The sequence below is a fragment of the Channa argus genome, chromosome 3 (assembly GCF_033026475.1).
Source record: "Channa argus isolate prfri chromosome 3, Channa argus male v1.0, whole genome shotgun sequence".
NCBI classification, from domain to species: Eukaryota; Metazoa; Chordata; class Actinopteri; order Anabantiformes; family Channidae; genus Channa; species Channa argus.
Window position 1 is genome coordinate 22,103,882 of NC_090199.1, and position 143,623 is coordinate 22,247,504.

General features: G+C 39.5%; 9 protein-coding genes across 18 annotated transcripts in view; 2 read left to right on the forward strand and 7 right to left on the reverse strand.

The window, feature by feature from the left end:
• Positions 1-2,954: 2,954 nt before the first annotated feature.
• On the reverse strand, positions 2,955-85,268 carry LOC137123226 (deleted in malignant brain tumors 1 protein-like). Its single transcript, XM_067496612.1, has 30 exons — positions 84,997-85,268; positions 84,090-84,404; positions 83,144-83,572; positions 82,361-82,675; positions 81,393-81,818; positions 80,220-80,648; positions 79,437-79,751; positions 78,534-78,959; positions 77,609-78,040; positions 77,263-77,468; positions 75,575-75,726; positions 74,689-74,736; positions 74,334-74,576; positions 74,077-74,236; positions 73,889-73,964; positions 65,437-65,751; positions 63,931-64,356; positions 63,492-63,806; positions 62,312-62,737; positions 61,873-62,187; positions 60,686-61,114; positions 60,203-60,517; positions 7,302-7,730; positions 6,296-6,718; positions 5,943-6,148; positions 4,532-4,683; positions 3,782-4,024; positions 3,525-3,684; positions 3,326-3,401; positions 2,955-3,235 (listed from the first exon to the last, which is right to left on the reverse strand). The coding sequence occupies exons 1-30, from the start codon at positions 85,076-85,078 to the stop codon at positions 3,216-3,218; spliced, it is 8,304 nt and encodes a 2,767-aa protein (XP_067352713.1). The 5' UTR covers positions 85,079-85,268; the 3' UTR covers positions 2,955-3,215.
• On the reverse strand, positions 18,783-39,920 carry LOC137123769 (deleted in malignant brain tumors 1 protein-like). Of its 4 annotated transcripts, none has more exons than XM_067497982.1 (15): positions 39,627-39,920; positions 33,435-33,681; positions 32,832-33,146; positions 31,625-32,053; positions 31,072-31,386; positions 29,890-30,315; positions 29,337-29,651; positions 26,170-26,592; positions 25,617-25,931; positions 25,123-25,328; positions 21,354-21,505; positions 19,607-19,849; positions 19,350-19,509; positions 19,169-19,244; positions 18,783-19,079 (listed from the first exon to the last, which is right to left on the reverse strand). In XM_067497982.1, exons 2-15 carry the CDS (start codon positions 33,514-33,516, stop codon positions 19,060-19,062), a joined length of 3,477 nt encoding a protein of 1,158 aa, XP_067354083.1. In that variant the 5' UTR covers positions 33,517-33,681; positions 39,627-39,920; the 3' UTR covers positions 18,783-19,059. The 4 variants fall into 4 exon arrangements, with proteins under 4 accessions (XP_067354083.1, XP_067354082.1, XP_067354085.1 ...); XM_067497981.1 differs by lacking the exon at positions 33,435-33,681 and adding an exon at positions 39,030-39,344; XM_067497984.1 differs by lacking the exon at positions 39,627-39,920 and adding an exon at positions 39,030-39,122.
• Positions 51,223-52,604, reverse strand: LOC137123770 (pancreatic secretory granule membrane major glycoprotein GP2-like). The gene is made up of 4 exons (XM_067497986.1): positions 52,039-52,604; positions 51,782-51,941; positions 51,600-51,675; positions 51,223-51,510 (listed from the first exon to the last, which is right to left on the reverse strand). The coding sequence occupies exons 1-4, from the start codon at positions 52,233-52,235 to the stop codon at positions 51,491-51,493; spliced, it is 453 nt and encodes a 150-aa protein (XP_067354087.1). The 5' UTR covers positions 52,236-52,604; the 3' UTR covers positions 51,223-51,490.
• Positions 85,269-89,583: 4,315 nt separating the features above from the next.
• Positions 89,584-97,580, reverse strand: slc26a11 (solute carrier family 26 member 11). The gene is made up of 14 exons (XM_067497987.1): positions 97,443-97,580; positions 96,415-96,637; positions 95,832-96,024; positions 95,403-95,488; positions 94,698-94,914; positions 94,338-94,516; positions 94,124-94,196; positions 93,883-93,994; positions 93,740-93,795; positions 92,848-92,988; positions 92,638-92,765; positions 91,434-91,533; positions 91,182-91,315; positions 89,584-91,073 (listed from the first exon to the last, which is right to left on the reverse strand). Exons 2-14 carry the CDS (start codon positions 96,616-96,618, stop codon positions 90,966-90,968), a joined length of 1,731 nt encoding a protein of 576 aa, XP_067354088.1. The 5' UTR covers positions 96,619-96,637; positions 97,443-97,580; the 3' UTR covers positions 89,584-90,965.
• A 48-nt stretch (positions 97,581-97,628) lies between these two features.
• On the forward strand, positions 97,629-105,097 carry sgsh (N-sulfoglucosamine sulfohydrolase (sulfamidase)). 3 transcript variants are annotated; one of them, XM_067497988.1, is made up of 9 exons: positions 97,629-97,889; positions 98,695-98,855; positions 98,935-99,040; positions 99,153-99,529; positions 99,925-100,006; positions 100,083-100,286; positions 101,287-101,453; positions 101,571-101,788; positions 104,171-105,097. In XM_067497988.1, the coding sequence occupies exons 1-9, from the start codon at positions 97,811-97,813 to the stop codon at positions 104,352-104,354; spliced, it is 1,578 nt and encodes a 525-aa protein (XP_067354089.1). In that variant the 5' UTR covers positions 97,629-97,810; the 3' UTR covers positions 104,355-105,097. The 3 variants fall into 3 exon arrangements, with proteins under 3 accessions (XP_067354089.1, XP_067354091.1, XP_067354090.1); XM_067497990.1 differs by lacking the exon at positions 104,171-105,097 and having other exon boundaries at positions 101,287-101,522; positions 101,691-101,788; XM_067497989.1 differs by lacking the exon at positions 104,171-105,097 and having other exon boundaries at positions 101,287-101,522; positions 101,607-101,743.
• A 243-nt stretch (positions 105,098-105,340) lies between these two features.
• On the forward strand, positions 105,341-106,803 carry npb (neuropeptide B). Its single transcript, XM_067497994.1, has 2 exons — positions 105,341-105,765; positions 106,257-106,803. Exons 1-2 carry the CDS (start codon positions 105,502-105,504, stop codon positions 106,383-106,385), a joined length of 393 nt encoding a protein of 130 aa, XP_067354095.1. The 5' UTR covers positions 105,341-105,501; the 3' UTR covers positions 106,386-106,803.
• Positions 106,804-107,310: 507 nt separating this feature from the next.
• Positions 107,311-131,442, reverse strand: gnav1 (guanine nucleotide binding protein (G protein) alpha v1). Of its 3 annotated transcripts, none has more exons than XM_067497991.1 (9): positions 130,954-131,442; positions 130,627-130,718; positions 124,245-124,340; positions 123,505-123,665; positions 119,938-120,066; positions 112,974-113,103; positions 112,716-112,787; positions 110,224-110,311; positions 107,311-108,426 (listed from the first exon to the last, which is right to left on the reverse strand). In XM_067497991.1, the coding sequence occupies exons 1-9, from the start codon at positions 131,081-131,083 to the stop codon at positions 108,236-108,238; spliced, it is 1,089 nt and encodes a 362-aa protein (XP_067354092.1). In that variant the 5' UTR covers positions 131,084-131,442; the 3' UTR covers positions 107,311-108,235. The 3 variants fall into 3 exon arrangements, with proteins under 3 accessions (XP_067354092.1, XP_067354093.1, XP_067354094.1); XM_067497992.1 differs by having other exon boundaries at positions 124,248-124,340; positions 130,954-131,441; XM_067497993.1 differs by lacking the exon at positions 124,245-124,340 and having other exon boundaries at positions 130,954-131,441.
• A 1,749-nt stretch (positions 131,443-133,191) lies between these two features.
• pcyt2 (phosphate cytidylyltransferase 2, ethanolamine) lies at positions 133,192-140,618 on the reverse strand. Of its 3 annotated transcripts, none has more exons than XM_067498859.1 (12): positions 140,239-140,617; positions 138,151-138,239; positions 137,035-137,196; positions 136,790-136,941; positions 136,652-136,693; positions 136,408-136,546; positions 136,229-136,311; positions 135,754-135,831; positions 135,271-135,336; positions 134,856-134,921; positions 134,458-134,546; positions 133,192-134,337 (listed from the first exon to the last, which is right to left on the reverse strand). In XM_067498859.1, exons 1-12 carry the CDS (start codon positions 140,352-140,354, stop codon positions 134,220-134,222), a joined length of 1,200 nt encoding a protein of 399 aa, XP_067354960.1. In that variant the 5' UTR covers positions 140,355-140,617; the 3' UTR covers positions 133,192-134,219. The 3 variants fall into 3 exon arrangements, with proteins under 3 accessions (XP_067354960.1, XP_067354959.1, XP_067354961.1); XM_067498858.1 differs by having other exon boundaries at positions 140,270-140,616; XM_067498860.1 differs by lacking the exon at positions 134,856-134,921 and having other exon boundaries at positions 140,270-140,618.
• A 1,301-nt stretch (positions 140,619-141,919) lies between these two features.
• The window catches only part of sirt7 (sirtuin 7), a 5,336-nt gene continuing 3,632 nt past the window's right edge, over positions 141,920-143,623 (reverse strand). The window contains exon 10 of the mRNA XM_067498524.1: positions 141,920-143,623. This exon is cut by the window's right edge and continues 7 nt beyond it. Coding sequence (XP_067354625.1) covers positions 143,420-143,623 — 204 coding nt within the window. The 3' untranslated portion in view covers positions 141,920-143,419.

Genomic DNA, 143,623 nt, shown 5'->3' on the forward strand with positions numbered 1-143,623 from the left:
TGAACATCTGGAGTATTTAAGTTTTGTGGAGTTGAGAAAGATCATGTTTTGGAGAGTTGGTGCTCTGCTCATCAAATCTCACACAGATGGAAAATTATGAGTCTGTTTCCATTTACTAGTTATATTATTGGTGATGTTCAAAATCCTTTTAATGTAGTAGAGTGTGTTTTATTGATAGCGAGAAAAAACTTTACGTAAATCGGCACAGCTGCACAGCTGTGGTAGTTTAATATAAAATAACTCAAGATAAAAGTTAGGAAGCTTTTTTCAACTGCACCAGAGTTTGGTTTTTCAGAGGTTTAAAGACCGTGACTTTCCTTTTTTTAAAAACACCTTTTGAGTTTTGTTTTAACCAGAAACAGCACTGATCAGTGCTAAACAATCTGCAAAATGTAAAGCTACTCCATGAACAACAAAGATAATTTGCCACATTCACAATATAAATGTGACTGGCAGCTGGCAGCACATGTCTCTAAAGCTTGTTAAAAGACATGATTCCTAAGATAGTGAAGGGTGAACACTTCCTCTGTAGTATCCACATTATTAATGCGTCATGACATGAGGAAGGGGTAAGACAGCATCAAATGAAAGAATTAATGACCCGGTCTCTGGTTCACTTGAAATCAGAGATCGCGGTCAAAGCATCTTACTCGCCCAGTCATAGAGTGGATTTGCTACGTTCAAGCAGGGAAACAATAATGTCAAGCCCTGTTCAAATATGTAATCTCTACACAAACATCTTCCAAATCCTCACTCTGCCTGCAGAGCCTGGGTGTGTAAGAAGTGGCTCAGATACTCAGTGGCAGGAAAGCTGAGTCCACTGCTCAGCTCCATCACCACCACACCGTGGTCAGACAGCTGCACACAAGATGGGTTGATACAGTACTTTTATGATGTTCAACACACTGCAGTGGCCTTTGGATTGGTTGTTGTACCCAACTTTCCTCAAACAACAAATTTTTCTTCAGAAAGTACATTTCCATGTAAGGTGGGTAGCCTACGAAGGCTGTAGCATCAAACACTGAGTAAAGTAACATTTATGTGACTGATTTGACTGTTGATTGAAAAAAAAGAATAATAATTAACTTTTGACTTTTTTAGAAAGACAAAATTATTAGAAATACATTCATCAACTAAAGGTCAGAGAGATGGAATCAATATTGTATCATGGTCATCACAATGTTGTATTATATAGAAATACACCTAAAAACTACATAAATTACTGAGCAGGCATACTGGGCACAGGGCCCATGAGCCACAGCCTAGGAAGTTACTGATCATATTAATTGTCTTAAAGAAACTAAAAATAGCTGACATAAAATTACAACACAAAAGTGAAGATCAGCAGCAAAGAAGCAAAATGACTCAAATATGATGATGCAATGATTTAAAACTATCCAAAGGAAGCCACAAAATAAGAAAGGTGATGATTTTTATTATTGAAGTTATAGTGGGCGGTGGAGTTGTAATAGAGTGCATTATATTAAAATATGGTTGTAAAGTTTGGGCCAGCCTATTTAAAGGAGATTGGGTCCTACTAAATCCTACAATGCAATGAGAATGCCTTTAACCCAACCAAATGACCAAAACCAAAAAACATTACGCTGGTCTTTATGTTTCTGATGATTTTTCTGAATACTTTTTTTCCTCAGTTGAATCTTCCACAATTGAATCTTCCATAGTTGAATCTTCCCAGTTATTGTAAACACATGATGGCAGAAACATCCCAAGAATATTCTACAAGAGATGCAGCCACAACTAATAGCAAAACGTACTGACCAAGACAGTAAAGAATGGCAGAATAAGAAAACATAAAGATTCAAAAAAGTACAACATAACATAGGCCCATTGGACCAGTTGTGGTATTCTTTCTACAAAAAAAACAAAAAAACAAGCAAACTCTTGAACATGCCTGTAACCACGTAAACATGCACAAACACACACACAGACCACACACACACACACACACACACACACACACACACACACACACACACACACACTGACTGGTGGCAACAGCTCACAATAGTTTCCTGGGACTGACAAAGCACATCAAGGACCGTGTCCCCTGTCCTGGCCTCTGCTATCTTGTTAAAGGTGTAAGGTGTAAGGTGTAATAAACCTCCAAGTAGAACTGTAAGCCCAAAAACCAGGGCCCAGTTAAAGTGAACATATGTCACTTTGCTATACAACAAAAAAAATGGTCACATATGGTAATGAAAGGATTGAAATAAATGTACTTAGTAGCTCAAGAAGAGAAAGGAAACAACTCAACAAACTGACTAAATACTATCCATCAAACAAACAAACAAAAAAACATTTTTAAAGTTAGTAAGTATTAATCACCATCAGCTACTGGTTACACCAGACCTGGAAACACTGGAAATCCTGACCGGAGAGGCTAGAAAGTTGGTTGACATGATGCAGAGAAGGAAGGTGGATATACTGTGTCCAGGATTTCAGGTGGAAAGGTAGCAAGGCTCAAAGCTTAGGAGGAGGGTTCAAGTTGTTTTACAATGGGTTGGATGGGAATAGAAATGGAGTAGGAGTTATCCTGAAAAAGGAGGTTGATTGCCAACAAGGTGCCATTATTTATGAGGCTTGAGTCTGTCTGTAAAAAATTGTATTTAAAATACATTTTCTTATTTAGCCTGATACCACCACCCAAGATTCTGCATAGTGCTTGAATACATGTCAAAAGTTTTCACTCCATTAACCTCATTGTGGTACCAGAGGAAAAGTCTGGGATCATGAACAATTATTCTTTAGACAAGAATTTCCAAAAATCTAAGTTTTGAGAAATTTTAGACTAAACAAAAACCATGTCATGTAAACTTTTTTATTTTACATGACATGATTTTATTTGTTCTTATGTATATTTCAATAAAAAATGAGATTTAATACCACTTGTACATACGGTCAGCAGTTTATTGTATAATATAAAAAACTGTCATTGGATCAAAAGAAAAAGGTGTACCTTTGTTTACATATTTTGTTAAAATATTGATAAAATCAGTACCTTAATTTTTGTATTATATAATCCCGTAACTACTTTATTTTTGATTGTTTTTTTAATAACAATTACAAATGTGAATGACTGGAATGAGTAATGAACAATTAAATTTAATTATACAATGTATAGATTTATATCTAAAAAAACAGCCTATCACAATATAAAGCAGAATGTGTTTGTATCATTTGTTTTTGTTGCCAGCTCACTTAAGTGCTTTGTCCCCTGAAGAGAAAAGAGAAGCAACATAATTAATTGTATACAGATTATTGTGCTGAGTCATCATCCTAACATAAGTTCATAAATGATACTCACACATGATTGGTCCAATGGTGATGGCCTTCATAGTAGCAGACTTGGGCGCAGAGCGATTTGTCCTACTTCTGCAAGCCTACAAGGTGGAAGAGGCAGGAAAAAATAATAATAATAAGAGATACCATAAAAACCAGTGTTTAGGAAGCTCAGAATATGGACTGACAACAACAGAAACAATGCAGTGAAATGTGTGACTCACTGGAACACAGGAGGAACTCCTCTGGTCGCACAGGCTGAGGCGGCAGTGAAGATAAATGGCTCTGTAATTATAATTGAGCAGGAAAAACAGGGCAGAGAAACGAGCCTGGAAGGATGAACCATTCTCAACCACTGACACCTGTTGACGGTCAGCAGGGCACCTGGCAAAGCAGAGGGAGCGTGTCATCAGGGCCATTACACATCACAGTACATTTAACTTTTCCCATAAAACATCTGCTGCAGCTCAGGAGAACTTACTTGTTTTGGATGAAAAAGTTCAAAACGGGATCATTAGGGTTTGATGAGTAAGTGGCGTAGCAGTCCTCCAAAACAACTGCAAAGCTTGAATCTCTCTCTTCCACAGAGACCCCCACATACAGAGGTGCACCCACTGGAAGGGTGATCTCACCAGCTGGATAAACCTCAGTGAAGATGGAGTTACGGTAGAGAGACATGGAGGCACTGGGTTTGGTACCTGAACCTAAAAGTCCACCTTCCAGCCTGGTAAGAAAAGGCTTTTTTAAATTATGGCAACCAACATTTTTCTAATTAAAGTTGTTTCTCTTTTTATTTTATTTATTCTATTGTTATATGTCTTTCTTCTTCTTTCTATATTTTGTTTTTTGTTTAAATGCCTGAAATAAGATTTTTAGGTCAACTGATTTTCATGTTTCATTTTCCAACATAAAACACACTTCTCCCTGTACCCTGCTCCTGGTAGTTTTGATCTTTTATGTGTATTAATAAAGACAGTTGCTTACAAGTGGCTAAATAAGACTAGAGAGGCTGTCAGGAACATCAAGTTTAATCATCAAGAGTAAATAGCACTAGATCAGTCGGAGTCCTAGCATTAAAAAGGCAATGTGGTAGACGGCAATGTATAATTTAATGCAATTATGATATTTTGATTCTGTAATAATGAAACAGTATATAATAATAATAACAGTTACAGACATAGGAAGTTCTTAATTTTACAACTGTATAGTTAGTCAAGAAAAAGCTACTTACGATAGGAGAGGTCTAATAGCCACGCTCAGGCTAGTGTGTGTGTGGAGAGGATAAGCACAGGAGAAGGGAAGACTCAAAGGGAGGGTGAAGGATTCGTTGCTTATTGGATAGATAAATAAACTGTTGGAATAGATGGCATGTGTGTGGTTGGTCTGAAAAAAAAAAAAATATTAGACAGTTAAATGATTATTTCTGCTGGAGAGGATTTGACATTCAGATGGAGGACCACACTTGGGCTCCTTGCAAAAGATTTCATTGATTTCTCTTTCCCATAACCCAGTGTTAATTACAGTGTTACAGCGTAAATAGACAAAGGTACATGCAACGAGCAAAGCTAAAGATATAAACACTGTGAATGGGAGTACAAATAGGAGGTCTACAAACTGAAGATCCACTAGCCGAAATGAGATGCTTGAAGGAAATGTAGTGCAGCATTGGTAGGGACCATTATCATGTGAAATGTAAAATACTTCAGGCTAAAGAAACTCGACAGTGGCCTGAACCTTTATTCACTGCAAACTCTAGGTATTAATACATTTAGCAGCTAGCAAGTGGAGATAGTTACTTTCATTTTGATGAGGATATGGACTAGATCCTCAAACCCATAGACATAAATGATGCAGATCAGAAGCTGTAGTCAATTTCAACCATCACTGTCAGAACTGCATCTGATAAGTTTGGTTTCAAAAAGCAATGGGTGACAAAAAGATCAGTGTGCTGATATAAACACAAAACAGGAATCCTCCAGAGCTGTCATTTCTTAAGATGCAGCACAATAAAGCAAAGGAGGAGGAAAAGGCCCCTAGTAGCTCTGTTACATCATCATGTGCAGAGTACAGTCGCACAGACACGTGGCAGAGAGCAAACCAGGAAGCCAGCGGCATATGTGACAATGCAGCCAAACAATGAAGATGTTTCTTGGGTTTCAAGAAGACAATGTAAGAAATATTGAGCAGTTCAGGACCATCTTACTTTCCACTGTGTGAAGGCAAGATATTCTTCAGTATGTGGCTGAATGTTTGATGGAGTACCTTCTGATCCCAGATGATAAGCTCAATCAAGGCAAGTAAGGAACAACATGGAAACCCTATGGCCCCACTAACAACAAGAAGTTTACATGGTGCAGTATGTAGAACTGGTATTGTATAGGTGCAACGCTTTATGATCCAAAGATGATACACACGATGTACTGTATGCCCTTGTGGGTGGCTTCAGAGGCTTAGCCATCCAGGCAGTGTACTGGGTCTTTGACCTCCTTGACATCACAGTACTGTGGTCAAAGAGAGCTATCCAGGAGATAAAGATGGATCTTAGATAATTGGCCAGAGTGAGGGTGTGTGATGTTGATCTGAGTAATCCAGATGCCAATAATCCAGCATACGTACAACAATAGGCATCAATCTACGCTTACACTCAAAATGGTTCCACAGACACCAGCCAGCGCCTCCACTTCATACCAAACTACATCATTATGTTGTTTGACCCAGGAGCAGTTGTGGGCTGCTAAGTTCCCAGAGAATGGATTCAAACCAAAAGATTTCGTTTCAGACAAATCCAGCCCGATTTGTAGTTTGTAATGGCCACAGATAAGTTGAATAGCCTGGAGTGGATGCTGATCTAAAAGTATGAGAGAAGAGAGATGACATTGTAAAAGAAAAGATGTAAACAAAAAAAAAGGAAATATTTATAAATCTTTATGAGGATGTAATTATTATGTTAAATATATAACAAAACATTTAAACAAACAAGTAAAAGAAAACCTACATTCACAAACAACACTGGCATCTTCTTGGTGACCACAGTTGTGAGATCCAAACTCAGGAAGGCTGCATTCAGTGAGCTTTGATTCGTTACCTGTACAACTGACACCATCCAACCAGATAGGCCCTGTGCCCTGTCCAAATTGTGCACTTTGTAGTGCTGAACGAGCTTTTCCGCAGCCCAGCTGTCTGCACACCACATTGGCATGGTTCAGGTCCCAAATATCATCACACACTGTCCCCCACTGTCCATTGTGGAAGACCTCCACCCTTCCAGAGCAGTAGCTGTTTGCCCCATTGGTCAGACGGACCTGTCCCTCGACTGCTTTACTGTTGTCCACTGATGATGTGGGAGTGACACTGGAGGTGGTGTGAGGTCTTGGATCAGGTGTGGTTGGTAAAACCGTGCTGTTAGGTCCTAATTGAACTGAAGAAAAGTTTGTGTGAACCCAAAGACCACTTTGCCCTGCAGTGCACTCATCACTACTTCAGATAAACACTGCTTATTTTTTGATATAAATGATTTTGTTATTGTAGGAAAAAAAATCTCCATTTGCCTTCTTCAAACAGAGTTATGTTTCACTGATGATTTGAGCTTTGTTATTACAAAGTGTATTAATTTTGTGTGTAATACTAAACTTCATTTATAACACTATTTTTCTCGTGTTATATGAGAAATAAGAAATGAAGGATCATTTAAATGTACAGAGGGAGCAGGGGGCTGGCACTAAAATTTGACCAGAAACTAGTAAATCATATTTTTTTCCTATCCTGCCAATCAAAAATTATTTGATATCTTTAACAATGTGCAACACACTGAGATTGAATCAATCATATTCTTTTCCTCTATATCATATAATAACTGCACTTTATCGTGGCTGTTAAATGCAATATTAAGTTACTATTTTTATCATCATCACATTTTTCATAATCATACTCATTACCATTTATACATATCACTGCTGTTTATTATGTAGTTTGTTTTTTTTCATCTTTAAATCAATTCTTACCATTATTGAAAGATCCCATGGATTTGTTAAATTTTGTTGGTTTTGATCTTTCCTTTTTCCTTTCATTTTGAACAGAAATCAATTGTAAAAAGACAAAGTAGTTTTCCTCTGGCATTATTAAGTTCTTTGAATTTTGACTCATGATGTGGAAATTTGAAAGTACTGAATGAGCTCTGCCACAACCCAGCTGTCTGCAGACCACATTGGCATCGTTCATGTCCCAGCCATCATCACACACTGTCCCCCACTGGCCATCATTGTAGACCTCCACCCTTCCAGAGCAGGAGCTGTTTGCCCCATTGGTCAGACGGACCTGTCCCTCGACTGCTTTACTGTTGTCCACTGATGATGTGGGAGTGACACTGGAGGTGGTGTGAGGTCTTGGATCAGGTGTGGTTGGTAAAACCGTGCTGTTAGGTCCTAATTGAACTGAAGAAAAGTTTGTGTGAACCCAAAGACCACTTTGCCCTGCAGTGCACTCATCACTACTTCAGATAAACACTGCTTATTTGTTGATATAAATGATTTTGTTATTGTAGGAAAAAAAATCTCCATTTGCCTTCTTCAAACAGAGTTATGTTTCACTGATGATTTGAGCTTTGTTATTACAAAGTGTATTTATTTTGTGTGTAATACTAAACTTCATTTATAACGCTATTTTTCTCGTGTTATATGAGAAATAAGAAATGAGGGATCATTTAAATGTACAGAGGGAGCAGGGGGCTGGCACTAAAATTTGACCAGAAACTGGTAAATCATATTTTTTTCCTATCCTGTCAATCAAAAATTATTTGATATCTTTATCAATGTGCAACACACTGAGATTGAATCAATCATATTCTTTTCCTCTATATCATATAATAACTGCACTTTATCGTGGCTGTTAAATGCAATATTAAGTTACTATTTTTATCATCATCACATTTTTCATAATCATACTCATTGCCATTTATACATATCACTGCTGTTTATTATGTAGTTTGTTTTTTTCATCTTTAAATCAATTTTTACCATTATTGAAAGATCCCATGGATTTTTTAAATTTTGTTGATTTTGATCTTTCCTTCTTCCTTTCATTTTGAACAGAAATCAATTGTAAAAAGACAAAGTAGTTTTCCTCTGGCATTATTAAGTTCTTTGAATTTTGACTCATGATGTGGAATATAAACATTCACCTTCACAGATGATGCTGGCATCTTTTTGGTGACTACAGTTGTGGACGCCGAACCCTCGATTTCTGCAGTCTATTATTGACGATTCATTTCCTGAACAAACAACATCAGCCAACCAGATGGGTCCGCTGCCTGGTCCAAAAGCTGCATTTGAAAGTACTGAATGAGCTCTGCCACAACCCAGCTGTCTGCAGACCACATCTGCATCGTTCAGGTCCCAGTCATCGTCACAGACTGTCCCCCACTGGCCACTATTGTAGACCTCCACTCTGCCAGAGCAGGAGCTTTTTGCCCCATTGATCAGACGGACCTGTCCCTCAACTGCTGTACTGTTGTTCACTGATGATGGGAGTGACACTGGAGGTGGTGTGAGGTCTTGGATCAGGTGTGGTTGGTAAAACTGTGCTGTTGGGTCCTAATTGAACTGTAAGAAAAGCTAGTGAGCCTAGCTTAGTCACACACAGTCTATTTCTACATCCCTGGGGAGAGTGTACAAACACTTTACAGAAATCCATTTAATGTTAATTCAAACAAGGATACTGCTATCTAAACTGCAAATGTAATTTATTTAGCAAATGTGGAAGCCCACAGCAAAAAAGTAGAAGTGATAGGATCAGAAATACCATCAAATGGATCTCTCTATCTTGATTATTACTCTACTCACAAGCTCCATGGTGTTGAAGGAAAAAGCCAAAAAGGTAAAAAACATAAAAATTGGTTGTTAGAAGAGTCATGGTGTAGAGGATAATGGTGGTCACTTTAGATGTCCTTTGTTGCCTTCACCGCACTGGAGTGTCATCTACAACTGACCAAAGATGGATTGCCTAGCCAGGCCGGTATTGGGACGTCTGAATGGTCTTCTGGAGGTTTTGAGATTTTTGCACTGACAGTGTGTCTCCATGCCAAGGAAAGTTCCTGTTGACTAGCAAGAACCTAGGGTTTTTATACTTTCACAGGACAACCTCCATCACACCGTATTTAATCAACATTTCCTGAATGTTCAAATGTTGCATAAAACCATTGTATGTTACTGGGCACGCTTTTTGGAATCAGAGGGCATGATTAGCTCACATCCTGGTTAACTTGAGGTTGTGATACCCCTCTCAAACCACAAGCTCATGATTTTTGAATGCTGATCTTCTACAATAATATTTAACTTCCTTTTTTACCCCCCAGCCATCTATCAGCTCAGTTTTTATGGTACTTTCCATCAAAAAATATATATTTAAAAGCTTCCATTCCCCCTGCTGTGCAGCTGTTCTATCCTGTTCTCTGCATTTTCTGTTTACACGCTTGAGCTCTTGCACATGGGTCTTTGCCAGAGTCTTCAGACGGCTAAAGTGGATGGTGGAAAAGTCATAGTCAATAGATGGAAGTAACAGGTCCATAGTCTACCTGTTACTGAAACAGGAAGTGTTACAGCTAATAAAACAAACTAGGACTTGTTTTCCAAAACTCTGTTGAGTCTAACTTTTTAGTAATCTTTATTTCTGGGTGTGTCATCTCAATCCCTTGTAAACACAAGAGTTGAATCCTAAACGTTTTTGAAATTTTTCAGAAATGTATTCAAGCGTTCCAAGCAAAGCTTTTATCAGAAAGGTTCAGTTCTTAAATGTGATCTAGTTCAGCAAACAATGACTAATATAGGGTTATACAGGAGACTCTTTAGCCAGATTGTCTCCTCAGCTGTAACGTGGATATGTTGGATTCTAACGCTGCTTACAACCAGACATCCGCAAAGCTGACAGGCCTCACAGCTCTATTACAGGTTTGTGCTTCATCGACATCTGCCAGCATAAAGGTGAGGGTTGTGATTTTCTCGTCTTGAGATTTCTGCCATTGCACAGACATTTTGCTGGCACAAACCATTTACAGAGATCACTATGCTGCCCAGAACATCCCAACACAGTGACTTCCCATGTTTTCTCAACCAGACAGACAGACAACCATTCACACTCACCTGAGTACAATTTAGAGTCACCAATTAACCTAATATGCATGTCTTGAGCTTAGATACCACCAATTATGCCCACATGAACTTGCAACCAAAACCTTTCAACTACAATAAGATTTTGATCTGCTTTGTATAATAAAGAGTCAAATTTCAATACCCTCATAAAACCCACACAAGCACCTGAAAAACATGCAAACTCCAAACAAAAAGGCCAAGCTGGCAAGGAATCCAAATTGGGGACCTGCCAGCTGTAAGCCAGCAGTTCTAACTACTCTTCCTCCATGCTGCCCAACTCACATTAATGATCCTAGGAAACAATGTATGAACAATACAAATGAATAACATATAATCTATGTCATGTCTAGAACCCTAGTTCCAACACTGGTCCTCAAGTACTCATACACTGCTTGTTTTCTAACTTTCCCTGCCTTCCATACATATATTACATGGATCAGAAGTCAGCAATGAGAAGCTGGGGGTATTATATGTAAGGGACTGGTTTTTAGGTTGGACCCAATAAGGCACTAGACACAACAACTTATAATAATAAACTTATAATAAATAAGTTTATTATAAAAGAATCTAGTTGGCAAAACAGGATGGAGATGTAATAAGTTCTCTGATTCACTAGGTGGTGTGAACTCCAGTTAGAGTGAGTAAGGAGATGAGCAGAGTCTGGAGGAGAGGCAGGGGTCTTATGGGGAAGAGTGGAGTATGGTCCTGGCAGTGAAGATAAATCCTTAGATGCAGCGAGGATGAGTAACTTGAAAGAGAGTAGGAAATCTGTGGGAGGAGTATCCACTGAGGAAGATGTAGTGATCTAGATCCATAACACAGAGGTAGGTCTGGTACTACGTGGAACGTAGCAGTGGTGAATCTTCAATCCCTTATGTGAAAAGAACTCCAAAATCCCCTTAGTGACACAAAATCAAAACTCAAAAATCCTCTTAGCTCTTACTGACACAATATCAAAACTCCAAAATCGTCTTAGTGACACAATATCAAAACTCCAAAATTTCCTTAGTGACACAATAACAAAACTCCAAAATCCTCTTTCAGACACAATATCGAAACTCCAAAATCCTCTTAGTGACACAATATCAAAAACTCAAATGACACAATGTGCACTAGGCCAACAATAGTCCCTTAGCTCTGGGCTTCATAATTAACAGGGTTCACAACACTGGCACACATTAGAATCCTTCTGTAGTATTATGTACTACCAGAGAAGTATTTGACACTTCATACAGATAACCATTGAATATTTTAACATGTGGCAAACACTTGTCTGAGCACAGTATAAAGTAGTAGGCAGATATACACATGGCTTGGTAAAAACGTGTGACTGCAAAATAAAAGCCTGAAGTAGGAAGTGAAGTTAGTGATCCTGACACTATAAATATGCAGTCCACCCTCATCTAAATGCTCATAACTCTTCTGGTGTGGGTAGTCTCTGCACATACACCTCCAGTGTGTGATGTCTGAACAGTGTTCGGTGTCTGCTCACTTTCCTTCTAAGAAGGCACTCCAACTTGAGTGCCTTCTCTTCTATGCATCTCCAGAGCCAGTTGACTGTTGGTTATTTTGTGATCCTTGAAAGTGTTCAGGGGACTACCCTTTGAAATTGAATATGTAAAACCACTTCTTGATCTTTTGTATCATTTGTACAATTGTTTTCCAGTTATTGGATCTGGGCTCTGTGGCTCCTTAATACCCTGGTGAATGCATATGAAATTGTATATGTAAAACCTCTTCTTGATCTTTTGTATCATTTGTACAATTGTTTTCCAGTTATTGGATCTGGGCTCTGTGGCTCCTTAATACCCTGGTGAATGCATATGAAATTTCCCAAAATACTGGAGGTGTAGGAATGAGTTGGTGACACCTGTGTTTTAGGAATGGAGTGTGTTCTATCACTTCTTTCCAATATGTGATGTTTGACACACCGGTGAGTAGTACTATTGTTGGCTCTGTCTGTCCATCTAGATCCAATTCACTTTAATTTCTCTTTTCTTGTAGGATGATCCAATACAGCAGCATTTTCTCCTGGTTCAATTCTATTGCTTTTAAAATACCAACATCACAGGTTTATGTTTATGTTTATAGTGCTTCAACATCTCTGCCATCACGGTCCTCACTGTATTTAGGTATATTTTCCATTTTTGCTAGGACTAAATCCTAGTCCTGTGTCAAAGCTCCTCCTTTATTTATGCAATACACACATTCCTTTGTGGCTATTAGAATTTTAGCTTTGCTGTTGTTTTTTTCATCTGAGGACTCACCATCTTGCCACTGTGCCTCCGAATTTGTTCTGCTGACATGCACCACTGTGGCTTCCCATTTTGGTTGATAATGCATATGGATGCCAGGTGTTTTTTAACTCAATTCCTTGTCATTGCAGTGCATTGACAAGAGGTTTGGACCCCTTTTTTTAAAGTCTTGCAGTTGATTTTTAACATTTCTTGATTGGCAACATATTTTTAGGTTATATCAATATCAAGGCAGATCATGTGATCATGCAGTTGATTTCTTCAAATTTATTCAAGGTTCAGAAGCAATTATCTCTGAGGATTTGGCGCATCGTAGGTGGTGACGTTTTGAGGTCTTGGATCAGGTGTTGGTGTAGATTCTATTCTGCTTACCTCTGTTTACAATGATTAACAATATTTTACTTATATTTAGCCATTGAGAGTTGTTCATAAATGTATCAGTTGAGCAAAATACAATAGTATCCTCTAGTCTTCACTGAGAATAATTAATTTGATGAGGAAAGTGAAAAGATGTTTAAACAGTAACAATATCTGCACAATATATCAGGCAGCATGTGAATAGTTTAACAAGTTTGTAGATATAATGTGCAAGTTAAAATAGCAGCAGTTTGTGGACCAAGAATTACAGAAAGTGCAATTTCAACCGGTGGACTGTAGTTAGTAGTAAGTATCAGTTTGACACCTGTTTTCAGTTATATACTTCTCTGGAAGTGTTTGAAGCTACTGAATGTTCCTAGAGACATAATTAGAAGTTTACAAGTTTGCACCAGGTTTGATCCAAAACCACACAAAAAGTCCGCTCAAATATGCTCAAAATCTTATAAATAGAAAGTTTTAGGATTCTGTTTTGTGGAGCAAATAAACAAAATGGGAATAAAAATGTCGTGTCCTACTCTAAAAAACATTGTTGTCATCAAAACCACTTAACCGAGACCAAGACCATGGCAAGGCGAGACCAAGTCAGAACCGCAAGATCAGACAGATCTTGAACACACACAAACACATGAAACTCTGCTATTCCATACTATATTATTTACAGAAGATACAGATATTATTTAATCAGAGGACAGCCATTGAACTACTCATTCTATAGCTGCGGTGAATATATAATGCTGTGTTCATGGAAGAATCGGCTTTCTCGTTTATTTTTGGCATCCAGGGGCTGGGCTCTGGCTGCTAAGTAACAATGTGCTCATTTACATGCTGTTTATGTAAAGTAAAGTTTGTTCTGTTAAAGTCTTATCTGGTGCTGTTCCTATTAGTAACAACCTACACTAAAAGGTTTTAAATGTGATTTAAAGAACTTTAAAGAAAAGCTTTGAGTCCACATGGCTGCATTACTAAACATTAATTTATCTCAGATGTGTCGCACAGTCTTCATATCAACCAAAGATGTCACAATTATCCGTAATGATGAGTCTAATATCAAAGTGCTCTACTGTATATTACACTTGAACAGTTTCGTGTTTTTCTTAGGTTGCATCTGGTATAAAATGTCTCATAAAGGCACAAAAACAAAAGTATCCTGGGGTCACTGGAACACCATTCACCAAATTCTTTAAATACTGTACTAATGTACTATCAAGAGATTGTTGTAGATGCTGCATATTTAAGTAATGATACTCTTTATAACAAAGGGCAAAACAATCACTTTTGGCTATTTTTTGACCAGGGCTCTTCAAGCACATCACTGTAACACGGTGACTGACCACATCATAATATTAATAATGTGTGTGAGCCCTGAGCCCTGATATGAATGTATGTTTGTCTTGATGACCAATGTCTGAGTTCACACAGCAGTCTGTGTAGATACAGTGTATTTAATTTACTGTGTTGCTTTAAGCTGATGTTAATTCGCATGCACTTCCTTTCATAATGTAATACCATCTTTGGCTGATTTAAAATTTATAATTTTGACAGAACAATATGTCTAAACATTAGCTACATTGTTGAAGACTCAGTACTGTAAATTACCTGTTAGCCAGTCAGGTGTTTTGATCAGTTCAGGGATACATGTTGCAAATGTAGTCATTTCAAATTTTACTATGTTAAGATTATTCACAACATTACACACCAAAATGTCTGAGCTACAACAAAATCAACCCCCTTTACTTCTCCACCTGCTTAAGTAAATAACTCAATAAAACACTTAAGGTTTCATGATGGAGTCACTGGTCAATCAATTTTTATTTTATAAAGATGTTGCAGCTTTTGATTTATCTTTTATATAAATTTTTAATCCAAATAATTCAAACTGAATTGAGGAAGTAAGGAAGTAAAGCTAAACAAAAACGGGGACTGTAACAACTTGGTTCTTTGGGCTCCTCTGTTCAATAAAGCCTCGGGAACCTTGGTGTTGTATTTGATCAATCCATGTCCTTAGATCAACATTCAGGACAGATGGTCAAAAATTGTTTTTATCGTTTATAAAATAGTTCTAAAATGGGGAAAATGTTGTCCAATGTAGATTTAGAGATGATCATACGTGCTTTTATTACATCTATTGTAATTCACTCTTCTCTTGTTTTAACAAACATGTTATAAATCGCCTTCAGATTGTTCAGAACTCAGCAGCGAGGCTTTTAACAGGAACCAATTGAACATCCAACAACACACCGGTTTTATATTCTCTTCACTGGTTACCAATCAAATATAGAATATATATTAAAATTGTGGTGCTCACTTATAGAGCCCTTCATGACAACGCTCGTGAGTACGTTTCTGACCTGTTGACCCCTTATGGCTCCTCTACAGCATTGAGGTCATCAGGTTAAAATCTGCTCATGGTAACTAAAACCCATTTTAAAACTCGGGGGGATCTTTGTGGCTTCCAGACTGTGGAACGCCCTGGCCCTGGCTCTGCATTTGGCTGAACAAACTACTTTTCTGCTCTTTCTCGCACTTGCATCTCATGAAATGTGAACACTTTTCTCATAGGACTTTGCTTTGATGTTTTCTCCTTGACTTAGATTCTTGCTTGCTTTGTACCTTATTGTAAGTCGCTTTGGATAAAATCGTCTGCTAAATGACTAAATGTAAATGTAAATGTTGTTACATGTAATTATATTGTAATTTACAATATGAAAAAGAGTCTGAAAACAATGTCTGAAATGTTGTTGTGTTGTGTTGTAGTTGTGTTGTGTTCCTCCTCTAATTCAGAGGCTAAACTTTCTATCATTATGGAACTATTTTCTGTTAATTATTAGATATAAATACAGTAATGTATTTAGTTTCTTTCCTGATCTCTTGTGGTAATAGCTGGTCTGACATGTCTGACATACAAACATGTTCACTCACAGACTAAAATAAGGTCTGATGAATTCAAAGTCATGTTTGAAATGTAATTAAAATCTAACGCACTGTTCCCTGTTGTTAAGAAATGTGCACTGTTCTGTATTGTCCTGCGATGAGAGAAGTAAGCTGTTGCTGTCTTGACAAAACTGTTTGGGCTGCGGTTTGGCAACAAAATGGTTCTCTTTTCTTCAAAGTGCTTGACATACACTTAAACGTGGTTAATGGAAATCTGCTTTACATGCAGCAGCAAAGTAATCAGATTTCCCCTCTACTTTGGAGATGCATGGGCACTGATTTCAGTCGGACTTTGGGCGGACTTTCATTTACAAACGAGGCAGTACGAGGGGAGAGGGAACATATGTTCCTTTTTGTATAGTTTTTTGATGTGACAGTGTGGCCACCCAGCATTTTATATAGTCTACTGTATATAGGGGATATCGATCGAAGCAGCAGGTATAGGTTTGTTTTCATGGTGCAAATATAATTATTTTAAAGTAATACAGACATTTTGGTGTAAGTATTGGATATTTTTGTTTGTGTTGCAGTGGTTGCCCGGAATGGTTGCATCACTGTTTGCTTCTGTCCCTGTGCCAGGTTTTTGTTATATTAGTCCGCCTGTAGATTAAAAAATCTGGGAGTCCGTCTTGTGAAGGCGGACCAACTGTTTTCTTTTTGCTAGTTTCTTTGTAATTGTTGTGTTAAATGCCACTTCCCTTTCCAAACCTGTAACGGGTAATCAGTAGCCTTAATTCCGTCCGTGACTGACATTTAATATATTTTACTGGTTGTATTCACGAGTGCTGTGCGTTTCATTTAAGCCGCAGTGACTAGGGTTTTAGTTGTTTTTGTATTTCATAAGTTTTTGTGTAAAATTATTTAGTGTTTGGAGTCTTACACAGTCAATGTGTGTTTCCATCTGTAGCCTTTGGTTGTGTAACTGTGCTGCTAGAGAAGGTGTTTAGAAACCTGGTTATGCCTAAACATGGCAAGAAAACCTGTCTCGTTTTCCTAATCCCCTACCCAGTCTTCAGAAACCAGCCCTCCCCTTTATGCACAAGTTAAGCTCCAGCTTTACTGTTGTTTCATCCTTTAATGGCAGAAGACCTGGTAAATAGATCTGATAAATAGACCAAGGCTATGTTAACTTAAATAATTACAATTTTAAAGCGTTCAGACACATCTGCTGGTGGAGAGTGATAGTTTAAAACTGTTTATTTTCATGGTAAACATAGCTCCATAATTATCCGCATTTCATGCTGTAGCATCAAAAAGCTGATCGACGGGAGACATCATTAACGGAGCAATGCTGCTTCGTGTTTTAATCAAAGTTCAAATGAAAATGAAAAGGCAACATGGACACAAAAAAGCAGCATTTTCTGTCATTATACTGTTAAAATTAGTAAGCAATTCTTGCAAAGACGGAATAGGTTATGTCAAGATAGGTCCAGGAAGGTTTTAACATGCAACCTCCTACATTAGAGCTTCGCATTAACCAGTGGACCTCAGCAGCGTTTCAACATAGGTAATAAAAATGATGTGACAGGAGGCTGCGTCCCACTGCTGGAGTCTAAAAGAGAGAGTGGTTGAGCGGGTAGAGGCTGAATGAAGAGACGGAGCGGTGTTAACAAGAACTAAGCAGTAAATCTGAAAGATAAGACCTGATGGTTTCACTGTGATAATCACCTCCACCCCTGCTCTGTTGGTTTGTAACCCACTGTCAGACACACAGAGCTGAACCTGGATTCATTTAGTGGGACAGAAAATCCCACCACTGATCAATGCTCCACCTGTTTGATCAAAACAGCTGTGCAACCTGATTTTGAGGATGTGGTTTACGGGCGCCATCAAGGTAGGTCTGAGTTCATTAAGTCATGGTGTGAGGTCGACATTTATTGGAAAGTCTGTATAGTACGTCCCCTATCCGACAGGACTCGAGCATGAGTGACGCAGCAGTTTTAGGATGCTCCATATGTAAAGCAGCACTGGTCCACAGAAAGGGACAGAGAGAAAAAAAGTAGTCGGTTTTGTTTCTATGTAAAGCATTATTGTCATCTGGTGTTGTATTGAAATGCTTTTTAAAAAAAGTTGAGTTTATATTATATATTATATTTTATAGTATTAAAAGTAAAAATAATTTTGCAATGTAAAACAAAACATTTTAAAACTTCATTTAAAACAATACATATTTATGATCAAATAAGACCACAACAATAAAACGAGAACAGGAGTTCATGTTGGGTCAAACACCAGTGAATAAAAATGCATTCCCAGATAAAGAAGGAGTGACATTGCCCAAACACCATCACTTCTGTTTTCTTTTCATTAGGGTTTTTGTATGAAGACATGATAGGAGACATTTACTTGAGAAAGTGTCCTTCTTCTTTAGCTGCATATAGATCTGGCTGAAATCTAGCTGAATAAAACATGTTCTTACTTTGACAAGTAGAAATGTCAGTGGGTACACAGAGAGAACATTTTGTGTGTATTTGTACGAGGCTTCAGTATGTCTGTAAAAAATAAAATACATTTCGTTTGCATAGATTCAGCATAAAACCAGCACCCAAGACTCTGAAAAGTGCTTGACTTTTCATGTCAAAGGTTTTCACTCCATCAACCTCATGGTGGTGCCAGAGGAAAAGTCAGAGATCATCAAAATTATTCACTCTTTGGACACTGTTGCTGTGTGTAGTCAACCACATTTCCAAAAATCAAACTGTTGAGAAATGTTAGACTAAAAGTTATGTAAATGTGGTTTAATTTGTTCTTATGTATGGTTCAATAAAAACTGAGATTTAATATCACTTGCACATATGAGCAGCAGTTTATTGTATAATATAAAAAACTGTCATTGGATCAAAAGAGAATGGGGAAATTTTGTTTACATATTGTTAAAATATTGCCAGAATCAGTGCCTTAATTTTAGTATTATATAATCATGTAATTAATGTGTGATTAAATTTCATCATACAATGTAGGAATTAAAATCTCATGAACAAAAAAAGCATCAAACAACAGCTTATCAGAAAACAGAGCAGAAGGTGTTTGTATCATTTCTTTTTGTTGCCAGCTCACTTAGGTGCTTTGTCCCCTGAAGAGAAAAGAGAAGAAATTAATTAATTGTATAGAGATTATCGTGCTGAGTCATCATCCTAAAATAAGTTCATAAATGATACTCACACATGATTGGTCCAATGGTGATGGGCTTCATAGTAGCAGACTTGGGCGCAGAGCGATTTGTCCTACTTCTGCAAGCCTACAAGGTGGAAGAGGGAGGAAAAAATACAATAAAAACCAGTGTTTAGGAAGTTTAGAATATGGACTAAAAACAAAGACTGATGCAGTAAAATGTATGACTCACTGGAACACAGGAGGAACTCCTCTGGTCACACAGGCTGAGGCTGCAGTGAAGATAAATGGCTCCGTATTCATTATTGAGGAGGAAAAACAGGGCAGAGAAACGAGCCTGGAGGGATGAGCCATTCTCAACCACTGACACCTGTTGACGGTCAGTGGGGCACCTGGCAAAGCAGAGGGAGCGTGTCATCAGGGCCATTACACATCACAGTGCATTTAACTTTTCCCGTAAAACATCTGCTGCAGCTCAGGAGAACTTACTTGTTTTGGATGAAAAAGTTCCGAATGGGATCATTAGGGTTTGGTGAGTGAGTGGCGTAGCAGTTCTCCAACACAACTGCAAAGTTTGAATCTCTCTCATCCACAGAGACCCCCACATACAGAGGTGCACCCACTGGAAGGGTGATCTCACCAGCTGGATAAACCTCAGTGAAGATGGAGTTACGGAAGAGCGACATGGAGGCACTGGGTTTGCTACCTGAACCCACAAGACCACCTTCCAGCCTGGTAAGAAAATGGTATGTTTTTATTATGACAGATTATAGTTATATCTGGACATTTGGTGAATATATCGGTAGAAGGTGCTGAGGTTGGAGCTGCCAGGCAGGAGGTCTACAGGAAGACCAAAGAGGAGATTTATGGATGTAGTGAGAGTGGACATGAAGTTAGTTGGTATGAGACAAGAGGATGAAGAGGACAAGGTTAGATGGAGGCACATGATTTGCTGTGGCGACCCCTGAAAGTGAACAGCCGAAAGGAAAAGAAGAAGAATTGTTATATCTGGACATTTCTTGGTATTTGGGTTGTGAGGACACTGTATATGATCCTGTGATTTTTACAGCTACACAAGAGAGTGAAATAATTGAGTTGTAAAGGAGTTAATCTTAAGAAATCCAAATAGCATTTCACACTTCCAATTTCATCGTTCCAAAGTATTTTGGATGGGTTTTTGGTAAATGCCTGACTTAAGATCTTTAGGTCAAGAGATTTTTGTTTTATTTTCCAGCATAGAAAGTCATCAATAAATTACCTTCTCCTGCTATTTTTGAGCTTTTACGTGTCTTAAAAATTGCTTACATGTAGATAAATGAGACAAGACAGTTTGTCAGGAACGTCAAATGTCTTTACGTTGGACAACTGAAGCTGTCAGCATATCATCAGTGATTGACAGCTCTTACCAGTGGAGCTCTTCTCAGCCTTCATGGCCACCGTGCCATCATTATGCTCATGTCTAGTCACCATCCAATCCACTAATCCATCTTAATCCTCTGTTAGTTCATAGCTCCCGATCACTACCTTTTTCAGCTCACTATAAAAACCCGATGACTTACATCAACTTACAAATTTAAAGTTAATGGTCACATGAAGTCATTTCACCATTGTGTAGTTTGATTATATCCTAACAAAAGCTTTTTACCTCAGGTGGTTATGTTCAAGCTTCAAAAAAAAAAAAAAAAATCACAAAAGTGTTTTTTGGTGGTGGCCAAATGATTAACACTCACGTTGTTTAGATACATTCTTACAAAGATGTCTGAGATTTCTAGGGTTGTGGCAGACTGAACCACAGACTTAAGCCTAAATAAATTGGTTGGATCAACTTTATCATACAGTATTGTGAATACTTAGGGCTTTTACTGAACAGACCAAAAAACATTCAACATTGGACAATTCAAATGTAGTTCTTACACTGGCACAAGAACTACACAGTAAGTGGCATAGTTTTTCCCTTTTAAATATCAAAGTTCTCTATACTATCTACACACTAAATAACATTAAGCTAATTAACAACATAGTTAACAGCATCTGAAACTGCAATCTAGCATGAACATGACTAGTTATCTCTAAATTATGGAGTAGTTCTGGTTAAAATTCTGTGCAGAGTATATCAAAATCTCTCACAAATAACTTGATGGTATGATAAAATAACAGCTATACATGTAGAAACTTCTTTCTTTTACAACTTCAGTGTATGAATATTGTCATGGTCAGTCAAGAAAAAGCTACTTACGATAGGAAGGGTCTAATAGCCATGCTCAGGCTGGTGTCTGTGTTGAGAGGATAAGCACAGGAGAAGGGAACACTCAAAGGGAGGGTGAAGGATTCGTTGCTAATTGGATAGATAAATAAACTGTTGGAGTAGATGGCATGTGTGTGGTTGGTCTGAAAAAAAAGAGAATATTAAATTATCAGAGAGAGTTAAATGATTATGTCAGCTGGAGAGGATTTGACATTCAGAAAGAGGATCACACTTCGGCTCCTTGCAAAAGATTAAATTAATTGATTTCCTTTCCCATAACCCATTGCTGTTTACACTGTTAATAAATAGATAAAGGTACATGCAACAACAAAAGGTAAAGGTAAAAAAACTGTGTATGGCAGTACATGTAATATAGGAGGTCTACAAACTGAAGATCCACTAGCCAAAACAAAATGCTTGAAGCAAATCTAGTTGAACATTGCTCAGGATCATTGTGAGATGCACGATACTCCAGGATGAAGTTGTTCCACCTTAGTCCGAACCTTCATTTACTGCAAACTCTAGGTATCAATAAATTAGGATGTTAGCAGCTAGAAAGTAGATAGAGTAAATTCCATTTTCATAATGATATGTACAAGATCCTCAAAGCAGAAGCTGAATCAGCTGAAGCTCTGCCTGAAGGCCATTGCTCTACAAGTTCCAGCACCTGAGTTGGCCAGCGAGTTGGGTCGGCAAACAATATTCTTGTCCCTAAGTTGACTGACAGAGTCTGTTTCTAAACCTGCTCCTCTAGTCAACCAATGCCCAGCCTGCACCCGAGTGGGCTGACGCTCCAGTTGTTCCAGGGACTGTCTCCATGCCTGCTCCAAAGCAGATCAACACCACCTGTGGTCCAAAGGGGCCCATCCTGGTTAATGCTGCTTGCGGTCCAGAAAACGTCATTCTCTTCACCATTGCCTGCAGTCTGCTGTCTTGAGAGGGCCCAGGTATCGACAATATCACCCCAACTCCTGTTTCCAAGAAGGCCAACAATGTAGCCTCCCTCTGACTACCTCTGCTGCGTCTGTTCTAATCCTTGTTTCGGGTCCTGCTCCTATCCTGATCTCTTTTGCAGCTCCCCGCTGCATCACCAAGGTTGCCACCTTGCCACCACCTATACCAGCACCAGCTCCTCCTCATGCTTATCCGACACTCCTTCACTTGGTCCACCTGTGTGAGTCTCAATTTATCCCATGGCCCCTACACTTGGTTCACCAGACTGAGCCTTGGCACTTCCCACGGCTTGGGTGTTCTGGAAACATGTGACGGGAGAATCCAGGAATCTGACCAACAACCTTGAAATTAGTCTGGGACTGCATTACCTCCTGAGCCACAATCCCACATTTTCTGTTGCGTCCCTGGTCTCTTTGTTCACTGACTCTTTCAATCATGTCACTGCTGCTAATCTCTTGAGCTTTATCCCTCTCTCTGATAGTCTCAGCTCTCTGTTGCATCATAAGAAAGATGCTCTCACGTCTCTCAGTAAATTGTTGCAGTTGCAAATATTTTGGTATTCATGTTTATTTATTTTTTGTGTTCATTGGAACAACACAAAATATCCCAGAAGAAATCGGACACAATTCCACACGAGACCCAAAAAATACAACACACAAATTTATTGGCACCCTTAACTTAATATTTACTTGCACCCCCTTTGGAAATTGAATCGCTTCCTGTAACCATGAATGAGTTTCTTACACCTCTCTACTGGAGATGTTTTGGATCACTATTCTTTTGCAAACTGCTCCAGGTCATTTATATTTGAAGGATGCCTTCTCCCAACTGCTGTTTTGAGATCTCTTCACAGGTGTGTGATTCAGATCTGGACTCATTGCTGGCCATTTCAGAACTCTCGAGTGCTTTTAACCATTTCTGAGTGCTTTTTGAAGTGAGTTTCGGTGCATTGTTCGGCTGGAAGACCTATGACCCCTGGCGGAGATGCAGCTTTCTAACACTGGCCAATACATTGCGCCCTAAAATTCTTTGGTATCATCAGATGTTATGATAACATTAACACAGTCAAGCATCCAGTGCCAGAAGCAGCAAAGCCACCCCTTAACATCTTTGAACCTCCACCATGTTTCACTGTAGGGACTGTGTTTTTTCTTTGAAGGCCTTTCTTTTTCTGTAACCAGTGCCATGATGTCCTTTTCCAAAAAGTTCAACATTTGCCTCATCTGTCTACAGTATGTTCGCCCAGAATGATTGTGGATTTGTCACATAAGTTTTGGCAAAGTCCAGTCTTGCTTTTTTATGCCTTTGTGTCAGCAGTGGTGTCCTCCTGGGTCTCCTACCATAACGTCACTTTTCATTCAGATAGCAACAGATAGTGCGAACTGACACTGTTGTATCCCTTATCTGCAGATCAGCTTGAATTTGTTTGGAAGTTAATCAGGGTTCTTTATCCACCATTCAAACAATCCTTAGTTGTAATGTTTCATGTACTTTGCTCTTCCGTCTACGTCCAGAGAGGTTAGCTACACTGCCATTGGCTGTAAACCTTTTGATGATATTGGACACAGTGGACACAGGAACATTAAGATCTCTGGAGATGGACTTGTAGCCTTGAGATGGTCCATATCTTTCCACAACTTTTTCTATCAAATCCACAGAAACCTCTTTACGGGTCTTGCTTTTCTCCATGCTAAGTGTGACACGCAACACAAAGGTTGAGTCAATTATTCTTCATTTTAACAGGTTACAAGAGTACTATATTGCCCACACCTGTTAATTGCCACAGGTGTATCTAAATACAAATTACTGGAGCATCACATGTTTGAAAAGCAATTATTTCTGACAATTTTGACACAGCCAATAATCTGTTTTTTTGTTTTGTTCCAGTGAAAAAAAAACCCCAATAAGCACCAAAACATTTGGAAATGAAACAGGTTTCTGAGAGAAGAGTTGCATTTTCTGACAGAATTGCAAGGATGCCGATATTTTTGCCAGGGTGCCTTTTTTTCCACAATTGTCTGGGCCAAACAATGATAATCGTGTCTATACTTTCAAGAAGGAGAATGTAAGAAATGGGGAACAACTTACATTGCACTGTGTAAAGGCAAGATATTCTTCAGCATTGTTGCTGGATGTTGCCAGAGTGCAGATACTGATCCTACCAACCTTTCAGATGTTTTGTTGTTGTCCCTTAGCCGAGGCACACGGCAGCCTACGTATGGGCTTTTCTCTACATAGCTATAGACTGTTGACTTTATTATGTAAAGTGCCTTGAGATGACCATGTTTTGAATTGGCACTATATTAGTAAGGTTGACTTGAACTGAAATAAATGCCTGATTGAGCACTTCCTGATTCCAGGTTACTAGCTTCATCAGGGAACTAACAATGAATAACCCCTGTGGCCCCACTGATAACGTTCAGCGGCTCCAAAAAGAAGAATGCTGCAGTATAGGTACTGGTACTTAAGCAAAACAACATGTGCACAGTGGACGCTCACTGTTAGTGGCTTCAAAAGCTTTGTGTGGATCTTCAAGCTCCGTAGCTTCACAGGACTGCACACAAACACAGCTATCATTGAGATTACTACTAATATACTAAACTCTGCAACTTAGATAACTGGCAGAGTTCCCAAAGTTAGGTTGTGTTGATGTAAAACACAAAGGGACATAGATACATAGTTCACAGGACCCCCTGATTATTTAGGCATGCTCATAAGACATGTCTATCAGTTTTTAACAAAAAAAAAACAAACATTTTACAAACATACTGCGTACAGTTAAAAAAATACATCAGTCAATGCTTACCCTCAATGTGTTTCCACATACACCTGCCAGCGCCTCCACTTCATACCAAACTACATCATTATATTGTCTGACCCAGGAGCAGTTGTGGGATGCCAAGTTTCCGGAGAATGCGTTCAAACCAAAGAAATTTGCGGCAGACAAATCCAGCCCGATTTGGAGTTTGTCATGGCCACAGATAAGTTGAAAAGCCTGGAGTGGATGCTGAACTAAAAGTGTGTAAGATGAAAATTGAAATTGTGAAAAGACAAATAGATCAGCTAAAGACAGAAACATCCATTAATCTTAATAAATACTATTTAAAATTTATAAAAATGTCAACATATGAAAAGAAAACCCACCACAAACCACACTGGCATCGTCATGGTGACAACAGTTTTAAAATTTTATCTTCTTTTTTTTGAGCAGAGGAGAATTGTAACAAGCAAAAGCAATTTCCCAATGGCAATAATAAAGTTTTTTGAATTTTGAACTTTAAATAAAAGTTCAGTTTTTACCTTCACAGACAACACTGGCATCTTCATGGTGACCACAGTTGTGGACTCCAAACCTTAGATGTCTGCAGTCTGTTATTGATGATTCGTTTCCTGAACAAACAACATCATCCAACCAGATGGGTCCGCTGCCTGGTCCAAAAGCTGCATTTGAAAGTGCTGAACGTGCTCTGCCACAGCCCAGCTGTCTGCAGACTACGTTGGCATCATTCAGGTCCCAGCCATCGTCACACACTGTCCCCCACTGGCCACCATTGTAGACCTCCACTCTGCCAGAGCAGCGGCTGTCAGAGTTGACCAGCCTGACTGGTGATGCAGCTGACACAAACACATGCAAACAGACAATGTTGATGAAAAATGGACTTTGTCGAGACAAGGACATTTTGGAAAATTGACAGAAATATGTACTGCTGATAGGCCTGCAGTCAAACACTAGAGCACAAAGCACATGTTTATTTCTGAAGTAGGTTGTTCCTAAAATCCCCCCATCTGAATCTTACACCATAGACAGTTTGTTACACGGTGAGACTTCAGTAGCTGTGAAATTGCTTTTTACCTTCACACACGACTCCAGCATCCTCATTGTGAACACAGTTGTGAGATCCAAACCCTAGATGGCCACACCCAGTGAGCTTTGATTCGCTACCTGTACAAGTGACATCATCCAACCAGATAGGCCCTGTGCCCTGTCCAAATTGGGCACCTTGTGGTGCTGACAGCACCCTGCCACAGCCCAGCTGTCTGCACACCACCTGAGCATCAGTCACGTCCCAGAAATCGTCACACACTGTCCCCCACTGTCCGTTGTGGAAGATCTCCACTCTGCCAGAGCAGGAGCTGTTTGCCCCATTAGCCAAACGAACCTCTCCCTCTACTGCTGTACTGTTGTACACTGATGATGTGGGAGTGACGCTGGAGGTGGTGATGTTCTCAGGTCTTGGAGCAGTTGGTGAAACTGTGGTGTTGGGTCCTGGTAGAACTGAAAGAAAAGTCTTTGTGAACCCACAAGACCACTTCAACCTGCAGTGCACCTATTACTACTGAGGATCAGCACTGCATATTTTTACTGATACAAGTGATTTTAATTTTGTTGGACACCAATCTCCATTGTTCTTCCTCTAAACAGATAGCAATTTTACTCTACATTTGACCTATCGTAATACAAAATATATCTTGTGTGGTGTGTTTGTGTACACTGGAACTAAAAGTGGACTAAATACTGTTCAGTCATGGCTTGTGCGTTGGACCCAAAGGTTAAGTAAGAGGTTGAGCAGAGTGACAGCTAATAACAATCGGCAGAAAGACAAGCAGACTAATAGACAAACCTCAAAGGAATCGAAATGTAGCCAATGTAGTCATCAATTAGAAAAACAGCAGGAATCCTGGCAAGACTCAAAAACCGAAATAAAAGCCACATGCAGAAAACTGTACTATAATATCTAATCTAGGACTGTGCTAATATTCTGGATGAAGCAAGAAAGAATCAAGCGAGTGCTGTACACAGAAAATGGAGCCAAGATGGGATCTACTGGAAACACAGGGTTAGTTGAGTGCAAAATATCAATAACAGTGGAAGTGAATAACTGGTTGTGGAGAGAAAATGGAAATTTGATACTGGTTATATTGGCTGATGAGCAGATGAGTGAAAAACTAATAACTACAGTTGAATTAAAATATGAGAGCCTATACAGACACAGATAGTAAATGTAGTAAAAGACTGACCTCTCTTTCTGGATAAGGCGCCACTACAGGTGAATGATAGTGCTAAGAATGGGAATAGCAGAACTTGGTCTTTCTGACAAGTACAGTTAACAAAAGTTTGCATTAGGGGAAAATGATCCAGGGCAACAGATACTTATACTAGAATGGGCACTTCCTACAGAAAATGCATTTGATTGCTGAAAGCAAGTTGCTTTTCCTGTTTGCAGCCATTGCTGCTCTCAGATTCAAACCATTGAAAATTTGTGTTAAGAGACGCAAGGAAATTATTTGTACAACTGCAGTTCCAACAATGCCCACAGGCATAGGAGGATTAAAGGGGAACTTCACCAATGTTCAACTCGCTCTTTACGGCTTTAGTTTATGGTCTACATGTACATTAATGCTTTCAAACCTCTCTATATTAAAATATTTCTCTGCTTCTTGCTAAAGAAACTCCTTCAGACATCATCACTCGGAGGAGTGTTTTATCATTAGGAATTCAGATGATGTCATCTGGGGGAGATCTGGAAAAGCACATTGACCATGATTACAAACTCCATAGTGTGTGCAACAGGATGACATAATCTAAACTGAAAGTTCCTCCAAATGATGTCATCTGTAGAGATTTTTCAGGTAGAAGTAGGAAGATAATATGATACAGGAACGTGTAGTGGCATTATATACATGTACTACCCAATTAGAACCAAAAGAAGCAGGTTCAAAACCAGAACAATTACAATAATTTAGAAGAGGAAACAGATTAAAAACAAATATTTTTTACGTTTGCAGCGTTATAACCCTCCAGTGGGTGGCAGTATGCTGTTGTCACTGTTGCAGCCATTGCTGCTCGGTGAATTGAATCACCGACTAATAGAAATGAATCTAATGCCAAAAAAAGGAACTGCACAAAAGCTGTTCAACAAACACACAGGTGGTAGAGTGTGTGGGCAGATTGAAAGCATTAAACTACTCAGAAGTGAAAACAAATTTGAAGGGGAAAAACAAAAAGCAGTTCCATATCACTCCAGCAGGCAGCAGTTAGTTGCTTGCTGCCATCACCTCTATCTGATTCACAGCATTTAACAATTTGCAAGTGGAGACACTTTATTAAAATAAAAAATGTAGTTTGTGAAGCAGTAAATCATGATGGAGTGGTGTACCTATTTCTTTACTTTGTTGTTTTGAAATATACCACCTAACTCCAGCTTGTATATATAATTACTTTCTTTAGTTGTTTTCAGCAATCACATTAATAAATTCAATGTGGATGGGGGCCAGGTGGCAGCAGGTACAAATAAGTATAGTTACAAGTGCGACACAATACGAGCTGAGCAAAAGGGGACAGGCAGTAAGTCAGTAAAGAAACAAGGTCTAGGAAATGGCGAGGGTCAGTTAGGTCAGCGGTAGGCTGAAAGGAGGACAAATCAACTACAGGTAGACTTGGAACAGACCAGACCGAGAGCAAGAAACGAGGAGGAGATTGGGAAAAAGAAGCTGAACCGTTCGGGTGAATACAGACAATCCAGGAAACCGAAAGCACGATAGACAGACAGACAAGCCAGCAATGAGTAAGAGTTAAACAAGGCAGGGGACCAACAGAAAAAAATACAAAGCTGGGATGCTATCAGCTGCCGCTCATAAAAATTTAATATCAATGTGCAACACAATGACATTGAATTAATCATCGTCTTCTCCATATCATATAATAACTGCTTTTTATCGAGGCTGTTAAATGTACCAATAACTTACTATTTTTACCATTATCACATCAACCTTTTGACCATCATACTGTTCATTGCAAATCACTGCTGTTTATTGTGCAGTTCGTGTTAATTATCACTAAATCTATTCTGACCTTTATTGACAGATGTCAAAGATTTTATTCGATTGGTCTTATTTTCTTTACCCGTTCTCTTTTTGAGCAGATGAGAATTGTAAGAACCAAAAGCAATTTCCCACTGGCAGCATTATTATTATATTATTAGAATTCTTTAAATCATGAAGCATGAATTTTGAAAATACCTTCACAAACAACACTGGCATCTTCATTGTGAACACAGTTGTGGATTCCAAACCCTAGATGTCTGCAGTCTGTTATTGATGATTCATTTCCTGAACAAACAACATTATCCAACCAGATAGCTCCACTGCCTGGTCCAAAAGCTGCATTTGAAAGTGCTGAACGAGCTCTGCCACAACCCAGCTGTCTGCAGACCACATCTGCATTGTTCAGGTCCCAAATATCGTCACACAATGTCCCCCACTGGCCATTATTGTAGACCTCCACTCTGCCAGAGCAGCGGTTGTCAGAGTTGACCAGCCTGACTGGTGAAGCAGCTGACACAAACACATGCAAACAGACAATGTTGATGAAAAATGGACTTTGTCGAGACAATGATATTTTGGAAAATTGACAGAAATATGTACTGCTGATAGGCCTGCAGTCAAACACTAGCGCACAAAGCACATGTTTATTTCTGAAGTAGGTTGTTCCTAAAATCCCCCCATCTGAATCTTACACAATAGACAGTTTGTTACACGGTGAGACTTCAGTAGCTGTGAAATTGCTTTTTACCTTCACACACGACTCCAGCATCCTCATTGTGACCACAGTTGTGAGATCCAAACCCTAGATGGCCACACCCAGTGAGCTTTGATTCGCTACCTGTACAAGTGACATCATCCAACCAGATAGGCCCTGTGCCCTGTCCAAATTGTGCACTTTGTTGTGCTGACAGCACCCTGCCACAGCCCAGCTGTCTGCACACCACCTGAGCATCAGTCACGTCCCAGAAATCGTCACACACTGTCCCCCACTGTCCGTTGTGGAAGATCTCCACTCTGCCAGAGCAGGAGCTGTTTGCCCCATTGGCCAAACGAACCTCTCCCTCTACTGCTGTACTGTTGTACACTGATAATGTGGGAGTGATGCTGGTGGTGATGTTCTGAGGTCTTGGAGTAGGTGTTGGTGGTGAAACTGTGGTGTTGGGTCCTGATTGAACTGAAAGAAAAGTCTGTGTAAATGCGCAAGACAGCTTCACCTTGCAGAGCACCCATCATTACTGAGGATAAACACTGCTTTTTATTGATATAAGTGAATTTATTATTGGACACCAATCTCCATTTGCCCTTTTCAAACAAAATGAAGTTTCACAGTACTTTGGACCTATGATTGTGTGTGTGTGTGTGTGTGTGTGTGTGTGTGTACACACATGTTATCAAAACATATTGAGAACACTATTCTTTCAGTTAAATATGAGCCATAACATTTGTAGCATAATTTAAATGGGTACAGGGGGAGGGTGACTGGGACTGAACCTGCATTAAAACTGGTCAATCATGATGTCTTCCTATCCTGCCTTAATATATTTATCAATGTGCAACACACTGAGATTGAATCAATCATATTCTTTCCCTCTATATCATATAATAACTGCACTTAATCATGGCTGGTAATTGCACTGTAACTTACTATTCTTATCATCATCACATCTTCACATCCAACTTTTGGTCATCATCATAATCATTACTGTTTAGGCACATCACTGCTATTTTATTGTGCAGTTTGTGTTTTTCATCTTTAAATATATTTTGATCTTTATTGAAAGATGTTCAAGGATTTATTTTCAGATTTTTCTTTATAATTTTATCTTCTTTTTTTTGAGCAGAGGAGAATTGTAACAAGCAAAAGCAATTTCCCAATGGCAATAATAAAGTTTTTTGAATTTTGAACTTTAAATAAAAGTTCAGTTTTTACCTTCACAGACAACACTGGCATCTTCATGGTGACCACAGTTGTGGACTCCAAACCTTAGATGTCTGCAGTCTGTTATTGATGATTCGTTTCCTGAACAAACAACATCATCCAACCAGATGGGTCCGCTGCCTGGTCCAAAAGCTGCATTTGAAATTGCTGAACGAGCTCTGCCACAACCCAGCTGTCTGCAGACCACATCTGCATTGTTCAGGTCCCAAATATCGTCACACACTGTTCCCCACTGGCCATTATTGTAGACCTCCACTCTGCCAGAGCAGCGGTTGTCAGAGTTGACCAGCCTGACTGGTGAAGCAGCTGACACAAACACATGCAAACAGACAGTGTTAATGAAAGATAGACATTGTCGAGACGATGATATTTTGGAAAATTGATAGAAATATATACTGCTGATAGGCCTGCAGTCAAACACTACAGCACAAAGCACATGTTTATTTCTGAAGTAGGTTGTTCCTAAAATCCCCCCATCTGAATCTTACACAATAGACAGTTTGTTACACGGTGAGACTTCAGTAGCTGTGAAATTGCTTTTTACCTTCACACACGACTCCAGCATCCTCATTGTGACCACAGTTGTGAGATCCAAACCCTAGATGGCCACACCCAGTGAGCTTTGATTCGCTACCTGTACAAGTGACATCATCCAACCAGATAGGCCCTGTGCCCTGTCCAAATTGTGCACTTTGTTGTGCTGACAGCACCCTGCCACAGCCCAGCTGTCTGCACACCACCTGAGCATCAGTCACGTCCCAGAAATCGTCACACACTGTCCCCCACTGTCCGTTGTGGAAGATCTCCACTCTGCCAGAGCAGGAGCTGTTTGCCCCATTGGCCAAACGAACTTCTCCCTCTACTGCTGTATTGTTGTCCACTGAGGATGTAGGAGTGACACTGGTGGTGGTGATGTTCTGAGGTCTTGGAGGAGGTGTGGTTGGTGAAACTGTGGTGTTGGGTCCTGGTTGAACTGAAAGAAAAGTCTGTGTAAATGCACAAGACCACTTCACCTTGCAGAGCACCCATCATTACTGAGGATAAACACTGCTTTTTATTGATATAAGTGAATTTATTATTGGACACCAACCTCCATTTGCCTTTTTCAAACAAAATAAAGTTTCACAGTACATTGGACCTATGATTGTGTGTGAGTGTGTGTGTGTGTGTGTGTGTGTGTGTGTGTGTGTGTGTGTACACACATGTTATCAAAACATATTGAGAACACTATTCTTTCAGGTTAATATGAGCCATAACATTTGTAGCATAATTTAAATGGGTAAAGGGGGAGGGTGACTGGGACTGAACCTGGACTAAAAACTGGTCAATCATGTTGTCTTCCTATCCTGCCTTAATATATTTATCAATGTGCAACACACTGAGATTGAATCAATCATATTCCTTTCCTCCATATCATATAATAACTGCACTTAATCGTGGCTGGTAATTACACTGTTAACTTACGATTATTATAATCATCAAATCTTCACATCTAACTTTTGGTCATCATCATAATCCTTACTGTTTAGGCACATCACTGCTATTTTGTTGTGCAGTTTTTGTTTTTAATCTTTAAATATATTTTGATCTTTATTGAAAGATATTCAAGGATTTATTTTCAGATTTTTCTTTATAAATTTATCTTCTTTTTTTTTTAGCAGAGGATAATTGTAAAAAGCAAAAGCAATTTACCAATGGTAATATTGAAGTTCTTTGAATTTTGAACTTTAAATAAAAAGTTTAGTTTTTACCTTCACAGACAACACTGGCATCTTCATTGTGACCACAGTTGTGGACGCCAAACCCTTGATGTCTGCAGTCTGTTATTGATGATTCGTTTCCTGAACAAACAACATCATCCAACCAGATGGGTCCGCTGCCTGGTCCAAAAGCTGCATTGGCAAGTGCTGAACGAGCTCTGCCACAACCCAACTGTCTGCAGACCACGTTGGCATTGTTCAGGTCCCAGATATCGTCACACACTGTCCCCCACTGGCCACTATTGTAGACCTCCACTCTGCCAGAGCAGTTGTTGTCAGAGTTGACCAGCCTGACTGGTGAAGCAGCTGACACAAACACATGCAAACAGACAATTTTGATGAAAGTGGACTTTGTTGAGACAATGATATCTTTGAAAACTTATGATGAACTTGTGATGTTGGTAAACCATGTTACCCTGGCACAAGGGTCCAGGTCAGCCCTGACATTAAAATGGAATATACTATCCTGCCTGAGGAGAATACAACAGTTTTGTCTTTAGGCTGAGGAGAAGGAATTTTTCCATCTAATTACTATCTTCATCTAAGTGTTAAATTAGATATCACTTTTTTTTTCTGGATAATCGCTGTACTCACAACTTCCATGTTGTTGGAAAAAAATGGCAAAAAGGTTAAAAACATAAAAAATAGTTGTTGAAGGAGTCTGTAGGTGCTGCATGGTGTAGAGGATTATGGTGGTCACTTTAGATGTCCTTTGTTGCCTTCACCGCACTGGAGTGTCAATCACAACTGACCAAGGCTGGATGGCCTAGCCAGGCCTGTATTGGGATGTTTTCTACTGGTCTTAATACGCTTCTGGTGGTGTTGAGATGTTTGCTGCAGACTGACAGAGTGTATACATGCAAATGAAGATTCCTGTTGACTAGCAAAAATCTAGGGTTTTTATACTCTTTTACAGGGCAACCTCCCTCATACTGTTCTTAATCAACATTTCGAAATAGGTAATTGTCATTTACCGGGAGTCACATGACATAATCAGCTGACAGTGTGTAGCTAAGGCCTACTTAGCACGTTCTACCAGTTTTTCTGGTGGTTTTTATCAACTTCATTGGTCCAGTTAAAAAGTCCCATCCCAATGTAGGTATTTTCCTGTTCTGAGAGTTTTTAAGAAGCTAGTGTAGATGGTGGAAAAAGTCATAGTCAATAGACGGGAGTTCAGAAAGTAGACTTTAGTAGACTACTTTAGTAATCTTTAGTTCAGGGTGCTTCCTTAACCCATATTTTTCTCAATGCCATCTTCTTAAATATGATTTTAAAAGTCATAATCATTTTCAGTATTTATCTGTTTGTGCAAATATATATTACCACAGCTGTAGGTGCTGGAAAAGCTTGAAAAGTGACCTTGAAAGTGCTCGAAAAGTGCTTAAATTTGACCTTTTATATGGTGTATCAACCCTGCAGTTATTTAAAACTAAGTAAACACCCACTGCAAATATTCCACATCTTAACAACGATGTGGTAATCCAACATAGGAGCCACCAAACAGATGACAGCAGCCAGGGAAGTTTTGGGGATGTAATAGAAGGCTGGCACAAGGACTTCCAGTGAAATTAACAAAATCACAAAGACACATACGGAAAATGTGAAACAGAGTGAATTTTTTTCATTTTTCAGTTATTGCAAAAGCAATGCTCTTCAATAGACTAATGACAGAATACACAGCAAGCCTGCCTCCAAAGTTCTGTACAAAAAAAAGACTGGTACCCAACCAGAGGACCAAAACCAAAAAACAACACTGGTCTTTATATTTTACAGTTGAATCTTTCTAAAAGTGTAAAACACTCACTTCAACACAATCCTGCACAGAATATGATGATACCTTTATCTGGGGTCTGGCCATATTGTAGAGCAGCAGGGCTCCAGATAAAGCTACACCTCCTATGATGCTGTACTGTACCTGCCAGAAACTCATCAGGAGTGTCACAACAAAAGGGACCAGGTCCAACTATGTCGGACACACATGAGCATCATGAGACTTGAAACACAAATGCTTGAATTTTAATGTTGTGTTTTCAAGGTCTGAAATGTGCTTGGATTTTGGATAAAGTGCTTGAAAATAAATACAATAAATAGTTTGACCGAGTAGTTAGTTCGCTTAGTAGGTGGAGAAATAAACTATTCTAAAATTATTACACCTGGGTCTGCTCTTGTGACTGATCAGTGAGTCTAGTTTCATGTGTGATCCTGCCCTGCACCAAGACACTGAGTCGACATGACAACAGTCGTGTCATGCACAGCAAGCCTGCCTCCAAAGCCCTGTACAAAAAAAGACTGGTAAGACTGGTTAGTCAGCTACATTTCGTGAGAACTGGAGAGCATCTGGGAAGTTAAAATAACAACAGCCTCATTAAGCTTAACAATCCTTGTTTTCTTCCTCATACCTGCCCTTTTCTCCAAAAGAGACAATGGTGCCATTAGCTGAGGTGCAGGAGCCCAGTGGTTCATCTAAAGAGTGAGAATAGGAGAATACTACAAGAACCAGTATTTCTAACATGAATCAAAACAAGAGGACAGAGGAAAATGAAGAGTGCACATATACAGAGAACAATCTAGAACGAGTATAAAAAAAATCAACTAAAGAATGCACACAATCAGGAGCAGATATAAACAATAACATAAAACAGCACATATAGATTAATTACCAAGACTAACAGAGTCCATAGAAACTGGAGTAAGTCGGAAAAGTTAGCTGGGAGTTCTTCTGAGAAAGGAGGGCAAGGATGGCAAATAGTGAATATTGCTGGTGTTTTAAATAAGGAGCAAACAAAAGCAGCTGAGCGAATGCTGTGGCCAAAAAAAATCAGGTAAGTTGTGACACTTGGGGTTGGGCAGGGAAACAGGGCAGAGTAAGTGCGAGACTGAGAGAGAAACAAATAAATGATACTTGATGTTTACTATTATTTCTTGTACGATTTTGTGGCGACAGAGTTTATGAGTCTGGTTTCATGTGTGATCCTGCCCTGCACAAAGACACTGAGTCGACATGACAACAGTCGTGTCATGCACAGCAAGCCTGCCTCCAAAGCCCTGTACAATAAAAAAGACTGGTAAAACTGGTTAGTCAGCTGCATTTTGTAACAACTGGAGAGATTCTGGGAAGTGAAAATTGCAACACCACCAATAAGCTATACAATTCCTAGTTTTCTTCCTCATACCTGCCCTTTTCTACAAAAGAAACAATGGTGCCAATAGCTGAGGTGTGGGAGCCCGGTGAAAGTTTCTCTAGTGATTGTAAACAGAAGATGACCAGAAACATCCAAAGATTTGCTACAAGGGATGCAACCACAACTACCAAAGCATTACACACTGTGCAACATAGTAGGGAATGGAAGAGGGGTCACATCCCCTGTCCTGACCTATATGTTCCCTAAACTGTCAAAAACAAACTAATACATTAACACTTCAATGCAGGGTTTAAGCCTATTTTGTACAAGAGGTAGCGCTTGTATCTGATTCAGTGTTATGATTTTTACTTAAACTATTAACTTCTGTATATTGAGTGCACATACACCGAGAACAATCTAGAGCGAGTATAAAAAGCAGGTGAGTTGTTGAATGTTGTTTGTTCAGGAAACGAATTGTCGATAACACACTGCAGACATCGAGGGTTTGGCGTCCACAACTGTGGTCACCATGAAGATGCCACTGTTGTCTGTGAAAATTTCCCTTGATGTGTTGAAATCTTGTGTAATTATGTATTTGACACAACTACATTCTGAGCTGAACAGTTATAGAATTTGACATCTTGGGCACATCGTTTTTGTTTTTCACAATTCCATCTCCCTTCCCACACACTTTTCAAATTATATGTTGCTGTGACAAACTCCAAGTCCGGGTGGATTCGTCCACCATGAAATAATTTGGTTTGAATTTGTTCTCTGGAATCTGCTCCTGGGTCAGACTGAATAATGATGTCGTTTGGCATGTTAAGGCTTTAGCAGGTGTCTGTGTAAACACATTGACAGTAAACCTTGTTTAATGCTCTTTTTTTACCTCTATGCTGGATTACTAGTACGTTTGTAAAAATGTTTTTTTTTGTCTTTAATGTACTTCTTGGGCATTGCTGGACATTCTGGGGGCCCTTTTGAACAATCTATCTTTGTGATCAGTGTTTCAGATCAACATCACACAACCTAACTCTCATTCTCATAAATTTTCAGAGGAGTTTTACTATGTATTTAAATTATTAAAATTAACTTACCTGACTATTAACTGCTAGAGCTCATTCACAAGCTCTACTCCCATATACACAGTTTTTATACCTTTAGCCTTTGTCATTGCATGTACCTTTGTACTTGTATTAATACTGTAAATAGCACTGGGTTATGGGAAAGCGCAATTAATTTAATCATATGCAAGGAAGCTAAGTTTGGTCCTTCACCTGAATGTCAAATACTCTCCAGCTGACATAACCATTTAACTGTCAAATAATTTTTGCAAACAACACCAACAGACCAACAACACACATGCCATCTACTCCAGTTTACCCATCCAATTAGTAGTAAATCCTTAACCTCCCTTTCTGCTTCCTTTCTTCTATGCTTATCCTCTCAACCCAGGCACAAGCCTGAGCGTGGCTGTTAGACCTCTCCTTTCATTGTTAAATAGAGAAGTTCTTACGTCTTTAACTGCAATATTATTATATACTCAAAATATCATAATTGCTCTCTACCATAATATCCTTTTTAATACTATGACTCAGACTCCCCAAAGGCCCTCTTGCAAGATTTGTTACCTACAAGTACATATCTGTAAGTACAGCAAAGCTGCACCATTACTACCAAAATGTACCCTGTAAATATGGTTTAACTACAGGGTAAGAGTTACCCTATATGTCTAGAGCCTTAGTTCTCAACCCTGGTCCTCAAGTATTATAGTATAGTATAGTATAGTACATACCCTGCTTGTTTTCTAACTATTCCTGCCTTACGTACACATATTACGTGAATTAGAAGTCAGCAAGGAGTGCTTCAACATCTCTGCCATCATGGTCCTCACTCTGACCCTCTGTCTCAGGTGTATTTGGGTATCTTCTCCATTTTTTGCTAGGACTATATCCTAGTCCTGTGTCAAAGCTCCTCCTTTATTTAATTAGAATTTTAGCTTGGCCTTTCTGTCAAGCAGAGCTTATCCAATACTTTGCTCTTGTTTTTTTCTTCTGAGGACTCAGCATCTTGCCACTGTGCCTCCGCATTTGTTCTGCTGACATGCACCACTGTGGCTTCCCATTTTGGTTGATGATGCATATGGACCCCAGCTTTTGTTTAACTCAGTTCCTTGTCATTGTGGTGCATTGACAAGAGGTGTGGACCCCCTTTTTCAGGTCTTGCGGTTATTTTTTAAATTTCAATAATACCTTTGCATGATTGGCAACATATATTTAGCTGATACAAAAAATTTTTCTACCCTCATCCCCTCTTTTCTGCTTTCTGCTCAGTAATGACTTTCATCTCAGCTGGAAGTTCTGGTGAAGGTCCTTGGCTCCACCACCTCACCCTCTACAGTGTAGATTGACCAGTGAGGATTGGCTGCCTTATGTGCAAAAGAGAGCATTGGACCTATGATTGTGTGTGAGTGTGTGTGTGTGTGTGTGTGTGTGTGTGTGTGTGTGTGTGTACACACATGTTATCAAAACATATTGAGAACACTATTCTTTCAGGTTAATATGAGCCATAACATTTGTAGCATAATTTAAATGGGTAAAGGGGGAGGGTGACTGGGACTGAACCTGGACTAAAAACTGGTCAATCATGTTGTCTTCCTATCCTGCCTTAATATATTTATCAATGTGCAACACACTGAGATTGAATCAATCATATTCCTTTCCTCCATATCATATAATAACTGCACTTAATCGTGGCTGGTAATTACACTGTTAACTTACGATTATTATAATCATCAAATCTTCACATCTAACTTTTGGTCATCATCATAATCCTTACTGTTTAGGCACATCACTGCTATTTTGTTGTGCAGTTTTTGTTTTTAATCTTTAAATATATTTTGATCTTTATTGAAAGATATTCAAGGATTTATTTTCAGATTTTTCTTTATAAATTTATCTTCTTTTTTTTTTAGCAGAGGATAATTGTAAAAAGCAAAAGCAATTTACCAATGGTAATATTGAAGTTCTTTGAATTTTGAACTTTAAATAAAAAGTTTAGTTTTTACCTTCACAGACAACACTGGCATCTTCATTGTGACCACAGTTGTGGACGCCAAACCCTTGATGTCTGCAGTCTGTTATTGATGATTCGTTTCCTGAACAAACAACATCATCCAACCAGATGGGTCCGCTGCCTGGTCCAAAAGCTGCATTGGCAAGTGCTGAACGAGCTCTGCCACAACCCAACTGTCTGCAGACCACGTTGGCATTGTTCAGGTCCCAGATATCGTCACACACTGTCCCCCACTGGCCACTATTGTAGACCTCCACTCTGCCAGAGCAGTTGTTGTCAGAGTTGACCAGCCTGACTGGTGAAGCAGCTGACACAAACACATGCAAACAGACAATTTTGATGAAAGTGGACTTTGTTGAGACAATGATATCTTTGAAAACTTATGATGAACTTGTGATGTTGGTAAACCATGTTACCCTGGCACAAGGGTCCAGGTCAGCCCTGACATTAAAATGGAATATACTATACAACAGAATACAACAGTTTTGTCTTTAGGCTGAGGAGAAGGAATTTTTCCATCTAATTACTATCTTCATCTAAGTGTTAAATTAGATATCACTTTTTTTTTCTGGATAATCGCTGTACTCACAACTTCCATGTTGTTGGAAAAAAATGGCAAAAAGGTTAAAAACATAAAAAATAGTTGTTGAAGGAGTCTGTAGGTGCTGCATGGTGTAGAGGATTATGGTGGTCACTTTAGATGTCCTTTGTTGCCTTCACCGCACTGGAGTGTCAATCACAACTGACCAAGGCTGGATGGCCTAGCCAGGCCTGTATTGGGATGTTTTCTACTGGTCTTAATACGCTTCTGGTGGTGTTGAGATGTTTGCTGCAGACTGACAGAGTGTATACATGCAAATGAAGATTCCTGTTGACTAGCAAAAATCTAGGGTTTTTATACTCTTTTACAGGGCAACCTCCCTCATACTGTTCTTAATCAACATTTCGAAATAGGTAATTGTCATTTACCGGGAGTCACATGACATAATCAGCTGACAGTGTGTAGCTAAGGCCTACTTAGCACGTTCTACCAGTTTTTCTGGTGGTTTTTATCAACTTCATTGGTCCAGTTAAAAAGTCCCATCCCAATGTAGGTATTTTCCTGTTCTGAGAGTTTTTAAGAAGCTAGTGTAGATGGTGGAAAAAGTCATAGTCAATAGACGGGAGTTCAGAAAGTAGACTTTAGTAGACTACTTTAGTAATCTTTAGTTCAGGGTGCTTCCTTAACCCATATTTTTCTCAATGCCATCTTCTTAAATATGATTTTAAAAGTCATAATCATTTTCAGTATTTATCTGTTTGTGCAAATATATATTACCACAGCTGTAGGTGCTGGAAAAGCTTGAAAAGTGACCTTGAAAGTGCTCGAAAAGTGCTTAAATTTGACCTTTTATATGGTGTATCAACCCTGCAGTTATTTAAAACTAAGTAAACACCCACTGCAAATATTCCACATCTTAACAACGATGTGGTAATCCAACATAGGAGCCACCAAACAGATGACAGCAGCCAGGGAAGTTTTGGGGATGTAATAGAAGGCTGGCACAAGGACTTCCAGTGAAATTAACAAAATCACAAAGACACATACGGAAAATGTGAAACAGAGTGAATTTTTTTCATTTTTCAGTTATTGCAAAAGCAATGCTCTTCAATAGACTAATGACAGAATACACAGCAAGCCTGCCTCCAAAGTTCTGTACAAAAAAAAGACTGGTACCCAACCAGAGGACCAAAACCAAAAAACAACACTGGTCTTTATATTTTACAGTTGAATCTTTCTAAAAGTGTAAAACACTCACTTCAACACAATCCTGCACAGAATATGATGATACCTTTATCTGGGGTCTGGCCATATTGTAGAGCAGCAGGGCTCCAGATAAAGCTACACCTCCTATGATGCTGTACTGTACCTGCCAGAAACTCATCAGGAGTGTCACAACAAAAGGGACCAGGTCCAACTATGTCGGACACACATGAGCATCATGAGACTTGAAACACAAATGCTTGAATTTTAATGTTGTGTTTTCAAGGTCTGAAATGTGCTTGGATTTTGGATAAAGTGCTTGAAAATAAATACAATAAATAGTTTGACCGAGTAGTTAGTTCGCTTAGTAGGTGGAGAAATAAACTATTCTAAAATTATTACACCTGGGTCTGCTCTTGTGACTGATCAGTGAGTCTAGTTTCATGTGTGATCCTGCCCTGCACCAAGACACTGAGTCGACATGACAACAGTCGTGTCATGCACAGCAAGCCTGCCTCCAAAGCCCTGTACAAAAAAAGACTGGTAAGACTGGTTAGTCAGCTACATTTCGTGAGAACTGGAGAGCATCTGGGAAGTTAAAATAACAACAGCCTCATTAAGCTTAACAATCCTTGTTTTCTTCCTCATACCTGCCCTTTTCTCCAAAAGAGACAATGGTGCCATTAGCTGAGGTGCAGGAGCCCAGTGGTTCATCTAAAGAGTGAGAATAGGAGAATACTACAAGAACCAGTATTTCTAACATGAATCAAAACAAGAGGACAGAGGAAAATGAAGAGTGCACATATACAGAGAACAATCTAGAACGAGTATAAAAAAAATCAACTAAAGAATGCACACAATCAGGAGCAGATATAAACAATAACATAAAACAGCACATATAGATTAATTACCAAGACTAACAGAGTCCATAGAAACTGGAGTAAGTCGGAAAAGTTAGCTGGGAGTTCTTCTGAGAAAGGAGGGCAAGGATGGCAAATAGTGAATATTGCTGGTGTTTTAAATAAGGAGCAAACAAAAGCAGCTGAGCGAATGCTGTGGCCAAAAAAAATCAGGTAAGTTGTGACACTTGGGGTTGGGCAGGGAAACAGGGCAGAGTAAGTGCGAGACTGAGAGAGAAACAAATAAATGATACTTGATGTTTACTATTATTTCTTGTACGATTTTGTGGCGACAGAGTTTATGAGTCTGGTTTCATGTGTGATCCTGCCCTGCACAAAGACACTGAGTCGACATGACAACAGTCGTGTCATGCACAGCAAGCCTGCCTCCAAAGCCCTGTACAATAAAAAAGACTGGTAAAACTGGTTAGTCAGCTGCATTTTGTAACAACTGGAGAGATTCTGGGAAGTGAAAATTGCAACACCACCAATAAGCTATACAATTCCTAGTTTTCTTCCTCATACCTGCCCTTTTCTACAAAAGAAACAATGGTGCCAATAGCTGAGGTGTGGGAGCCCGGTGAAAGTTTCTCTAGTGATTGTAAACAGAAGATGACCAGAAACATCCAAAGATTTTCTACAAGGGATGCAACCACAACTACCAAAGCATTACACACTGTGCAACATAGTAGGGAATGGAAGAGGGGTCACATCCCCTGTCCTGACCTATATGTTCCCTAAACTGTCAAAAACAAACTAATACATTAACACTTCAATGCAGGGTTTAAGCCTATTTTGTACAAGAGGTAGCGCTTGTATCTGATTCAGTGTTATGATTTTTACTTAAACTATTAACTTCTGTATATTGAGTGCACATACACCGAGAACAATCTAGAGCGAGTATAAAAAGCAGGTGAGTTGTTGAATGTTGTTTGTTCAGGAAACAAATTGTCGATAACACACTGCAGACATCGAGGGTTTGGCGTCCACAACTGTGGTCACCATGAAGATGCCACTGTTGTCTGTGAAAATTTCCCTTGATGTGTTGAAATCTTGTGTAATTATGTATTTGACACAACTACATTCTGAGCTGAACAGTTATAGAATTTGACATCTTGGGCACATCGTTTTTGTTTTTCACAATTCCATCTCCCTTCCCACACACTTTTCAAATTATATGTTGCTGTGACAAACTCCAAGTCCGGGTGGATTCGTCCACCATGAAATAATTTGGTTTGAATTTGTTCTCTGGAATCTGCTCCTGGGTCAGACTGAATAATGATGTCGTTTGGCATGTTAAGGCTTTAGCAGGTGTCTGTGTAAACACATTGACAGTAAACCTTGTTTAATGCTCTTTTTTTACCTCTATGCTGGATTACTAGTACGTTTGTAAAAATGTTTTTTTTTGTCTTTAATGTACTTCTTGGGCATTGCTGGACATTCTGGGGGCCCTTTTGAACAATCTATCTTTGTGATCAGTGTTTCAGATCAACATCACACAACCTAACTCTCATTCTCATAAATTTTCAGAGGAGTTTTACTATGTATTTAAATTATTAAAATTAACTTACCTGACTATTAACTGCTAGAGCTCATTCACAAGCTCTACTCCCATATACACAGTTTTTATACCTTTAGCCTTTGTCATTGCATGTACCTTTGTACTTGTATTAATACTGTAAATAGCACTGGGTTATGGGAAAGCGCAATTAATTTAATCATATGCAAGGAAGCTAAGTTTGGTCCTTCACCTGAATGTCAAATACTCTCCAGCTGACATAACCATTTAACTGTCAAATAATTTTTGCAAACAACACCAACAGACCAACAACACACATGCCATCTACTCCAGTTTACCCATCCAATTAGTAGTAAATCCTTAACCTCCCTTTCTGCTTCCTTTCTTCTATGCTTATCCTCTCAACCCAGGCACAAGCCTGAGCGTGGCTGTTAGACCTCTCCTTTCATTGTTAAATAGAGAAGTTCTTACGTCTTTAACTGCAATATTATTATATACTCAAAATATCATAATTGCTCTCTACCATAATATCCTTTTTAATACTATGACTCAGACTCCCCAAAGGCCCTCTTGCAAGATTTGTTACCTACAAGTACATATCTGTAAGTACAGCAAAGCTGCACCATTACTACCAAAATGTACCCTGTAAATATGGTTTAACTACAGGGTAAGAGTTACCCTATATGTCTAGAGCCTTAGTTCTCAACCCTGGTCCTCAAGTATTATAGTATAGTATAGTATAGTACATACCCTGCTTGTTTTCTAACTATTCCTGCCTTACGTACACATATTACGTGAATTAGAAGTCAGCAAGGAGTGCTTCAACATCTCTGCCATCATGGTCCTCACTCTGACCCTCTGTCTCAGGTGTATTTGGGTATCTTCTCCATTTTTTGCTAGGACTATATCCTAGTCCTGTGTCAAAGCTCCTCCTTTATTTAATTAGAATTTTAGCTTGGCCTTTCTGTCAAGCAGAGCTTATCCAATACTTTGCTCTTGTTTTTTTCTTCTGAGGACTCAGCATCTTGCCACTGTGCCTCCGCATTTGTTCTGCTGACATGCACCACTGTGGCTTCCCATTTTGGTTGATGATGCATATGGACCCCAGCTTTTGTTTAACTCAGTTCCTTGTCATTGTGGTGCATTGACAAGAGGTGTGGACCCCCTTTTTCAGGTCTTGCGGTTATTTTTTAAATTTCAATAATACCTTTGCATGATTGGCAACATATATTTAGCTGATACAAAAAATTTTTCTACCCTCATCCCCTCTTTTCTGCTTTCTGCTCAGTAATGACTTTCATCTCAGCTGGAAGTTCTGGTGAAGGTCCTTGGCTCCACCACCTCACCCTCTACAGTGTAGATTGACCAGTGAGGATTGGCTGCCTTATGTGCAAAAGAACCCAAAATCTAAATGACCTTAATATGAGCATCAGGAGTGATGTTGCACTGCAGCACCATCTCAGTATTTCACCTCCAGATGAGAACTACCTACAATATCTAGGCAGATCATGTAGAAGTACAGCTGATTTCTTTAAATTTCTTAGAGGTTCAGTAGCTATTATCTCTGAGTATTTTGCGCATAGTAGGTTCTGGTTGTCTTGTTTACACCGCTATCTGTGAACCTCTTACTCCCAGTCAATGTGCTGAATGCTGGGTTTACCTGATTGTAGCAATCCTGACTCCTGTATTTTGGACTCTGGTATTTTGGTAAATGTCTTTTTATTAGTTTACTTAGCCTTTTCTGTGTGTTCATCTGTTTGGTAGTTTTTACCCATGTCCTATTTCATTTGGTGTGTTTCTGTTTGTTAGTTTCCTAGTCTTTTCCCGTGTGTTCATTTAGATTTATTTTTTCATATCCTAGTCTTATTTTATTCCTGAGCCTTTTGTTGTGTTAATTTTGGTAAATTATGTCTCCCTCCTGTTGTCCACGTTACTTCTATTGTCATCTTTTTTTCTATTAGGTTAACTTCCCTAGTGTTCGGTCCATTGGAGAATTTGTGTTAGTCTTATCTGCCTTGAGCCTGTTTCTTTGTACCCTCTTGTTAGAAGCGATTTCAGTTTTTGTTTAGTCAATCCCTCTCAGTCTCCTCACTTGGGTCCACCCTTTACCATACTTGTGATAACGATACCCAGTGACATTAACTATTCTGTTTGACAGCAGAGGTGCTGATCAGATCCAATAGAGTTACAACTGCAGCAGTTTGTGGACCCGGAATTACAGCCAGTGCAATTTGAAATAGGTCATTGGACTGTATTTCTTGAACCAGAAGTTTGCATTAAGACAAAAACTGACTGAAAGTTTCTATACCAAAACTCTAAGATGTATACTACTACTGATCCAAAAGCACTCGAAAAGTCAGCTCCAATATGCTCAAACTCCTATAAATAGGAAGTTTTAGGATTCTGTTTTGTGGAACTAATAAACAAAATGGCAATTAAAATTTTATGTCTTACACTAAAAACCAGGGTTGTTATCAAAACCAAGACCAAGTCAACACTGCAAGATCAGACAGATCTTTGCAGAAAACCTTGACCAAACTCAGTAAAAACACATAGAACTAAACGATTTATATATTATACTATACAATGTTCTGAGGTCTCAGTCAAATGGTCTTTACTAGAACTCTATTAAAAACACTTGTAAAAGTAGGTTAATATTTTATTTTGAATAGCGTCATTTTAATAAGTAAATTGAAATACATTTGCCACTGTCTTAGAAACATTTCTTTGCCAACAAAAAACAAGTCTGTTCTTTTATTTTAAAAGAACAGAGCAACAAAAAGCAACAACAAAACATCGGGCAGGTTGGTAGGACCAGTAGCTGCACACTGGAAGACACACAGCTTTAAACCCGGGGACACCTGCAGAAAGGGACACAAAGAGGGGGACAGAGAAGGACAAAGACAACTACGGGAGAAAACACACACAAACCTTCCAAAGCTGCCTGTGACAAGGTAGGCTGACACGAAGGACCCCATGATGTTGGTTCCACCGATTGCCAGCAGTTCCTTGTTGGCATCAATCCTTTAGTCATTCTGACTGGCTGAGAAGAAATATTAAAATCAGACAACAGCCATTGAATATACTGGTTGTTGAGAAATTTCAAGTGATTGTAAACACGTGGTGACCAGAAATAAGCTACAAAAGATGCAGCCACATCTACCAAAGCGTCACGCACTGTGAAAAACAGTAGAGAATGGAATAATCTGAAAACTGTCCTGTTCCTTGTCCTGGCATCTACTATCTTGTAAAAGGCACCCTTTATTCCCAGAGTATATTAAAAACATAAACGGCAGGACTCCCACCAGGTAATCCACAGACTTGGAGCAGAACTGCAGATGTGGACAAATTAAGAACACAGTGGATAAATACAGAAACTATGTACAAATTGATAGAAAAAGCTTATATTACTTCCGTTACTGTGTTTGCTACAGAGGATTTCACTACATCTCTATAGATTAAAACTGCGAAACTATTGAAGGAATACATAATGCTGTGTTTATGGAAGAATCTGCTTTCTTGTTTATTTTTGGCATCCAGGGGCTGGGCTCTGGCTGCTCAGTAACAATGTGTTCATTTAGATGCTGTTGATGTAAAGTAAAGTTTGTTCTGTAAAGTCTTATCTGGTGCTGTTCGTATTAGTAACAACCTACAGTAAAAGGTTTTGGATGTGATTTAAAGAACTTTAAAGAAAAGCTTTGAGTCCACCTGGCTGCATTACTAAACATTAATTTATCTCAGATGTGTCGCACAGTCTTCATATCAACCAAAGATGTCACAATTATCCATAATGATGAGTCTAATATCAAAGTGCTCTACTGTATATTACACTTCAAAAGTTTCGTGTTTTTCTTAAGTTGCATCTGGTATAAAATGTCTCATAAAGGCACAAAAACAAAAGTGTCGTGGGGTCAGTGAAACACCATTCACCAAATTCTTTAAATACTGTACTAATGTACTATCAAGAGATTGTATCAGTATGAAAGACTTGCAACTCTCGCCAGTGTTAACATGTTGTAGATGCTGCATATTTAATTAATGATACTGTTTATAACAAAGAGCAAAACAATCACTTTTGGATATTTTTTGACCAGGGCTCTTCAAGCACATCACTGACCAAATGAGCCCTGAGAGTGACCAAACTATCTGAAAAAAAAAAATCAGTAGCTGAGAGTTCACACAGCAGTCTGTGTAGATACAATGTGTTTAATTTACTGTGTTGCTTTAAGCTGATGTTGATTCACATGCACTTCCCTTCATAATGTAATACCAACTTTGGCTGATTTAAAATAAAATTTTTACAGAACAATATGTCTAAAAATTAGATACATTGTTGAAGAGTCAGTACTGTAAATTACCTGTTAGCCAGTCAGGTGTTTTGGGGGAAACACGTTGCAAATGCAGTCATTTTAAATTTTACTATGTTACATGTATCAATAACAGTACAAACCAAAATGTCTGAGCTACAACAAAATCAACCGCCTTTACTTCTCTACCTGCTGAAGTAAATAACTCAATAAAACACTTAAGGTTTTATGATGGAGTCCCTGGTCAATCAAATGCTCTGTCCACTTGTGTCACTGGTCAGCACCATTCAGGATTAAATTATCACTTTTCAAATTTTTGCAAAATGCATTTTCACCACACAGGTTTAAGAAATAGAACCAAGATAATAGATTATTAGGTTTGTTCAAATAATAGGATTCTTGTATGAGCAAGCAAAATGTTGTTGAATATATATTTTTAATAAATGTCTAAATGTAAATACTGAGCTACAGGCAGAGCAGTAACACTTTAGTTACTAGCAGTAACACTGCAATAATAAATGTACTTTTATTAACAAAACTTCATGATATACAATAGTTTTATTAGAACAAAAAATAGAAAAAGGAGCATAAATAGTCTCACTACATACGATAGGAGGGAATCTAAACAATAAACAGGAAATCACTCTAAATGTGGAAGCTAAATCTATAAACAGAGATTTGCTCACTGGGACACACTACATCAAAGTTTACTGGTGAAGTTACTTAATTATCTACTGTAAAAGCAAATGAAAATGACAAAAAAAAATCTAATGCAAACAAAAGTTTCAGCAATAGTGAAACATCTGTTCTAGTAAAACCATAAGTTAATCCAACATCAGTTTTAACAGTTTTCTCAAAGTTTAATTTTTTATTATTTTTTTCGGTTTATCCCGTGAGTTCAGGGTCGCCACAGCGGATCATCGTCCGCATGTGGATTTGGCACAGTTTTTATGCCAGGTGCCCTTCCTGACGCAACCCTCCCCAATTTCTTCCGGGCTTGGACCAGCACTGCACAGCTGGGGAGGGTAATGGACTGTTAGGGGTTCAGTGTCTTTCCCAGGGACACTTCAACATATAGCGAGACATATAACCACTCACTCTGTGGTCCGTGGACAACTGCCTTTACCAACTGAGCTACAGCCGCCTCTCGTTTTCTCAAGGTTTAATAATACAATCTTATTCATGTGTTGAATAAATCAAGCTTCAGCTTCAGTGTTTACAAAAGGAAGCTATTGGAAAATATTTTATTGTCAGTGGCAGCCCGGCATTAGCTACAAGGTCCTGAGTTTGAATCTCTGACCAATCTCTGAATCTGTATGTTCCCCTTGTACTTGCAGGTATTCCTGTTTTCTCCTACAGTCCAAACACATGCTTGTTAGATTAATTGGTGACTCTAAATTGCTCTTGTGTGAGATGTCTATGTCAGTGTAATGTCTGTTTATGTGGGACTCTGCGTTGACCCTGAGATAGACTGGAGACCTATCCAGGGTGTCCCCGCCTCTTGCCCAATGACAGCTGGGATAGGCTCCAGCCCCTGAGTGACCCTAATAAAGAAAGTCATTACATATAATGCATGGGTAGTATTGTCAGTTTGTCAGCTTCCAGCCTGTCGATGTCCATAAGTTGTCTTTTTTTGCCTAAAAACAGAAGAGCAATTTTGCATTTTGTATTGGTTATAATATAATTATATAGCTATAATTCACCTCAAATAAAAAAATCTAGTAAATTTCTTCTGAATCAGTTTATTCTTAGTACCTTCTGTCTGCCCTCTAAATATTAGGTTATTTATGGAGCGATTTTCCATATTTTTCAATTTGAGAAAATACAACCCTTAAGCTTGTTTACGTCTGTTACCATTAAAGTCTCATTATGGTAGCTCCCAAGTTAACACTGGAACCTGCCCCCTACCCTCCACAAACATACAGATGGAGCGGCCCAAAACTGCTGTCCTCAGCTGCCTGTCAGGAAGTAATAGGAGCAATAACGAAATTGTATTTAGCATTTCCCATAGGTTATTTATTTCTTAGTTACAAAAAAAGTTAAAATGACTTTAAATACTGAAGTTTTAAACTTCAGTTGTTTCCTGCTGTCCCTGTGCCAGGTTGTTGTTAAATGAGTCCGCGAGTAGATGAAACAATCTGGGAGTACGTCTTGTGAAGGCGTACCAACTGTTTTCTTTTTGCTTCATGCTGTAGCATCAAAAAGCTGATTGAATGGAGACATCATTACTGGAGCAATGCTGCTTCGTGTTTTAATCAAACTCCACATTCAAAGTCCGAATCAAAATGAAGAGGCAAGATGAACACAAAAAAGCTGCATTTTCTGTCATTATACTGTTAAAATTAGTGAGCAATTCTTGCAAAGATGGAATAGTTTATGTCAAGATAGGTCCAGGAAGGTTTGAACATGCAACCTCCTGCATTAGAGCTTCGAATTAACCAGTGGACCTCAGCAGCGTTTCAACATAGGTAATAAAAATGATGTGAGAGGAGGCTGCGTCCCACTGCTGGAGTCTAAAAGAGAGAGTGGTCGAGCGGGTAGAGGCTGAATGAAGAGACAGAGCGGTGTTAACAAGAACTAAGCAGTAAATCTGAAAGATAAGACCTGATGGTTTCACTGTGATAATCACCTCCACCCCTGCTCTGTTGGTTTGTAACCCGCGGCCAGACACACAGAGCTGAACCTGGATTCATGTAGTGTTAACTGAGAGGAAAACAAAGAGCTACAGTACACTGAGGGTTTTTGATGGGACAGAAAATCCCACCACTGATCAATGCTCCACCTGTCGGATCAAAACAGCGGTGCAACCTGATTTTGAAGATGTGGTTTACAGGCGCCATCAAGGCAGGTTTGAGTTCATTTAGTCATGTTGTGAGGTCGACATTTATTGGAAAGTCTGTATAGTACGTCCCCTATCCGACAGGACTCGAGCATGAGTGACGCAGCAGTTTTAGGATGCTCCATATGTAAAGCAGCACTGGTCCACAGAAAGGGACAGAGAGAAAAAAAGTAGTCGGTTTTGTTTCTATGAGGATAATTTTTGTCAGCTGGTGTTGTATTGAAATGCTTTTTAAAAAAAGTTAAGTTTATATTTTACCTAAAGTATTAAAAGTAAAAAAACGTTTGTAATGTAAAACAAAACATTTTAAAACTTAATTTAAAACTATATATATATATATATATATATATATAATCAAATAAAACCAAAACAATAAAAACAACAATAAAACAAGAACAGGAGTTCATGTTGGGTCAAACACCAGTGAATAAAAATGCATTCCCAGATGACTTTTAAAAATATACAAATAAGGAGCGACATGGCCCATACACCTTCACTTCTGTTTTCTTTTCATTAGGTTCATCCAGTCCTTGATGTCTTGAAGACATAACAGGAGACATTTACTTGAGAAAGTGTCCTTCTTCTTTAGCTGCATATAGATCTGGCTGAAATCTAGCTGAATAAAACATGTTCTTACTTTGACAAGTAGAAATGTCAGTGGGTACACAGAGAGAACATTTTGTGTGTATTTGTACGAGGCTTCAGTATGTCTGTAAAAAATAAAATACCTTTCCTTTGGATAGATTCAGTTGGATAGATTCAGTTCTAAATTTGATTCAGATCAAATTGAGAAATTTTAGACTAAAAGTTATGTAAACGTGGTTTAATTTGTTCTTATGTATGGTTCAATAAAAACTGAGATTTAATATCACTTGCACATATGATCAGCAATTTATTGTATAATATAAAAAACTGTCATTGGATCAAAAGAAAAGGCTGAACTTTTGTTTACATGTTGTTAAAACATTGCTAGAATCAGTGCCTTAATTTTAGTATTATATAATCATGTAATTAATGTGTGATTAAATTTCATCATACAATGTAGGAATTAAAATCTCATGAACAAAAAAGCATCTTAATACCAAACAACAGCTTATCAGAATACAGAGCAGAAGGTGTTTGTATCATTTCTTTTTGTTGCCAGTTCACTTAGGTGCTTTGTCCCCTGAAGAGAAATGAGAAGAAATTAATTAATTGTATACAGATTATTGTGCTGAGTCATCATTCTAACATAAGTTCATAAATGATACTCACACATGATTGTTCCAATGGTGATGGGCTTCATAGTAGCAGATTTGGGTGCAGAGCGATTTGCCGTAACTCTGCAAGCCTACGAGGTGGAAAAGGGAGGAAAAAAATACCATAAAAACCAGTGTTTAGAAAGTTTAGAATATGGACTGAAAACAAAGACTGATGCAGTGAAATGTGTGACTCACTGGAACACAGGAGGAACTCCTCTGGTCACACAGGCTGAGGCTGCAGTGAAGATAAATGGCTCTGTAATTATAATTGAGCAGGAAAAACAGGGCAGAGAAACGAGCCTGGAGGGATGAACCATTCTCAACCACTGACACCTGTTGACGGTCAGCAGGGCACCTGGCAAAGCGAAGGGAGCGTGTCATCAGGGCCATTACACATCACAGTACATTTAACTTTTCCCGCAAAACATCTGCTGCAGCTCAGGAGAACTTACTTGTTTTGGATGAAAAAGTTCCGAATGGGATCATTAGGGTTTGTTGAGTGAGTGGCGTAGCAGTCCTCCAAAACAACTGCAAAGCTTGAATCTATCTCTTCCACAGAGACCCCCACATACAGAGGTGCACCCACTGGAAGGGTGATCTCACCAGCTGGATAAACCTCAGTGAAGATGGAGTTACGGAAGAGAGACATGGAGGCACTGGGTTTGCTACCTGAACCCACAAGAGCACCTTCCAGCCTGGTAAGAAAATGGTATGTTTTTATTATGACAGATTATAGTTATATCTGGACATTTGGTGAATATATCGGTAGAAGGTGCTGAGGTTGGAGCTGCCAGGCAGGAGGTCTACAGGAAGACCAAAGAGGAGATTATTTAACAAGACACTGAACCCCCAACAGCACATTCCCCTCCCCACCTGTGGTCCAAGGTCCAAGCCCGGTAGTCCGGTAAATTGGGGAGGGTTGCGTCAGAAGGGGCATCCGGTGTAAAAACTGTCTCAAGTCAACATGCAGACAATGATCTAGTGTGGCGACCATGAACTCACAGGATAAGGCGAAAGGACAAAAAAAATAAAATAAAAATGGAATATACTGAAGTGCATTTAAGATGATGGAACACAATTTATAGCACTTCAATATTTTATAAGATACATGACACCAACTTGTGGCTCATGTCTCATGGTTGGATATTTGGGCCCTGCTTGGACATTCTTGTAAACATGTAAACACATTAACACACACTGTCTGTTTTCTGGTGACTCTAGAGAAAACTGGACTGTTGTCAGAGACCAGATTTGTCTTCCCAGGCATCAAAATGACCAGCAGGGTGAGACAAAGCCAACTAAGGGTCACATGCCCTGTCCTGACCTAAATGTTCCCCAAACTGTCAAAAACAAACTAATACATTTACACTTCAATGCAGGGTTTAAGCGTATTTTGTACAAGAGGTACCGCTTGTATCTGATGCTAGATCTAGAGCAGGGTGTCAGCCACCCTGTCCAATGCACAAGGCAGATTAAACACACAATAATTAAATGTACATAGTACTCTAAAAGGCATTAAAAGTGTACAGGGAGTGCCCTCAACACATCCCCTAATCTAGTCATAGTAATACAGTATATCTACCAATTCTGTCTTATATTCAAGGGAAGGTTTAGATCAGCAGCATCACAGACAAAATTATAATGTTTGGATTACTTAGATCTAGATGTGGCAAAAAAAGGAAGCTATCAAGGGCTGCAACCAGATTTCTTCGGAGACAGGCAAAGAAAACCCTTAAGTGACTGCAAAAGACCTTGAGAAAGACTTGGTAACAGGCACTGATGTTTCATTTTGCACAGTATGGTGTGAACTAAACACTGAAGGTTTTTATGCCAGAAGTCCAAGATGTAACTAATACAAATCCAGACCTTGACTGAAAAACAAAAATTGGCTCAAATATGTTTAGAATCACATAAAGATTAGAACCAACCTTTTAGGTTCAGAGGTGCTGTATTGGATTGCATTAGATTGTGCAGGTGTAACTATTGTAATGAAGTGGCCAGTGAATATATCATCTGCCCAACCCTTTTATCAGACATTACAATGGACACATTGTTCAGGTTTTACCTGGATAATCACGCCATTGGGCTGCTGGAAGCTTGGCCAGTTCTCAAATTGTGGGTAGTGTTTTTAATCTTGAGAACAAGAATCACCACTGTGATGTATCTGATTTGACTCCATGTCTAACTTTGGTGCTCTGGTTGCTTAAGGGCTGATCCTGACAATTTGGTTACCTACAAAGTACCACCATGAAATGAAAAAGCCTTTAACCCAACCAGAGGATCAAAACCAAAACACAGCACTGGTCTTTATATTTCACAGTTGAATCTTTCTAAAAGTGTAAAACACTCACTTAAACACAGTCCTGCACAGAATATGACGATACCTTTATCTGGGGTCTGGCCATATTGTAGAGCAGCAGGGCTCCAGATACAGCTACACCTCCTATGATGCTGTACTGTACCTGCCAGAAACTCATCAGGAGTGTCACAACAAAAGGGACCAGGTCCAACTATGTCGGACACACATGAGCATCATGAGACTTGAAACACAAATGCTTGAATTTTAATGTTGTGTTTTCAAGGTCTGAAATGTGCTTGGATTTTGGATAAAGTGCTTGAAAATAAATACAATAAATAGTTTGACTGAGTAGTTAGTTCACTTAGTAGGTGGAGAAATAAACTATTCTAAAATTAAAATTGTTACACCTGGGTCTGCTCTTGTGACTGATTGGTGAGTCGGGTTTCATGTGTGATGCTGCCCTGCACCAAGACACTGAGTCGGACATGACTGTGCCAACATTCCAGGGGGTTGTTGTTTTAAAGAGAGACGGATCGTAAAATAGAAAGCATGGATAAAAATTCATGCATAGCCTTCTGCAGAAAAGACCTACAGCTTTTGATCATAGGAGAGTCTGCGCTTCTAAATCACATGAAAGGTGTGATGTAGTATGTGTGTTTATGCCCACTACTAGCTGGTGAATTCAGGCTTAATGATTAAGAGGCACTGTGTGTGTTAGTGTGGCAATGCTAGTATTGCTTATCAATTATGACTCCCTCATTTATGGAATATAAAGTGAACATACCCAACGTTACTTAACAGTAATGGTAATGTTAGTAATTTTGTGCAACTGAAAAGTTCCGCAAACGTTATCCCACTGCATAGCTGGCCAACTTAAACTGACTAAGGCTATAGCAAAGTGGAAAAATTATAATATAGAAATCATGGCAGAGTGTCATAGGAGCCACCAAACAGATGACAGCAGCCAGGGAAGCTTTGGGGATGTAGAAGAAGGCTGGCACGAGGAATGCCAGTGAAATTAACAAAATCACAAAGACACACACAGAAAATGTGAAACACAGTGATTTTTTTCACTTCTGAATTATATAGTACAAACAAACTCAGCAGAAAAACATTAATCGGAGACATAACTGCTGGCAAACAATGATTTACATTTAAAAATAATAATTTAGAGATTTTTTTGTTTTGAATGGTGAGAAATGATTGATGTGTGCAATAACATACAAATTAGACAAGACACAACTCTGGTTCGCCAGGTAGAGCAATTGTTCACCACTACCAGGGTTGTTGGTTCGATCAAGCTACCCCTTGAGCAAGACACTGAATTGCAGTTCAGCTCCCGATAAGTGTAGTTCAGACTGACATTGCTGTTATCATGACGTCAAACACTCACCAAAAGCTTTTGCAACAGCAATGCTCTCCAAGAGACTCCAAGAATACACAGCAAGCCTGCCTCCAAAGTTCTGTACAAAAAAAAAGACTGGTAAGACTGGTTAGTCAGATGCATTTTGTGACAACTGGAGAGATTCTGGGAAGTGAAGATTGCAACACTAGGCGACTGTGGCACAGGATGGTAGAGCAGTTGTCCACCAATCTCACAGTTGTTGGTTCAATCCCCGGCTCCTCCGGTCACATGTCGAAGTGTCCTTGAGCAAGACACTGAACCCCAACTTAGTTGCTCCCGGTGAGTGTTGGCCAGCTGCATAGCAGCTCCCCCATCGGTGTATGAGTGTGTGTGTGATTGTGAGTGTGAATGGGTGAATAAGAAGCAGTGTAAAGTGCTTTGAGTGCCAATAGGTAGAAAAGCGCTATATAAGTGCAGACCATTTAACACCACCATTGGGCTATAAAATTCCTAGTTTTCTTCCTCATACCTGCCCTTTTCTCCAAAAGAGACAATGGTGCCATTAGCTGAGGTGAAAGTATCTCTAGTGACTGTAAACAGAAGATGACCAGAAACATCCAAAGATTTGCTACAAGGGATGCAACCACAACTACCAAAGCAGTACACACTGTGCAACATAGTAGGGAATGGAAGAGGGGTCACATCCCCTGTCCTGACCTAAATGTTCCCTAAACTGTCAAAAACAAACTAATACATTTACACTTCAATGCAGGCTTTAAGCCTATTTTGTACAAGAGGTAGCGCTTGTATCTGATTCAGTGTTATGATTTTTACTCAAACTATTAACTTCTGTTTATTGTTCCAGCATCATGCAAAATAAGAGTACAGAGGAAAATGAAGAGTGCACATACACCGACAACAATCTAGAACAAGTAGAAAACAAATTAACATAAGAATGCACACAAACAGTGAACGATCAGGAGCAAATATAAAACAAAAGAAAAAGGAGCACACATATAGAGTAATAATCAGATTGCATAGAAACTGGAGCTAGTCGGAAAAGTTAGCTGGGAGTTCTTCTGAGAAAGGAGGGCAAGGATGGCAAATAGTGAATATTGCTGGGGGTTTAAATAATGAGCTGACAAAAAGCAGCTGAGCTAATGCTTTGGCCAAAAACAATCAGGTAAGTTGGGACACTTGAGGTTGGGCTGAGAAAAGTGTAGAAGAATTCATTGAAACTTAGTAGCTGGTTACTATTTTACACATGTAGAAAAAGAATACTCACAGCAATAACAATGTCAGAAACATAGCAATATATAGTAAGTGAAAAGGAAGTTATACATATGACTAGAGAATGATCTGTAATAGTCTCTACATAGAATCAAACCACCTGTCTAAAAATAACCTGTCTAAAATCTGTAATCTATCAGTATAACCCTCAAAAGAAATAGTATAACAAATGCCCTGTAACATAAGTGGTGCTGTAATGCACAGATCACCAAAGACTACATAAAGATGATTTAATTCAGAACAGTGTACTTATATTCATCTTTGAAAGTGTACATGTTACTCCTGGTTCCCTTGTAACCAGTAGACGTGCACTCAACACATCCCCTAATCTAACCATAGACTGACATCTTTTAAAATTCACAGTCACAATAGAATTGTGTTTCATACCATCCTTACAAATTATAGCAGGTAGAAAAGAACAACACAACTCAACATTATTTGCTATGTTTGCCTTTATTTAATAATTGACAGTACAAAAATGTGAAGTTAAAGTCACGCAATATTAACTGTTAGGGGAAGGGGGCACCATTTTGTGTTGTTTCTCCTGCCTTTCTGTTGATGGAGTCAGAGCGTCAGATGCATTTTAGCACTGTAGCAGGCAAAGGTTGCCAGACCACATTAATCAAAAGTCAACATGGTGTGATCTAATTTCATGTTCTCTAGATTCAGGTAGGAAATGAGGTGAGATAGCGTATGATCTAAAACAAAGGTCCCCAGCTGGAGTCAACCCAGGATCACTGGAGCTCATCTTTTTTGTCCCCTAACACTGGCTTTGTCCATCAGCACATATCACTGTACCACACTGCCATAAAACTGAAGATCACATTGTCTTCCAAGGTTACTGTGGAAGACAAAGATGTTTTATGACAGAAAAAAGAAATTTTTACAGTTTGTTGTATTATTGCGAGAAAACAAACATCTGAATAATCTATTTACAATAGTTTCTATTATTAGTATGGGCACTAATATTTTTTTATTATATTTGTATATTTGCTTGCCAACATCAGTGGAGTCTATTTTATGCACCTTTTCCAAATACAGTATACGTAACCCACCTGCTTCACTTAAAACTAAAATAAAATACGAAAAAAAGAGTATTTTTTTTGCAGTAATCCAGCATAGAGTTTTAAAAAAAAGAGCATTAAACAAGGTTTACTCTCAATGTGTTTACACAGACACCTGCTAAAGCCTTAACTTCATGCCAAACTACATCATTATTCAGTCTGACCCAGTTGGCAAGATTCCAGAGAATGCATTCAAACCAAATTATTTCATGGTGGACAAATCCACCCGGACTTGGAGTTTGTCCCATCGAGATGGAATTGTGAAAAAAAAAACCTGATGTGCCCAAAATGTCAAATTCTATAACTGTTCAGCTCAGAATGTAGTTGTGTCAAATACATAATTACACAAGATTTCAACATATCAATGGAAATTTTCACAAACAACACTGGCATCTTCATGGTGACCACAGTTGTGGACTCCAAACCCTCGATGTCTGCAGTCTGTTATCGACGATTCGTTTCCTGAACAAACAACATCATCCAACCAGATGGGTCCACTGCCTTGTCCAAAAGCTGCATTGGCAAGTGCTGAACGAGCTCTTCCACAGCCCAACTGTCTGCAGACCACGTTGGCATCGTTCAGGTCCCAGCCATCATCACACACTGTCCCCCACTGGCCACTATTGTAGACCTCCACTCTGCCAGAGCAGCGGTTGTCAGAGTTGACCAGCCTGACTGGTGAAGCAGCTGACAAAAACACATGCAATAGACCACAATGATTAAAGATGGACTTTAGAGACAATAACATTTTTGAAAACTGATAGAACTGAATACTGCTGATAGGCCTGCAGTCAAACACTAGAGCACAACACACGCTTATTTCTGAAGTAGGTTATTCCTAAAATCCTGTAATCTAAATCTTACACCATAGAAAGTTTGTTACACGGTGAAACTTCGGTGGCTGTAACATTTGTATTTACCTTCACATACAACTCCAGCATCCTCACTGTGACCACAGTTGTGAGATCCAAACCCTTGGTGCCTGCACTCAGTGAGTTTTGATTCGCTACCTGTACAAGTGACATCATCCAACCAGATAGGCCCTGTGCCCTGTCCGAAACGTGCACTTTGTGGTGCTGACAGCACCCTGCCACAGCCCAGCTGTCTGCACACCACCTGAGCATCAGTCAGGTCCCAGGAATCGTCACACACTGTCCCCCACTGTCCGTTGTGGAAGATCTCCACTCTTCCAGAGCAGGAGCTGTTTGCCCCATTGGCCAGAAGGACCTGTCCTTCTACTGCTGTACTGTTGTCCACTGATGATGTGGGAGTGACACTGGTGGTGGTGATGTTCTGAGGTCTTGCAGGTGTGGATGGTGAAACTGTGCTGTTGGTACCTGGGTGAACTAAAAGAAAAGCCTGTGTGAACCCACAAGACCACTTCACCCTGCAGTGCACCCATCACTGCTACGGATACACACTGCTTATTTTCTGATGTAAGTGATTTTCTTATTGTTAGACACAAATATCCATTTGCCGTCTTCAAACAGATTTATGTATCACTGAAGATTTGACCTATTCTACTACAGAGAGTTTTTATTTTGTGTGTAATATTGAAATTCACTGATAACACTATATTTCCAGTTATATGGGAAAAATAAGAACTAAATAAGGATAAAAATGTATAGAGGGAGAGGGTGACTGGCACTGAAACTTGACTAGAAACTGGTCAATCACAGTTTCTTTCAATCTTGCTACTCAAAAAAGATTTCAATTTTTTATCATTATCAATGTGCCACACACTGATATTGATCTAATCATGTTGCTTTCCCCTGTATTGTACCTTGACTGCATTTTATCGTAGCTATTAATAGCAGTTTCCCTTCTATTTTTATCATCATCACATTGAACTTTGACCATCGTCATAATTATTATTGTTCATTGCATATCACTGCTGTTTATTGTGCGTTATGTTTTATTAATATTTAATGTTGTTGGACTTTTATTGCCACAGTTTGTGATGGAAAAACAAGTATGATTAAATGATTGCATTTTACTCTTAGCATTTTACCTAGTTATAATGGCAACTTGTACTCAGTGTACTTTTGAAGGATGTTTAAATGTTGTTCAAACGTTGTCTCATAAACATGTTTTGTCTTGAAGTGTTTGCAGAACTCCTCCAATGTCAGTTATTGTCCATCGGCAGACTATCCCACACTGTAGTGACACAGAGTCACTCTATGCTCACAGGAGCTTATCAAAGTGCTGAAAAGGGAAAAGGTTTGCATAAAAGGAGAAAAGGGCTGGGGGCAGTAGCCTGATGGTGGAGAATGTTCTGCCCAGCAACAGAAGGTTCTAAAACTAATGTGTGATGTATGAAGTTTAGAACTGCATACGATAGAGGCTTGAAACTCTGTCGATGTAATTCTCTCTTGCAAGATAATAAAACCTGACATCCTGAATTTTGAAGCTTCTTTACTGATTACACTTGAAGTGTTTAAGATAGATATTGTCATTGTTGCCAAGACACACTTTCTTTGGAATTATGTTGGTTTTCATCTTTCCTTCCTTCTTTCTTTTTAAGCAGAAATCAATTGTAACAAGACAAAGCACATTTCCTCTGCCACAAATACAGTTCTTTGAATTTTGACTCATGAACATTGGATAGAAACATTTACCTTCACAGATGATGCTGGCATCTTCATGGTGACCACAGTTGTGGACGCCAAACCCTCGATGTCTGCAGTCTGTTATTGACAATTCGTTTCCTGAACAAACAACATCATCCAACCAGATGGGTCCGCTGCCTGGTCCAAAAGCTGCATTGGCAAGAGCTGAATGAGCTCTGCCACAGCCCAACTGTCTGCAGACCACGTTGGCATCGTTCAGGTCCCAGCCATCATCACACACTGTCCCCCACTGGCCACTATTGTAGACCTCCACTCTGCCAGAGCAGCGGTTGTCAGAGTTGACCAGCCTGACTGGTGAAGCAGCTGACACAAACACATGCAATAGACCGCGTTGATTAAAGATGGACTTTAGAGACAATATCATTTTTGAAAACTTTGTAAGATTGTTCCTAAAATCCTCTCATCTAAATCTTACACCATAGAAAGTTTGTTACACTGTGAAACTTCAGTAGCTGTAACATTTGTATTTACCTTCACATACAACTCCAGCATCCTCACTGTGACCACAGTTGTGAGATCCAAACCCTTGGTGCCTGCACTCAGTGAGTTTTGATTCGCTACCTGTACAAGTGACATCATCCAACCAGATAGGCCCTGTGCCCTGTCCGAAACGTGCACTTTGTGGTGCTGACAGCACCCTGCCACAGCCCAGCTGTCTGCACACCACCTGAGCATCAGTCAGGTCCCAGGAATCATCACACACTGTCCCCCACTGTCCGTTGTGGAAGATCTCCACTCTTCCAGAGCAGGAGCTGTTTGTCCCATTGGCCAAAAGGACCTGTCCTTCTACTGCTGTACTGTTGTCCACTGATGATGTGGGAGTGACGCTGGTGGTGGTGGTGATGTTCTGAGGTCTTGCAGGTGTGGATGGTGAAACTGTGCTGTTGGTACCTGGGTGAACTAAAAGAAAAGCCTGTGTGAACCCACAAGACCACTTCACCCTGCCGTGCACCCATCACTGCTACGGAGACACACTGCTTATTTTCTGAAGTAAGAAATTTTCTTATTGTTGGACACAAATATCCATTTGCCTTCTTCAAACAGAGTTATGTATCACTGAAGATTTGACCTATTATACTACAGAGGGTTTTTATTTTGTGTCTGTAATATTGAAATTCAGTGATAACGCTATATTTCCAGTTATATGGGAAAAATAAGAACTAAATAAGGATAAAAATGTATAGAGGGAGAGGGTGACTGGCACTGAAACTTGACTAGAAACTGGTCAATCGCAGTTTCTTTCAATCTTGCTACTCAAAAAAGATTTCAGTTTTCTATCATTATCAGTGTGTGTGCCACACACTGATATTGATCTAATCATGTTGTTTTCCCCTGTATTATATCTTGACTGCATTTTATTGTAGCTATTAATAGCAGTTTCCTTCCTATTTTTGTCATCACATTGAACTTTGACCATCATCATAATCATTATTGTTCATTGCATATCAGTGCTGTTTATTGTGCGTTATGTTTTATTAATATTTAAATGTTGTTGGACTTTTATTGCCACAGTTTCTTTGGAATTATGTTGGTTTTCATCTTTCCTTCCTGCTTTCTTTTCAAGCAGAGATCAATTGTAACAAGACAAAGCACATTTCCTCTGCCACAAATACAGCTCTTTGAATTTTGACTCATGAACATTGGATAGAAACATTTACCTTCACAGATGATGCTGGCATCTTCATGGTGACCACAGTTGTGGACGCCAAACCCTCGATGTCTGCAGTCTGTTATTGACAATTCGTTTCCTGAACAAACAACATCATCCAACCAGATGGTTCCGCTGCCTGGTCCAAAAGCTGCATTGGCAAGAGCTGAATGAGCTCTGCCACAGCCCAACTGTCTGCAGACAACGTTGGCATCGTTCAGGTCCCAGCCATCATCACACACTGTCCCCCACTGGCCACTATTGTAGACCTCCACTCTGCCAGAGCAGCGGTTGTCAGAGTTGACCAGCCTGACTGGTGAAGCAGCTGACACAAACACATGCAATAGACCGTGTTGATTAAAAATGGACTCGATCCTCTCATTTAAATCTTACACCATAGAAAGTTTGTTACACTGTGAAACTTCAGTAGCTGTAACATTTGTATTTACCTTCACATACAACTCCAGCATCCTCACTGTGATCACAGTTGTGAGATCCAAACCCTCGGTGTCTGCACTCAGTGAGTTTTGATTCGCTACCTGTACAAGTGACATCATCCAACCAGATAGGCCCTGTGCCCTGTCCGAAACGTGCACTTTGTGGTGCTGACAGCACCCTGCCACAGCCCAGCTGTCTGCACACCACCTGAGCATCAGTCACGTCCCAGGAATCGTCACACACTGTCCCCCACTGTCCGTTGTGGAAGATCTCCACTCTTCCAGAGCAGGAGCTGTTTGCCCCATTGGCCAGAAGGACCTGTCCTTCTACTGCTGTACTGTTGTCCACTGATGATGTGGGAGTGACGCTGGTGGTGGTGATGTTCTGAGGTCTTGCAGGTGTGGATGGTGAAACTGTGCTGTTGGTACCTGGGTGAACTAAAAGAAAAGCCTGTGTGAACCCACAAGACCACTTCACCCTGCCGTGCACCCATCACTGCTACGGAGACACACTGCTTATTTTCTGATGTAAGTGATTTTCTTATTGTTGGACACAAATATCCATTTGCCGTCTTCAAACAGAGTTATGTATCACTGAATATTTGACCTATTATACTACAGAGGGTTTTTATTTTGTGTGTGTAATATTGAAATTCACTAATAACGCTATATTTCCAGTTATATGGGAAAAATAATTACTAAATAAGGATTTAAATGTATAGAGGGAGAGGGTGACTGGCACTGAAACTTGACTAGAAACTGGTCAATCGCAGTTTCTTTCAATTTTGCTACTCAAAAAAGATTTCAGTTTTCTGTCATTATCATTGTGCCACACACTGATATTGATCTAATCATGTTGTTTTCCCCTGTATTGTATCTTGACTGCATTTTATTGTAGCTATTAATAGCAGTTTCCTTCCTATTTTTGTCATCACATTGAACTTTGACCATCATCATAATCATTATTGTTCATTGCATATCACTGCTGTTTATTGTGCGTTATGTTTTATTAATATTTAAATGTTGTTGGACTTTTATTGCCACAGTTTCTTTGGAATTATGTTGGTTTTCATCTTTCCTTCCTGCTTTCTTTTCAAGCAGAGATCAATTGTAACAAGACAAAGCACATTTCCTCTGCCACAAATACAGTTCTTTGAATTTTGACTCATGAACATTGGATAGAAACATTTACCTTCACAGATGATGCTGGCATCTTCATGGTGACCACAGTTGTGGACGCCTAACCCTCGATGTCTGCAGTCTGTTATTGACAATTCGTTTCCTGAACAAACAACATCATCCAACCAGATGGGTCCGCTGCCTGGTCCAAAAGCTGCATTGGCAAGAGCTGAATGAGCTCTGCCACAGCCCAACTGTCTGCAGACAACGTTGGCATCGTTCAGGTCCCAGCCATCATCACACACTGTCCCCCACTGGCCACTATTGTAGACCTCCACTCTGCCAGAGCAGCGGTTGTCAGAGTTGACCAGCCTGACTGGTGAAGCAGCTGACACAAACACATGCAATAGACCGTGTTGATTAAAGATGGACTCGATCCTCTCATCTAAATCTTACACCATAGAAAGTTTGTTACACTGTGAAACTTCAGTAGCTGTAACATTTGTATTTACCTTCACATACAACTCCAGCATCCTCACTGTGACCACAGTTGTGAGATCCAAACCCTCGGTGTCTGCACTCAGTGAGTTTTGATTCGCTACCTGTACAAGTGACATCATCCAACCAGATAGGCCCTGTGCCCTGTCCGAAACGTGCACTTTGTGGTGCTGACAGCACCCTGCCACAGCCCAGCTGTCTGCACACCACCTGAGCATCAGTCAGGTCCCAGGAATCATCACACACTGTCCCCCACTGTCCGTTGTGGAAGATCTCCACTCTTCCAGAGCAGGAGCTGTTTGTCCCATTGGCCAGAAGGACCTGTCCTTCTACTGCTGTACTGTTGTCCACTGATGATGTGGGAGTGACGCTGGTGGTGGTGATGTTCTGAGGTCTTGCAGGTGTGGATGGTGAAACTGTGCTGTTGGTACCTGGGTGAACTTAAAGAAAAGCCTGTGTGAACCCACAAGACCACTTCACCCTGCAGTGCACCCATCACTGCTACGGATACACACTGCTTATTTTCTGATGTAAGTGATTTTGTTATTGTTGGACACAAATATCCATTTGCCGTCTTCAAACAGAGTTTGTGAGGATTCTTGTCTAAGAAACCAAGTTAAGAGATGCCGAGAGAATGTATAATGGTGGAGGGATTCTATTACTATAAAGGAAACAACATAAAATCACTCCAAACACTGAGGACAGAAAGAGTACACTATGATCAGGCAACAAACTAAACAAAAACAGTGAAAAAAGACCTATGTGTTGAAGCTCAATCTAAAGAATACAATACAGGGCTGCAGAACCTAAATATAGGAGAGGGAGAAAACTACAGAGCTGAACATGAACAAGAAAATGGGCCATCTGTGTGAACTTAAAGAGCGTAAACTAATAGATGCCAGGGTCAACAGAGAAACAAAAACACAGGACTGATCTGGAATGGTTAATGACAATTATCTAAAAAAAGTGTGCATGTACAGAGACTGGTCAAAAACAGATCTAACCATAAATCAGACATTGGGTATATACAGAGGCAGGTAGAGCAGGAGTAAACAACTAACTAAAGTGAGGATTAAACAGAAACTGACAAGTTGGGATTAACTAAGGACCACACCACAAAATAATCAAATAACCCAATACTGAACAGAGGCAGATAGGCAGAGATACACAGACAAAAGCTTAGATCAAAAAATGAGAGTCCAAAGGAAAAATCAGCTAGAACAGGACAGGCCATAGTCCAAGCAGAAACCACAACATCCAGACGCACTGATAGTGTAAAGAGACAATCTGGCAGAGGACTGTCGGGAGAGTCAGGATTAAACAGGCAAGGAACAGGTGAAAACAATCAGGGCTGAGGAAGAGTGGTGAATTTGCTGAAATGGGTAGACAGCAAGTGGGACAGAGGGACGACAAAATAAAGGCTAGGAAACAGGAAGCAGTGCTGGGGAAAACAGAGTGAGAGCACATTTCCTCTGCCATTAATACAGTTCTTTGAGTTTTGACTCAAAAGAGACATTTACCTTCACAGATGATGCTGGCATCTTCATGGTGACCACAGTTGTGGACGCCAAACCCTCGATGTCTGCAGTCTGTTATCGACGATTCGTTTCCTGAACAAACAACATCGTCCAACCAGATAGGTCCACGGCCTGGTCCAAAAGCTGCATTTGAAAGTGCTGAATGAGCTCTTCCACAGCCCAACTGTCTGCAGACCACAGTGGCATCGTTCAGGTCCCAGCCATCATCACACACTGTCCCCCACTGTCCACCATTGTAGACCTCCACTCTGCCAGAGCAGCGGTTGTCAGAGTTGACCAGCCTGACTGGTGAAACAGCTGACACAAACACATGCAATTTGCTGTAACATTTGTTTTTGCATGTTGAGAAGTACATTCATGTCACCATTTACTTAGATAATAATCACAGGCCATCCATGTATTAAACAAAAGAACGCCACGGAATTGAAATTCAAACCTTCTTTGAAAAAAATATACAATTACACAGAAATTATGTCTCATAGGGTCAAACCAAGGATGCCACAGTGTCTGATAGTTTACCTGAAGTGCTTCCTGTAAAAAGCTGCAAGGTTTGAAGCAATAATAAGCCCCAAGACACCTCCATATTGGACCACATCTAGGGCACAAATCTTCTGTAAAAGACAAATGAGATGTTACATCTTCAAATGTTGGTGCCAGGTAGTTTTTTTCCTTGCCAGTCTTTGTACTTACCTTTTCGAAATCCAACAGTCAATGAAAAAACTGAAAGTGGAAAAACTCTCACGGGGGACTGAATTTATAGGCCTGCCTCTGTGTTCAAAGGACAGTGCAAATAATCATTGGTGGGAAACATAAATCAAATAATTAGATAACGTCAAAAAAGCTACTTATTAATCAGTGACACAAAATAATGCAATTTAACAGAATTGGCAGTGAATCTATATGTGTGAGTTAAGTCATCTATCTGAGTCAGTAGCGTCAGGTCAGGTTTTATTTGAAGTTGATCTTGACCTCAAAATGAGCTTGTTTTATCTGTTGGATTTATTGTGTGCTAGTTCTTATCATTATTTACTGATATTATAGTGCTCTACCAGTGTTTAACACATTTCCTTATTTGTGTTTTATTACTTCAAGGTAAATGATCAAACCAGTGTATTATTATATTACAAAAAGTACTAAATTATTTTTACTAAATATATTTATAGATGTATTAAATGTGTCAGTGTGATAATTAAAACCAAAACTACACAACAACACTTGAAAGAGTCAACAGACTTGACAAACTTGACTTGGAGGGGTTACATAAACATTTTTACAGGACTCACATTATTAATAACATGCATTGTTACTATGGAATGTACATGGACAAAAAATATAATTGGAAATACAACTATGCAATCTTTTTTTGCTATGTCTTGATTAGCAAACATGCCTGTTAAGTAGTAATGTGGTCAATTGGACTGAGTCTTCAAACAGGTAGAAAAGGGTGTGGCTGAATGGGGGTAATTGCAGAGTGGAGCGAGACAGTTTTCTTACCGTGTTGTGAATATGTGGATAATTTGTGGACCTGTTCAATTTATTAGCCAAAATTCTTTGTCACATTTTTGTCATTTTTATTTTGTAAGTGCATTCTTGAATTTTCCCTATTTGCAATGTAGATAATAAAACTTTTGGTTGCACTACAGAAGAGGAGTCAGTGTGAGCTGTGTGTGTACTCAAAGGAAGAAACATGTCAATATAAGGTTTACACTCAAGTTCTGGAACCTACAAGGATGATCCATAAACTGCACAAGCATATTTCAAGATACATGACATTAACTTGTACCTCATGACTCAGAGTTGGATATTTGGACCCCGCTGTTGATTTGACACTACACTTTATTGACCTGTAACCTGGAAAATATTCATTTCTTGTAAGTGGTATAATAAAAGATTTTATGTGGGTTTTATGACACTAATGTGTTAATATCAGGGTTAAAACAAATCTAAACGGTTTCTTTTTTAATTTCAAGATTTCAACAAACTTTTTTGATCCCAAAGGAAAATTGTGTTGCCTTGCCTGCTTTCTGCAGGAAAAGTAGAAAAGAAAAGAAAACACCTCAAAGCACCTCAACCAAACCAAGGACAAGCCACATAAACAAGTAAACAACAACAAACTACTGAAATACAACAGAAAACAAAATAAGGTAAATAATAATTTACATTAAAATAAATTAAATAAACAAAATAATATTCAGTCCATTCAAATTTGTCAGTCCCCTTCCTTTTTACAGAAGGGGAATGAGTTGAACAGTTTAATGGCCACTGGGAGAGAGGATCTCCTGTGATGTTCTGTGGAGCACTTGACTGTGATCAGTCTCTGGCTGAAAGTGCTCCTCTGTGAACCAGCACAGAGTAAAGTGGGTGGGAGGGATTGTCCCAGATTGAGAGGCATTTGGACAACATTCTTCTCTCAGCCACGACATTCAGAGAGTCTAGCTCCTCCCCTACAACAGAACTAGTCCTCCTTATAAGTTTATTGTGTGTTACTGTCTTCCACCTTCATATTGATGCCACAGCAAACCACAGCATAGAAGATTTCACTGACTATCACAGACTTATAATACATCCATGGCCTGGTGCTGCAAATATACTTATGTCTCCTTAGGTCCTGTAGATTGATGTTACATTAACTGACCAGTCCAGTGTCACAGTCAGAGGTATATGGGGTGAAGAGAAAGGGAGATAGAACTGTCTCTTTGGGAGCACCTGTGCTGCAGGTCACAGTGTCAGACACACATTTCTGCAGGCGGACATACTGGGGTTGGTCTGTGAGGAAGTCCAAGATCCAGGCAACCATGGGGGTATGTCCCACAGCAGGACAGGCTGGATTGTGTTAAAAGCACTGGAGAAGTCAAAGTATATATTTCTTACAGATCCCCCAGGTTTGTCCTGGGGGATCTATTTGTCCTCCACCCCAGTTGAGGATGACAAGCAACCAGGAGAAAGTCCAGAGAGGATTTCACTTTTATAATGTGGGAGGTTAGAGTCACAGGTCTGTAGTCACTGGGGACACTGGGGCAGGCCACTTTCGGTACAGTTATGATGTCCACACCACAGGCACTCTCTCTAGCTGCAGGCTTAGTATTAAGATATGCTGAAGGACGTCACAAAGCTGTGGGGCACAGGCTTGCAGTACTCTGGGGCTGACTTTATCAGCACCCAGCTCCTTGGGGGGTGTATATGAGGGAAATCAAATCTATTGAAAAAGATGTTAAAATCATTAGCTCTATCCTCTGGCTGCTGGTCTTATATCCAGTAATCCTCTTCATGCCACTCCAGGCTGCGCTGGTATTTTTCTGTTGGAACTTCTTTTCCAGTTTCCTCCTGTAAGCTTCCTTCCCCGCGTTGATCTTCACAGAAAGTCATCTCTGTACTCAGATCAGTTAAAAGAAGAAGCAAAATTACTGAAATTATTATTCAAATTATTGAAGGTGGTAGAGTTGAAATGCAGTGCATTATATTTAGAGGTGTTTCTAATGTTTTGGCCACCCTTTTTAAAATGAATGATGGGCCAAACATTAGAACCTACCTTGTAAAAGTAGATTTCATAGCAGAGCTGCTGTATTGGATTGCAGTAGATTGTACAGGTGTACCTAATGAAGTGGCCCAGCCCAACCCTTTCATCAGTCACTACAATGAGGACATTGTTCAAGTTTTGCCCTGAACAATGGGTTTGGATACTGGAAGCTGGCCAGTCATCAAATTGTGGAGCATGTTATTAATCATGAGAACAAGAAGTACTTTATTTGACTCTATGTTGAACTTTGTTTGGAGCTCTGATTGGCTAATGGCTGATCCAGAGATTTGGTTACCTACAAAGTATTACTATGCAAAGACAATTCCGTTAACCCAGCCAAATGGCCCAAACCAGAAAACATCACTGGTCTTTATGTGTCACAGTTGAATCTTTCCAAGTTGAATTGTCCCAGTGATTGTAAACACCCGATGCCACAAATAATCTCAAGAGTGTTCTACAGGAGATGCAGCAACAACTACCAGAGCTTTAAGCACTGACCAAGACAGCAAAAAAATGCAGAATAAAAAAACAGAAAAGCTAAACAGTTGCTAGACAACATATATCATTGTCACACATGGCAATTTCAGATTAAAAATATATATTTAAACTCAGTAGCAAGGGCACCAGTGGCTCAGTTGGTAGAGTGGCCGCCTAGCAGCCATAGGGTCCTTACAGCCCATTTCCATCCTTAGTGCCAGTTCCAAGCCCGGTAGAAATTGGGGAGGGTTGTGTCCGGTTATACTGTGTGTCAGGAAGGGCATCCGAGGTAAAAACTGTGCCAAATCAACTTGAACTCAATGGATAAGGCGAAAGGAAAAAAATCAAAAATAAATTCTAATTTAGTACAACAAGAAGTAAAAAGCAAACAACTCAGCAAACTAACTCAGTACTATCATCAAACATAAAGCAGCTATTTAAAGTTAGTGAGCATTAATCACCATCAGCTACTGGTTTCACCAGACCTGGAAGCACTGGAAATCTTTGTAGTTTGCTGAAGGGTGTGTTAAGAGCAACAATAGTTCATGTATTGTCATGTCTCCGTTTAAACAAGACATGATTGATGCAAATCTACATGTCAGCTGAGTCCCCATTAACTATAGATCAAGTATGGCTGATCCTCAACTTCCTACAATAATCTACATGGTCTCACACAAACCAGATCTTGCTGTTCAAAAGTACAGTGATGAAGAGTTGGACCAAAGCTGGGAAATTAATGCAAATTACCAGTTATTATTTGAAGTCAGCCATTTTATACATAAACATATTGTATTCATAAAATTTTTATTTGTATATGTATGTAAAGCAAAACTACTTATCTGTGCTACCTCCTACCTGTCTCTCTGATTATATTAGCTGTAGTGGTCCAACTATCTAGTCTTCCCTGTCATAGTCCCAACATTCAAAATCTCTCCTTAAGTCAACCTGGGCACTTTCACTCAGGCCTAGACTTTCATCAAGAAACTAATCAACAGAACGACCATAAACAGGAGCATCACCACTAAAAGGCTGTATTTGGCATTTTCTGGGTAAATACACATATGACCTATGAGAGCTGCTACTTATAGCAGTTATTTTACCCATGTGGCCTGATCACGTTTGTTACTCACTTCAGATAACTTGACTTGAAGCTCAACAACAGGGTCCATCTCTGTCTGCTCATTATCAATGTCTCTCTCTGACATTTCGAAGTGACTGGGTGCGAACTTTAACCAGGATCAGGATACTAAAAGTCTCTCAGATGCTAGTCCCGCTGGTTGCCTCGATGTCGTCCACTCCTGAGAAGATCTTCCTCCAAGCTGTCACTTAATAACCTTGTTCTATATATAAAATATTGTCTTAAAAAGTACAGTGTAAGAAAAACGACCACTTTTTCACCAATTAGCATAATATCTATGAAAAACACCAATTTCTGGTTAATTTTAAATTTGGCTCATGTCCCATCTATTACCTTTAAGTAGGCAGGGTTTATGACTTGTACTGCAACCAGTTACCAAAGGACATTCCGACTGTTTGACATTAATACTAGCCCAGACATTTTCCTGCTTCAGACAATAACAGAAGCTAAAGTTAGCCACATTAGCCAATGAGCATTACAAGGTGACTAATATGGCTACATTCAACAGGCTAACAAAGTAAATAAACAATTCAAAACACTTCAAAATGGCAACACAGCTTCAAATTTTGACTGCTGGTCACAGACTACTTCAGTCCTGAAGTATTTTTAAATCCAGCCGCATCTTTACAGGGATCTTTACACTACAAGAAACTCACTGTCTTTGAAATACTGGGGGCTGGGGAGTAAAGGCTTTTTGTTTCTTTTAACAGCCAGCAACAGAGAATAATCGGCATATTAATCTTCTGCGAATCTGCACAAGCGAGGAAATAACAATGGTGGACAGGAAGTTCTTACACTATAATAATGACGTAGATATGAGAAAGGTTTTTCAGTGGACCGATCTGGTGGACCGATCTGGTTTTAAAAAGTGAAAAATGAAGTTATGCTTCTATGTACAGACAGCACAGACCCATATAAATTTAAAAAAAAAAGACCAAAATGTAGATTTTGCTAAATATCCCTGACAGCACAGCAATATTGTACCAATGTACAGATGTCGTGAAAAGAGCATCCACTGTTCAGCATCATGAACACTACTACAATGATTATGGATATGAGTATATTTTAGTGCAATCTTTGGCTGATATAAAATATGAGTATTTTAGTATGTTGGAGCCATGGTGATGCAGATTAACAAGCTCAGTGATCATCGGTATGACAGGTAGGTCAAACAACAGGTAGCTTGTCAATAAGCAAATAAGCTTTACTAACCAAGATATTCAGCTACTGAATTAAACATTCAGGACAGAAATAACCAGACAATCATAAGTGAACTATGTGCAGGGAATAGGGAACAACAGAAAGCACAATCCAGTGCAGGAACAGGGCAGCTGATAAACAGATAATGGGGCAAATGATAAACACTAAAGATAAGAGAAATGGATGAATGCTGAGTGGGCCATAACCACAGGCCAGTGAAGGGATAATGACTAAAGTGGAAACTAGGGAGCAGGAAGATTATCAGGGCAAGTGTCCATAAATCTGGTCAGGGAGAAACAGTTCTAGGTGATGGGGGATATGTTTATCAGGGAGTTAGAGCTAAGATACAGGATTTTGTAGGAAACAGGAAGACAAGGTGCGTGAAAAGGAGTCCTCGAGTAGACAGCTGGGATCCAGAAGGAAGTAGAGGCTGAGCAGGTGAGTTGGGGAGAGCCGATACAAACACGGGAGAGCCAACATGTATGTGGAGGTAGACAGACAGAGAGTGGGTAAGGACCTGACAAGACGTTCAGCAGGACAGACAACGAAACTAACATAACAGTCGTCACAAGATACTTTACGAGACAGACTGGCGAGCCTTCCAGGTATCACCCCTCTTACCCTATGAAAGCTGGAATAGGCTCCATCCAGCCCTCCCTGCAACCCTATACAGGATAAGCTGTTACAGATGGGTGAAAGGGGTGATACCCCTCTGGGTGAGATGGGCAGGTAACAGAAGCAGTGTGTGAGAGGAAAGAGTGACAGAAACCCGGATCATAATACATATGTTTTTACACCCTTTGAAGAGTCAGTAGTGTACTGTTTTAAGCAGTCAGAGGATACATGTTGCAAGTTCTGCCATTTCAAATTTTACTATGCTAAAATTATCAACAAAAGTACACACCAAAATGTGTGAGCCACAGTAGAAACAACCACCTTAGCCTAAGAAAATGACTGCATAAAACACTTAAAGTTTCATACTGGAATCCCTGGTCACTGATATTCCCCAAAATTTTTATCTTGTTACCAGGTACCTACAATTATGTATTTATAGCTAAAGCAGCCTCAACCAGTGTTTGTGTCTATTGCCATTAATTAATTAAGTCTCATTATGTTAGCCCACAAGCGAACACTTGAACCTGCCCCTCAACCCCCCACAAACACAAAGCAGCACTGGTCCAAAGAAATGGAAAGATAGCAAAAAAAACTGGTCAAGTATTTTTACTTCTAATACTTACATTACTTTGACTTAAGTAAATGTTGATGGGTGCTCAGAAAGAACTTTTTTGTTTGTCTTTTTGTACTTTACTTAAGTATAGGTTTTGAGAACTTCATCCACCTCTGGGGGTGTTAAAATTTATGAGGCCAGAGTCTGTCTGTAAACAATAAAATAAATTTTCTTTGCATAGATTCAGCCTAACACCAGCACCCAAGACTCTGCACAGTGCTTGAATTCATGTCAAAAGTTTTCACTCCACCAATCTTGGTGGTGCCAGAGGAAAATTCAGGGATCATCAAAATTATTCATTCTGTTGCTGTCAGTGGTCAGCCAAATTTCCAAAAATCAAATTGTTGAGAAATATTTGTCGAAACAGATCTATGTTGTGTTAACTTGACTTTGTTGGTTTTTGTTCCATCTTTGAGAACAGCTGATATTTTATGTATGGGTTAATAAAAACAGAGATTTAATATGAGGTGCAAACATATGATCAGCAGTTTATTATCAAAAGAAAAAGCTGTACTTTTGTTTAAATCAGTATATAGATATATAGAACTATTATACTATAAAATCCTGTAACTACTTTAGTTTTGATTGTTGTTTAATAACAGTTACAAATGTGATTGGAATAAGTAATGAATAATGTGTGATTAAATTTCATCATACAATGTAGGAATTAAAATCTCATGAACAAAAAAGCATCTTAATACCAAACAACAGCTTATCAAAATACAGAGCAGAAGGTGTTTGTATCATATCTTTTTGTTGGCAGCTCACTTAGGTGCTTTGTCCCCTGAAGAGAAAAGAGAAGAAACTTAATTAATTGTATACAGATTATTGTGCTGAGTCATCATCCTAACATAAGGTCATAAATGATACTCACACATGATTGGTCCAATGGTGATGGGCTTCATAGTAGCAGACTTGGGCACAGAGCGATTTGTCCTACTTCTGCAAGCCTACGAGGTGGAAGAGGGAGGAAAAAATAAGAGATACCATAAAAACCAGTGTTTAGAAAGTTTAGAATATGGACTGACAACAAAGACTGATGCAGTGAAATGTGTGACTCACTGGAACACAGGAGGAACTCCTCTGGTCACACAGGCTGAGGCTGCAGTGAAGATAAATGGCTCCGTATTCATTATTGAGGAGGAAAAACAGGGCAGAGAAACGAGCCTGGAGGGATGAACCATTCTCAACCACTGACACCTGTTGACGGTCAGTGGGGCACCTGGCAAAGCAGAGGGAGCGTGTCATCAGGGCCATTACACATCACAGTGCATTTAACTTTTCCCGTAAAACATCTGCTGCAGCTCAGGAGAACTTACTTGTTTTGGATGAAAAAGTTCCGAATGGGATCATTAGGGTTTGGTGAGTGAGTGGCGTAGCAGTTCTCCAAAACAACTGCAAAGCTTGAATCTATCTCTTCCACAGAGACCCCCACATACAGAGGTGCACCCACTGGAAGGGTGATCTCACCAGCTGGATAAACCTCAGTGAAGTTGGAGTTGCGGAAGAGCGACATGGAGGCACTGGGTTTGGTACCTGAACCCAAAAGGCCACCTTCCAGCCTGGTAAGAAAATGGTATGTTTTTATTACGACAACCAAGGTTTCGTTTTTTTTTTTTGTTTGTTTGTTTTTTTTCAAAAAGTTTTTCCTGTATTTAAATTATCTGGAAATACCTGTCTCTGAGCTCTGCATGCAGACCCTTTGACCTCATGGCTTTTGTTCTGATAAAGTAGAGATTGTCAGCTGTGAGGCTTTCTATGGAGAGATGTGTGGCTTTCCAAACCATGTCCAATTAATTTAATTTACCAAAGGTGTACTCCAGTCAAGGTTTAATAACATCCCAGCAATGATCAAGAGAAATCGGAGGCACCTGAACTAAACTTTAAGTGTTGTTGCAAAGGATCTGAATACTTATTCCAATGTGATTTTTTTTTTTTACTTTTAACTTTTCCATTATGCGATACTGAGTGTAGATTAATGAGGAAAAAATTGTTTGAAGGATTGTGGTATCAGGTTGCCAAAGTAAAAAAAAGTGAATGGGGTCTGAAAACTTTCCTAATGCACTGCACATTCTAACAGAGATGCCTAAGATCTCTGGGGTTGTGAAAGACTATTCTGTGTTGTTTAAACCAGCATAAACTGGATGGAATAACACTATTTATTAAACACTATTGCAAATACTTAGGGATTTTACTAGACAACAGACAAAGACACATTTAACATTGGACAATTCAAATGTAGTTCTTACATTAAAACAGAGCTTGTTTCTCCCTTTAAAATAGCAAAGTCCTCCGTACTATCTACAGACTAAATAGCATTTAACTAATTACCAGCATAGTTTTGCCACTATATTGTGTGTATTATGACTTCTGACATTTCAATGTGGCATAATAAGTCATCTCTGAAATATATACTAGATCTCATTATAAGAGGATATCAAAATCTCACATAAATAACTTGATAGTATGATATTAAAACAGTTATGGACATAGGAACTTCTTTATTTTACAATATTAAATAAAACGCATTGTCATGGTCAGTCAAGAAAAAGCTACTTACGATAGGAGAGGTCTAATAGCCATGCTCAGGCTAGTGTCTGTGTTGAGAGGATAAGCACAGGAGAAGGGAAGACTCAAAGGGAGGGTGAAGGATTCATTGCTAATTGGATAGATAAATAAACTGTTGGAGTAGATGGCATGTGTGTGGTTGGTCTGAGAAAAAAAAAGAGAATAATTACATTTTCAGACAGAGTTAAATGATTATGTCAGCATGAGAGGATTTGACATTCAGAAAAAGGATAACACTTCGGCTCCTTGCATATGATTAAATTAACTTATCTTTCTCATAACTCAGTATTAATACAAGTACAAAGGTGCATGCAATGAGGAAGGCTAAAGTATTAAAAAATGTGTATATGGGAGGACAGCTTTTGAATGAGGTCCAAAAACTGAGGGCCACTGGCCAAAATGACATGCTTGAAGGGAATCTATTGGAGCTAGGACCATTATCTTGCCAGATGCAGGATACTCCAGGCTAAAGTAACTAACCTTGATTCACTGCGAACTTTGGGCATTGATAAGATGAGAGAATTGATTCCACTTTGATGAGGATATGGACAATATCCTCCGCTGCCTTCTCCACCCCCCATTCTGTTTATTAACTTTATCACACCCCCGGGATAATGCTCTCTCTCACCCTTTCTTGATTACCAATCTCCTCTCCACAGTGTCCCCGACCTTTTACTCTCACTTGCACACGTTCTCAGGGATTTTATATATTCATCTTTTGCCCCTGGAGATTTTACCATACTGATATATTTTGCCTCTATGTCCTCACTCTAACTAGCTTCCTCACTTACCTATTCTGCGATCAAGACTACAACGACCTCTGCAGCCCCCATTATATGTATCTGCATATTCTAAAATACTTTTAGTAGTAGTATTTCAGTCACCAGTTTTTTAATTAATTTAGTTATTACCTGCTCCCTGCACACAATCTCACACCCACACTTACCTCAGATGATATTACCTATTGGAACCCAACCTAAATCCCTGTAGCTCACCTACATGATCAGCAACCAGTTTGTCTGAATTTATGTCACCAACTCATCTCTCTGCCCCTGAGTATTTAGTCCTAATGTCCTGTGTTGTATTAATTCCAAGTTTACTTCCAAGTATTGCTACTATAATTTTTTGTTAAAAAATTAATTTCCGCTTTTTCTTCTCCTTTATCACCTGACCATTTGCTTACTAGTCACTAGTCATCTACCTGCTATGGTACTGTAGTCCATTCATTTTAACTACCAACACTGCTATACCTTTTCGGTTCAAGTTACATACACATCACAAAAGGAGGAGGAAAGTGCCCATTAGCAGCTCCCTGATGCATCATAACAAAGATGCTCATCAGCAGAGCACACATGATATACACGATGCCCATTGTGGGTGGCTTCAGAGGCTTAGCCAGGCAGGCAGTGTGTAGGGTCTTTAGGCCCCTTGTCATCACAGGATTGCACAGAGAGCCATTGGGGAGATTGCTACTAATAAACCAGATACTGCTACTTAGATAATTGGCTGACTTAACAAAGTTAGGGTGTGTCATGTTAATGTTACACACCCAGGCACAGTAATACATCATCACAGTTTGTCCACCTATGCCCGTGAGTCATTTGCATCACAAAACAATAATTTTACAAAAATGCTGGTTTTCTGGCTTACAGTTAAAAAAATTCATGAGTCTAGGCTTACCGTCATTGTGTTTCCACAGACACCTGCCAGCGCCTCCACTTCATACCAAACTACATCATTATGTTGTCTAACCCAGGAGCAGTTGTGGGATGCCAAGTTTCCAGACAAAGCATTAAAACCAGAAGATTTCATGGTGGACAAATCCAGACCAACTTGGAGTTTCTCACGGCCACATATAAGTTGAAAATCCTGGAGTAGATGCTGAACTAAAAGTGTGTGAGAAAAGAAAAAAAAAACGTTAAGAAAAACAAATGACCCAAGGAAAAAAAATCCATAAATCTAAACCTAAGGATCTAACTATGTCAAATATATAACACAACGTTTCAAAATATACAAGGAAACCTACATTCACAAACAACACTGGCATCTTCATGGTGACCACAGTTGTGGACTCCAAACCCTAGATGTCTGCAGTCTGTTATTGATGATTCATTTCCTGAACAAACAACATCATCCAACCAGATAGCTCCACTGCCTTGTCCAAAAGCTGCATTTGAAAGTGCTGAACGAGCTCTGCCACAGCCCAGCTGTCTGCACATCACATCTGCATCGTTCAGGTCCCATCCATCGTCACACACTGTCCCCCACTGTCCACCATTGTAGACCTCCACTCTGCCAGAGCAGCGGTTGTCAGAGTTGACCAGCCTGACTGGTGAAGCAGTTGCTGTTCTCCTGTACACTGATAATGTGGGAGTGGGGGCAGTGGTGGTGGTCGTGACAGTTTGAGGTCTGGGATCAGATGTTGTTGGTGAAACTGTGGTGTTGGGTCCTGATTGAACTGAAAGAAAACTGTGTAAATGCACAAGACCCCTCACCCTGCAGAGCACCCATCATTTCTGAGAGTAAACACTGCTTTTATTGATATAAGTGAATTTATTATTGCACACCAAACTCCATTTGACTTCTTCTAAAAAAGTTTCACTTAACATTTGACCTATGAGTCTGTGTGTAGATGTGTGTGTGTGTGTGTGTGTTTGTGTATTTGTGTGTATCATCATCACTTCTTCACATCCAACTTTTGGTCATCATCATAATCATTATTGTTTAGGCACATCACTGCTATTTCATTGTGCAGTTTGTGTTTTTCATCTTTAAATCTATTTTGACCTTTATTGACTGATGTTCAGGGATTTTTTTTTAGAGTTTTCTTTATAATTCCATCTTTTTTTGAGCAGAGGAGAATTGTAACAAGCAAAAGCAATTTCCCAATTGTAATATTAAAGTTCTTTGAATTTTGAATATTTTCTCTTAAATATAAAGTACAGTTTTACCTTCACAGACAACACTGGCATCTTCATGGTGACCACAGTTGTGGACTCCAAACCCTAGATGTCTGCAGTCTGTTATTGTTGATTCATTTCCTGAACAAACAACTTCATCCAACCAGATGGGTCCACTGCCTGGTCCAAAAGCTGCATTGGCAAGTGCTGAACGAGCTCTGCCACAGCCCAGCTGTCTGCAGACCACGTTGGCATTGTTCAGGTCCCAAATATCGTCACACACTGTCCCCCACTGTCCACCATTGTAGACCTCCACTCTGCCAGAGCAGCGGTTGTCAGAGTTGACCAGCCTGACTGGTGAAGCAGCTGTTGTACTTCTGTGCATTGATGATGTTGGAGTGATGGTGGTGGTGGTGACAGTTTGAGGTCTTGGAGCAGTTGTTGTTGGTGAAACTGTGGTGTTGGGTCCTAAATGAACTGAAAGAAAACTGTGTAAATGCACAAGACCCCTCACCCTGCAGAGCACCCATCATTCCTGAGAGTAAACAATACTTTTATTGATATAAGTGGATTTTAATATTGCACCAAACTCCATTTGACTTCTTCTAACAAAGTTTCACTTAACATTTGACCTATGAGTCTGTGTGTGTGTGTGTGTGTGTGTGTGTGTGTGTTTGTGTGTATCATCATCACATCTTCACATCCAACTTTTGGTCATCATCATAGTCATTACTGTTTAGGTTCATCACTGCTATTTTATTGTGCAGTTTGTGTTTTTCATCTTTAAATCTATTTTGACCTTTATTGACTGATGTTCAAGGATTTTTTTAGATTTTTCTTTATAATTCCATCTTTTTTTGAGCAGAGGAGAATTGTAACAAGCAAAAACAATTTCCCAATGGCAATAATAAAGTTCTTTGAATTTTTAACATTAAGTAAAAAGTACAGTTTTACCTTCACAGACAACACTGGCATCTTCATTGTGAACACAGTTGTGGACTCCAAACCCTAGATGTCTGCAGTCTGTTATCGATATTTCATTTCCTGAACAAATAACATCATCCAACCAGATGGGTCCGCTGCCTGGTCCAAAAGCTGCATTGGCAAGTGCTGAACGAGCTATGCCACAACCCAGCTGTCTGCAGACCACGTTGGCATCGTTCAGGTCCCAGCCATCGTCACACACTGTCCCCCACTGGCCACTATTGTAGACCTCCACTCTGCCAGAGCAGCGGTTGTCAGAGTTGACCAGCCTGACTGGTGAAGCAGCTGACACAAACACATGCAATAGACCGCGTTGATTATAGATGGACTTTAGAGACAATGATATTTTGGAAAATTAACAGAAATATGTACTGCTGATAGACCTGCAGTCAAACACTAGAGCACAAAACAAGTTTGGTAAATGGCCACTTATATAGCGGTTTTATCCAAAGTGCTTTACAATGTTGATTCCCATATACAGACACACTGATGGCAGTGGCTGCCATGCAAGGTGCTCACCTGAACCAATTGGGGTTCAGTGCCTTGCTCATGGACACTTCGACATCTAGCCGGGAGCCGGGATCTAACCACTGACCCTGTGGTCCGTTGAGGACTGCCTCACCAACTGAGCTACAGGCGCCCCCAGACATTTATGTCTGAAGTAGGTTGTTCCTAAAATCCCCCATCTGAATCTTACACAATAGACAGTTTGTTACACGGTGAGACTTCAGTAGCTGTGAAATTGGTATTTACCTTCACACACGACTCCAGCATCCTCATTGTGACCACAGTTGTGAGATCCAAACCCTAGATGGCCACACCCAGTGAGCTTTGATTCGCTACCTGTACAAGTGACATCATCCAACCAGATAGGCCCTGTGCCTTGTCCAAATTGGGCACTTTGTGGTGCTGACAGCACCCTGCCACAGCCCAGCTGTCTGCACACCACCTGAGCATCAGTCACATCCCAGAAATCGTCACACACTGTCCCCCACTGTCCGTTGTGGAAGATCTCCACTCTGCCAGAGCAGGAGCTGTTTGCCCCATTAGCCAAACGAACCTGTCCCTCTACTGCTGTACTGTTGTCCACTGATGATGTAGGAGTGACGCTGGCGGTGGTGATGTTCTGAGGTCTTGGAGTAGGTGTTGGTGGTGAAACTGTGGTGTTGGGTCCTGGTTGAACTGAAAGAGAAGTCTGTGTAAATGCACAAGACAGCTTCACCTTGCAGAGCACCCATCATTACTGAGGATAAACACTGCTTTTTATTGATATAAGTTAATTTATTATTGGACACCAATCTCCATTTGCCTTTCTCAAACAAAATAAAGTTTCCCTGTACATTTGACCTATGAGTGTGTGTGTGTGTGTGTGTACACACATGTTATCAAAACATATTGAGAACACTATTCTTTCAGGTTAATATGAGCCATAACATTTGTAGTATAATTTAAATGGGTACAGGGGGAGGGTGACTGGGACTGAACCTGGACTAAAAACTGGTCAATCATGTTGTCTTCCTATCCTGCCTTAATATCTTTATCAATGTGCAACACAATGAGATTGAATCAGTCATATTCCTTTCCTCCATATCATATAATAAGTGCACTTAATCATGGCTGGTAATTGCACTGTAACTTACTATTCTTATCATCGTCCCATCTTCACATCCAACTTTTGGTCATCATCATAATCATTATTGTTTAGGCACATCACTGCTATTTTATTGTGCAGTTTGTGTTTTTCATCTTTAAATCTATTTTGACCTTTATTGACTGATGTTCAGGGATTTTTTTTAGAGCTTTCTTTATAATTCCATCTTTTTTGAGCAGAGGAGAATTGTAACAAGCAAAAGCAATTTCCCAATTCTAATATTAAAGTTCTATGAATTTTGAATATTTTCTCTTAAATATAAAGTACAGTTTTACCTTCACAGACAATACTGGCATCTTCATGGTGACCACAGTTGTGGACGCCAAACCCTCGATGTCTGCAGTCTGTTATTGATGATTCGTTTCCTGAACAAACAACATCATCCAACCAAATGGGTCCGCTGCCTGGTCCAAAAGCTGCATTGGCAAGTGCTGAACGAGCTCTGCCACAGCCCAGCTGTCTGCAGACCACGTTGGCATTGTTCAGGTCCCAAATATCGTCACACACTGTCCCCCACTGTCCACCATTGTAGACCTCCACTCTGCCAGAGCAGCGGTTGTCAGAGTTGACCAGCCTGACTGGTGAAGCAGCTGTTGTACTGCTGTGCATTGATGATGTTGGAGTGATGGTGGTGGTGGTGACAGTTTGAGGTCTTGGAGCAGTTGTTGTTGGTGAAACTGTGGTGTTGGGTCCTGATTGAACTGAAAGAAAACTGTGTAAATGCACAAGACCCCTCACCCTGCAGAGCACCCATCATTTCTGAGAGTAAAAACTGCTTTTATTGATATAAGTGAATTTATTATTGCACACCAAACTCCATTTGACTTCTTCTAACACAGTTTCACTTAACATTTGACCTATGAGCCTGTGTGTGTGTGTGTGTGTGTGTGTGTGTGTGTGTGTGTGTGTGTGTGTGTGTGTGTGTGTGTGTGTGTGTGTGTGTGTGTGTGTGTGTGTGTGTGTTTGTGTGTATCATCATCACACCTTCACATCCAACTTTTGGTCATCATCATAATCATTACTGTTTAGGCACATCACTGCTATTTTATTGTGCAGTTTGTGTTTTTCATCTTTAAATCTATTTTGACCTTTATTTACTGATGTTCAGGGATCTTTTTAGATTTGTCTTTATAATTCCATCTTTTTTTGAGCAGAGGAGAATTGTAACAAGCAAAAACAATTTCCCAATGGCAATAATAAAGTTCTTTGAATTTTGAACTTTAAGTAAAAAGTACAGTTTTACCTTCACAGACAACACTGGCATCTTCATTGTGAACACAGTTGTGGACTCCAAACCCTAGATGTCTGCAGTCTGTTATCGATATTTCATTTCCTGAACAAATAACATCATCCAACCAGATAGGTCCGCTGCCTGGTCCAAAAGCTGCATTTGAAAGTGCTGAATGAGCTCTGCCACAACCCAGCTGTCTGCAGACCATGTTGGCATCGTTCAGGTCCCAGCCATCATCACACACTGTCCCCCACTGGCCATTATTGTAGACCTCCACTCTGCCAGAGCAGCGGTTGTCAGAGTTGACCAGCCTGACTGGTGAAGCAGCTGACACAAACACATGCAATAGACCGCGTTGATTATAGATGGACTTTAGAGACAATGATATTTTGGAAAATTAACAGAAATATGTACTGCTGATAGACCTGCAGTCAAACACTAGAGCACAAAACAAGTGTGGTAAATGGCCACTTATATAGCGGTTTTATCCAAAGTGCTTTACAATATTGATTCCCATATACACACACACTGATGGCAGTGGCTGCCATGCAAGGTGCTCACCTGAACCACTTGGGGTTCAGTGCCTTGCTCAAGGACACTTCGACATCTAGCCGGGAGCAGGGATCTAACCACTGACCCTGTGGTCCGTGGAGGACTGCCTCACCAACCGAGCTCCAGGCGCCCCCAGACATTTATGTCTGAAGTAGGTTGTTCCTAAAATCCCCCATCTGAATCTTACACAATAGACAGTTTGTTACACGGTGAGACTTCAGTAGCTGTGAAATTGGTATTTACCTTCACACACGACTCCAGCATCCTCATTGTGACCACAGTTGTGAGATCCAAACCCTAGATGGCCACACCCAGTGAGCTTTGATTCGCTACCTGTACAAGTGACATCATCCAACCAGATAGGCCCTGTGCCCTGTCCAAATTGGGCACTTTGTGGTGCTGACAGCACCCTGCCACAACCCAGCTGTCTGCACACCACCTGAGCATCAGTCACGTCCCAGAAATCGTCACACACTGTCCCCCACTGTCCGTTGTGGAAGATCTCCACTCTTCCAGAGCAGGAGCTGTTTGCCCCATTGGCCAAACGAACCTCTCCCTCTACTGTTGTACTGTTGTACACTGATAATGTGGGAGTGACGCTGGTGGTGGTGATGTTCTGAGGTCTTGGAGTAGGTGTTGGTGGTGAAACTGAGGTGTTGGGTCCTGATTGAACTGAAAGAAAAGTCTGTGTAAATGCACAAGACAGCTTCACCTTGCAGAGCACCCATCATTACTGAGGATAAACACTGCTTTTTATTGATATAAGTGAATTTATTATTGCACACCAAACTCCATTTGACTTCTTCTAACAAAGTTTCACTTAACATTTGACCTATGAGTCTGTGTGTAGATGTGCATGTGCGTGTGTGTGTATGTGTATGTGTGTGTGTGTGTGTGTGTTTTTGTGCATCATCATCACATCTTCACATCCAACTTTTGGCCATCATCATAATCATTACTGTTTAGGCACATCACTGCTATTTTACTGTGCAGTTTGTGTTTTTCATCTTTAAATCTATTTTGACCTTTATTGACAGATGTTCAGGTTTTTTTTTTTTTTTTTCTTTATAATTCCATCCTCTTTTGAGCAGAGGAGAATTGTAACAAGAAAAAAAGAAATTTCCCAATTTTAATATTAAAGTTCTTTGAATTTTGAATATTTAATCTTAAATATAAAGTACAGTTTTACCTTCACAGACAACACTCGCATCTTCATTGTGAGCACAGTTGTGGACTCCAAACCCTAGATGTCTGCAGTCTGTTATTGATGATTCATTTCCTGAACAAACAACATCATCCAACCAGATGGGTCCACTGCCTTGTCCAAAAGCTGCATTTGAAATGGCTGAACGAGCTCTGCCACAACCCAACTGTCTGCAGACCACGTTGGCATCGTTCAGGTCCCAAATATCGTCACACACTGTCCCCCACTGGCCATTATTGTAGACTTCCACTCTGCCAGAGCAGCGGTTGTCAGAGTTGACCAGCCTGACTGGTGAAGCAGCTGACACAAACACATGCAAACAGACAATTTTGATGAAAGAGGGACGTTGTTCAGACAATGATATTTTGGAAAATTGACAGATTGACAAATTGACAAACTGTAACAACTGTCTAGTGTTTGTAAGCCATGTTACCCTGATACTATAGTACAAGTGTCCACATCAGCCCTCACATTAAAATGGAATAATAGGCTGTCTCAGGTAAACAGGTTTACCTGAAGGAATTCATCCCGTTATTTACTACTTTCATTTCCCCTACTTCCATTTTTCAAGTACTTGGCTTCCATCTACTTTAACAGTTGTTCTGGTTGCAGCAACGTTTTAGGCTGTAAATATACTTTTACGGAGCAGATCCTTTATCTACTGAGCCTAGCTTAGTTACACACAGTCTATTACTTTTACACCAATGAAGCGAGTCTACTAACACTTTAAAGTAATCCTTTTAATGTTAATAATTCAAACAAGCACACTGCTACATGCTACCTTATTTAGCGTATGTGGAATTTAACAGCAAAATAGTATTAGTGTTTTAAAAGGTTAAAATCAGAAGTACAATCAATCAGATATCCCCATCTTGATTATCACTCTACTCACAACTTCCATGGAGTTTGAGGAAAAAGGCAAAAAGATAAAAAAGATAAAAATTGTTTGTTGGAAGAGTCTTTAGTTGCTGCATGGTGTAGAGGATAATGATGTTCACTTGAGATATCCTTTGTTGCCTTCACTGTACTGTTTACTTTTCACTTTCATCTACAACCGACCAAGGCTGTACTGCATAGCCAGGCCGTTATTGGGATGTCTTCAACTGCTCCTGATGTACTTCTGGTGGTATTGCAATGTCTTCATGCAAATGAAGTTTCCTCTTGACTAGCAAAAACCTAGGGTTTTTATACTCTTTTACAGGACAACCTTCATCAGACAGTCAGCATTTCCTTACTGTCCAAATGAGTAATGTTACATGAGACCATTGTCTGTTACTGGTCAGACTTTGTGGAATCAAATGTCGTGATCAGCCCTCAGCCTGTAGCTGAGGTTTACGTGACATGTCCTACCAGTTTTTCTGGTAATTTCCATCAAAAAACTAAGTGTACAAGCTCCCAATAACTTGATACGTCCAAGTCAAAGGTCCCACCCCGATGCAGGGATGCATTGTCCCGTTCTCCGGCATGGTCCACTCACAAGCCTGAGCTCTGTTGACACGCATGGGCCATTGCCAGAGTCTTTAAGCAGCTAGGGTGGATGGTGGGAAAAGTCGTAGTCAATAGATGGGAGTTCGTGAAGTAAACTATAGACGCGGGTTATGTTTCAATAACAAGGTAGGTCTATAATGAGGCAAATTAGGACATGTTTTCCAAAACTCTAATTTTTTAGTAATCTTTGGTTCTGGGTGTGTCAACCCCATATATCATGCTTCCTCAAACCTTCCTCTGTTTCTAACCTTTCACATAGGTCTCTAGTATAAAGAGAGAGGCATGGCTCATGTACGAAATAACATTCATGTTTCTTTTAGTTTTACATGCATTTCCTTGTACTACGGTTGAATTCACATTGTTCTGATTGCGTAAAAACATGTTCTTGTTCACACCACAAAGGTTAGCAGTGCAGAAATAGAAATATGTTTTGCAGCATCCCCTTCTACTTTTTATGAATCCATTTATTGAAACTTGTGGATGCCGCTCTTTTTTGATCTGTAAGGAAAAATCTCTGAAAAAGGAAACTGGGGATTTTCAAAGTTAAAGCATCTAGTCACCGCTGGGTATTTGATTACAGTAGCATCTGCCAGCAGAATGTTGTGCCCCTCTGTTGTTCTCTGTTCTTCTTGCAGGTAGCTGGAGTTGGACTCAATTACGGTGGTTGAGGGTATTTGGGACCAGTGTCCTACTACCTATGAATCCCCGGATTTCCTCAGAGATTATATTTCTCACGCAACTTTTTTTGCTTTTTAATCTTGCTTTGTTATGTTACCTTATGTTTCACTCATGCATGCACAAGTGCATCATTGAATGGAGTGATAAAGTTGTTTTTAGCTTATTTTCTATTTATTATATTTTTTGCAATAATAGGTTCCTTTTTTTTTGGCCTTCACCTTGCATACTCCTCTCTTTTGTCATGGCTTTTGAGGCAGGTTGTGACAGTAGTATAGATTTCTGCATGATTTTATAGAGTTTGTCTGCCCAACCAACCGTCTTTTAAATTAGAAGACCCTGTATGTTCAGCACTCTCTTCTTGGTCTTCACTTGACATGTATAATGGATGGAATGGCACAGACAACCTCTGTTCTGTACTTCATGTATTCGCATCATAAGGGCCTCCTGGATACATATGTAGGTCATATTGAATAACAATCTTGTTAAGACTGGTCCATATGACGTTACTTTTCCATAACCCCTGGGTGATAGAATGACTGGGCAGTGCACTGAGACTTGGTGTCTGCAGTTTATCAACTCTTGTTGCATGTTGATCATACTACTGAAGTGAGCCTGAGTTGATTGGCTCAGATTTTTGTGCAGATTGCACACTGTTACAGCCAATCCTTGTAGGATTGCCCATCAGACTCCTCATCACTTTCTGACTCAGCTACTTCAAGGGCAGATAAGTCACTGCCTTAGGTACCAATTTCTTCATCAATTTCTTCACAAGCTGAGCAGTTGTTTCCCCACTGTCATACAAGGTCATTGCACAGCTAGATTTCCTGATGTTTTGCAACTGTAGTGCACATTTTAGGTTCAATTGAATTTGAATTAAACTTTACTTATATAGCGACAATTCACAATAAAGTCATCTCAAGGAACTTTAAAGAATAGAGTTAAGATTATAAAGATACATAGAGAAAACCCAACAAATCCCCCTTGAGCAAGTCCTATGTAACAGTGGAGAGGAAAAATTACTTTTAACGTAAGAAACCTCCAGCAGAACCAGCCTCAGGGTGGGCGGCCATCAGTCTTGACCGGTTGGGGTGAGTGGAAAGTGAAGAGAGGAAAGGAGCTCAGTGCATCGAGGGGTGGATCCTCCAGCACTCTAAGCCTCTAGCAGCAAAGCTATAACTAACTATAAGCTTTATTAAAAAGGAAGGTTTTAAGGCTAGATTTAAAAGTAGTGGGGTTGGGGTTAGGGTTTGGGTTAGTGCTCTATTGGGATGATAAGGGAGTTTAAGGTCTTCTCGATAAGATGGAGCTTTATATGTAAGAAGAAGGGTTTTAAATTATATTCTAGATTTTATAGAGAGAAGCTAGTGAAAATAAAATATGATCACTCTTGCTAATTCTAATTAGCGTTCTTGCTGCACCATTTTGGATTAATTTTAGTCTTTTTTACAGAGTTACTGGGGCATCCCAAAAATAGGGAATTGCAGTAGTCCAACCTAGAAGTAACAAATGCATGGACTAGTTTTTCCTGCATCACTTTGAGACAGTATGCTCCGTTCTGTAGGTGAAAGAAGGCTGTTCTAAATGATTTGTATGTGAGGTAAAAAATTGGATATTGGTAAATATCCTGGTCAAAATTGGATATTGGTCTGTAATTGGCTAAATGTGCATAGCTCTGATCATCTGAATGTATCATCTGACCTGATTAGTCACTCTGGATTCCTGGACCTGGCCTGCCAGAACTGTAAATTGTGATAATCTTTGGATTTGGGAAATTGGAGTGAGTTGGGAACGTAGGATTGGATTTGGATATTGGATTAGATATTGGACAAACATATTGACTTCTGAATTCTGTGCTTCGTGGGTTTGTGTCACTCTCCCATCCTCTGCTGGTCATATCAGTGGCCCCTGCTTCTTCCAGGACTCTGCCATCTTTCCCTAAACCAGTCCTGTTCAGCTCCACATGCTCAGCCTGGGCCATCACCATCTTTCTTTCCCCACTCTCTGCAGTCATTACTTCCTCCACCACTACTTTCCTCCATTGGTGACCTACAAGATCAACTCCTCTTTTCAAACTGTGGCCCAAAAACCAAACAACAAGAAGCACAGTACCAGATTTAAATTTATGTTATATGTTAAAATTTTATGATTTGCATTTTGACAATTCAGGTCATTTTTAAATAGGAGATGTTGTAAAATGATATCTTCAAATGATGCTTCCATGCAGATTTGTTTTTTTACGTAAGAGATAAATGGACACTTATAGAGCTTTTTCATCCGAAGCGGTTTCTTACACCGATGGCAGTGACTGCCATACAAGGTGCTTGCCAGATCTAGCTGGAGTAACTTGGGGTTTGGTGTCTTGCCCAAGGGCACTTCAAAACGTAGCCGGTACCGGGGATCAAATCACTGACCCTGTAGTCCGTGATCGACTGCCTTACCAACTGGCCTACAGCCTCCCTTTTTACTTTACCAAAGTTTTTACTTTGCAATTATCTTAAAGGAACTGTGTATGAATCCATCAGTCAGAGAAAACCCTTAAATGCAAAAACTCCCAGGGGATTTGAATTTATATAGCTGCCTTTGTGTTCAAAGGAAAATGCCAAGTAATCATTGGTGAGAAGCACTAATCGAATATTAAGATGACATCAAAACAAGTTACTTATTAATCAAAATAATTTTAAAAAGAATCCACTGCAAATAGATCAGGCACTAAATCAATGTGGGTGAGTCAAGTCATGTAAGTGAGTCAATATAGTTTATGGTTCTATAATTAAAACCAGGTCCGTATTCTTTCATAAGCTTGTGAAATCTAGAGTTTACGTCCATTAATGGCCACCTTTTGTCAACAGCTGGGGCTGAATGCCGAACCTTTGTTTGATTTTGTAGACTAAGTAAGGAGGTAATGCGGTTTGTGTGCTTATTACGTATATTTATGGGTGAAGTCTAACTTTACTGGTATGACAGTGCCCCACCCCATTTCTTAAAATCCACTTCCATCTCTCCATCCATTATCTTATTCACTTATCCTGTTCAGGGTCCTGGGGAGCTGGAGCCAATCCCAGCTGTCATTGGGTGAGAGGTGGGTTAAACCCTTGATAGGTCACCCATCTATCTCATGGCCGAAACCCACTTTCTCTTTTATGTTTCATAACTGAAAGGTAAATGGTCAACACAGTGCATTGTTCCATTACAAATACCGACCTCTGAGATTTTTATAAAATATGTTTGTGGAGGTATTGGTGATGTGCGATAATCAAAACCAAAAGTACAATACAACACATGACACAATAAGACTGTACCTGAGGAGTGTAGGGGGAATTGATCTTTTATATAAATATAAATATATTTATATGACTCACATTACTGATGACATGCATGTCATTACTAATATGAAGTGGCAGTGTAGTGGAATGCGTAGGGACAAAAAATGGAAATGGAAATACAACTATACAATCAGAATAATGGATGAATAACACAAAATTAACTGAATTAAACCTCATGAGTACATTTCAAGTTCCAAGACACTAACTCATGTCTCAGGTTTGGATATTTGAACATTGCTGTTCTTTTGCTGACTTTAATGACCTATAAACTACACCACACTTTTTCTAATATTGGCAATTGCTCTGGAAAATGTTTGTGGAAGTGGTCACATTTTAGAACAATGAATGAAAGAAAGGTTTTATGAGACTAATGTGTTAATGTCTGTGTTAAAACCGACCTAAAAGATTTCTTTTTAAAAAATAATTTATATTTGTTACTGTTACTATTACCTTACTATAAGTTAAAGGTTCAAAGACATTGCAGAAAAAGAAAGCTATAAAGGTTTGCAACCCGATTTCTTAGAAAGCAGGTGGAGAAAAACCCTGCAAAATACCTGCAGCAAGACATGGTGACAAAAAGCACTGAGGTTTCATTGTGCACAGTATGGCGCAAACTAAACACTGAAGTTTTCTAGCAGAACTCCAACATATCTAATGCTACTGATCCAAAAGCACGTGAAAAGTCGCCTCCAATGTGCTCAAATCATATAAATAAACCATGGAAATTTTGGAATTCTATTCGGTGGAGCAATGAAACAAAACTGGAACATGTTTTGGGGCCCAAAACACAAACACCATGTCTTCCAATAAAAAAGAAAACTTGTTAAAACAGATTAATATTTAATCAGTGTCATTGTAATAAGTAAACTTAAACAAAGTCATCAGTGTTTCTGAAAAATTTCTTTAGCAACAATCACTGATAAATAGGCGAACTCAAAGTCAGTTGACATCTTTGCTGGGTTACTATTAATGCACCATAAATTTAGATTTGGTCTCTCACAACTCACCTTCACCTTCTGCTGTAAAATACAACAGAAGCATTTCTTGTTTTGTAAAAAATATAGCCATATAAATAAAAAATACAAAAAAAAATCCCTCTGAAAGCATAAAAAAATGGAATGAAATAGAATATTTCACATCTAGTCCAGTGTTTTTGTGCCATGGTAAAGTAGTGTTGTTTTCAGGGAAATTCTGCAAATAATTGAGCAGATACAATATTCAGTGCAACACACTGAAAAGGGAGAAAATCTCTTTCCCTTTAGGCATTTTGTGCACAAAAAATTCAGTCAGGAATGTCACTGAGTGTCGCTTAACTGTTTCAGTCCAGCAACAAAGATGATTTCTCCAGGTTGTGACTGGACAGTTTTTTGTGTCAATCATCGAGCAGGCTCTCTGACTCCGTCTGTAGAACGTCATCCAAACTGTCTGTATACCTGAAGCCCTGAAGATCAGCAGCCAGGAGCACCTCCAGAACAGTGGGCTACAGGATTGTACCAGAAAATGTGGAAAGAAAACAAAGAAAAACATGTGTTTGTAGTTGTTTTAGGATAAGAACTAAATTATAGCCCAAAACAAAACATTGTCATACCTGCAACCTGGAAAAGACGAGTTGCACTTTTCGTAATTTGAACTGCCTCAGCAGGTCCTTGAGCTCACTGATCACGGTATAATCTAAGATGCTGACGTGCTGGCAATCCAGCACCACTGACCTTGGAGGAGATACTGAGGGGGTGGGAGAGACATTAAGAGAGAGGTGGTGAAACAGGGCCAAGATAACCACACAATACTGTTTAACTTATGTATCCTCTACATAAACATCCTCCAGTACACCAATCCTCACCCTGCAGAGCCTGAGTGTGTATGAAGTTGCTCAGGTACTCTATGGCAGGAAAGCTGAGTCCACTGCTCAGCTCCAACACCAGCACACTGCGATCAGACACCTGCACAAAAGACGGGTCAGAAATGGTACATTTATGATATTTAACACACTGCAGCAGCGTTTGGACTGCTTGTTGTACCCAACTTTCCTCAAACATCTTCAATTTATTCTACTTCAGAAAGTGAACTCCTGTGGAAGGTGGAGTAGAGCATCGGGTTACAGTAGGCTGTTGTTAAAAAAAAAATTATCAGGGGAATAACTGACCATTTTGATTCGACTATTGATTTTCTTAACTTGATTGTGCTACATTAGAAATATCTCAATCAACTAAAGGTGAGATGGAATTAATATTGTATCAGGGTCATGGACAATCTCGCACTTCCACTATCTGTCACTATCAGAGTGCATCGATGCATGGTACAGTATATATACACTCACTGGGCTCTTGTTTAGGTTTGCCTGATACAATCTAATGCATTCCAATATAGCAGCTCTGCCATGATTCTACATTTACAAGGTTAGAATTTCTCAGTTTTATTGTTGAGACTGAAAGGAAGCTGCTAATTCTATGTGGTTATTGTTGAGGTCATAGTGGGTGGTGGAGTCGTACTGGAGTGGATTATATTAAGAGGTGGATCAAATGTTTTATTCACTCTGCTTAAAATGAATGACAGGCAAAAACATTAGAACCAACCTTTTAAAACTACAATGCATGGCAGAGGTGCTGTATTGGATTGCATTAGATTGTACAGGTGTAACTATTGTAATGAAGTGGCCAGTGAATGTATCATCTGCCCAACCCTTTCATCAGACAATACAATGGGCACATTGTTCAGGTTTTACCTGGATAATCACGCCATTGGGCTGCTGGAAGCTTGGCCAGTTGTGAAATTGTGGGTAGTGTTTTTAATCATGAGAACAAGAATCACCACTGTGATGTATCTGATTTGACTCCATGTTGAACATTGTTTGTCGCTGTGACTGGTTAAAGGCTCATTCAGAGGATTGGTTACCTACAAAGCACTAATATGCAATGAAAAAGCCTTTAACCCAACCAGAGGGACAAGGCTAAAAAAACAAACTGGTCTTTATATTTCACAGTTGAATCTTTTTAAAAGTGTAAAACACTCACTTAAACACAGTCCTGCACAGAATATGACGATACCTTTATCTGGGGTCTGGCCATATTGTAGAGCAGCAGGGCTCCAGATACAGCTACACCTCCTATGATGCCGTACTGTACCTGCCAGAAACTCATCAGGAGTGTCACAACAAAAGGGACCAGGTCCAGCTCTGTGGGACACACATAAGTATCATACTTCAACTAAATGAAGATAGTGAAGACTCAGTTATAAAAAACTAAGCAGACACCCACTGCGAATCCTCCACATCTTAACAACGATGTGGTAATCCACCATAGGAGCCACCGCACAGATGATAACAGCAGCCAGGGAAGCTTTGGGGATGTAGTAGAAGGCTGGCATGAGGAATGCCAATGAAAGTAACACAATCACACCTGAAAAGACACATAGGGAAAATGTAAAATGTAAAAAAAAAGTGAAATTTTTAATTTCTGAATTATATAGTACAAACAAACTCAGCAGAAAAACAGTTAATGCAAACAAAACAAAACTGGCAAACAATGATTAAAATTTAAAATAATATGTAGAGAATTTCTGTGTTTTGAATGGAGAGAAATGGTTGATGTGTACAAAAACATACAAGTTAGACAGGAGACAACTGTAGCTCAAGAGATAGAGCAATCATCCAACAAGCCCTGGCTCCTCCGGCCACATGTCGAAGTGCCCTTGAGCAAGACACTAGACTACACCTTAGTTGCTCCTAGTAAGTGTAGGTCAGCTCCCCCATCAGTGTGTGAGCATGTGTGTGATTCTGGGCCCAAATGGGTGAATGAGAAGCTTTGTAAAGTGCTTTGGGTACTAATAAGGTAGAAAAGCACTATGCCTGGCAAAAGTATTTAGAGCTTTTCAAGTTATTCAGGTTGTGAAACATTACAACCACAAACGTAAATGTATTTTATTGGGATTTTATGTGATAGACCAACACAAAATGGTACATAATTGTGAAGTGGGGGTTAAGGGGTATAAATACTTTTGCAAGCGCTTTAAGTGAAGACCAAGACACTACATTTTGTCATTGAAGACAATACTTCTATGCATTCGCAAAGATGGCACAGAAGAAAGAAATGAGAGAGGTGTGAGTCAGCTCAAAAGAGGGCACAAGAGGTAAAGTGAAAGCTGACTGACTGGTGACAATCCCTCCAGCTGGAGTGCAAACGCCTGTCTGGGAGTTCACCGCTGTCCTGGGTGCAAAGAAGAAAGATGATACTGTTAACAACAGGACATTTGAGTTCTGTCTTTCTTTCACTCTTTTACCAGCACACACAAACCTTCCAAAGCTGCCTGTGACAGGGTAGGCTGACACAAAGGACCCCATGATGTTGGTTACACCGATTGCCAGCAGTTCCTGGTTGGCATTAATCCTGTAGTCATTCTGACTGGCTGAGAAGAAATATTAAAATCAGACAACAGCCACTGAATATACTGGTTGTTGAGAAATTTCAGTATGGACCAAAGAGGGGAACTAACTGATAGACTGACATTGCTGTTAGCAGGACTTAAAACACTCACCAAAAGCTTTTGCAATAGCAATGCTCTCCAATAGACCCATGAAAGGAATTACAGCTAACCCGCCTCCAAAGCCCTGTACAAAAAAAAAAAAGACTGGTAAGACTGGTTAGTCTTGAGAACTGGAGAGATTCTGGGAAGTGAAAGTTGCAACCCAATCTTTTAGCTATAAACTTCCGTCTTCATCTTATTACTTGCCTTTTTCTTTGCTCCTTACCTCTAAAATCTCTCTAAATGAGACAATGGTGCCGTTAACTGTGGTGTCTGTGGTGGGTGGGGGCCTGAACGGTGGGAGCCCAGTGGAAGATTTTCCAGTGATTGTAAACACATGGTGACCAGAAATGTCCCATGAATATGCTACAAGGGATGCAGCCACAACTACCAAAGCGTTACGCACTGTGCAAGAGAGAAGAGAAAAGAATGGAGGAATAAGACAACAGAAAGTTTCAGAAAAGTACAACACAGGCCCATTGGACCGGGTGCTGTGGTATTATTTGAAAAAAAAAACAAACAAACAAAAAAAACGCTTTGACATGCTAGTAAACACACACAGACACAGACACAAACAGGTACTGACTGGTAGCAACAGCCCACAATAGTTTCCTGGTGACTCTGGAGAAGACAGGACTGTCGTCAGAGCCCAGATTTGTCTTCATAATCATCAAAATGATCAGCAGAGTGAGACAAAGCACACCAAGGACCACATCCCCTGTCCTGGCCTCTGCAATCTTGTAAAAGGTGTAAAAAACCTCCAAGTAGAACTTTTGGGGGATGCCCTTGAGTCCCAGAATATTCTAAAAACAGAAACATTAGGACTTTCATCAGCTAAAACCACTGACGTGGAAAAGAGCTGCAGATCTGGACAAATTATGAACACAGTGGGTGAATACAGAAACAGAACTAACTACAAACTGATAAAAAGGGCTCTTTTATATTCTTTCAGTTACTGTACAGAGGACTACACTAGATCGTTTATAGATTACAACTGTAAATCTAAACTATAACAAGGCCCCAGTTAAAGTGAACATGTAACTTTGCTAGACATCATATACAATGGCAACTTATGGCAATGACAGGACATCAGTAAGCTCATATACAGTAAGTCTTCAATTTTGTCCTGTATTAGAACAATTCTGTTCAAATAAAAGCTCAAAACCCAAAATCCAAGACAACTCATTTCTAATGATGGATGAGGCAATACGATCTGTAAATAAGCATTATAAGGTAATGAGTGCAGAAACTGGTGGTTTTGTAGGTTTGGGTTTATGAGTTTAATTCTCACCTTGACCTGGCCAAAGCCAATTGTTACAGCAGCAGCACAAGTGAAGCCTTTTATTACAGGGAAAGAAATAAAGTCCAAGAGAAAACCTGCAGAAGACCAGTAAGGGAATAAAACCAAAAATAAATACATAGTTAGACCATAGATCTGCAGATTTCATACAAAATGTTTGTGGTAAAAAAAAGTGAGTCATCAATGAGTTGGCAGGAAGTGGCTTTCCTGCAGTCACAAATCAACATCCTGTTACAGAGGGTTTTGAAGTAAACATCATGTTAAATTTTACAAACTGAAAGACTAAATGCAAAAACATCAGAGTATAATGTTTGAACAATCCATGCCTTTCTGAATAATTTCTCATTTTTATTTTGCATGCTTACAATTTCTGACTGTGATCACAAGATTTCCACATGACCCCAGCGGCGTTCCCCTTACCTAATCTTAGTAGTGCCATTGCAGCTTGGATGAGTCCACAGAGGAGGCTGAGCAGCACAGCTCGGTTTGGCTGCCCCCCCACCACAGAGAAACACAGGAGAGACATGATGGCTGTGGGACCCAGTGTCACATCCTTGGAGGTACCAAGGAGGGTGTAGATGAATCCCCCAATGAAGGCAGAATACAGTCCGTACTATTGAGATGCATATTTTTAGATAAACAGAACTGCAACTAAATTTCATTAGAATTAAAGACATCAAAACTGTAAGCCAGCTTGTTACCAACATTTCTCAACTTAACCATGAATAAAACCAGGGTACAATGACCTCAAAGCAGACTGAAGCTAACTAGGACAATCATTTTAAACATCATGATACAGGTTGTATTGATAGGCAACATCATAATTTAATTTTCTGCAGTCAATAAGAAATGTTAAGTATTCTCATGTTTTCCTGGAACAAAATAACTTTAACCTTTTTGTAGTTAAACAAATTACAGCTGTGGTATCTGGGAAAATCTGAATTTAAATTAAAAGTCGGATCCAAAAGCTGAAACCTAACTCACATAACAAGGTGGGATTTACCTGCACAGGAAGGCCGGCGACTTCAGCATAAGCCAGTGCCTGTGGCACAGTCGTCAGTCCGACGGTAAGGCCTGCAAGTAGGTCCATCTGAAGCCATTTCCAATTGTACCTAGGCAGCCAGGAGAGGATCGGCAGCCAGGCCTTCAGGGTGCTGTAGGAGCAGCAACCCTGAGTAGACACTTGTCCCAGCAGAGGCCGATCCATTGAAGTTAGGGAGAAGAACCTAAAGGGGAAAGCATTGGCCGAAAAGAGGATGAGAAAGCTGTGAGTGCATGTTTTCCATACTCAGATGAGTATGTGAGTAGGCTGATTACAGAACAAGTCTATTCTACTCTAGTGAACTCTAAAAGATGCCCAAATGAAATAAATTTCCCCCTCTACTTTAAATATTGTTGGTTTTTCAGGTTTTGCCTTGCCTCTTGTGAATCCTGTTTCCACATGCCTAGCATTCAGCAAAACACACATCTGCTTACAGTTTCTTATTTTAATATGGCCATCTGACAACCAATATGCCACATGCTATTCTGTGACACTGTACCTCAACAAGGTTTATAGGCTTTTAAGATCATCACATGACAGAAGATGGTTTGCATACAAGTCTTTAACCACAGATTATTTTATAACAGTCATAACTTTTTTCCTCACAGTCACCTGCAAGCTGTAAAACTGCCTGAGAAAGCAAGTCTTCTACAAACACACCTCTCTGTTATATGAGGTACAACTATATGTTAAATTGTTTACTATACTAAGACTGTTATAGTCTTTTAGACTCGACTTAAATATGTCAAACTGACAGATTACAAATATGAATTACTGACACAGAATAAAGTATGGTATATAATACATATAATAATAACACTTGAAATAAAACAAACACCAAAACAATATAAAACAACAACACAATTTATTAGAAGGTAAATCTAAGCACTATAATGGCATTTAATAAACCCACGTACTAGAGTAGAAAAGCAGAGAGTGTATAAAAATAGAAGAGAAAAACAACAAACAAACTGAACAGAAAATCTTACCCTGTGTGTCTTCTTGTTTAGCATGAGTCTTTGCTTTTTTTGCAGTGATTTCTCAGGTTTCTCATTTTCTGTCAAAGGATTGTTCCCTTTGCTAAAACCACTTGCCACTGCCGAGAGACGCATGACACAAGATCCGGTTTTTTTCTCGACACGTGATCACGGTCATGTGATGTCGGGTAGGTGGGGCTTACGTTGTTTGCGGAAGACATTAACATGAGTCGTTTAGCCTTGGTATTGTAAGTTTTTCGGTTTATGTCTCCAATGGTTCATGTATTGATTATGACAACCACAATTGTTTGATTGTATGCGTATACGTGTTTTATAATAGCAGAGATTTTGAGACTTTGAGGTCGAAGGGCATTATCATAATGCTTGAGGTAGTTTTTCTTATTTTGGCATCTTGTGGCATCGTGCAGCCAAAGACAAGAAATGTCCTACTAATAATAGGTGAGTCAACGTTTAAACTTTCAAATACTTTAAATTACTTTTAAAATTGATAAGTAGCACGACAGTAAACAGACGTCCAAACTAGTAAACCAGTAAAATAAAAGACAGTTTATTAGTTAACTACACTTATCTTGCTTATGCTAATATGTGCGCGCGGATTACTAATATGTTCCCAGGATCACACGTTTCTTCAACAACATGACCCCCTTCGGGCGCTCTGTTGTATGGTCATTTTGGCCTGGAGCTTTACTGGCCGGCGATCCTCTTGTTTTGTCCACCTGTACTGGGGGATACTTTAAAAAATGGCATCTCTCTGCCTAAGTCAGTACAGTTTAATGCACCAAAAATTACATTATTAAAACCTTTATAGGCCTTTTGTTCAAATCAAAGCCATTAAAATGCATGCTTTATCTGTAAATTAGTTATCATTTATTATATACTGTTGCTGCTGAGGAGTTTTTTGTGAGACTTTTTAGTTTTTTTAGTGAAATCAGGAAACACTTATTTGCTTTTGTCTTTTACATTTCATGGATGTATACCATGAGGTTAAAAGTATGTGGATGCGCCTATGTACAGGTCTGTACAAAGCACTGAGCCCATCTGACACTTCTGCATGAAGTGAAAGAGTAGAGACTATACAACCATAGAATTTTGGAATGAGAAGTTAACAATCACTTGTAGGGGTAATGTTTGGCTCTCAACATGCTTTTGGCCATTTAGAGTAAGAATGTACTGATAGGGTTGATTTGTGTGCATCGAGACCATACAAACATCATGATAAATTCATGTGTTATTCCTCCTGCAGCTGATGATGCAGGTTTTGAGACAGATGTTTACAACAATTCTGTCGTCCACACTCCCCACTTGCGCTCTCTGGCCCAGCGCAGCCTTGTTTTTAGAAATGCCTTCACCTCTGTCAGCAGCTGCTCGCCAAGTCGCTCCACAATTCTCACCGGCCTGCCACAGGTAACACTTACATTCACATACACAAATGGATTTCTTCATGAAGGTACAGTGTTGACATGTGTTTGTCCTATGTTTTCAGCACCAGAACGGCATGTACGGGCTTCATCAGGGGGTCCATAACTTCAACTCCTTTAATGGAGTACAAAGTTTACCGTTGATTCTCAGCAAAGTCAACATACACACAGGTAAATAACTACTTTGTGTTATTGTGATCAGTTAATTTTTAGCCTGCAGTCACACACACAACATTGCTTTCTATCATCATTTCACTTTCTCTTTTTCTTTTAATTCCCGCAGGTATAATTGGGAAGAAGCATGTTGGTCCTGGGTCTGTTTACCCTTTTGATTTTGCCTACACAGAAGAGAACAGCTCTGTCCTTCAAGTGGGGAGGAACATCACTCGTATCAAACTCCTGGTCCGCAAGTTTTTCCAGATCCATAAAGAAGAGGCCTTTGAGCGAAGGCGAAATAAACAAGATAATAAAGACAATAGAGACAATGTGAAAGATGAAGAGAGGCCATTTTTCCTTTATGTTGCCTTCCATGACACCCACAGATGTGGACATTCACAGCCTCAGTATGGAGCTTTCTGTGAGAAGTTTGGGAATGGAGAAATGGGGATGGGTAGAATTCAAGACTGGACACCAGAATATTACACACCAGAGCAAGTAAAGGTATATATAAACATGCATATGTACGTATACATAGTGAAAGCACAAAAAAATGACAATATCCACAATATTTGATAAAAGATTGACGGGTTTTATGATGTAAAAACGTCACTCTTTGACCATTGTTGTTACTTGTAATGGTGAAAGAACATTTAAATGTGCAAAATTATTACGCTACTTTTAGGATTAACTTTTATTCCCTTACATTCATTGAAACTGCATGTACAGTAGCAGTCCTAAACCTAATATAATAACAATACACATTTAGCTAGTGCAAATGTTCTTTCATCATCAGAAGTAACAAAAATGGAGTGTATACTTAAGAAGTGCATTAAGAAGACGCATAGATTAATGGGTTTGATGCTGTAATAATAACACACTAATTCTGCATAATTCAGGTTCCTTCTTTCGTGCCGGACACACCTGCAGCACGAGCGGACTTGGCTGCACAGTACACCACGGTTAGCAGGCTGGATCAGGGTATGTAACAACATAAACACAAAAAAGAGAGCCCTTGTAAAACAAGAAATTACAATGTCGTAAACTTTCTCTGCAGGCATTGGATTAGTTCTTAAGGAGCTGAGGGATGCTGGCTATGAGAACAACACATTGGTCATCTACAGCTCAGATAATGGCATACCTTTCCCCAATGGCAGAACCAACCTGTATCACTCAGGGATCGCAGAGCCCATGCTGGTGTCTTCTCCAGACCATCGAGAGCGATGGGGGGACACCAGCCAGGCCTATGTCAGCCTACTGGGTAAGAAAGGCATTAAAGAAATGCTAAAATTCCTGATTTTTACTAAAAGAATAGATTATAGAGGCTACCACCAACTTGCACCAATGAATTTCCATAGCAAGTGGCAGTTTAGTGCTCTGGTTCCCAACATGTTTTGGCTTGTGAACCAGTAGAATTGGGAAATATCTATATCTAACTTTCTATGATTTATCACAGGTTATTTCCTTCCAAAGAACTACTGTTTTTTTTTCTTTTTTGTTTTTTTTTTAAGTCAGGGAGTAAGATAACTTTGCATGATTTAAATATTTTCTTTAATCATGTAGTGGCTGCTCAGATTTACCATAGTGCACTTGTGAACTTCCAATGCCCAGACTGGGATCATCTTGCTCACACATACTATACAAACCAACAGGGAGGTCAATATGTTTAGCTGATGTTCCTAATCTGCCACAAGAGGGAGTCATAACAATGATGCATTATCAATAGGTTTTAAAAAAAGACACTGAAAATTATCTCCTGAGTGGGTTATGATAAATAAAATGTCTTAGATGTAAATACAACACACTGAATAGAGCATAACTATGGAAACTATGGTAAGTATTTATTTGTATGAGACACTGACCTGAATATTTGTTGTTCTGTGAAAGTGATCAGACTGTCCAAAATGTTAACTTTTCATTAGCTATGAAAAGCTGGTTAAATCATGATGTAATAGTAATATAACATAAGTTTTGAATGCTTAATAAATCTTAGAATTAGAACAACTCTTTCAAGTTATAAAGAAAGATTTAACACTTGGAGATCTGAGGTTTATAATAATATCAGTAGTGTGTATACAGTGTGTAAAGGCAAAGACCAATAATGAGAACATGTACATTATTTAGCAATTCATATAATAGTGTGTGTGTGTAATGCCATTAAATACCGACATGAGATGAGAAATTAGTTTTACTGTATATTTACACGGTTTATCTCCTTTTGTCTTACACCTTCTCTTCTTGTCCTGTTCTTTTGATGGCAGACATCACTCCCACTGTTCTGGATTGGTTCTCCATTCCCTACCCGTCCTACAGCCTCTCCGGCGACCCCGCCACACCCGTTCAGCTGAACGGCCGCTCATTACTACCAGCTCTGGTCACTGAGCCCAGCAGCTGGCACACAGTCTATGCCAGCCAGTCCCTCCACGAGGTCTGTGAGCATCGCTGCATTCAAACAGGATGTCAACACAACTGATATTGGAAAGAGAAATTCAAAGAGGTATTAAGCACATGGCTTTGACTGCTGCACTGTTATTTATGATTTCAGGTAACCATGTACTACCCAATGCGCTCTGTCCACCAGGGGGCGTTCCACCTCCTCCACAACCTACATTACCGAATGCCCTTTCCCATTGATCAGGACCTGTACGTTTCACCCACTTTCCAGGACCTGCTGAACCGCACCAGACTGAGTCAGCCTACACACTGGTTCAAAAGCCTGGACAAGTATTACTACAGAGAGCGCTGGGAGCTGTACAACACCAGGTCTGTCTTATACAGATGATTAGATAATAACACAAGTTCTATAAAAGAGAGTAAAATGTTCTCTTCAGTTACATATGTTGCTTTATTATTTTAATCCTAAGCCACATGATAAAGCTAGAAAGAATTTTATGTTTGCTTTAAATGTTTATTCAAATTGCTAACTAATCACTTATTTGACTGGCAGAAATTTTTGATCAGTTATTTGCTGCAGCTTCTCAAATTTGAGAATTTGCTGGTGTTCTTTGTTGTATATTGTTGTAAATCTAACAAAGATTTATGCTTTTGGCTTTCAATGACACGGGAAGTGGCGCATTTTTAACTTACTGATATAGACTTAATTTATGATGCAGATTTTGAATGCATGCAGCTCCTAATGTTATGGTCACCTGCAGTGAAAGAGCACATGTGCAGAGCTGAGTGCTCCTCAAAGTGAGTCAGATCTTTGTGAATAGCATTCAGGCAACTAAGCAGCATGGACTAAAAAAATTTACAAAAGAAGATAATAAGGGATTGCATTTAGTAGTAGATATTGTGGTGAAATCATGATTTAGATTTAATCACAGTCACATTCTGGATAACACTTTACTCTAAACTTCTTTATTTAGCAGTGTGTTTTAGATGTTTGCCAATGTACACTATGTGTGGGGACACTTTTTACCCTTCACCACATTTTTACTCTATTCTTGTGCCAGTCCCAAGTCTGGATAAATGCAGAGGGTTGTGTCAGGAATGGCATCCCACATAAAACACGTGCCAAAAGAAACATGCGAATCATGACTTCCATGAGTTTACAACCATCGGTGCTATTGAGCTACAAGGTGACAGTGGAAACTGGGCTGCTGTTGGTCAAAGAAGGAGAGGAGAAAGACATGTCCGTGAGGAAAAAGAAAAGACTTCAGCAGGGACCTCAGGCTTCAAGTTGTTTTACCATGGGTTGAATGGGAATAGAAATGGAGTAGAAGTTATCCTGAAAGACGAGCTTGAGAGAAATGTTCTAGAGGTGAAAAGAGTATCAGACAGGTTAATGAGTCCGAAGCTGGAAATTGAAGGCATGATGTTCAGTGATGTTCGTAGTTATGCCACACAGGTAGGATGCGAGTTAGAAGAGAAGGAGAAATTCTGGAGTGCGTTAGATGAAGTGATGAAGAGTATCCACAGAGGTGAGAGAGTGGTGATTGGTGCAGGTTTCAATGGACATGTTAAAATCTTAAATGGCCATTTATATATCGCTTTTATACAAAGGTTTTTACAATATTGATTCCCATTCAGGTAGAAGCACTCAGGTGGACTACATCTTATGCCGACATTGTAATCTGAAAGAGATCAGTGACAGCAAAGTATTGGTAGAGCAGAGTTTACGCAGACAGCACAGGATGGTGGTGTGTAAAATGACTCTGGTGGTGAGGAAGATGAAGAGGACAAATGCAGAGCAGAGGACAAAGTGGTTAAAGTTGGAAAAAGGCAGAATGTTGCGTAGTTTTCAAAGAGGAGATGAGACAGACTCTGGGGGGTCTGGGGGGGCTTCCAGATGACTAGACAACTACAGCTAATGTATTCAGGGAGACGTTTGGAGGGTACTCTGTGTGTCATCGGGAAAGAGGAAAGTGGACAAGGAGACTTGGTGGTAGAACGAGGAATTTCAAGAGTGTATCCAGAGAAAGAGGTTAGCTAAGAAGAAATGGGACACTTGAGGACTGAAGACAGTAGACAGGAGCACAGGGAGATGCAGCGTAAGGTGAAGGTAGAGGTGGTAAAGGCCAAACAAAGAGCATATGAGGACTTGTATGCTAGGTTGGACACTAAGGAGGGGGAGGTGGACTTGTACAGGTTGGCCAGACAAAGAGATGGGAAGGATGTGCATCAGGTTAGAGTGATTAAAGATAAGGATGGAAATGTATTGACAGGTGCCAGGAGTGTGATGGAAAGATGGAAGGAATTACAGAGGAATAAAGCTGATGAGCCAAACAATGAAGTTGTGGGAAAGAGTAGTGGAAGCTACGCTAAGGGCAGAGGTGAGCAGAAATATGGTTTCATGCCTAGAAAGAGAACAACAGATGCAGTATTTGCTTTGAGAAAGCGTATGACAGGGTGCCGAGAGAGGAGCTGTGGTATTGTATGAGGAAGTCTGGAGGGACAGAGAAGTATGTTAGAGTGGTGCAGGACATGTATGAGAGCTGTCAGACCGTGGTGAGGTGTTCTGTAGGTGTAACAGAGGAGTTCAAGGTGGAGGTGGGTCTGCATCAAGGATCGGCTCTTAACCCCCTTCTTGTTTCCTCTGCTAATGGAGGCACATGATTCGCTCTGTCGACCCCTGAAAGGGAACAGCCCAAAGGAAACGAAGGCTGTTTGAGATGTGTAAATTAGATCAAATGCTTCCCACAGGATGGACCCACTGGAAACAAGGAACCTGGCGTCAGACCCGTCCTACAGCACTGTGCTGGAAAGCTTGAGGCAAACTCTGCAGAAATGGCAGTGGGAGACGGGGGACCCCTGGGTGTGTGGACCAGACTATGTCCTGGAGGACAAACTAGAGCCACACTGCAGACCACTCTACAATGGACTCTAATGTACTTTTACTCCTGGTGATTGATATGATGTCAATAACTGAACAAAAATGAACACTTTTCTTAAAAAATAACTGTTAATTTTCACATATATTTTCTTAGTCGCTTTAATACAAAAAAAAAAAACAAATATAAAAATTCAAAATGTTGTTCTCAGCATAGTATTGTTTGTTTTTATTTTTCTGGATGATTTCATCTTTACAAAACAATCATCAGTTTCTACACATCGAGGTTCATTATCCAGAGCTCCTATTAAGCCTGTTTCTAGAAAGGCAGCATAATTACACACAATTATTCAGTTTAATTAATATAGATGCATCCTTCTACTGATTTGCTGACTGCACAGATGGTGGAGCTCATGGTGCATGACCGGTGAGGTTGGCAAATCAGCAGAAGGGTTTGTATTGATGAAGGGCAGATTTCCTACAACAAGTGAGACTGATTCACTGTCCCTCCACATTTAAGATGTTGAAATGTAACCAAATCAGTCAGCTATTCTCTCTGATGTATTGATTTGTCCATTTTTACATGTGTAAGTGCTGAGATCATACACACTGATTCTGCTTTGTTTTGCCGCATCATAAGGTCGTTATGTGTTTTGTTCTCATTGGATCAGTTGACCAGGAACCAGGAAATATTCTTGTAAAGGGATGTGATGAGAAGATATTTTAATGTACTAACTACCATCTGATAATAAGGAGGCTCTTTGTGTATTTTTACTAGTTTAAATAGACTATTAATATGCCAGCGTCTGCCCTGGTTTTCTGTTCGTAATCCATTTCACTACCTCTACAAGCGTCAGAGGACTGACGTCTCTATACATCTCCAACCCCCTCATAATCTACCACACACACACACACACACACACACACACACACACACCACCCCTCCCATGCATCCGCTAAACTATCAGAACCGGATCAATTGGGTTTGGTCTTTTTTTCCTTCTTCCACATAAACAATGATCATCCGCCCACCTCAATTTTGATTTGACGAACGTCCTAGGTCACGATAACGTCGCCCTGTCCGTCTATATAAGCAGCAGAAAGTTTTCCAAACACCCAGCTAACATAAAGTCGGCCGCAGATAAAGAATACACGAGAAAAGCACCGTTCTCCTCTGCGTAAAAGTGCCGAGCCGGTCCGTGACATGGACAGGTCAGTCAGATTTGCCGTTGTGTGCGTCGGAGTGTCTCTGCTCATTTCTTGCCATCCAGTCGAAGCCTGGTACAAACAGTCGACCGGGCCAAGTTACTACTCGGTGGGTCGAGCTTCCGGTTTGCTGTCCGGTATCAGGAGGTCGCCGTACGTCCGGAGGTCCGAGTCCGAAGAGACGCAGATTGACAGCGGAGAGACAGCAGGTAACAACGTGATCCCAGAGACGAACAGGCAGATCTCGCTTCTCAAAAGCATGGTAAGTACCAGACCCTACAGACTCCATTCCTTTTTAATAATGTTCTCCTCTCACCACCATGATCTGAAGTCGGGACATTGGAAATGTACTTTGTTCAGCTTTTTACGAGCAGGAGCTACATAAAAGCTAAAAGTTAGAAAAAGCCTATTTAAAGAAAATCAAAAACTAAACATAGAGCATTATTCTAATGTACATTTGAAACGGGCTCCTTGCATGAAGACATTGACACAAAAAGCTGAGATCTAAATTCCCAAAACGTTAAACAACTCGTGCGCGTAAAGGCGCAAACCAGTGAGCGAAGGAGGTCAGAGCGCGGTGAGAAGTGACATTGACAGGTTAACTTCATAGAACCAATTCACCACTCAAGGTAAACACCCGAATAAAATTTAAGATTTATACAAATAAAGCTGTTAACCGATTCTACATGTTATTTATATTGCGGCCATAGTGACTTTTTTTTTTTTTTAAATAAATTCTCTTCTCTCCTGCAGGCCATCTGCGTGAAGGACATCTCTCCAAATCTCAAGAGCTGCGAACTGATGCGGGACGGGACAGGCACCTTCCAGTGTAAGGCGGACGTCTTCCTCACCCTGGACTCCCTGGACTGCCTGTCCGTGTGACTCCCGTTCGGACCAGCTGAGACAGTCCCGAACCCCCACCGAGCCCCTGGAGCGCTTCTCTGAAAAACGAAAAATTAAAGAAAGGAATGAGTGATGGATGACTGGGTTGAAGGTGTTGGCGCAGAGGAAAACCTGATCATTGTCAATGATGGACCGCTGCAGACTCTGAATGTTTACTTATTTAGAAACACAAACCATGTTCATTTTTGTTTTGTTTGTGTAGACAGGATCATAAAAAATATATCAGTACGAGAGATGTTTGTTGAATTGTTTTTCATGATGTCCAGTCTTTGCTGTTTATCATCTGACATGTATTCAACATTGCCAATATGTATTAAATGTCCAGAAAGTCCACTGCAGAGCAGATTTCCTGGAATGCACTTTTATTTATCTATTAAAATGAACAAACACCGGTAAATTCTGTGGCCCAAATTTGTCTTCAAATGTTTAACTAGTGAAGAATAAAGTAAGGAAAAAATACTAATGTGCACTAATTGGTCTTTTAGTTTTGTACCATTATACATTAATATATTAAAGTTTTCTTCAAAGAATTATGAGCTATGATGTCAAAATAAGGTTGGTAGCTTCTCATATTTATTTTGTTTTGCAGCTCTAGTACAAAAAAAATTAAAGAACACACTATAAACAGAAGATGCACAATGTAGAAAAGTGGGAAACAAATTATTCTTAAAGTGGGGGAAAAGGATGAAAAATACACATTTCATACACATATGAAGCATTTTAATTAAAATACAAAACAAGGTTTTGAGAGTGATTTCTCCTAATTTGCACCTTAAGTCTGATACAGTCCGATATTATCCATATCAGACTCCAGCAGTCATTACAAGATCTTATTTTTACAGAAGTCAGAGAGGTACTGGTGTGATAGCACAATGAGTTTCTCAGAGGAGCTTTTAAAAAAAACAAAAACAAATCAGACCCCAGCAGAGGCAATATGACACAAACCACGTGTATAGAAGACATCATTCTGCTTTACACATCAAGGTTTATAAGAGAGTGTGTCAGTGTCAATTAACGGAACAATAATCATCAGAAGAAAAAGGAAGAAAACTGAACAGGCTGTAGGGATGTTTTTGAATATATATACATTTTTCACAGTTTAATAATAAAGTTGCTCAGCACCATCACTGAGTGCTAAGAGTCGGGGGAAAGAGTGAAGGCGTCAGGATGATTTCAGCTCAAGACGAGTAAACACAAACAGAGGTGGTCACAGCTATCACTGCCTCGTTAGAAGGGTCTGACGCACAGGATGTGCACAGCGGAGACAACGTGATGAATGAGCGGAAAACACATGATGGTATGCATGAGTGAACCCTGCACCGAGAGAATAATGGACAAACAGTAAATTCTCACTACCTCTGTGTCCTGCCCACACACGCTACTAGGCGGGCTAATAAATGCCACATATATATCAAGTCATAAAATGTAGCAAGTCACTGTTCATAGGCAGATTTTTATAGTACGGTAAAAAAATAGAAATGCCCACTTTACTCTCAACGCAAGCTTTCATATTCTACATTTCGGGGTTGAACCCTGAAACACAGGATCAGCCAAGTGGTCCTTTTCTTTCAATGTGTTTTAAAAGCTTCACGAAATCATGTGGTGCACTACTTAAAGACATGCAGCATCACATGTGGATAAAATGTGGCAAAGAGCATTAGAGCTCCCTTGCTACATCTTCTATGTTAAAAAAAAAAAACAGACAACATGTTTCGATGAAATGATCATTGTATTCTGTTTCTTCTTTGTTGAAAGTCTTTTTAAATAGACGTGCAAAGGTCGACACCACTGACTGCACTGTGAGGCCTGGTTTCTCTGACCTCCTGCAATTACAGGAGTGACACTGCTTCCAGGTTCTCTTTGATTATCGTGTCCATAACCACCTGGAAGACGACCTGGATGCTCGAAGTGTCCGTTGCTGTGGTGAAGTGGTGGTAGATGAGTTTGCTGGGAGTTGTGTTAAGTGACACAAAGGTGGCGGCGATGAAGCGGGCAGCTGAATCCACATCACAGTCTGCGCCTGGATGAAAAACAAGGAAGGAATCAGATTTTATGGCAAAACATCTGCCTCCCTCTCACAGAAATAAAAAGAGATTATAAACACTAATTCTGATGGACACGACTAGGACAGCAATATTGGACTTGCTGAAACAGAATGACTGTACAACATACATCTTAAAGTGTAAATGGTCTGCACTTACAGTATATAGCGCTCTTCTACATATTGGTACTTTACACTGCTTCTCATTCAAGCATTTGCACTCATAATCACGCACACCCACAGGGGAGCTGCTATGCATCTGGCCAACACTCACTGGGAGCAAATAAGTTGGGGTTCAGGATCTTGCTCAAGGACACTTTGAGCAAGACACTAGCTACGTTGAAACTGTCAGAGCTAGAGCCGGGGATCAAACCTCTACCTATTAGCTATGTCAGGGACAGGATGTCAAACACCTGGCCCCTGTCCTTCATACATGGCGTTATAGCGAACGTAACTGAACACTGAAATGAAGAAAACCAATTTTACCTATCACCAGGTTTAGGGGTTTCTCTGTTAGACAGTAACAGCCACTTTTAGGGAATTAATAGTTAAATTCCCAGCATTTCTTACATAATAGGTTTGTGGTGTTAAAGGGTGCATGAGCTCATGTGACGAGGCTGTGGGGGTAAATCAAACAGAAAGGTTGGGAGGGACTGTATCTGTCCTGTCATTGTATCTGAGGTCAGTGTGAAATAGATGCTTGCACTGCAGGCTGACCCCAATCCCAAGAGTTTTAGCATTTATATTGACATTTGCATGAGAGCAAAGAGGACACAGCCACTGTTGAGTCCACTGAGATGTGGGGAATGAAATTCAGAGCGGAGCGGATACAAAGAAATAACACAATCAGTGTGCTTCTGTTTGTGTGGTAGATATTTTAATATTTGTTATAAAAAGAAAGTTTTAGCACAATAGTATTAATGACTTTATAAGCAATTATTTTTAAACTGAAATATAAGCTAAGGACTGAAGATAATTGACGAGAAATGTTTGTTTTTTATGATTATTTATCTTTTTCAAATTACAGTGTAATATTCATAGTGCTCAGTGCAAGTTGTTCCTTGAGGAAATTTGTCACGTTGATGTTTGGTTAACTGCAACACAAACACACTGTCTATGAAAATTCATCATTATAGTGTAAAGTCTTATGTGAAGCACAATTTAAGTAAAAATCAAAGGTGAACACAGTTACAGCTACACCACAACAAAATGGTGCTTTCATTGAAGCAAAAAGGTGAAACTCAGGAGGAGATTTAATGGCTTCAGCTTTTAATAAAATGTGCTTTTTCAATTAGTTTTTCTGGATCTATCATTTCTGTGGTAGAAGACAGAAGTTGTTTGTTTGCAATATGCACATTATAGCCACTTTATGAGGTACACTTATACAATTTAATGCAATGCAACAGATCTGCAACTAATTCTACGTTTAGGTAGATTGTAATGTTCCGTTGACATTACTGGGATTATAGTTAGTGGTGGTACTGGACTGAATTAGAGAAATCCAGCTCAATATCATACTGTACTTAAAAGTGAAGTTTTCCATATAGTTTTAAAAGCAGAGGAAAATCATCACCACTGCAAACCGCAATCTTATTAATAAACCAATAACCATGTCAACCAGTGCACAACATTATTATGTTAGCGAAGGCAGAACCTATGGCTTAGCTATCTTATAAAAAATTGTTGACACTAACCCACCTGACTAGGTGATGTGGGTTGGGCACATGTACTGTATATGCATGACGCAATAAACACAATTACTCTCATCAGTCCTACCTTTAAACTGTGGCAGGTGCAATCGCAGATGTCGCCCAGAGTGTAAAATCTTCTCTTGAAAGAGGTCTATTTTGTTCATGAATAAAATCTGAAATAAAAACATACACACACACACACAGACAAATCATCACATGCATTTCATCCCAAACTAAAGACCTCATGTCCAGTGTGAAAGGAAAATCAATTAGAAAGATCAGGGGGAAAAAGGAAACATATCTGATTTGGTGACTCTCATCTAGCAGTGCAATAACAAACAAAACAACAAAACCAATAAATCAGTATTAAACTTTACTGTCCCATTTATTGCCATTTACAGATATTTATGTAAAAAAATGAAAATCAATAGGTGTGTTGACACCAGCTGTTGTCAACATGGTTGTGATGACTTTTGACCTGGCTCCAAACACTGTGCATTCGATCCCTCCGGTGTCTGAAAGAGCTCAGCTAATACTTTCCCAAATCTCCGTCTCTCTGCCGTTTTATTTTACTGCCTCTAAACTCAACTCCTGCTCATCTGTGACCAGTTTTACAGGTACTTTGTAGTCGACCAATTAAAACTATGACGAAGTTCTGTCTTTTCTGGCCCGTTTGATCGCAAATAATAACGAGGGAGAGATGAGATAGAGCAGATTTTCAATGAACAGGATGCGGAGCAACACTTTGGTGTGTAATTATCGCTGACCAGCCACAGTGAAGAGTTAATTGAGGTGGAGGTTACAAATTTTCCTCCCACGTTAAAAAAAGTATCATTAAACACTTTTGTTTAATGAGCCCGTTAGCCATGTTAACATGCAGACCCACACAACCTGCAAATAAACACGTCACACACAGACATTTAATTGCCTATTCAGCTCTAATGAACCCTCAAATAAAAAGTCTTTATGGTTACAAAAGAAGTATTTACTAGAGGAGATGGTTTGGTGCAACACTGAAACGTTCTTTTTAGGATCTTTGAGGTTTCATGTGTCTGTTGCAGAACCGACCATAAATGAAACATTGTATTTTGACTAATAAATCATCAACAATCTTGACATTTGGTCTTATTTGTACACAAGCTAACCAGATTTTTTTTATACCATTAGAAGGGCTTCTGGAAAAGAGCTGACAGAAGCTGACATGCAGTAGCGTATTCTTTAAGCGGGCTTTAAGTGGAATACATTGTACAAGCTTGTTTACGCGGTTGTTTTAATGTGATTACTTACAGGAAGGGGAATGGAAAAACACAGGGAAAATGTTGCCTCACCAATGGTCACCCTAATTACAACTTGCCGTTTAATTACGAGTGACAGAGGACTCAGACAAAGACAATAGGGCTGAAGCAGTGATCTGTGTGTGTGTGTGGAAACAGCGTTTGTGTTATTTTGTCTCATGGTGTCCTAGAGAACAAATGGAGCTCAACAATGTCTCCTCCATTAGCTCCACCCTCCAGCTGAACTGTCAGACTTAACTGTGGGCCCCTCCCTCTTCAGATTGACCTTGTTGTCTCAACCTTTTTGTCTCATGACTCCTAAAACAAAACTATATACCAGTCCTGTTCAGGGAAAGTGGTAATTAATTCAATTGAAGCAGAAATTTCCACTCAGAAAAAACTTTTGTGTATTTTTCTGCCAAACTAATTTGTCAAATACTATTCATGACTGAAATCCTGCAAAAGTAAAAACTCGTGGGTTTTCATGCTCAGTACTTGGTTTTGGTAAAAGCATGCAAACACCTAAGATGTCGGACATGGTAAATAAATGCAGCATATAATAGATATTAGCATGTTAACAAAGTGCTATGATTATTTGTCATTTGTGCATTGATTGGTCAATAGCATGTCAAGTAAGGGGGCTTCCCTTCAAAAGCCCTGCAAGAATTTAAAGATAAAAATCTAAGACGGAATAATCACTCGATGGTTGACACACATATTCATAACCCATCCATGTGCAATCTGCTGCCTGCTGACAGGTCTGCAGCCAGCTCCTCATCTCTACTTGAGTCAACATTAGCCAATGCTACCATATCACACCCAAAACCTGAACTTAGGGGGAGAAGTTTGACAATGAATAAGATCAAGTGCAATAAAATAAACAACGTCTCTGTCCATCTTGAACCCCCAAGATTGTGAAAAGTGCTATGCTAAACTGGTGGAGAACTGTTTTAAGCACTCGCAAGCTAAAAAGGCTGGAAACCACTTTTTTGAAGGAAACTCTCCTGGTTATGGTGTATGCTGTTTTAAAAAAAAAAGACACCAGGGAAAAGAAGATCATATAATTGTTGCGCTTTTATTATATTCATTTATCCTATTTCTGATACCTCCACCAGCAGAGAGCCCCATGACACACTTCTGCATGAACAAACAATCTCTTGCTTTACTATTATAGTGCCCAATGGATTCTTCACTATTAACTACATTATTTGTCACTTATTGGGCAACTCTCAGTTTTAAGATACTTTAAAATCCCATTTGTTTTGCTGAGGATGACGAAGTGGGTGAATGATAAATGTCTCACCATTGATGTGTTGCGGAAAAAGACGTTGTTGCAGATGGAGGAGAAGAGCTTAATGCTCTCCTGCAGACGATTCTGCAGAGAGAAGACAAGAGACAAGAACACCATCAGACAGCTGCAGAGGAGCTCATAAAGCAGACACTTGTCATTTTTAAAACCTGGTCTCTCAGGACAAAACATAATCCAATTGAGTGAGACTTAAGGGCATCTGGCTGGGTTGATTGGAGAGCATGAACTTGTGTGAGGAAGAACAGCTTGTACCACAGAGGGGTCTTCCACCAGGGTCATGTCGTAACCGCTGAGCGACACCACGAACAGTACTGCCCTGACATCTTCGAAACAACCAATCCACTTCCTCCGCTCAGTTCTTTGGCCTCCAACATCATACATCCTGCACAAAGAAAGGCGCAGAAAACAAGAACATTCGATAAGTTCACACAAATAGAGGAAATGTGCACAAGGGACCCACCATTTGTCGGCTATTTGGTGTTTGCCTGGTAATAAAACAGCTTCTATAGCTGAAACACTTCTATGTAATTTGTATTCTTTTACTTGTCCACCCTATTTAAAATGAGTGAGGTGGCTAAAACATTAGAACCACCTCTTTTTATAATGTTCTTTAGTACTTTTCTATACTGTTTAATTTGGAAACTACAAAATTACTATTAGCATACATAACCATATTTTAAACCAGAACTCTGTCTGCAGGATGATGTGAAATCATAAAGGACATCATCACCAGTGCACCATCATTCTAATGAGGGGAGAACATCTGTTTACTTATCATTCATCGAGCAGTAAATGCAGAACTTTACTTATATACAGAGAGTGTGTGTGTGTGTGTGTGTGTGTGTGTGTGTGTGTGTGTCTGTGTGTGTGTGTGTGTGTGTGTGAGACATGTAAGTATGACTGACATGTTCTTTACTACAATTCAATTTCTAAACGAATGGAGGGTGTACTTTCTGTGTGTTCATGACCTCTTATACTGATGGTATAGCCTATTGCAGTACCAAGGTCTAATCAATGACAGATTGTATTGGTTTTGGATAAGGTCAGATATTCTTCAAATGTGTGATTTACCCACAAACACACACGTTTGTCACGCATCTCTGCAGGCGGGTCTCCCCGCTTCTTCAATTTAAACCGAGACAATCACAACATTTTCCCTGAGACAATCACGACAGCACAAAGACTGTAAAGGTCAATGTTCTCGAAAAGGACCAGAGAGAAAAACACAAAAAGAATAAGAGCTAAAAAACTGGACGAGTGGAAAGAGACCCACAGATCAGTTTGTCCCACATCACCAACTTTCAAGGCCAGATGTGCCATCTCCCACCTTCCATTTGATTTGAGCATCCATCGAGTTAATGCAGCTCTTCATTGAGAAGGGAAATAAACATTCGGAAACACAAAAGCACAAACAGGGAAACAAACAGTTAAGGCGGTATAATGTAAAGAAGAGATAGAATTTCCGATGGATATTTTCCATTATAATTAAAGTCTGTCACAAAACATCTCAGTGAAACTGGTGCGTCACTAATCAAACATACTCACAAGCACATGTGCACAGGATCACCCTAATAACACGCAGTATGACTAATAATATGTGTGCTGCCTGCTTTGCAAGTGCACATGAGGTTACATTTTCGATTAATTCCTGCATCAAGAAACCTGTCATCACACGAGTCAGAAAGGACAGGTGTGTTTAAAATTGAGCAACTGATAAACATGTGAATAAACAATCAGTATTTGTTTCAGACAGAGGAAGACAGAGGTGTGTGCTCAGGACAGATGCTTGGTCACAAAATACCCAATCAGACAGACTTCTCTGGAAGAGAATTCACAGGAACACAAAAGTTACTGTATTACAATTCATCCTGGGACAGAGAAGAATTTCACTTCATGGCAACCATCATATCATATGATGGTTGATAAGATATGTTTTATTCTGGACCAAGAGGTGAACTGATATGCAGACAAACAGGTCAGAAGCACATATATCAGGTGTCATAGACTTAACGTGTCCTACTATATTTCCAGTCAAGGCAGAGAGTCTATAAGGAACAACTACCAGGTTGCATAACTGGATTTTTAAACTCAATTTAGTTGCACTTGTTGCCAACTAATTATTTCATGTCATTATTAGTTCCCTGGACATATCCTATAAATATTATACTTTATGCTAAGGCAGGTGTAAAATAAATTATATGAGTGTTACATTTTTCTTTTTTTCCTGGAGTCTTGCTGAAATGTTTTTCTTTTATAGTGAATGTTTCTGTCAAAGTTGCCCACTTGTGGCCATGAAAAAAACTTCATAAAACAATTCATCAGTTGAAATGGCACCTTAGGATGTTTTCACAGGTGTTCAGCATTTGTTTTAAAGGGTGAACTGATATGCAGTATTCTACTGCATCTAAGATTAATAATAATCTCTAATCTCTAATAAGAGTACTTTTCTTTCCAGACCACAGCTGAGTTCACCTCATCCTTTCCTCTCTTCCACCTTCTCACGCTTACATAATATTCACCCTAATATTCAGTGTTGTAATTGTTATCATTAGAGCAATTAATGTTAATGATGCAGGAGAAAACCCAGAATTTCTATTACACTGAGAGGTCAAAGGTTAAACAGGTTGTCTGTATGCAAACTAGGCTATGTCTGGTTGTGAAGTTGTGGCACACACCACCAGTTTCAGCCCGTTTGATTTTTATCTCCATCTGGTACAAAACTTTTTCTGTACAGACATTTTTGTTTGATGTGTGTTCAAGATCGGGGAAGAAATGTCTCCTCATTACAAACACTGACTAACAGTCTTGACAGTAGCCAATGAGATGGCAATCAGTCAGAGGGGTTTTACAGCTCGTCCACTTTACTTCCCACATAGTTAAGGTATAAATGCACAAAGCACATGGGTGAAAATGCATGAAAAGAAGAGGCAGAAAGATAAACTGATTGACTGAACAATATCGCACTACATTGAAGGTACGCAATGAGATTAGTTTGATTAGTAGTTTGAGAAAGTCATATATTTGCATTCTTTCTAAAAGGTGGATAAGAAAATGGATTCCAAAGAATATGGAGCCAGAGCCAGCAGGTTAAGATTCTAAGCAGGAGACACAACTAAGCTGGTTCTGTGCCATATAAAAAACCCAGACATTCATAGATTTGCTAATCTTAGCTAATCCTCATTTCACAAACAGATATAAGAGCTGTACTGACCCTCTCAACAACTGCTGCCAAGAAAAAAAAAAAAGTGTATGTCAAACTCTTTTAAAGCAGGCGTTCTCAGCCTGGTCCTCAAAGACCCCTGCTCCGCTTCTTCTCCAACTATCTCTGCACTACTCACTGCTGATTAAATGGATCAGGTGTGTTCAGTCAATCAGAAGCTAGAAGAGAGTAAAACTAATTTACTTTGTCCTGCCCCACTCCACCCTCAACGGAGATGGTCTCTACCAGGTTCTGATTGACCGAACACACTTGATCCAGGTACGCAGCAGTGGGTAGTGCAGCATTAGTTGACGACCAGGATTGAGAATTCACTAAACACATTTTTTTAAAGTTAATTAGAAAATGGCCATTAGTGAATTTACCTTGTTAAAAAAACTATTATCAGTTTTATGCTATTAAACAGACTCGTCTTTAACTTTATTCAGAAATTGATCGAATCTGATGTTTTCGAACAACAAGCTGTCAGCTTTTGAATCTGTAATAGCAAACTTTGGACAAGTTTGGAGGGTGTTTGGTCAGTTGACCAAAATCTTTTCACATTTACAAAAACGATCTAAACACAGGTGAGAAAGGGTAGGTGGTGGACAAGCCAGGAAATCTCTGCAGCACTTTTGAGGCAGATAAAACTAAAGCTTGATACCGCACTATTGCCTGTAAATAATAATAATTCCATTAACATAAAAGTTTTTTGAACTTTCATTTTTATTAAGAACAGCTCCATCTAAATCCATGTAAATATTTATCGTTTAGCTTTAATCGGAAACTTAATTTTCCCTGATTCCCTCTTTATTAGTTTGTTGCATATGCCTGCCTGTAGACAATATTAATCTTAATTTTAGCACTTACTTTAAACAACTGGCTATAATTAATACCAAAAAAAAAGCGGAAGCATTTTATGAACCATAACAAAATGATGTGGACATTACGTACCCATAAAATAAAATCATTTACAAAGGTGTTTATCATTAGGATATATTTGTTTGATTCTGATACATTATATTGTTAATATAAGCTGATTATTTTTATGGCATTTATACCCTGACATAACATGGTATAAGTCTAAAGAGACAGAGAACAGGACTGGAACAACACAAGGATCATGACTTTAACAACAACTACACCAATTCCCAGTTAAGTAGTTATGGTTTGCATTACAGACGTCCAAAGACATAAGTGGCGCATGTTTACTGCAGTTTAATTTGTAACTTATAAACTGCCAATAAGAGCAAAGACATTCTGCAGAAGTGCAAACATTGCCTGGCGCAGCCACACTCATTGAAATATAAAGCAATTCCTATATAATAGAAACAGGAGTGCAGGACACAGATGTTGGCTCAAATGAGAAACCTTGAGTATCAATAAACAAAGAGAGACGACTGTCTTTGGACTGAGGGAGACAGTTTCCCCATCGTGTGGCTGCAACCATAACCTTAATATATATGAAAGGAAACAAGCTGGAGAAGAAATCCACATTATGTTTTCATATCATCTCTGTAGTATGTGCTGCATTTTAAAACCTCAGCTGATTTTAAACCTAAACAAACACACAAATTATAATTACGAATGATTATATTATATCATTCCTCCTCTCAACAACAAGAAAACTTTCTTCAGTAAAACTAGATATTGTCCATTTGTGAATAGAAAAGTGTGTGCTGTATACCATCTGTCTGTTTTCTCTCTCCCTGACAAACAGTCTACGGAACCATAAACTATCGACTTCCAAATCCTTTTATTGTTGCTAAGTTTGAAATAATTACATCAACATATGCTAAGCTCTTCATCGACCCCAAGGGTTTGATCTTTTCAAGTCACAGACACATAAACACACAAATATGCACACTCAAGGTGCTGTGTGTCAATTAACTAACCCAATTATTTATCTCCTCAAAAATTTAGGCAGATTAATGAGCGGGTATGTGAGAGCAGGGAGCTTAGGCTCCATCCTGCAGCACCACCTGGGACATCATTTCCCCCACTCAGATCTGATACCATTACCTGGTGGCATCACCTTCACAATGCTTCAGATACAACTATAAATGCAAACAAATTTTAAGAAAAGCACAAACAATTGGCTTCCAACTCAGTGACGCAAACAGTAAGACTGCGAGGAAAAAGCCATGTTTATCTTCACAGGATGCGGTTACGATCAAAGTGCATCGTAAGCTTGTGAAACTTTTCCTGCTGTGAAGTTCTTCAACTGTTAAACTGAGTCAAATGCATGTGTTACATTTAGAGCAAGAACTCACACAAGTCAGCGGTATCCAGACACAAACAAGAAGCATTTAAATCTGACACAAATGCCCCAGACTGAAGTCTACTGCTGACAAACGAGCTTCATCTACAACATTAATATGCTAAACAGCGCTCTTATGAAAAGCTGAGGTAATGTGTTTTATTATTATTATTATTCCAGATGAGATGTTATGTCAAGCAGTGGTGAGGGGCAGGTTGATATGCCAAGATGAGAGAGGAGGAAGATATTAGTAGGAAAGAAGCACCAAGTAATGCAATTTTAGTGAGTATGATGACGTCTGACATCACACAGAGAAACAAGTGTGTTCAATGTATCCCTGTTAACCCTTGATGGCACATTGCCTTTCCAATAAAACCAAACCGTGTAAAATTACCCATAATCCTTCATGTTGTTGTGTTATATCTTTATGATTTGCTGAGAAGTATGTGGATCATTCTTTTACCTTATCAAATTGTAATTACATTTCTCTTTTTACGCATCAAGTAAAATATTAAACATCTACAGAGCGACTTCTAAGATAATTGATGATCTGCCATCACATTTGGGACAACAAAAAAAATCTGCTTTCATCAAGCTAATCAATAATTTCATTGACTCCCTCACTTTTCCTTATGTGTCCCTTGTAGTGGACAAGGTCAAAATTACAATTTGTAAAATTCGTTTGTTTATGACCACATACCTGCAAAGCAAATGACATTCATTTTTGACAAATTACATTTTTTGTTTAGCATTAAATCAAATAAATGTATTTTTGCATCCAAGTGGTCATTTAATTTCTTTACTGTAATAAGTTTTTTTTTTAACAAGAATGTGACAAATCGACAACCTCCAACCACATGCCTCCAATGTTATGCCTCCAATCACAGCGGTATGGAGGTATAACAAGTTTCATTAGTAATATATCAGGAAAATTCTGTTTTTTTTTTTGGTTTTACTTTTAAGTTCTTTTTAAGTCTAACTCTTTAGTTTCTGTTTTCAAATGTTACAAAGATTCAATCAAAAACCGACAGGTATAAAAACAATATCAGACTAATATATAATGTACAGTATCAATAACAGAAGAAATGACTGTTATAACAATTTTAGCATTTCTAAAATTGACTGTAGGGACTAAGTTCTTTTCTTTGAAGGCCTCATTTCTTTTTCTGTAAACAGTGCCATGATGTCCTTTACCAAAAACGTCTACATTTGTCTCATCTGTCCACAGTATGTTCGCCCATTTTTTAGCAACACTAAGGTGGTTGAGAAATCAAACTTCTTAATATCTATCACCCAGTCGTGACCATCAGCATCTTCAGGAAAAGAGTTCAGAATAAAGAATAAAGTAAAGTAGATGGTATTATGTGACACTGGCTCGTTGATTAGAGATGAATATTGTCATCTGACATCTGAGACTCCTGAGCTCAGATACCTGCCCTCTGCTTCTCCACTGATAAGACTGATCCACTGATGCTTTTGAATGTGTGTGCATTCAGCAGGTGATTGTAAAGCCAACTGATAGGTGCCATATTGACTTATTGAATGAAGTTAGCCATCTCCATCTCACATCTCGAGCCAATCACAGGGCTGCAAGCAGAGATAAGAGTGGCACAGCTAAAGAAGTCAAGTAATTGGGTAAGACAGGTGCTCCCAGAGAAGTCCAGGACAGACCTGATGGCAGCAGCTCCAAGTGAGTTAATAGCTGTGAGCACCTTTATTTTGTTGCATTACTTCTCACTAGACAAATGAAGAGTGACTACCTGAATATGAGGTGGTTGACTTTGAACTGGGTCTCTATCACGCCTGTCGTCCTCAGTCGTACTCGCAGAACATCAGTCTCTGTGGGCAGGTAGCTTGGGGATGTGATGCGGGTCATGTTCTCAAAGAAACTAGGAAACAAGGGAGAAGAAGGACGTATAGTGAGAGAGAGAGAAAAAGGGGGGGAAAGGTTAAAAACAGAGAGGAAACAAGAGGAAAGCGAGGGGAAAGGAAATTAATAACCTGCAGACATCTTGAGATCAAAAGAATAAAAGTACGTATTGGTAAGGAGGGTGTGTGTGTGTGTGTGACTCTGTCAGCTACCAGGTGGTTGGTAGGGTGCGCAGTGATAAGGTTGGAGCCCCAGGGGGCGCCGCAGCTCAGCACCATGAATATGTACACTGTGGTTTACCATAATAACACACTGAGGCTAAGCTTTCAAACACAAATTAGCTATTAATCCAGTGAGTGTAATAAAGTGTACCGTATGTCTGTGCACTCTGCGAGATGTGATCTTTTTCCAAACACACACACACACACACACACACAGTGAAGTCTCCACCTGCCTGAACTGCCTGTGACATTCTCGACTAGTCAACCTGAATAGGTTTCCTGGACAGCAACATACAACCTGCTGTTTAAAAAACACACAACCTGTCAGACAACATGAAAGTGTGTGTGTGTGTGTGTGTGTGTGTGTGTGTGTGTGTGTGTGTGTGTGTGTGTGTGTGTGTACACAGACGTTTGTGTGTACTTCTGCCTTTGTGAGGACCATTCTCACTTTTCAAAGAGCATTTTTACCAAAAGGCTGTGTCATATGATTTTTAGGAAACTGAACAAATTACTATATTAATTTGTATTTATTATTGTGCACACATGAGAACTACTACTACACTACAGCTGTGTTTTTCTCTCCACTAAATCTGGTAAACACTCCATTTCCCTAAGCAAATGTGTTTGTGTAGCACAATTTTGTAGTTTTTTCACTTAAAACAGCTGCTGACTGATGCTGTGAACACTGCTGATGAGAGCAATGTTTGCAGACCAAAATAGTGATTTTTTTGAGTTAAAAGGCTGTAAAACTCACATATATATGTATGTAAATGTTGATTAAAGCAACTTTATGGGTTACGACTTGCACAAAGATCAACAGCCTTCAGTTTGTCCCTTCAGGGGCCCCCACACGGAACATGTTCCGCACATTAATTCGGCATTGGTTTTAGTTTTTTATTTTTTGTTTTTTTTTTAATGCAGGAAGTCCTTCCTGCAGCAACCCTCCCATTTTTTTTCCGGGCTCATGACTGGCACCAAAGTCGCCCTTAGTGGCTGGGTGGGGCAACACTTGGTGGTATTCGTATACATATATACAAATATATATATGTGTGTCTGTGCAATTCTGTCAGAAAATGCAACCCTTTTCTCAGAAAATTGTTCCAATTGCAAATGTTTTGGTATTCATCTCCTTATTGTTTTTTTGTTTGCAGTGGAACAACACAAAAAAGCAGAGAAGAAAAGTCAAACTTGATAAAAAGGGACTGGACAAAATTATATCCACCTTGTCAAAATTGTTATAAATAATTGCTTTTCAAACATGTGATTCTCCTTTAATTTGTATTTAGACACAGCTGTGGGAAGTAACAGGTGTGGGCATTATAGTAATCACACTTATAACCAGTTAAAATGGAGAAAAGTTGACTCAACCTTTGTGTTGCGTGTCACACTGAGCATGGAGAAAGAAAGAAGTGTAAAGAGGTGTCTGTGGATTTGAGAGAAGAAATTGTGGAACCATCTCAAGGCTGCAAGTCCATCTCCAGAGATCTTAATGTTCCTATGTCCACTGTGTGCAATATCATCAAGAGACAAAGAGACACCACTGCTGACTAAAAGGCATAAAAAAAGCAAGACTAGACTTTGCCAAAACGTATGAAACAAAACCACAAACCTTCTGGGTGAACATACTGTAGACAGATGAGACAAATGTTGAGCTTTTTGGTAAAGGACATCATGGCACTGGCTACAGAAAAAGAAAAGAGGCCTTCAAAGAAAAGAACACAGTCCCTACAGTTAAACATGGTGGAGGTTCAAAGATGTTAAGGGGTGGCTTTGCTGCTTCTGGCACTGGATGCTTGACTGTGTTAATGTTATCATGACATCTGATGATACTGAAGACTTTTGGGGCGCAATGTAGTGGCCAGTGTCAGAAAGCTGCGTCTTCACCAGAGGTCATGGGTCTTCCAGCAGGACAATGACCCAAAACACACTTCAAAAAGCACTCAGAAATGGTTCCAAACAAAGCGCTGGAGAGTTCTGAAATGGCCATGAGTCCACATCTGAATCCCATAGAGCAAATGTGGAGAGATCTCAAACAGCAGTTGGGAGAAGGCATAGTTCAAGTTTGAAAGACCTGGAGCAGTTTGCAAAAGAGAAGTGGTCGAAAATTCCAGTAGAGATGTGTAGGAAACTCATTCATGATTACAGGAGGCCATTGATTGCAGTTATTTTTTTCAAAGGGGGACCTACCAAATATTAAATTAAGGGTGCCAATAATTTTGTCCAGTGCATTTTTTGTGTTCTATAATTGTATCAAATTTGACTTTTCTTCTGTTTTTTGTGTTGTTCCAAGGGAAACAAAACTGCTACAATTTTATGAGAAAAGGGTTGCATTTTCTGACAGAATTGCAAGAGTGCCGATATTTTTGGCCACTGAAGTATATATTATAATAACCCCTCATAACACAAGAAAACTGTGTGTGCTAATGTGTGTGTAAAAGAAAGTAGAATAATAAATACGATTTACTAAACCTAGGGGTTTGTTTTAAACTGACTTCACCTGTGTGGTTATTTTGCCCTCTGTAACCTTTTTTTTGATAACTGATTTCAGGAACTAATTTCGTGGATACAATCTCATCATTTCTAATAGAAATAAGGGGATGCCTAAAGAAACACCCAAGTTTTTAATTTTAAGGTTGAGGAAAGGGTGTCTGGAGTGATGGTCCTCACTAGCATAGAAGTACATACATGTGTCAGTGTGTGCCTGAGGAGAGCAGTGATGGGTCGTGGGGATGTGCAGTGGTTCTCAGCGGGTTCCAGGTGGCCTGTCGGTGTAGATAACCACCGAGACGAGGCCTCTAGCTGGGGTAGAGGATGAGAACAGACAGCCTCGTGGTGGCTCCCAGCTCTGTCTTACTTTTATATCACACACGCCATCCGCTTTACACTTTCATTATTGTGCCTGCACACATTTGACTCCTTCTTAAATATGCACATTCTTAAGCATTTTCTGTAATCACATTTAGTCATACATCTGAGTTTCAGTTGTGTGTGTGTCACATACCCAAACCAGTAAAACATATACATATACATAGCTCAAACATAGTGTATGAATGTATAAAACTACAGTGAAGATACATGCAACTACCATTTACTCTGGTCTGTCTCCCTTCCTCTTTCTTTTCTCATCTCTAAACTCTAAATGTCAGTGACAGCAAACATCAGCTGCTAAGTCCAGCTAATTGGACCCCTGCATCTCCTAAGCTCAGCAGGAGAGTGAGTGCTGGAGGAGTACTCACTACAGTGCCGAGTCATTCAGCTCATACTCATATCCCCGGACCGCTGCAGCCCTCACCCCTTGGTCAGCCCACAGACAGGACAGGGCGTGGCCCAGGAAAGGAAACAGCACCTGTTCTTCGTCAAAGCACCGCCCACACGACAGCACAGAATGGGCGTGGACCTACATGAAGAGACAGAGACACATAAGTGGATGGATGATCATAGAGGAACCGGGGCCAGATGAAAAAAGGGATGCAAGTCTATGCAACAGAAAAGTTTATGAGTCTGTCTTTGCTCTCCAGACATGTTAATCAGTGAAGATAGCCAAATGAATGGATATGCACACAAACACAAAGATAAACAAAACACACACACACACACACACACACACACACACACACACACACACACACACACACACACTGCAGTGATAGTTAATAGAGGAAATACTTTGATCATCATCTCCCAGCAGGATGTGCTGAGTGGGTGGATGAGCTCTGATAACTGTGACAATGTAGTTCAAATGAACCACCCACCAATCATTTCACTTTCTGCTCTTGCCTTTGCAGACACATTGTTGCCACATGTGTGTCTTTTGTGTGTTGTGCCTAATGCAACAGTGCAAAGATTCTGCTCTCTGGTGGAGCTCTGGGTGCAGTGCACGGTACGCAGCTACCTAAACCTCTCAATGAATCTGAACAGAAGTAGCGCATTGCCAGAAGACTGGAAGAAAGAAACCAACACAGACATGCAGACACACCACCTTGTTCCTGCTGTTGGCCAGGTTGATCCGAAGAATGCCCATGCCGTGAAGGACAAACTTCATGGAGGTCAGGAGGTTATCCAGTACTGCAGGCTGCCAAACAACAACATTTAGAGATAAAGTTAATCAAGAGCCACTGCAACTAATCATAAACACAAAAAACAAAACATTGATCACACTTCACAACTGTAAAAGAATATTTTGGGACATATTCTCAAACAGTGAGATGAGGATACTTCCGCCAGTACGTCTGTGTGTTAGATATAAAGCCTTTAGCAACAGTTCACATTAGCTTAGCACAAAGAATGGCTCTGTCAACTTAGCACCTCTAAAGCTCACTAATTAACACGTTAACACCAAAACAAATCAAACAGTAAAATTGACACACTGTGGCTTCACAGGGGGTGATCACTTCACAGGGTGCAGTAAATAGAGACTATTAGGGTTGTATTGTAGATAATTTCTGTGCTTAGATGAATAGGAAACAGCATTAAACAAGGTAAGAACCTGGAGTCTACTTGGAGAACTAACATTACTAAAGTTTACAACATGTACCGCAGAGACCAGTCACCCCGATACTTATGCAATCAATTATTTTTTGTTCTATATTTTTAACTAATCTAAATGGTAAATGGTCTGCACTTGAATAGTGCTTTACTACCTTATTGCTACCTAAATCTCTTTTACTCTGCTTCTCATTTCACAATCACAATAACACACATACTCATGGACCTGTGGGGAGCTGCCATGTAGCTGGCCTGCACTTACTGGGAGCAACTAAGTTGGGATATAGAGTCTTGCTGAAGGACAATGTGGCATGTGACCAGAGGAGCCAGCAATCAAACCAACAACCCTTGGATCAACAAATGTTGATCTGAGCTGAGCTACAGTCACCCCAAAATAATACTAATAATTAATAATAATTTTTTGCATGAAATTATTCTGTTGATCAGTGTCAAAAACAACAATATTACATAATTAATCAATCCTGAATCCATAAAAAATCTAAAGGTGAAAAATACTAATGTGGCGGTTAATACTTTGTTATAGGCATTGTATATGTACTAGTTTATGTAGGGAAACACGTGATTGTGTGCATCATACTGCACGTAAGTGACTGAACAGAAAGAGTCACTACGAAAGTGTGTGTTTGTGTGTGTGTGTGTGTGAGTGTGAGAGACTCTGCTGCCAGAGATAAGCTGCACATTCCATCACGATTCTATCACAGTCTGATCGCTCTCCTCCCTCAGTGTGTTTCTGAGTCTAGACTGACATGAGTTGCTCTCCCAGTAAAATGTGTGAGGTGAGATAAGTGTGTGAGCTGTCGTGACTTCATTGTGAGCACAGCAAGGCTGGGCTGAGGGCTGCTGACACCTCAGCATCAAGGACAAATTAGTCTGTTTTAGGAGAGCCATTAATGACAGCACAGCATTGATTTGTGTCAGAAATAAGCTGCTTCATGTTTTGTCTCCTATTGCCTCCCCATCACTGTCACTATCAGATATGAAACTTGTATCACACAACATTTGTTACACAATAATAACATTTTTATTGTCATAAGAACAGTAAATACATCTTTGTGGCACAGTTTATGTGTTTCACGACCATAAACAACATTAAAGTCAGTGTGATGGCAGTCTGGAGGTTTGAGAAGTGCAACTAAAATCCAAGAAAATCACTGGAAAACCTCAGGCTGCAGGGAGTGTTTATGAATACGGCTTTCAAGTATGAAAAGTGGAACTCTTTGAGTAGAACGGAGACACTGCTGAAGAGAGAAGGTTTTTAAAGGATAAAAAAAAGTCAAGATATTTTCTTCTAATGTAAACTTCACTGGTTACAAATATGCTTGGTTAATGGTGTGTGACTTCTATCCAAGCACTTTTTCTTATTAACTCAACAGTGTTCTGCTGATGTGATTACAGGACAGTTTCCTATATCAATTTTTTTTTTTTCCCACAAATAACTTTTGACCACAGATTCAAATGTACCATATAGGGCTGTGACCACTAGTGGAACTGTGGTGCATGTGAACAAGGAGAAGCCACATGCAAATATAAAAGTGGATGGGCAAATGTGGCAGTATAGATATTGCATCTTGATATGTTTAACATTTGGTGGTGGCCAAGTCCAGAGAAAGAGTGCTAAGCTAAACTCTGCAGGCTGGCTTACAACACTCAAACAATCATTTGTGAGTTTAGTTTTAAGAGGAAGGAAACATGATCAACTCATCTGTTAATCCTCAAGGGCCACAATGTGTTTTCATGAGTATCTGAGTGGTTAAAACTAGGTGACTAGAAGCAGAAGTCTACTGTAGATTGTTGTATGTTTGAGGCTGTTTGCACTTTGCAGTATGGCATTCACAAATCATAAAAAACAGAAAGTTTCTCAGAGTCACCATACTGAAAAGCTTTACACAACGTTACAAATTATGATTCTAAAAATAATTGTGGAGCTATATAAATAACTTTTACCAACCTCAGCAAAACTACAGGTCTACATGCACCAGAAAGGCAGAATTTAATGCAGGCCTACTGCTAGCTTGCAGCCTTTGACACAAATGTTGTCCACAAATGACTCCCTCCTTCTTCCTTTCCTCCCTCCACCTTTGTTCTTTCTAACAGCTTTTTCCTAGCTCCTCTCTCTGTGGCTTAAGGCTTATTCTGATGTTGACAGTGAAGAAGGGAGGCACAGACAGAGCAGGGAGGTCATGGCTGACAAACAGCTTTTTGCCAGTTTTCGCAACAAAACCAAATGTGGTATTTCCTCTGATAGAACAAACACTGAGACTTCTTTAATTTTCACTTAAAATGCATCCTCACACACACACACACACACACACACACACACACACACACACACACACACACACACACACAGCCTGAGGCCACAGGTGTCTCATTGTATGGTAATCCGAATCCTCCAAAAGCTTTACGTCACCAAGCTGGCGATAAGGATGGAGTAAAACAACACCTGCTTTCATAAGTGTCTGTGTGTGTCTATCAGGTTCAAAGGAAGTCCAACAGACAGAAACCTCGAATGCTCTATAATCTTTGTTTACTTTCAGCTTTTAATACTCCACCATCAAGGCCAGGGTTTAAAGTATTGTGGGAATTTTGCGGTACACTGTACATCAGTGGAGATATTAGAGCTCTCATTACCACAGTGTAATCTCTAAATCCAGCCAGAGATACACTGAAGTATCGCTATTGTTCAGCCATAGTTAGCAGTTGTGCTGCCTTGGAGGATTTGGTACCAAAACACTACAACATCGAAGAATGTGGCCAAATAGGCTGTGGCCTGGTATTTAATCATTAACCACAGACTGTGACGCCAACAATGAGAAACGAAGTACATGAGTGAGGGTGTAAGTTTTTAGCTATGTTGATTTCACAAGACAAAGCCTCACAGTGCATCACATTTGTATCTCTGTTGAGACAAATGCTCATATGAACACCTGAATCAACAAAGAGGCTTCCCGCCTGAAAAAAAAACAAACTGAGTTCATAGATGTTAACCACTGCCTCACCAGCATGTGCACACGGGCACAGAAAGCCTCACTTCTGTTGACACAGAGAATGTGGTGGAAGAGAATTAGGGCTAAAAAAAAAAAAAAAAAAAAAAAATCAGTCGATCCACAGTAAAAACACTGTCACGCCCTCAGGCTACAAATAAAGGAGGGATGAGACAAAGAGAAGCCCCCTTCCTACCTTTCCTTCCACTATTCCTCCCTAGCAGGCTGTCCTGTCGTGGCCCTAATACAATCCAAGCCTGGCTTGATGAGCCACAAACAGCCGGGGAAAAAAAATAAAGAAATGGAGTTTTGTCACTGTGCCAGCGTAAAACGTAAGAAGCTGTCCAGTTCAGCGCAGGGTCAAACTGTTTACTATGGCACTGGTGCAAACTAAGGAGACGAGAGATAAACACAGACACACGTGTGAAAAGATGCACTCAGGCCTGACAAAGAACAATGAGCTCATATGTGTGCAAGTGTGTGCAGGGGAGGGTGTGTGTGTGTCTGTGTGTTTGCTGTGGGAGGTTTGGATGGTCATGGTAGTGAAGGGAAGGGCGGGTCTGTGGCTTAGTGTCGTTTTTCCAGTAGAAAATAAGGGTGTCACCTCGAAACAAAGGCAAAGCCAACTGACAGCAGTAAGAACAAAAAAGATTTTACTACTGGGGGAAAACATGTGTTGACACATGCTTTCACATGAAAAATATCTTTGTGTACGGATTACATGGTTGTATTAATACTACATAAAGGGGAACTGAAATGTACTTTGCCTTGATAAAGCTGGAAAGACCAGGTTCAGTTCCTGATGGGTGCACTGCAATGCGTAATCTTTTTTTTTTTTCGTACGTAACCATATTCAAGTGTTTCAGGAAATGTCAGTCAGTCAATGAAGCTGTTAAACAACTTGAAAAGGGAAAAATCCCATAGACTACAGAATGAGGTGTGGCATTCCTGCTCTCCAGAGGATGAACTATAGGAACAATCATCCAGTTACAATTTAACTGTGCCCAATAAATGATATTCCCATCAGCCCTATATGAACTTTAGTGTTAATTATCAAATATACACCATGTCACACCATCATCATTATCATCAGCGGTAAGTACAAGCAGCCAACTGGGAGACTTTAGTCCTATCAGCATCATCAGCATCAACATCTAAGTCAGAGACATCAGGAAATTCTTCGCTGACGTCTTCAACTTAGAGAAAACTTCCCAAAGACACGCACATGTACAATTACTAGACGTTAAAGAAAATCCATTACTTCTAATACCGTCTAATTAGGAGCTTATCAGCTTTTGCTTTGTAAAGTGCTGCATGTACTGTATGTGACACAACTAAAGTAGCTAATCTAGGTTATTTACAGTATCTGGTGCAACTGGGGCTAAACATTTTGGAACAATGTGTGAACTCATGTTGAAATACAAAGTGTTTGTCCTGTTCTCCCCATTCAGCCGACACTGTGAGTACAGGATGCGATGCTGGACATGGAAACATTTAACCTGCTACAGAAGCACTCCGATGCCTGCAGACAATATACATTAGAGAGAATATATAACCTCTCACCTAATTCAAGCATGTTTTTTAGAAAATAGGCCAACAAACAAAAAAACAAAAAATGAAAAAGACATGATTAATCACACCAATACTCAATAATTCAATACTCTGTACCAAAAGTTACTGAGGTTTGATCCCCATCCCAACTCAACCAGTAAACGAAAGGCTTCACCAGCGCAGTTCAATGAGAGAGAGCATGATGCTTGACTTGACAAGAGTGAACTGCAGACAAGGTGACTGTTATGAGACATGAGTGGGAGCAGAAGGAGAGACAAGAGCTGAGAAGGAGCCGACGCCTCTTTAATATCTAGGAATGCATTCAAATGTACCAGCTGCCTGAATAAACAGCTGGGATCTTAATATGTCCCATCACTTTGAGAGTGCATAATCCTGACCAATGAACCAAACAGGGGAAATACTGTTTAGACAGTGTCAAAGGACAGTCTGACGTAGATATTACCTGTTGCATGCACAAGCACACACAACACGTGGGTTTGAAAACTGGCTCTAGACATGTGGAGTGTGAAAAAAAATTGTGAATTGTAGCCAAGTGGGTTCAAACTTCATCTTCATGCATAAAGCTTCCAGTAACTGGGCTGTATGTAGGCAGAGAGACAGAACAGGTATTTAAAGTATAATGATGAAGACAGACAAAGTTCTTGTCTGTCGTCACATGCTCATTATGATTAGGTATTACAGAAGGTAGGAGACAGGCAGAGAAAATGAGGAAGAGATACAGAATGGTAACAGGAAAGATGGGCAAGACTTTGTGGTGGTGAAGAGAAGCCTTTCACTAAAACCAAGCTGATATGAAGTAAACTGTGTGTGTGTGTTTTGAACCATTACAATTCTCTCCACCCCATCCATAATACAATGGAGGATTTTGGCTTTCAGTCGCTGTCAACACAACACAACACACACACACACACACACACACACACACACACACACAAGCATCTGCAAGCAAAACCACTGCATACCAACTTGGATCTGATCCTGAGTATCATGAGAAATATCTGTCCCCCCACAGAAACTCATTTCTCATTTTTCATCTCATGTCCTGTTCATCTCCGGCACTGACTCATCACATTATATCTCCTCTAACCCAACAGAAACTAATGCCACATTGGTCTTAGGGCATTCTTAGTTTTAGACAGAAATGTGTTATCCAACTGGGTACAGCAACCCCTAAACCCACTGTGTGCTAATAGAGTGTTATCTGATAACAACATAGGCATGGTGATACAGGCTGTATGTGTGTGTGTGTGTGTGTGTGTGTGTGTGTGTGTGTGTGTGTGTGTGTGTGTTTCTAACCTTAAAGCTCATTAGCTCTTGCATAGTGAAGCCATTACTGTGGATGATCTTCATCTGTTTAACCAAAGTGCTTTTACCGCTCTCTGCTGCACCTGGAGTAGGATGTGGATAATGGTTAAATTGAGCATTTGTTTTTACCATTTATTAGAGATAAAACATTAGAAACGTGCATCTGTTTATTTGTGGACAGGAGTTCCTAGGAAAAAATGGATTGTATGATGAGGCATCCAAAGGAAAATCTGCATACGCTCAGATCGTCCCAGGGCCAAAGTGCTGTCAGGTGAGTTTAAAGTTAGCTGATATGAGGACGGGCAGCTGCAGTCTCACCTAGTAGGAGTATTTTAACCACATTCATTTCCCGTTTGGCGTATTCGTACAGGTCTCTGTCTATCTTGGCGCTGTGTGTCCTCGCTTTCTTCTCCTCCTCTGTAATTTCGGTACCGAGGCACAGTCCCATCCTGAGCACTCATCCCCTCCCCGAGCCCAGACACACAGGGAAACACGAAGCTTGCAACGAATCCAAACTGGAATCAGCCAGAGTTTGTCTCTGCAGCCTGCATGCTCCGCACTCCTCTGCTATACTGGTAAACCTACAGGGTTACTGTGCACGAAAGTTGACTCGATCTCTGGAGGGAAAAAAAGTTCACACCAGCTCCGAAACATCTTTCAAAGTCGCAAAGTTTGCGTATGTACCCATACGTCTGTTCCCAGCAGCGAAAACACCGAAGCGTTCACATCCCTGTGCGCCACAGAGGTTCAAACTGCTCCACCGCCTCGACAAATCCCACATAGTTCAAAAAGTGCCTCCTCCCACTGCTGCTGCGCGAGGCTGCCCAGATGGAAAACTTCTGCACTTCCTTGGGAAGTGACGTACCTGGGACAAAACCGCTGATTGCGCAAATCCAAATCTACCTGTACATAGAAAAAGCAGTAATGAGGTCACCTACTTTTACATATATACCATTTCTTTCAGTTTCTATCTCAACAGTCATTCGCAACTCACGGTCATTAGTTACTTTACAGTTTAAATACAGTGAACTTATAGAATTCACCCCATTTCAGACATCCAACCAGCATTTCCCAAATCTTTTGATTTCATCGTGTGTCAGATGTCAGTTTGTTTCACCAAAGAGAGAAGCAGAAAGTTTGAAGCCCCACTATTGCTCCCCTCGACTGCATTAGTATTTAATGCTACTGGAGAAAAAAGTATTTTAACCGGAACTTAAAAACAGCTGAGTTGATTGTTAGGATGTTATTTTACTTTTTACTGTTATTTTCATCCATTATTCTTGTCTGTTTGTATTGTTCTTGGGTTATTTTATCAATCTTTGTCCTTATTATACAGAACAACAACAAACTGAACTTGAACTTCTGAACTTGATCAGGCCCCTGACTGGTAATGTTTCTGACTGCTCTGCTGTTTTCCCTCTGGTATTTTATTTAGTCGAAGATTTAGAGGTCTGAAGGGGTCAAAGTATTTCACAACAAAAAAAAGCACACACAAAAATCTGGTCTAGCTTTTTTTCTTAATATCCATTCAGTCCTCCAGTTTAGGGAACCACAGGACTGAGGTAATCGTCACCACAATAATTTTTAAATGTCATTTGATACTCAAGAAGCCACTGTGCAAAAGCTCAACACGCAAGTAAACGTGCAAGTATTTGCCTAGAAATATACTCTACTACAAGTAGAAGTACCATGGAACATTCACTAGTCAAGCTGAAGTTAATAAGAAGCTACATGCTTACAATTTTACCAAAATTATAAAAGTACAAGTACTCCTCTAACAAAACAATGTATTTTCCTTATTACTGAATCTGATTCTGTTGATAATATGAATTGAGAAGACGTTTTAGGATTCATTTTTGGAAAAGTTAAGAGTAATTATTGACAAATAAAGGCCAAAGATACCAGAAGAAACATGTCAGATAAAAGTGGCACAGGTGAACTGTTCAAGCAAGTCCTAACTAATTTATGTACGGACAGAGGGTAATCCATAATACTTCATCTATAATTTATTAGGTAGTTTAAATTAACTACATCTTAAACAAGTAACTAGTAAATAAGGTTTCAAATGAATACAGTGGAGTAAAACAAGGTTCAGCTAAATTTTTTGTGAATAAAATTAGCCTAAAATTGAAATATTCCTGTAAAGTACCCTAAAATTCACCAACTCCAACTTAATTTTTTAACTTCAATGTTTTTTCAATAAACATCAGAGCAGTACAGAAAAGAAAAGCTTAGAAAAGCTCAGATCAAATGTTTCAGGACATTCCAATATCTGTTCAGATGTCCCTAAGTCAGGTCAGATAAAAACTCTTCCAGGGGACACGGCAGATTAAAGGCTCTGTGTTCATAATAAGGTGACAGTTTGCAGTTTTTGTTCAAATCTGAGATCACTGTGAATGGGACAACAACAGTTGGATTAAGCAGTTGCTGAGGGGCTGTGGCCTCATTTCCCTGAGTCAGTCAACTGCAAAAGTGTGCTGAGCCAGCAAGGACCTGTCTTCAGCCTGCACACATTCTACTACTGCTGTGAAACAGACATCAGACGACACATTGCCATATTATTGACTTATTTAATAAAGCGACATTTACAGATTGCAGTATAGTGCTTCAAAATTTATATTTTTTATTTTCCCCATCTTTTCCCAGGCTGCCACCTTCTAACCCCGAAACACTCGAAAAAGCATTTTAACAATTCCCTTCCAATTCATATGGCCCAATAAATGACAGGGAAAGCAGCAGACAGTTTGACAGTAAAACAGGGTCCCAAATCTTTAAGTTGATGAATTGTCTTGTAAAAGAATAAACAGAGGACATGTGCAAAACATGTGTTTTGCAAAACACACTTTTAAGCTCAAAGAGAGATTAAAATTAAAGAGAAAGGTGCTCGAAAACTTTACAGTTAGCTGAAGAGACAATGCAGTAATTTAGACTTTTTAATAAAATTCCCAGTCCTTACATTAGTTATAGCTTTAGGAATGAGGCACTACTTTAATTTACAGCGCAAAAACTCTTTCTCTCTCTCTCTCGCACACACACACACACAAATCCATGTGCAAATCCATTTGCAAACACCCCCAGTTAATAGTAGAAAACTACCTCATACATCCGGTTTTTAATGCAAAAGCATCTAGATTAAAATAAATGTACATTTTATAAAGTTGGTGTTTTAAATACAGACTTCACTTAATGTTACTGATGACACTTGCGATTATTAAAACCTAATTTAATTTAAAATAGCATAACTTAATTTTTTTCCCAATAAGTTATGGATAACGTACCACTTCAACTCCTATACAGAAATATGTAGTGTGTAAGTTCAAGGATGCAAACACATGACAAAAGATAAAAACAAAGCTCTCTGTGGAGGACGGGAGGTGTAAAGGGATTTGCAGGTTTGCAGGTTAGGATGTTAGTTGTACAATTTCAGTTGGAGTGGTCCATACACTGTACATGGAAGCTGTGTGAAATGTCTAGGATAACATATACAGCCCATCTGGGTCAGCTGTGTTCACCCTGTAACAGCTATGTGTACTAGAGCTAGGACATCAGACACAGAACCATTTGGGCGCAGATCTGAGGTATAACTAGTGGGCAGCCGGAGCTGCAGCTTCAGTCTTCTGCTGCTGCTCTCTCTTCTTCATCACCTCGATCACTGCTATCTCTTTTGCCTCCTTCATCTGGTTTCTGGCTTCATACTGCAGCCTGGGCAGGAGAAAAGAGACGTAAACAAACTTTAGATAAAAAAGTAAATTGTCTTTATAACCGGCAGTATATAAAGACAACTTAGACACAGATAAAATAAAACAAACGTTAAACACTGACCTGTTTTCAATGATCCTCTGGACGATGTCATCTGTGGTGAGATTGTTCCCGCTATCAATGGTCTTAAATATCCCCCTCTCCTTTGGCTCCTGGGGAGAAATCACACAAACACAAGCTTTATCATACCGAGGTTATTGCCCCATACTGAGCTGGTATGGGGCAATAACCTGCAATAGTATGAAAATCTGATTTTATGTGTTACACTACAGTGCCCCCCTGAGGTTAAGGCAAGATAGTTTTTTGAAAAAGACAAGTGTCACTTCCCACAAGTCCAGTAAAAATGTATTACATGTAAAACTAGCTCTAGCCCCACTTGAATGATTAATGATCTCAAATCTAAACACATGTACCATATATATTACAAGTGTTTTGGCATTTTAATTAGAGATGAGACTCACAGCGTAAGGGTCTGAGCAATCCTTATCTGGAAACACCTCTGTCTTGCCATGACAGACCAGGTCCACCTGTACAGTTACACAAAGACACCTGGTTAAACTAACCATCATCAAGTATAAAGCAATGTAAATTGCATTCCTTTAGTACATTGCATATAAATTAGTATTACTACTCTTAGTGCTGCCAACGTTTTCACTTGGATGTTCTAAAGTCTGTTTAATTTTCCATAGGGTGAGACTAATGTACACAATGTATTTTGAGGAAAATCTTTTATTTTTAATGGCAGCTATCATGTAATCTATCAGCTATCTAATTCTGACCAAGTTTCTCAAGACTTGAATCTGCTACAGACACATAATGAAAGTTAAATAATAAAAATAAAACACGATCGAATTGAAGCCATATAAAGAAACTCACCTTAAAATGATCCAGCAGGTCTTTGCCCACAGCATAAGGTGCACCAATCACCACTTCAGACACATACTATAGAGACAAGGTCATAGCGAGAGAGAGATTTTCTATTAAATAACCTTTTCCTTGCATCAGTTGCAGTGCATTCATCCACAAATATAGAGTCTGAGGGCATCTTTGAACTACAGGGCAGTTGAATGCATGTTAACTGCTCACATCAGGCACTCTTTAAACTGAAGACAAAGAAAACTTAGTGGTTTTAGGTTTTTCTGTTACATATTAGCTTTAAATAACATTCTCATAAGTTGAACACAAACACACACTTCTGATGGGGCACAGAGACTCATTGTTCTAAACTGATAGCTGACCAGCAGGAATGAAGTGCACAGAGCCAAGGTCACGCTGCGACACTGTGAATGCATGGAGCAAAAATACATCTCACTGTGTGAATGTGTGTGTGTGTGTGTGTTTGTGTGTGTGTGAACTCACTCGACAGGCCAAGACACTCAGTGTTCTCTCATGGATGTTCATTATTGGATAGTTCTTTCCCTTGTATCGGTTCACTTCCTGCAGAGAGTGAAGAGGTCAGTGACCACTTTTGCGTTTTAGCTTCACAGCCAACAAACTTGCATAATAACAAACAGAATACAGCAATTTTATAAGTGGAATGGGCTTATACCCCTAGACAACCAAAACTACAAGTAGTTAAGAAGCACTTCTTTCCTGTGTCATCCTTAAATCACACACAAACATCAATGAATATAGACATTTGGACAACAACAGAGGTCTACAGCAAAGACAAATAAGCTAATGAAAGTTAGAGACTGAGTGTCTGTATGGGGATTATTAATAATTCATTTACAAAATGACCACCGGCACAACAGGTTGGGGAAAATTTCTCCCTTCTGTAAATGTGCTGCTAAGTTGTGTGTGTGTGTCAGCGTGTATCTGTAAGTAGGTGTACCTGGTCAAAGTGTAGACCTACGATGACGTAGGGCCTCTCCGCCTGCTTATAGACCATCTCTAAGAAGTCAACATGGCCAATGTCTGAATTTTTGGTCAAGGAAACTACAACAGCAAACTGTTGTTTTCCACATTTCATAACTCAAATCTAACTACAGTATTTTTACACGCTTAGGATACGGAAGAGGTCAAATGCTCCAGCTACATAAATGATGGTGTCTCCAGGCTGAGGCTCCTTTCCTGAGGCGAACTGGATGATCTTTTGGGATGTTTGGAGGAACTGAGACACTCCTGTCCATGGACTGTGGCCTTTAGGACCCTTGAACACAACAGAATATCCAGTAATAAATCCCTCTTATTTGTTTCTTTAATTGGGAATTTATGACCATCTTAAAACAACATACATATCCTGTACTGTGTGTACCTTTCCAAAGTTGTCTGTGTGTTGCTGGTAATCTGGGTTATCCTGCAAAAATTACAAAGAGGACAACCTTAGATCAGAAAACAACCACTGTCCAAACACTACGTACACACACACACATACACACACACACAAACTCACTATGTTGCTGTGGTGGGCTTTGGTCATAAGAAGCATGCGCCCCACCAAGTCAGTGGTGGAGACACCCTGTGTGCGCTTACATTCCCTGTAACGGCCTGCACGCTTCACTTCTTCATATGTGTCCTTACCATCCACCGTGAGTGTGATGTCATCTGTTAACCACAAACAATGACATTCAGTCATTACCTGACACAGTGTTTTTAGGCATGAGGCATGATTTAAAGAGCAGATTTTAAATGATTCACCTCCATGCACACAAAAGTCGCAGTTGTACTGGTCCAGAGTCTCCAGGGTGGTGACATAAGGTGCTCCTTCTACAATTTCATCCACCCACTTGATTGCACGCACCATCTTGTAGCGTTCTTCCTGAGTGAAGACAGGAGGACCTTTGTGCTTGGAAATCTCCGCTTTCAGTAGTGATTGAGGAACAATTATTAGTACATCACTAACACCGGTACAGGAAATCATAAATAACATTTGAATGCACAATAATGGACCATGCAGCAAGGATTGGAAAAGAAATCCACTACAGTAGGTGATTATCTTAAAATTTAAACAAATTTTGTCTTCATCATTTACTTCCCTGCCATGTGTAAATACAATGGAGAGCAACCACCTTAACTGTACTCCATAAGAGACAGACATAAGAGGCTGAATGTCCTGTAATTTCCTACTTCTAAATCCAGACAAAATGAGATGAGATTTTTTGGGCCAAAAACGTTTCAGATGTATTGCTGGCTATATCGCAAAATATTGGCCTCTACTGCGAGGAACCTTGGAGTTATTTTTTATTTTTTGGAAGATACAGTATGTCCTTTAACTCATATAAAAATTAGGAGCATCTTATCTTAATGTGGTGCTAAAAATGAGTCCTTGCATTTGTTATCTGTTACCAGACTGGACAACTATATGACTCCCCCAGAGCCTCCAAACAAAGCTCCTCTTTTGTGAAACCAGCTAGTACTTCAGATTTGAGAGGCAGACCCCTCTTTACCTATAAGACTTGCCCTAAAACTTCTCCCTATTGATAAAGCTTTTAGTTCAAGCTGGCGGGACCACCCTGAAAGGCTTAAAATGACATTGCTGTTAACTGATATTATGTAAATGGAGTTGAATTTAATGTAAATAATCTATAGTTGATCGCAGAGCAGAGCTGTTCTTCTTTTATACTATTTTTTACAGAGCCCCCATAGAGTAAAAATTTAATTTTAGGTATTAAAAACTAATTCATCTCATATTTGTTGCATGTGTCTATGAACTAATCTGTATTTGGCTGTGGAGAGCCAGACTTACAAGTGGTTACTCAAATAGTTGATAAGCAAAAGGTTTAACAAAAATATCAAAGTGTGTGCCAGTTTTACCATCCGTATGCACTCCAACTATGAGGTAGTCTCCCATGGCTTTGGCTTGCCGTAGCTGGTTGGAGTGACCGTAGTGCACCATGTCATAACTGTGGAGACAGAAACAGAGAGGTCATCTACTAGAAAAATTACAGATAATGTACTAATCCAGTCAAAACAGCACATTGGCAGTAAACAGTAAAACAAACAAAGAAATAAGAAATGTGGCCTTGTCCACAACAGTGTTTCAACAGGTGCCTTTTAGGCTCAAACATCATCATCTTTTAAACTCAGCTTTTGCAGGATAGTCGTGACCGGGTAATACTGCTTGTTTTAGTATTTAGATCGTCACTACATTTTGTTTGTACCTGTGACCTTGCGCAGCAGAGCATAATTTCTTCAATCCCAAAACACAGACTGTTGATCTTTTGACATGGTGAGTGCACATGATAAAGGTTACTGGGAGAAAGGCAAAGCTACCACACACTATGTGTATAACGTGCCAGTATTTATTTGCTTTCTGCCAATCAGTAATTTCAGTGGTTTATGTTGTGTTGGGCTTGGCTTTATAACATTTAACTATTACGGGTTAGTTCTTCTCTATGTGCAACATTATCAGAGTCTTATCTTGTCTCAACCAAAAGAAATTAATAATATCCTAAATAAACAACATGACTGAAGCTAGTTGATCAAGAAGTCAGAGTGATCCTCATTGTGACTCTATGAAGTCCCACTACGAACTGTCAAAATGTGGATCAATATATGTATGTAAATCAGATGCAAGATACTTTTTTATCTGCACTTTTCTATATGATCCAGGGAGGCTAAACCTTTTTATTTGTAAGTCAAATTTTTTCCAACCATGTAGTCTCTTCCAGACCACTGTGTTATTTCCAAATGATCAGATCAGACAGTTCTCGGTCTCTCTATTTCTATCTATGTATAATGACAGTCTCTCTATCTCTATCTATAATGACATTACCTAAAGTCACTTAGACACTTCACTGCCACAACATGCAGCTTCTGCATAACACTGAACAACATGTTCACTATGTTAGTTATTTATAACCATCACATGAGATGGGCCATGTCATACAAGTTAGTAGCAACTGGGCCATTTCCCTGTGCAGCGAATGAAGCGAAAAAACAAAACAAAACACAAATTTATGCCTGTTTGACTCGTGGTTTGGCCCTGACCGTCACAACCATCTTGCAGGTCTTACTGTCAGACTGATGGAGACCCAATAAATGTCCTTGAGTATTTTTTAGATAATGTTTAAGTAGTCAACATTACCCAACCCATCATGCATCACAGTATAAACACTGGGTTTACTCAAGGCAATGTAGGCAGAGGAATTAATGGTAGATTTTCAATGAGAAAACAAAGTGGGAATCAGACATGGTGTGAATTTGAACCATTTTTAATTGTTGATCCCAGTCTAGCATTTATAACATCTGCGTAAGCAACGGTTCACGGGTTTTAATATTTAGTCCCTTCCTGTCTCTTAAATAACCATAGTTCTTCAAACACAGTTATTCAAAATATCATTTATGATTCCAGCAGTGCTGTAAAATTCGGAGGTTGTGGTCACAAAAGGACCTTGCCCCCCACAGTTATCCAAATGCAATTGTGCTATAAAGCTGATGATAAGTAGCTACGTGAGTGTAGTAGAAGCACACTGCGCACTTTGCTCATCACAGAAACATATAGTACGCTTAATAACAAAAGTGCTAAATAAATGTCCATTTTCTAATAATAACAAAATAACCTTAATATGCGTGCTGGCTGTACAATCCCTGAGTTTTGAGGGGCTTAAGACTGCTAGCATGAAGTAAAAGGTTGTTTCAATGATCGTTATTTCAATGATGATTCAATAAAAAGCTCAAATCGACATACTTTCAGACAAAGTAGCAAATGCTGTAATTAAAATAGAGTTAATCACTGTAATGTTACATAGATGTGACGAAGTGTCTAATCTCCGATTGTTGTTACTAATAGCTAATAACCAAAGCGGCTAACTGAGCTAGCGTTAGCATGCTAAGCCACCAGTGTTTCCTCGTATGTGTTACATGTGATCGTGTGTAGGACTGAAAAGTGTGTAAGAGTACCGGTGAAAGTCAGCGGTGGACACAGACTCACCAGCCGTCACACCACAAACGGACAACGCGCTTCCTTTTCTCTGGGCTGCACAATGAGCGAACCGACTTACTGCAACCGCCTTCATCCTGGTGATCGTCGGCGTCGTGGTGACCGTTTTTGATCATTTCGACAGGTTCGGACAATTAGCGTAGTAATCGTATATAACAAAAACAAGATAGGTACTTTAAGTCTACTACTCGGTGTACTCCCTTTTTCACACGGATTATTCCGAATATCGTCTTGTGCGTCTCAGTATGCAGTATGCGTCCTTCTCTATACTCGCGTTCTGGCGTACTTGTTAAAGGTTTTCGTTGAAAACCCAAGTAACAGAACCGGCCAACGCCTCCAGGTCTACGTCACATCGAACGAATCGTGTCACGGTGACGCGCTGATGGCGCAACTGCTAAGCGGCTTTATCAGTTTGTATTATTTATTTTTATTTTTTTGTATTCCTCTACCCATGGCTAATGCATGTTGCTGTAAATTATTTCTATTTACTTTTGCAATAAATATTTTTTAAAAAAGGACACAGATAGGATAATTGCCTGTCACGTGACCAGCTATATCCTATTAACAAACTGATCGAGGAGTGATGGCACATTATTGGAGGTCCTTGTTTAAGAGAAATTTGGTTGACAAAGATATTATGTTTGTAACTGATTTGTTGGTCTGTGAAGAGGATCTTCTTGATTATAGAGTATTATCAGATAAATATGAATTAAATTGTACCGACAGTGAATATTGTAAAATTTTTAAATCGATTCCATTGGCCCTGATACAGGTGATTAAAAATACCCTATTATATTCTAAAATTAGTAAGACAATAGCAAATGTGTCATCAAAGGCTGAAAACTGAATGACCGTAAAAGCATTAACAAATACATATGCACTGGCTTTAAATTTATACTATTTCATGAATGAGGTGTGTGGGCAATAGGTCTTTGATGCAAAAGGCACGTGCTAAATTTATTAAATAGCGTATTTCCCCAAATATCAAGGAAAATCACTTTAAAATAATCCAGAACATGTATCCCATCGCAGAATTAAAAAAAAAAAATTACATTTGAGATAGAGCCATGTTCCTTTTGCCATGCAGATGATGAAACTCTGGAACATGTGTTTTTTCATGACCTGTGACTGTTATACTTTGGCTAGACATAAAGAATTGGTTATCACTTAAGATTGTTGATATTCCTCCTTCTGATATCTGCAATACTTTGTTTTATATGGCCAATTTGAATACATTTTGTACATGCTTAACGCAGTTATTCTGATGGGGAAATATCATATACATTGTTGCAAGTGGAGAAAAGGCTGACCCTCCCTTGTTTTATCAATGACTGTTTTGATGCAATCCCTCCCCCCCACTCCACTGTTTGCTGGCTGCAGAGGAGCACTTTCAGTCAGAGACTGATCACAGTCAAGTGCTCCAAACAACAGCACAGGAGATCCTTTCTCCCAGTAGCCATTAAAACCATTAATCCAAATGGTAATTTTTTTCATTGAATTTTGTAATTTGATTTATGTTTATTCCTCTAGCTGGGTTTTTTTCTTACTTATAAATCAGTAGTTTGTACTTGTTTATCGTCTTAGTTACACGTGGAGAGCATCTGTATCAAGGCAACACAGTTCCCCTATGGGATCAATAAAGTTGTTTGAATCTTTAATACAAGACATCAAGAAAAAACATCAACTGAAAACTCCTGCAGTCTACAGTACTAGTTTTAAGTGCTAAATTAAAAGTTTGACACACACAAAAATAAATAATTATAATTCCAGACACAAACTATTACACTATTTCTGTAAGGTTTCAAAGACATTCAGGCTATAGTTATGCCAAAAGCGCTGGCTTTTGGTGTTGCCTTCCCAAGCCAGTGGGTCAGACCTGATGAAGCTCTTCAGTGGAGAGGTGAAACACCTTCCTGAACCACAAGCAAGTCCAGTTGCCACTAAACACCATTGGGCATTACCCCTTGCAAAATAAATTCTACTAATTAATCACGAAAATTAGCATCATTAAAACAGACAACATAAAATGAGAATACTTTATTGTCTCTCATATATAACTTTTTTGCTAAATACAGAGACAGCTATTGAGCTTCATCCAGTTTTAGGAATGCTGAACATCAGCCTATTATGGCTGGTTTGGCCTTTCACATCTCCAGACACTGTATGGTGCAGGATCTATTATTAATACTACATAATTTTCCTGAGACAAAATAATAAAGACAACTATTTAGTTGTTTCCTATTAGTAAGGTAAACAGTTAATTCATGATGGAAAATAAAAATGTAAACAAAGTTCAACAACTTCAGTAAACCAAGGAACAGTACTAGATGTACTACGTAGCATGTGATCCTGAGGATGGGTGACAGCAGAATGGAAATGGACTGAGTTTACAAAATAATTTAAGTAAACAAAATACCTTTTAAAAAAACCCCAACACAAATGAGCTTTGTTGAAAAAGGTACACATTCAACATTGCATCGTTCTTAAAACATCAGAAAAAAAAAAAGTCTATAAAAATATAATTTACACTTATAAAATGTGACCTCTTAACATTTTTTAATGTTTTCAGTAAAAGCCTGTGGCAGCACCAAAACCAATAATTGGCCTTTGATATGCTGCTGCTGTTCTACTGGCATTTGCCACTTGCAAACACCAAGTCACAGACAGACTTCTCACATTACATATTGTATCTTACACTCCTGCACCAATTTTTACCAACACTTGATATGTCCTGTACAATTGTATCCTGATAGAATCATTCACCATTACACTTACAGCAGAAGTCGTACATCAATGAGAAATGTTTCCCTCCAGTTTTCAAGCCCATAGGGTGCAAACATTAAATACATTTCTTAATATAATAATTCCATAGTTCCATAACTCAACCTTTGCTGCTGACTACGATAGCCACACTTTGCTTTTTCTAGCAGTGCTACCTTAGCTGCCATGTAGCTTGTAGTGTAAAGAACAACAGTAGCATAATAAAAGTCCCACCCCCAAATCATGCAGACCTACTCCCAAATAGAGCACCCTACATCCAATTGATCAAAGTCCTGATAATGACACAGGAACTTAAATCCCTCACTGGGAATGGCCGCTGCCAATAGCAGCCTACTTGACCATAGTCTATGCAGTCTGTACTTAATTATGCAGCTTTTTCCGTCTTCTTCTTCCTTTGCTATACCCTCGTCCAAACCATCCGCCTTGCACGGCTGTAGCTTCTTCTGCTGGTCCCCCAGGGTCAGCTGAGCGGTTCTGCTGCCCATCAGAGGAAGCAATAACCTCACGAGTGTGGCTGTCTACTTCTTCTGGCTGCAGAAGTGTGGCTAGACTGAAGATGGGGTC

Bases quoted from the DNA above. Each gene is read 5' to 3' on its own strand.
- npb (XM_067497994.1), top strand. From the start codon at position 105,502: ATGGACAGGTCAGTCAGATTTGCCGTTGTGTGCGTCGGAGTGTCTCTG. The intron at 105,766-106,256 runs GTAAGTACCAGA...TCTCTCCTGCAG, and splicing joins TCTCGCTTCTCAAAAGCATG to GCCATCTGCGTGAAGGACAT.
- slc26a11 (XM_067497987.1), bottom strand. From the start codon at position 96,618: ATGGATCGGCCTCTGCTGGGACAAGTGTCTACTCAGGGTTGCTGCTCC. The intron at 95,489-95,831 runs GTAAGGGGAACG...GGTCTTCTGCAG, and splicing joins AATGGCACTACTAAGATTAG to GTTTTCTCTTGGACTTTATT. The intron at 93,995-94,123 runs GTGAGTGTTTTA...ATTTCTTCTCAG, and splicing joins TGCTATTGCAAAAGCTTTTG to CCAGTCAGAATGACTACAGG.
- LOC137123769 (XM_067497981.1), bottom strand. From the start codon at position 39,708: ATGCAGCACCTACAGACTCCTTCAACAACTATTTTTTATGTTTTTAAC. The intron at 31,387-31,624 runs GTAAAAAGCAAT...TGTTTGTGTCAG, and splicing joins TGCTGGAGTCGTGTGTGAAG to CTGCTTCACCAGTCAGGCTG. The intron at 29,652-29,889 runs GTAAAAAGCAAT...TGTTTGTGTCAG, and splicing joins TGCTGGAGTCGTGTGTGAAG to CTGCTTCACCAGTCAGGCTG.
- LOC137123226 (XM_067496612.1), bottom strand. From the start codon at position 85,078: ATGCAGCAACTAAAGACTCTTCCAACAAACAATTTTTATCTTTTTTAT. The intron at 80,649-81,392 runs GTAAAACTGTAC...CTTCTCTTTCAG, and splicing joins TGCCAGTATTGTCTGTGAAG to TTCAACCAGGACCCAACACC. The intron at 3,236-3,325 runs GTGAGTATCATT...TTTTCTCTTCAG, and splicing joins CACCATTGGACCAATCATGT to GGGACAAAGCACTTAAGTGA.
- LOC137123770 (XM_067497986.1), bottom strand. From the start codon at position 52,235: ATGTCTCTCTTCCGTAACTCCATCTTCACTGAGGTTTATCCAGCTGGT. The intron at 51,676-51,781 runs GTGAGTCACACA...TCCACCTCGTAG, and splicing joins GGAGTTCCTCCTGTGTTCCA to GCTTGCAGAGTTACGGCAAA. The intron at 51,511-51,599 runs GTGAGTATCATT...ATTTCTCTTCAG, and splicing joins CACCATTGGAACAATCATGT to GGGACAAAGCACCTAAGTGA.
- gnav1 (XM_067497991.1), bottom strand. From the start codon at position 131,083: ATGGGACTGTGCCTCGGTACCGAAATTACAGAGGAGGAGAAGAAAGCG. The intron at 123,666-124,244 runs GTGTGTCTGCAT...CTCTTCATGTAG, and splicing joins CCAACAGCAGGAACAAGGTG to GTCCACGCCCATTCTGTGCT. The intron at 120,067-123,504 runs GTGAGTACTCCT...CTTGTTTCCTAG, and splicing joins CTGAATGACTCGGCACTGTA to TTTCTTTGAGAACATGACCC.
- pcyt2 (XM_067498858.1), bottom strand. From the start codon at position 140,394: ATGATCAAAAACGGTCACCACGACGCCGACGATCACCAGGATGAAGGC. The intron at 138,240-140,269 runs GTGAGTCTGTGT...CTGTCTCCACAG, and splicing joins CGTTTGTGGTGTGACGGCTG to TTATGACATGGTGCACTACG. The intron at 136,942-137,034 runs GTGAATCATTTA...TGTGGTTAACAG, and splicing joins CGACTTTTGTGTGCATGGAG to ATGACATCACACTCACGGTG.
- sgsh (XM_067497988.1), top strand. From the start codon at position 97,811: ATGCTTGAGGTAGTTTTTCTTATTTTGGCATCTTGTGGCATCGTGCAG. The intron at 98,856-98,934 runs GTAACACTTACA...CTATGTTTTCAG, and splicing joins TTCTCACCGGCCTGCCACAG to CACCAGAACGGCATGTACGG. The intron at 101,454-101,570 runs GTCTGTGAGCAT...TTATGATTTCAG, and splicing joins CCAGCCAGTCCCTCCACGAG to GTAACCATGTACTACCCAAT.